Below are 144,179 nucleotides of genomic sequence, written 5' to 3'. Positions count from 1 at the left end.
GGGGTGTAGCTCAATCACTTGCACACTCAAATCTTCATCATCAGGCACCACTTGGTATATCCCTAGCTATCTTAGAACTCTCTGTGGCACGTACGGCTGGACACTTCTTAAACCCAACAATAGCAAATAACTCTTTAAAGTTGACATGTGTATCACCTCTCTTACCGAGAGTCATCCCAAAGTCCACTCAATTTGACTTGCCATTAAAGATCTTAAATGGGATATCTAGGCTTCCACCCCTTCTGGAGATTTATAATCTTTTATTCTTTCTTCATAACTCTCAATAAAATTGTCCTCGCTCGGACCATACTTCATGAACTTAGGGTGATGTCGGAGATGTTCAGTCAACCACATTTGCCACAAAATATTGCACCCTTCGAAGAATTTTGTCCCGGACTTACACAAAGTCAACGCCCGATAAATGTCTGAGAGAATGATCGGGGCAAGAGTGTGATGTTCTTTGGAAGTGAGGACTTGTACGACTCTGGCTATGCGAATATCAATCGTCCGCTCTTTGTTTGGGAAGACCATGACTCCCAGAAAAGCCACCATGAAAGCGAAGTGACGGTGAATCTACCAGGTGTCCTTATTTTGTTTGTTAGTAAGTCCCTTTTCATGAATTTCAAATCCATCCGGCTTTCCAAACCTTGAATATAGGAAGTTGAAAGAACAACACCCTTTGACAATGTTGCTTTTTCTTATTTGATTACTGATATTCAGAAGACCAAAGAATCGGTGTACAGAGGGAGCCTTGGGGAATATAAGATTCTGGTTTCTCAAATCTCCGTCAAAACCGAAATATCCAGCTATTTCTTCTAATGTGGAAGTAAGCTCAAAATCAGAGAAGCGAAAGACATTGTGAACAGGGTCCCAAAAAGTCACTAGTGCCGTAATCAAATCATCACGTGGTTTAACTTTCATAATATCTGTGAGAGCTCCCAAATACTTAATGACCCATTTCTGACCATCTCCTCCTAATTCATACCACCACATCTGAAGCCAAAATAGAAACTCATCTATATATGTGAACGGGGGGTTTTGGATGGTGTTCATTTTGTACCTGTGAGTGATTTTAATTTTTAAAAACAAAATCAAGACTTATTTTGAAAAAATCATTAATATTTCTAAAAAAAATCATAAAAAAAATACTTCGATAAAGAAGATTTAAAGGCTGTTTTTGGTAACCGGCCAAAATTTTTTTTTTAAATAATTGGGCCCGATGTAGGTTACCTACGTATCTCACATCCGGAGAGAATCAACCTTACGTAGTTCATAATAAAAAGGCCACACTTAAAAGAAACACAAAAATTTTCTTCTTTTTTTTAAAAAAATTTCGGTAGTATTTTAAAATATTTCGGAAATTGTTTTTTTTTCGAAAACAGCCAATTTTCTTTCTCAGTCCTCACATTGATTTTCCTTTTCTAACTTTTCCTATAAGCTGGTCAACATGCAAATCCGAAACAAATGAATGCACAAGTAGCAAGTAAGATGCATCAGGATGGTCTTTTTATTTCGGGTACACCTGTCCTAGACAGACCCAACCCTTGTGTTGAGTCTCCGAAGTCAAATGCACATGATGCAAACAAACGTTCCTACTAGGGATCCGGCATGAAGCTGAGTTATTCTAAGTGTAAAACCTGGGGTATACTGTTCTAGACCTGGCTTACCCAAGCGGACAGCTCGAGCCGAAGTGGGGGCAATGTACCGGGAGCACGAAAGTCTACTCGGCCTAGTTACTTGGCCCAACCTCGTTCTACTTGGTATGACTTCTAACAGAAAAGTGGGTCACGCGCACGTGTGCACCATAAATTCAGAAGACTAAGAAAGAAGAAGGGTTTCGTAACAGTTTATATATGCAGTTCAGATAATATCAAAGCGGTAAAAAGCAACATTTAGCACATTAAGCCCAAACATGTGAATAAACCAGATAATAAATAAAGCCAAATATATCTGTCACACCTCCTTTTTCACCTAGCGCCCCAGTAAAGGGCGTAGAGGGGAGTTTTTCCAATTAAAGGACAATCGAAACGGGATTTATTATTTAATTCAGAGTCGCCACTTAGGAGATTTATGGTGTCCCAAGTCACCGGTTGAATCCCGAATCGAGGAAAAAATTGACTCTGTATTACAGTCCGCGAACCAGAAATCCGGATAAGGGATTCTGTTAACCCGGGAGAAGGTGTTAGGCATTCCCGAGTTCCGTGGTTCTAGCACGGTCGCTCAACTGTCATATTCGGCTTATTTATTTGAATTTAATACAATTATGAACCTATGTGCAAATTTTAACTTTTAACCGCTTTTATTATTATCATTATTATTTTAACAGAGAATTGCAACGTTGTGAAAACGTATCTCGAACCACGTCACATCCATGTACCCGTGATTATCGACATATTTTGACTTCGTTGAGATTTGGATTTGGGTCACATAAATGTGCACCCGGGTTTAAGAAGGTAATATTATTTAAAGTGCGCGCCTAAAGAGACTAACGCGTTGTTATTTTGAGAAAAAGGCCGTGAAATTCGCTAAGCGGCCGAATTTGGCGAGGCTCATCTCGTTTATTTTAGAAAAGTAAACCTAAAGCAATTGTGATTTTCTACTCTATCTATCTCTAATAACAAAATAAAATCCTAATTAATGAGCATTATTTAGGAGCTATTACTTTTGAACCTATGACTTCCAACTAAGTCAAACTCTCAATGGTTTTGGGGCCTCAAGGTCTGCCCAGGAATGAAATGGCCAACCTGCCTTGACAAGTTGCTACGTGTGTGAAGTCTGGGCTGTCTGTGAAGGACATTGAAGCCCAAACCGTCCGCTAGTGGACTGTTAAGCCTTTAATCAGATCAAATTTTAACTCGAGTTAAATACACATACATTGAGATGCTACAAATTATTCGACATGCACTCGATGATTATGAAGATTACCTTACTTGCTTGTCTATTAGTGAGTTCCTAATTATCACTATAAAGGGAAATCAGACGGGAAGCATGATTGGATTTGAGCAACAGCAATTACTAACTCAAACTAACAACATTAAACCAACACTCAATACTTAAAGGAATCATGCATTTAGAAAAGGATTACTGAAGACTATTAGAACTGCTTATAGCCCTAGCGTCTGTTGATTATTAATTCAATGTCCAAATGCAAAACTATCCCTCATACAGATCCAAATTGTTCTACATTGATAACCATAGCTAGACCAAAATAAACTGCTAACTCCGGATTCAACATACTTCTCTAATTAATTTAGCAATCCTTAAGCTAATAGTCCTAGATTTACCATTCAAAATAGTCCTATTTTTATTACAATAAGCATTCAATCACTATACAGGGAACTACCTAACGTAACAAAATTATCAAAATAGAACTACGACAGATATTCAGCTTCAGTTTCATTTCACGTTTCCAACAGATGGAGTTACATTGACATAGGCTTGAAATATGTACCTGGTATTGGAATACAAAAAGAAGAAGATCAGCATATTAGTATGTAACACAACAACAGCAAATTTGGAGTTCAAATAGCCACGAACACAACCAGTTCAGCCTAGAACACACAGCAGAAATAACACCCAGCACAAGCAGTCTAAAAACCCAGGAGTGAAACCAGAAAATACCAAGCACTTCACAAACAGGAACAGAATGTATTCAGAAATGAGACAGGAGAGTAGATTTTCTGATTTCTGTTCTTCAAATTCTCAAATAAAGACACTCTGAACCTGATCAAAATAGGACCAAACTGAACCCCAATGAAACAGTAAAAACACTCAAATACTGACCCTTGAAGTTTATCGTTTTAAAATTGAACCTCAACTCTTTCTCAATACTCACTGAAAGACTCTTTTCTTTTCTTTTTTGTTCTTCTAATTCTTTCTTTAAACTGATTTTAAGACCTCCAAAAAAAACCCTAAATCTATCCTCAATGCTTTTATTTATACCACCAAAACTGACCCCCTTCATGGCCCTCTTGAAACACTTAAACTAATACAACCACCATCTTTTGCCCATGATATTCTCTTACAGTCCATTATCAAGTGTCTTGTGTCCAAAGGCATGGGCAACTTATAATATTCAATTAATCCCACATGCTATTATGTTTCCCAAGCCACTACTACTAGACAAAGTATTAGTTTAATGGTCAATTAAGTACCCTTACGGTCAGACCACTAACACTAAACATTTCAAGCCTTTTAAAACCCCAAAATACCCCTGAAAACTCTTGTGATTTAATGTCCTACCTTAAACCCTTTAATCTATACTACATCTTTCAGTTATAACCAATTCAATTCGAATTCAAATGACCGTTCAAACTAGAATTTAAATCAGATCAAATGGCATCAACATAAGAACAATGATTCAGGACAAACTCCTATTGAACTGTCAAGGTTACGGATACATAGAAATGAACTAACACAATCCTAAATTGAATCCAGACAAGAACAAATGAATCATTGTAACTACACTGAATTCATATGCGACAAAAAGATAGATAACATAGATGAAACATCTTGAACCAAATAATAACACCAAACCATTACAGAAGTAATCATGGCTTTATACCAGGCCTTATTGACACTGACTTTTACAATCAAACTAACGGACAAACACACTCAATCGATTCAGCATATGCCAACCAACCATACGAATTTGAACGATGGTGAAATACAAAACAGATAAACAACAACGAAAGATAAAAGAGGAGAAGAAAAGAAAATACCTCGAAATTAAGGCTAAACTCCGAACAGTTCTAGTTGAAACTTCGACTTGAGTTTTGAAGCCAAAATGGACCTTAATCGAGTGTTCTCGACTGAGAACACTTGACTAAGGTCGATTACAACCTCGAATTATTTTGGCTCTCTAGGGCCTGTTCAGTCGAATTAAGATTCGACAAGTTCCGGTTAGATTCGAGGGAAACTAGGGGTGGTTTAGGGACGAGGGAGATCGGGTGTTAGTTTGGGATCGAGTGGAGGCGGCTAGGGTTTAAGACCGATCTTCGATTGAAGATTCGAAGACACCAGTGATGATTCGAAGAAAAAGGGGTGTGGATTCGTGGAGGGGGTGGTTTGGCGGTTAGGGGTGTTGTTTTGGCGGTCATCGGAGCTAGAGCCGCCGGGTTTACGACGAAGGTGTGGAGGGGCAGCTAGGGTTTCGGAGGGGATTTGGTCTCTAAACTTGGAGACGATACAGAGAGGGGGGTTTGGTACTGGAGATGGGTTTAGGGGCATTGGGGGGTTTGATATATTAAAAAAAGGTCAATCAATGTGAACCGTTGGATTAAGGGTGATGAAGGGTTCAGATCAACTTGGGGAAGGGAAACGGGGTCGTTTGGTTCAGTGCTGGGATTGGATCGGTTATTGGGATGGACGGGTCGAGTTGTGAGGGGGATTTGTGACCGTGTGATCAACGAAGATCAACTGCTTTGGTGGAGATGATTTAAACGGGGTCGTTGGTGCTGGAGACTGACTGAACCGTTCGATCTAATGAGATCGACGGTTCAGATTGTCACGACCAACACGTCATCCTTTGGGGCGAGGTTGGGGCGGACTAGGTTTCAGGCGAGCATTGGGTTGGTAAGGGGTTATTTTGGGCCTGATTTCCCTTTTAATAACTAGCCCAATCCGATTTTAACTTTTCTTCTCTTGTTCCTTCTTTTCTTTTATTTTCTTTTTGATTTATAATTACCAAAACTCAAAATTAACTTTAAAGAATACTAATTAACCCTTAATAATAATTATCACCCAAAATTAAATACAAAGACAATCACACAATTTGGACATTAAATGCTAAAAATGCAAAGTACATATTTTTGTGACTTTTCCGTTTTGTAAAACAAACTTGATTGTTTAATTAAGTCCTAAATCATAAAATTAAATCCTAAATGCACATGCAACACATATATTTGTATTTTTCTTAATTAAAGTAGAAATAAACATGCACAGACAAAATACAAATAAATCGCAAACAACACAAAACCATTTTATTTTGAATTTTTGGGAGTAGTTCTCATAGGGCAAAAATCACGTGCTCACAGTTGCCCCTCTTTGTCCGAAAACACAAAGAGTTTTCGTGCAAAGATAGAGTGAGCGGATACGAGCGATTTTTTCCCGTTGAAATACTCCGTGTGAAGCATTTTTGAAAAGATTTAACCGAACCTTTGCTTCAAAGGTTTCCTACATATCCCTGGATAGAAGGGAATCGGGTTAATGTAGTTCGGGAAGTTTTGGTAACTGAGACTACCATGGGACTGCGATGTTGCTGTTACTGCTGTTGCATGCTGTTACTGCTGCTTTCCGACCTCCTTATTACACCATTGCTAGAAAGAAAACAAAAAGCTAGACTTAAACTAGGAATTACAAAATCTTATCTATCTCCGACTTGCTCTTGTAGTCTTCTTTCTGATTTCTGAAATGGGATTCATGCTGGGGGTACTTTTGTTGTAACCCTCCACATTACTGACCTCTGATTTGATCTTGAAATGTATTCCTCTGTTCTGCAGGCGGGCTCCTGACTTTAACAACTTAAAAAGTAATCCTCCGTTCTACGGGTGGGCTCCCGAATGCAACAACTTTAAAATTTAACAACCTTCGTTCTACAGGCGGGCTCCTGACTCCAGCTTGACTTTTTTTTAAAAAAAAAATAATACGGCCACCATTCTCCAGGCGGGTTCCTGACTTCAACAACAATTTAAAGATAATGCAGCCTCCATTCTCCAGGCGGGCTCCTGACTTCATCAACTTCAAATATAACAACCTCCGTTCTAACAGGCGGGCTCCTGACTGCTTCAACTTAAAATATAACAACCTCTGTTCTACAGGCGGGCTCCTGACTTCATTAACTTTAAATATAACAAACTCGGTTCTACATGCGGGCTCCTGATTCCTTTGTCTTAAAATATAACAACCTCCGTTCTACAGGCTGGCTCCTGACTTCAGCTACTTCTTAAAAATATAATACCTCCATTCTCCAGGCGGGCTCCTGATTTCGTCTGCAACTTGCAATGATAACAACCTCCATTTTACAGGCGGGCTCCTGACTTCAACAGCTTCTTAAAAATATAATACCTCTATTTTTCAGGCGGGCTCCTGACTTCGACAGCTTCTTAAAGATATAACTCCTCTATTTTTCAAGCGGGCTCCTGACTTCAACAACTTCTTAAAGATATAACTCCTCTATTTTTCAGGCGGGCTCCGTACTTCAACAGCTTCTTAAAGACATCACACCTCCATTCTCCAGGAGGGCTCCTGACTTCTTCAACTTAAAACATAACAACCTCCGTTCTACAGGCGGGCTCCTGACTCCTTTATCTTAAAATATAACAACCTTCGTTCTACAGGCGGGCTCCTGACTTCAGCTACTTCTAATATAACAACCTCCGTTCTACAGGCGGGCTCCTGACTTCTTTGACTTAAAATTATAACAACCTCCGTTCTACAGGCGGGCTCCTGACTTCTTAACCATTTTCCTTCTAACTTGAAATTTTCTTTTTTAGAACTGCTTCCCTCTAAACTGGTGTTTCATTCCTCTGAAAACTGCTGGGGATAACACCGGTGTTTTATTCAAAAATATGTTATTTTCCTTCTTCAAAGACTACTTCCTTTAAAGTTGGCGCTTTCCTTCCACTGGAACTACTTTCCTCAAACTGGTGTTTTCATTTCTCTGAAACCTGCCGGGGATAACACTGCTGGGGAATTATCTTCCTTCTTTAAGACTAGTTACTTCCCTCCTTTTAACAATGGTAGGGATGGCACTGATTCAAAGACCACTACCCTTAAAACTCGGTTTATCTTGCTTCTTCCAAGATTGCTTTATTTAAAACTTGTATTGCCTTCTCCCATATACTGCTGGGGATTCCACTTCCTTCAAAACTTGTGTTATCTTCCATCTTCCCCAAGTGGGTATCTGATTTCAAGAAAATTTTCGCAATGAGAGAAAATTTTCTGCCCCAGTTTGATAATCTTCTTTGTGGCCATGTCTTCCCATTGTCAATAACATTTCCTTTCCCTGCTTCAAATCAAAGAAACATTTGTTAGTTTAAAACGTGGTGAGTGGTCGTGCCACTCCTGCTGGGGATGGTTTTTCCCTTTTCCTTTCCCTGCTTTGCGTTTTATTACAAAACTTGCTGGGGATGATATTATTTGCTGGGGATGATATTCCTACTGGGGATGGTTTTTCTTTTCTCTTCCTTCCCCGCTCTGTGTTGTCCGACCATCGCGGAACTTGGTCGATAATCTGTCGGAGTTATTCCTACACCTCGCAAATCTGCTGGGGATCCTCTTAGAATTTGATCCATAACTTTTCAACTGTTGTTTTTTCTGTTTTTCTCCAACTTCCCCTGGAAATTTGGTCCTCTTGGAATCTAGACCCATTCATCATTTGGTCTTGCGACAAACTTCTTTTCGCTTTGTCGCCTTATATTTGGCTCATCCTATCCACATTGTGTTTTTGCACCATCTTGGCAACTGGTAATAAGCTCTAAAAATTCTTTTCAAAAACAAACTGCTGGGGAGATAAAGTCTTTAGACCAAGAAATGAAAAAGTGATGATTTCAAAAGATAGAAAAAGAAGAAATCTTTCTGAACAAATGCTGGGGAAAAGGAAAGAAAAAAACTTATCTGAATGATATAATCGATCCCAACGATCATGTCGTGCATTCCGGATTAATCAACCCAGTCTATTTGTATCAATCAATCTTTCGGACGGCCTCATCTTGCTGGGGATAAATAGGCACTCAACTCTTTGCCAAATGCGGATCCTTTCCGTCAATCTTGTCTTATCGCCTCATAGTGCCCTTCGATGGGGTTTCACTAATAAGACTCTCTCATTTTTCTCAACTCCCATTGCCTTATGGTGCCTGTGAAGGTTTTCACCGATAAGACTCTCTCGTTTTATTTCTCTCAACTTACATCGCCTTATGGTGCCTGTGGAGGTTTTCACCGATAAGACTCTCTCATTTTATTTCTCTCGACTTTCGTCGCCTTATGATGCCTGTGGAGGTTTTCACCAATAAGTCTCTCTTTCATTTTATTTTACTTTTTAGCTGGGGATTGGAGTGTTACAGATATGACTCTCTCTGTCGGGGGTTCTTTCGGCTATCAATTCATTTCCAGCTTATGATCCTCTTCTCTGCTGGGGATCAGAGTGTTATTCCCGACTTCCGTTTTGCATGACTTGGCACTTCTCGGATACTGATCGGGAGGTCTTTTTTGGACATCAATATGGGTTTTTGTGTATGGCTAAAAGAAAAAGGGTAAAAGGTTCAAAATAATTTTGATGGGTAAAACAGTACAACTCTTGGAATCAAACTTCCTTTACAACTTCTGCCCCAGTTTCTTGCTTGGGGATTTTTATTATTATTTTTTCTTTTTACACTAAGACCGAGCCGTGAGGCGCCTACGTATCCTTTTTGAGGAATCAGGTCAAACGTAGTTCCCAATTCCTTTGTTTTTCTTGTGACTTTTCTTCTGTCTTTATTATCATTATTTTCTCTTCTATTTTCTTTCATTTTCATTACTGATTCCAAAAAAGGGGTAAGAAAGAATAAATAAGGCTCAAAGGGGGAAGCAAAGGTTAAAGTGTTTGGATAGAAGAAAGAATTGCCTCCGTCATTTCATTCTCCGATAAATGCCAAGTACAAACAAACAACAATTACAATCAAATGAAATCATACATAATATCTCTTAACTGCATCCGAATTGATAGCCATGTCGACGCATTTCCCTTCGATATCTGTTAAACATAAAGCGCTAATGGACAACACTCTGGTTACAATGAATGGCCCTTGCCAATTCGGGGCGAACTTGCCTTTTGCTTCGGCCTGATGTGGGAGGATGCGTTTCAGCAATTGCTGACCCACTTCAAACTTCCGGGGACGCACCTTTTTGTTGTATGCTCTTGCCATCCTCTTCTGATACAACTGGCCATGACATACTGCTGCCAATCTCTTTTCATCAATCAGGCTCAACTGCTCCAATCGGGCTTTGACCCATTCATCATCATCAATCCCAGCCTCAGCGACAATCCGAAGGGATGGAATTTCAACTTCTGCCGGTATCACTGCTTCAGTTCCATATACCAACAAATAAGGAGTTGCACCTACTGAAGTACGAACAGTAGTGCGATAACCCAACAGTGCAAATGGTAATTTTTCATACCATTGCCTCGAACCTTCTACCATCTTCCAAAGTATTTTCTTTATGTTTTTGTTGGCTGCCTCAACTGCTCCATTCGCCTTGGGACGATATGAGGTGGAATTGCAGTGTGTAATCTTAAACTACTGACATACCTCTTTCATCAAATTGTTGTTAAGATTAGCACCATTATCTGTGATGATCACCTTCGGGATTCCAAATCTACAGATGATATGGGCGTGAACAAAATCTACCACTGCCTTCTTGGTTACCGACTTGAAAGTTTTAGCTTCAACCCACTTAGTGAAATAATCGATGGTCACCAGAATGAACCTATGCCCGTTGGATGCTGCTGGCTCAATTGGTCCAATGATATCCATGCCCCAGGCGACAAATGGCCATGGTGCTGACATTGTATGCAATTTTGTCGGCGGAGAATGAATCAGATCTCCATGTATCTGACACTGATGGCATTTCCGCACAAAACTGATACAATCACACTCCATAGTGAGCCAATAGTACCCTGCTCAAAGAATCTTCTTCGCCAATACATATCAGCTCATATGTGGCCCACAAACTCCAGCATATACCACTGTCATAACTGTCGTGGCTTGACTAGCATCTATACATCTCAGCAATCCCAAATCTGGTGTTCTTTTGTGCAATACTCCTCCACTAAGGAAAAATCCATTTGTCAATCGCCGAATGGCTCTCTTTTGATCTCTGGTGGCCTGCTCAGGGTATATCCCCATCCTGAGGTATTCATCGACATCATAAAACCATAGCTCGCCATTCATTTCTTCCTCTATCATGTTGCAATAAGCATGCTGATCACGAACCTGGATATGCAATGGGTCAACATGAATTTTATCTGGGTGGTGCAACATTGATGCTAAGGTGGCCAAAGCATCGGCAACCTCATTATGAACTCTTGGGATGTGTCTGAACTCCACTGATCGAAATCGCTTGCTCAGATCGTGCAAACATTGTCGATATGGTATGAGCTTCAAATCCCTTGTTTCCCATTCACCCTGAATCTGATGCATCAGGAGGTCCAAGTCTCCCAAGACCAAAACGTCCTGGACATCCATGTCTGCAGCTAGCCGTAGACCCAAAATGCATGCCTCATACTCACCCATATTGTTGGTACAATAGAACCGCAGTTGAGCCGTAATAGGATAGTGATGTCCTGTTTCAAAAATAAGTACCGCTCCTATTCCAACTCCCTTCGCATTTGCGGCTCCATCGAAAAAAATCTTCCATCCTGGTTCCTCGGTTATTTCCAACTCATCTATATGCATCACTTCTTCATCAGGAAAATACGTCCTCAAGGGCTCGTATTCTTCATCATCAGGATTCTCAGCCAAGTGATCAACCAATGCTTGGGCCTTCATGGCCGTCCTCGTCACATAGACGATGTCGAATTCTGTGAGTAATATTTGCCATTTCGCCAATCTCCCTATAGGCATAGGCTTCTAGAAAATATACTTCAGTGGATCCAAGCGTGAAATGAGATAAGTAGTATATGATGACAGATAATGCTTTAATTTTTGGGCCACCCAAGTTAGGGCACAGCATGTCTTCTCGAGTTAAGTGTACTTAACTTCATAGCCTGTAAACTTCTTGCTGAGATAATAGATGGCTTGCTCCTTCCTTCCTGTAATGTCGTGTTGCCCCAGTACGCAGCCAAACGAATTCTCCAGGACCGTTAGATAAAGAATTAACGGTCTTCCCGGCTTAGGTGGAACCAACACAGGTGGATTTGACAAATATCCTTTGATTTGGTCAAATGCTTCCTGACATTCTGTCGTCCATTCTACCGTAGCATCTTTCTTCAGTAGCCAAAAAATGGGTTCACAAGTTGCTGTGAGTTGAGCAATAAACCTGCTGATATAATTCAACCTTCCCAACAGACTCATTACTTCTGTCTTGTTCTTCGGCGGTGGCAAATCTTGGATGGATTTGATCTTTGACGGGTCCAACTCAATGCCCCGCCGATTGACGATGAATCCCAACAGCTTTCCAGATGGAACACCAAATGCACATTTGGCCGGGTTGAGCTTAATATCGTACCTTTGAAGTCTTTGGAAAAACTTCCTTAGGTCTGCTACGTGGTCCTCCTGATGCTTGGATTTTATGATCACATCGTCCACGTATACCTCAATCTCTTTGTGTATTATGTCATGAAACACAGTAGTCATTGCTCTCATGTACGTTGCCCCAGTATTCTTCAAACCAAATGGCATTACCTGGTAGCAATAAGTCCCCCACGGCGTAATGAAGGCCGTCTTTTCTGCATCTTCTTCATCCATCAGAATCTGATGATACCCAGTATAGCAATCCACAAAAGACCCGATCTCACGTCCGGCACAATTATCGATCAAGATATGGATGTTGGGTAGAGGAAAGTTGTCCTTAGGGCTTGCCTTGTTCAAATTGTGGTAATCGACACACACTCTGATCTTTCCATCTTTCTTCGGCACTAACACCATATTAGCCAACCAATCAGGATATCGAGTGACCCGAATAACCTTTGCTTGCAGTTGTTTGGTTACTTCCTCTTTAATCTTCACACTCATGTCTGTTTTGAACTTCCTCAATTTCTGCTTGACGGGAGGGCATGCCGGGTTAATGGGCAATTTGTGAACTACTAAATCCGTGCTTAACCCCGACATGTCATCATACGACCATGCAAAAACGTCTTTGAACTCAATAAGTGTTTTGATTAGTTCTTCCCTAATATTCGGTGCAATGTGGATTCTTATTTTAGTTTCCCTGATATCATCTGCATCCCCTAAATTGATGGCTTTTGTGTTATTTAAGTTGGGTTTGGATTTCTCCTCAAACTGGCTTAACTCTCTGTTTATCTCTTTGAAGGATTCATCCTCGTCGTATTCCGATTCATCATCATAATCGACCTCTTGTACAACTAGTCCGGAATCAGATTGATTTCTTAGACTGGGTTGACGATCTATTGTGCATGCCATGTCATTAGAACCAATATAAAGAGAACTGTTCAGAAAGAGAAAAGAAGAAAACAAAGTTAAAACAAAATAAGAGGAACAAAAGCTTTCACTTTATTAAAATACGGGATAACAGAGTTTTACACTTTGCCGAATACAAAACAAAACTGGATTACAACCCTGGAATAATCCAAAAAGACAAGAAAGAAAAATCAAAGCCCACTACCAAGACTCCCTCCGAGTAGGAAGGGGAGTAGCCATCCAATTGTTGATTTTTGCCCTAGGCCCCACAAACTGTACATCTAACTTATTGGACCCTTCTCCAACTTCTACCATGTTGACATCGGCGAACAGCCTTTTAAAGCCCTCATTCAGATGTCCATCTGGCCCAATCAGTGGTCCGAGAACTTTCGGTACCAACAACTTTCTGATACCTGCTCTGACAAATGATCTGGATAGGCGCAGAACTGGCTTGGGAAGAACCCAAACTCTTTTCTTCAACTTGCGGGCATGTCTTACATCCGCCGTTGTAGACTTGAACCCCAACCCAAAGGTATCCAGATTTTGGGGCAAAGAAACCGGCTGAACAATACCCTGAAGATCAGCCTCTAAACCTTTGTCTGGCACAAACCCGTTCTTCAACATCTCTGAGGCTACCATGACAATTGCAGCTGCTATTTTGGGAAGTGGGATGCTTTCACCCTCGGGAACTTTGTCCACTGAAACCGTATCGAAAACCTGTTAAACCCACGGCCCCTTATCATCATCAGTCTCTATGAAGGGTACGATGGCATTACTTACGGCGCTTGCATTGTCTTCCCTATGTACTATGATCTCTTGCCTATCCCACTCAAATTTGACCATCTGATGTAGTGTAGAAGGCACTGCTTTGGCGGCGTGGATCCAGGGTCTCCCCAACAGAAGATTATATGACACTGCCACGTCTAACACTTGAAACTCCATGGTGAACTCGACTGGACCAATTGTTAATTCAAGTATGATGTCACCCACTGTGTCTGTACCACCACCATCAAAACCTCGAACATAGATGATGTTCTTGTGAATCCTATCACCATCGACCTTCAGTTTGTTCAATGTGGCCAAAGGACAGATATTGGCACTGGACCCATTATCAATCAGTACGCAAGTGACTACCGAGTCTTCACACTTCACAGTCAAATAAAGGGCTCTATTATGTTTTGTACCCTCCACGGGCAACTCATAGTCTGAAAAAGTGACCCTATTGACCTCAAAAATCTTGTCTGCTATTTTCTCCAGATGGTTCACAGAGATCTTATCCGGAACATGGGCTTCATTCAGAATTTTCATCAATACCTGGCGATGCTCATCTGAATGGATCAACAACGACAACAATGAGATCTATGTCGGGGTCTTCCTCAACTGCTCCATAATGGAGTAATCTTGTGCCTTCATTTTCTTTAAAAATTCTTCAGCCTCTTCCTCAGTAACTGGATTCTTTGTCGCTATGGGATTGGCCCTTCTTAACTCTACGGGAGCAAAACACCTTCCCGAACGAGTTAACCCTTGTGCCTCACATATTTCCTCCACAACTTCCTTCCCCTTATGCATTACCATTACTTGACTGTAGCTCCATGGTACAACTTTCTCGCTGATTATCGGCAACTGCATTACTGGCCTAATAACAACTGGTCTTGTGCATGCCCCCTTCATGACTACTGGCTTGCTTGATATCCCTTGCACCGTTACTTTGACCGGCTCTGGATTCTTGGCAATATCATACGAACTCTTCCCCATCGCCACCATTGGCTTGTCTTCTACCCTTTTCGACTGTACTACCGCTTTTCCACTGATCAACTTTTCTTTTGGACTGGAACGGATCATCATTACCGTTTGTGAGGGCTTCTTGAGCTTCCCTCCTTCGTGCACTAGTTCGATCATGTGGGCTTCATGGTGTGCCGGCAACGGGTTCTGATTGATGTTAGGTGCCTCTGGCTCCTGGACCTCGATCCTATTTGTGTCAATAAGATCTTGTACGATAGTCTTCAACTTCCAACATTTCTCAGTATCATGCCCGGGAGCCCCCGAACAATATTCACAGCTTACCGAGTGGTCCAGATTTTTGGGAAAGGGATTTGGCAATTTGGGCTCCACAGGACTCAATAGGCCTAACTGCCTCAATTTGTGGAACAGAGTAGTATAAGTTTCTCCCAGCGGAGTGAATGTTCTCTACCTCTACACCCTTTCATTCCTGAAGGTCTGATTCCCACGGAAGCCTGGTCCTAAAGGATTCTTGTAGGCCCTTGGTGGTGGATATGTGTTTTGTGGAGGTGGATATGTGTTTTGTGGGGGTGGATATGTATTTTATGGAGGTGGATATGTATTCTGGGGAGCCAGCGCACGCCATTGCGGGTGAGCCGGAGGCTGGGTGTAAGTTTGGGCGTGATGGACAGAGAAATGTGGCTCTTGTGGTGGGTAGTAGGGTTGTGGAGGGCCGTATGGAATGTGTGGGTAATTTGTGTGATGGGGTCTAGGTTGGTGGTGAGGGAGGGACCTCTGGATCTGGACCAAGTACCTGCCTCGACTGTTGCGACATCTTCCCTTTTCTTCTTTCCGAGCGCACCTCTTGTGCCGCTCTGGATGGCCTGAGTGGTTGCTTTAATCGCCGAATAGCTCAAGATTTTGTTGGACTTAAGTCCCTCTTCAATCATACCGCCTATTTTTACTACCTTATTGAAAGATTTGCCAACTGACGTTACCAAGTGACCAAAGTAAGTTGGCTCTAGAGTCTGCAGAAAGTAGTCTACCATTTCCCTCTCTCTCATCGGAGGATCAACTCTTGCTGCCTGTTCTCTCCAGCGGAACCCAAATTCTCGGAAGCTTTCCCCGGGCTTCTTCTCAAGTTTCAGCAATGTGAGACGGTCAGGGACGATCTCAAGGTTGTACTGAAAGTGACCTGCAAATGCTTGTGCTAGATCGTCCCAGGTGTACCACCTGCTCGGATCCTGTCTTGTGTACCATTCCAATGCAGAACCGCTCAGACTCTGACCAAAGTAAGCTATCAGCAGCTTATCTTTACCACCTGCTCCTCTCATCTTGCTGCAAAAACCTCGCAAATGTGCCATAGGATCGTCGTGCCCCTCGTATAGATCAAACTTTGGCATCTTGAACCCTGCCGGCAATTGAACGTCAGGGAAAGGGCACAGATCTTTGTAGGCCACACTGACTTGGTTGCCTAACCCATGGATATTCCTGAAAGACTGCTCCGGGCTTTTAAACTTTCGAAGCACTTCGTCTTGCTCTGGGCTCTTAGCCGGCTTTTCAGTCTCTATCGGGATCTCGAAGTGAGTATTATAAGTATGAGGCTCGGGTGATTTGAAGGTTGGTTCAGGGGGGTAATATTGGTTATCGTGAGCCTAAAATAACGGCTCGCTGGATGATCTTTGCAGCGTGACTGGTGGGGGTGCCACGAAAACATGAGCATTTGGTGGAGGAGGGTTCTGATTGGGTTGTGAAGCTTGGGGATCATAGGCATTTCTTCCCTAATAGTATTGGTGACTGAGGAAGCTTGTCGAAGGGCCGGGGGGAAGGTATTCCGGCATGTGTCCTGGTGGGAGAGTGGGAATAACGGGAGGGTTAGGCACTTTTTGTACCCTAGCTAAAGCCAGCTGCATTTCTTTCATCTCCTGTCTCATCTTATCCATTTCCTCCTTCAGCATTTGATTCTCCGTCCTTTCATCCTCGACACTTTGGTCTGAACTAGTCATGCTTTTTAGTACGGGCCCTTTGGATTTTGTTTGGTAATGGTAATCTACTAGAACGTTCTAACAAACTAATTGGTTCGAAATCTCTGGAAGGGCAACAAACTTGTTAGCGTTAGATTTTAACACATATTGCAATTTCACGTTGGGGAATGCAATGTTCCTAGGTAGTTTAACCATTTCTAACATGTCTTTGCTTCGACCGCATGCGTCATTCCGGCTTGCCTTGTTTAAGTGTTTCTGAAACTTTCTTTATCTCTCTTTTTATTTCTTTCTTTTCCTTTCTTTTATTTACTTTGCCTTTTTTTTTCTTTTTAGTGGTGGTCGAATCTTATGTGGATTGCCTACGTATCATGTCCCCGTATGAATCAGACCGGGCGTAGTTCTGCCCTATAAGTGCGAAAAGTAAACAGATAATTTTTGGAAATTTTCGATTTTTCACTAATAAACATTCTATTACAAACCAGACGCTTTTTGGAAAGGAAAATAACAGACTAGAAACCCAACCAAGTACGAACTCAATAACTACTGACAGACTCTTACGCGAAAGAAAGAAAGACACTAACAGACAACAGACTCTAGGAAAAGGAAAAATGCAGATTCAAACTATGAACACATTAAAGTTTCAAATTTGGGTGCCCGCGGGGTGTCATTCGGCCTCGCCGCGGGTTTAGGTGTAAGGTTCCTTTCCAGCTGCTCCAATTCATACATGATTTGCTTCACAAATATTATCACCGCCGAGAAGAAGGTAGTACGGGTCATGTTTTCACACTCCCGACATTTCTTGGTAATAGCACGAGCAACAGTCAGAATCTTGTTCCTGGTTTGGTCTTTTTCTAGGAGTAGGCGTTCTATCTGATCCCCTCTAGCCTTCAAAACCAGAGAATCATGCAGATGTTGTTTTCGTAACTTCTGCATTTCATCTTCCATCGAAGCCATCAGATCATAGCAGTGTTTACTCTCGGTTTCAAAAGCCTTGGCTTGTTTAGCTGCCTTGCTCTCGAGGGTGGTTACCTTCCTTTTTAGAGTGACAATGGTCTTTTCATAATTTTTCCTTGCCTGCTGTAAGTACTGTGTGCGCTCTTTTGTTCTCTTTGCCCATTGTGCCTGGAGTTGTGCTAAGGTATCCTCAGATTTCTTCAAATCATCCCGGCACTCACCGATTTCCTTTTCCAATCCTTTTATTAATCGCTCATCCGACCGACTCCGTTGTTGTTTGTCAGCATCTCTCCTCATTTGTTGGATTTGGGCTTTCAGCGCCTCATTTTCTTGGGCCAATTTGCTCTTTTCTCCCCGATCGGCATCAACTTGCAGACTATTTTCAAATTCCAGGTCTCTAATCTGTTGCCTCAGCTTACTTATTTCTGCCCTGTAACTCTCTTCTTTAGCCAACCAATCCCACTGTTCTTGCGACGCCTGGATGAACTCCTGGAGATGAGGCCTCTTTGTCGGTCTCCCAAACTCGATTTCTTTCCTAAACCAAGCAAGGTATCCCGGCGAAACTTCACCTTTGGACCGATCACGTACACATGTATTGGCTGTTAAGTATTGACACTCGCTCCAAATTTGTCGGACTGCTGCTTCAGGAAACTATCCGTTGGGCCCGATCTCGACTACTTGGCCACTAAGATTTTCACCTTTCGGAACTATTTGGCATCTCCCCAACTGTCTCAAGACTCGATACGGGGCATAGGGCTGAATACTCCGGAGTCCCATCAAAAGGAAATGGAGTCCAGTGGCTGGCATATATATGATTTCATCCACACGCAACCATCCTAGTGTCCACTGTATTTGGTTGGCGGTGAGGGTCCAAAAGAATGATGTCCACGCCGTAACTCCCTCGGGTAGACTGACCCCCTTGATTCTTGTGTAGATTTCTTCTATGTAAGTTTTCTTCGAGGAACCATAACTCAAGAGCTAGGAATGGTGGTAGAGATGCTCAGTCATCCATATTTGTAGCAACAAGTTACACCCCTCAAAAAAGTTCCCTCTGGCTTTGCAGGCTGTGAGAGCTCGGAAGATATCAGATACTATCATAGGCGCAAGAGTGCTTTTATCTTGAGTGAGCAAGGTACTGACGACCCCGTCTATTTTCAAATCAATGTTTACGTCTTTCCTTGGAAATACCAAAAGGCCCAAAAAGGTTATCATAAAAGTCACTCGTCTATGCTCGTCCCATTTCTGACGGTTACTTTTGCTGCATAACTTGTTACCCGGGTTGTTGAATCCTCCGACATGACCGTATCTGTCGTATATGAAGCACGGATTACAAAAACCTGCGGCCAGATCTGGGTTATGGACTGTCCTAGGTATCTTAAACGAATCTAAAAACCGATGCACAGTGACAGCTCTTGGAGCAACCAGGTATTTTTGCCTCAACGGAACTTCAGATTTCCGATGTACCCGGCTATTTCCTCCAAAGTCGGAGTGAGTTCGAAATCGGAGAAGTGGAAAACATTGTGTGTCGGGTCCCAGCAAGTGACCAAAACTCTTATGATATCCCACCGTAGCTGGATTTTCAATAAACCCGTAAGACCTTTTAGATATTTCTTGACCTCATCTTGCCCTTCACCACCTAAATCATCCCACCATAACTGCAACTTGAAAGGGATTTTAGTCATTATTGAAAAAGATTCATTTTGCATCGTGCTCATCCTGCACATTTATTAAGGTGATTAAGAAATAAAATTTATTTGACTCAACAAATTGACTATTTTTAATTTTTCACATATTAAAAGGAAGATCCGGCTCCGCACATGACTTTTCAGCACTTCGAGAACAAAGATTTTAAAGCTGGGTGAGTCAACCGATTCAAAAATTCAAAAATGACTAAAGTGGCCATTTATGCAAAGTCAGCCTTCTGGCGTCCCTTTTGGGAACATTCGGATATTTTGACAAAAACAACATCACCCGACTTATTTATGACGAAACTTAAAATTTTTGACATTTTCTGGGTATTTTGCAAAAAGGGGAAGTTGGACCCGATGAGGGTTGCCTACGTATCTCACATCCGGTGAGAATCAAACCGATGTAGTTCGGGTCGATAAAACAAACTTCGTTTTGAAAACCAGACTCTTTTCATTGGCAAATAAAACTTATATTTTTTCTTTTTTCTTTTTTTCCACTTTCTCAAAAAATTCGACAGAGTTTCGACACTATTTGGACATTGTTTTTTTTCAAAAACAGGCGATTAACTCTCCTTAACCCTCATACTGCTATTTCTCTTTCCTCAAAAAGTCGGTCAGCATGCAAGTCCGAAGCAAATAAATGCACAGGTAGCAAGTAAGATGCATCAGGATGGTCATTTCCATTTTTTGGTACACCTGTCCTAGACAGACCCAACCCCTGTGTTGAGCCTCCAAAGTCAAATGCACGTGATGCAAACAAACGTTCCTACTAGGGATCCGGCATGAAGCTGAGTTATTCTAGGTTCATAACCTGGGTATTTGTACTAGACTGTGTACCCGAGCGGACAACTCGAGTCGAGGAGGGGGCTACGTACCGGGAACCAAAAGGCCATCCGGCTTAGTAACTTGTCCGGCCTCTTTCTTATTTCAGGTATGACACTAATAGAATAGAGAGTCTCAACCAACAAGCACATCCCCGGAGGTAAGAATAGAAGGGTTTCGGCACAGTTTATATACCGTTCAGATAATATCAAAGCGGTAAAAGCAGCATTTAGCACATTAGGCCCAAACATGTAACAAAATCAGATAAAGCCAAATATAACAATTTATCTAAGCTCGAATTTTGAACCCTGAACCAGAGATTCTGGGTTATGTCCCCAGCAGAGTCGCCAGAGCTGTCACACCTCCTTTTTTACCTGGCGCCTCAGTAAAGGGCGTAGGGGGGAGTTTTTCCAATTAAAGGACAATCGAAACGGGATTTATTATTTAATTCAGAGTCGCCACTTAGGAGATTTATGGTGTCCCAAGTCACCGGTTGAATCCCGAATCGAGGAAAAAATTGACTCTGTATTACAGTCCGCGAACCAGAAATCCGGATAAGGGATTCTGTTAACCCGGGAGAAGGTGTTAGGCATTCCCGAGTTCCGTGGTTCTAGCACGGTCGCTCAACTGTCATATTCGGCTTATTTATCTGATTTTAATACAATTATGAACCTATGTGAAAATTTTAACTTTTAACCGATTTTATTATTATCATTATTATTTTAACAGAGAATTGCAACATTGTGAAAACGTATCTCGAACCATATCACATCCATGTACCCGTGATTATCGACATATTTCGACTTCGTTGAGATTTGGATTTGGGTCACATAAATGTGCACCCGGGTTTAAGAAGGTAATATTATTTAAAGTACGCGCCTAAAGAAACTAACGCGTTGTTATTTTGGTGAAAAGGCCGTGAAATTTGCTAAGCGGCCGATCCCGAGTTCTAAGTAATTAATATATACAATTGTGAGGGCCCCGCAATCTGTGCGTTTTATTTGGCGAGGCTCATCTCGTTTATTTTAGAAAAGTAAACCTAAAGCAATTGTGATTTTCTACTCTATTTATCTCTAATAACAAAATAAAATCCTAATTAATGAGCATTATTTAGGAGCTATTACTTTTGAACCTATGACTTCCAACTAAGTCAAACTCTCAATGGTTTTGGGGCCTCAAGGTCTGCCCAGGAACGAAATGGCCAACCTGCCTTGACAAGTCGCTACGTCTGTGAAGTCTGGGCTGTCTGGGAAGGACATTGAAGCCCAAACCGTCCGCTAGTGGACTTTTAAGCCTTTAATCAGACCAAATTTTAACTCGAGTTAAATACACATACACTGAGATGCTAAAAATTATTCAACATGCACTCGATGATTATGAAAATTACCTTACTTGCTTGTCTATTAGTGAGTTCCTAATTATCACTATAAAGGGAAATCAGACGGGAAGCATGATTGGATTTGAGCAACAGCAATTACTAACTCAAACTAACAATATTAAACCAACACTCAATACTTAAAGGAATCATGCATTTAGAAATGGATTACTGAAGACTATTAGAACTGTTTATCGCCCTAGCGTCTGTTGATTATTAATTCAATGTCCAATTGCAAAACTATTCCTCATACAGATCCAAATTGTTCTACATTGATAACCATAGCTAGACCAAAATAAACTGCTAACTCCGGATTCAACATACTTCTCTAATTAATTTAGCAATCCTTAAGCTAATAGTCCTAGATTTACCATTCAAAATAGTCCTATTTTTATTACAATAAGCATTCAATCACTATACAGGGAACTACCTAATGTAACAAAATTATCAAAATAGAACTACGACAGATATTCAGCTTCAGTTTCATTTCACGTTTCCAATAGATGGAGCTACATTGACATAGACTCGAAATATGTACCTGGTATTGGAATACAAGAAGAAGAAGATCAGCAGAGTAGTATGTAACACATCAACAACAAATTTGGAGTTCAAATAGCCACGAACACAACCAGTTCAGCCCAGAACACACAGCAGAAATAACACCCAGCACAAGCAGTCTAAAAACCCAGGAGTGAAACCAGAAAATACCAAGCACTTCACAAACAAGAACAGAATGTATTCAGAAATGAGACAGGAGAGTAGATTTTCTGATTTTTGTTCTTCAAATTCTCAAATAAAGACACTCAGAACCCCAACTAAACAGTTACAAACTGATTCTGATTTTCAGTAGTAAAGAAGACCCCACTTTTCAGTATTTAGCCTTCAACCTATTGAAATGTTTTTGGGTAAAAACTCAGTTTGTATTTCATTCTCAAATTACTAAACTTTTAACTGTTAAAAATCCAGCCTAGATTCTAAAAAAACTGAAAGAGAAAAACTGATCTTCCTCGCCCAAAAAAAAACCCCAATCTGTCCTCAATGCTTTTATTTATACCACTAAAACTAGCCCCCTTCACGGCCCTCTTGAAACACTTAAACTAATACCACCACCATTTTTTGCCCATGATATTCTCTTACAGCCCATTATCAAGTGTCTTGAGTCCAATGGCATGGGCAGCTTGTAATATTCAATTAATCTCCCATGCTATTATGTTTCCCAAGCCACTACTACTAGACAAAGTATTAGTTTAATGGTCAATTAAGTACCCTTACGGTCAGACCACTAACACTAAACATTTCAAGCCTTTTAAAACCCCAAAATACTTCTGAAAACTCTTGTGATTTAATGTCCTACCTTAAACCCTTTAATCTATACTACATCTTTCAGCTATAACCAATTCAATTCGAATTCAAATGACCGTTCAAACTAGAATTTAAATCAGATCAAATGGCATCAACATAAGAACAATGATTCAGGACAAACTCCTATTGAACTGTCCAGGTTATGGATACATAGAAATGAACTAACACAATCCTAAATTGAATCCAAACAAGAACAAATGAATCATTGTAACTACACTGAATTCATATGCAACAAAAAGATAGACAACACAGATGAAACATCTTGAACCAAATAATAACACCAAACCATTACAGGAGTAATCATGGCTTTATACCAGGCCTTATTGACACTGACTTTTACAATCAAACTAACGGACAAACACACTCAATCGATTCAGCATATGCCAACCAACCATACGAATTTGAACGATGGTGAAATACAAAACAGATAAATAACAACGAAAGATAAAAGAGGAGAAGAAAGGAAAATACCTCGAAATTAAGGCTAAACTCCGAATAGTTCTAGTTGAATTTGAAGCCAAAATGGACCTTAATCGAGTATTCTAGACTGAGAACACTTGACTAAGGTCGATTACAACCTCGAATTCTTTTGTCTCTCTAGGTCCTGTTCAGTCGAATTAAGATTCGACAAGTTCCGGTTAGATTCGAGGGAAACTAGGGGTGGTTTAGGGACGAGGGAGATCGGGTGGGCGTCGGGTGTTAGTTTGGGATCGAGTGGAGGCGGCTAGGGTTTAGGACCGATCTTCGATTGAAGATTCGAAGACACCGGTGATGATTCGAAGAAAAAGGGGTGTGGATTCGTGGAGGGGTGGTTTGGCAGTTCAGGGGTGTTGTTTTGGCGGTCATCGGAGCCGGAGCCGCCGGGTTTAGGGTGAAGGAGTGGAGGGGCGGCTAGGGTTTCGGAGGGGATTTGGTCTCTGAACTTGGAGACGATACAGAGAGGGGGGGTTTGGTACTGGAGATGGGTTTAGGGGCATTGGGGGGTTTGATATATTAAAAAAAGGTCAATCAATGTGAACCGTTGGATTAAGGGTGATGGAGGGTTCAGATCAACTTGGGGAAGGGAAACGGGGTCGTTTGGTTCAGTTCTAGGGTTGGATCGGTTATTGGGATGTACGGGTCGGGTTGTGAGGGGGATTTGTGACCGTGTGATCAACGAAGATCAACGGCTTTGGTGGAGATGATTTAAACGGCGTTGTTTGGTTGGTGCTGGAGACGGACTGAACCGTTCGATCTAATGAGATCGATGGTTCAGATTGTCACGACCAACACGTCGTCCTTTGGGGCGAGATTGGGGCGGACTGGGTTTCAGGCGAGCATTGGGCTGGTAAGGGGTTATTTTGGGCTTGATTTCCCTTTTAATAACCAGCCCAATCCGATTTTAACTCTTCTTCTCTTGTTCCTTCTTTTCTTTTATTTTCTTTTTGATTTCTAATTACCAAAACTCAAAATTAACTTTAAAGAATACTAATTAACCCTTAATAATAATTATCACCCAAAATTAAATACAAAGACAATCACACAATTTGGACATTAAATGCTAAAAATGCAAAGTACATATTTTTGTGACTTTTCTGTTTTGTAAAACAAACTTGATTGTTTAATTAAGTCCTGAATCGTAAAATTAAATCCTAAATGCACATGCAACACATATTTTTGTATTTTTCTTAATTAAAGTAGAAATAAACATGCACAGACAAAATACAAATAAATCACAAACAACACTAAACCATTTTATTTTGAATTTTTGGGAGTAGTTCTCATAGGGCAAAAATCACGTGCTCACAATAACAATTATTCTAAGCTCAAATTCTTGAACCCTGAACCAAAACTTCTGGGTTCTTGTCCCTAGTAGAGTCGCCAGAGCTGTCACACCTCCTTTTTCCTACACCTGGGAAGGAATGTATAAGGGAGTTTTTCCAATTAAAGGACAATCGAAACGGGATTATTTACATTAAATTCAGAGTCGCCACTTGGGAGATTTATGGTGTCCCAAGTCATCGGTTTAAAATTCCAAATCGAGGAACGGTTGACTTTGTAATATAGTCTGCGAATACAGAAATCCGGGTAAGGAATTCTGTTAACCCGGGAGAAGGTATTAGGCATTCCCGAGTTTCGTGGTTCTAGCACGGTCGCTTTGATCATACTTGGCTTATTAAAATTGTTTAATTACTGATTTTAAAACCTATGTGCATTTACCTTTCAACGCATTTTAATCAAGAAAATTATCTTGAAATGGGTTACGCGCACGTATACCCATTTGTTTGGCGCGTTAAAAATCATGTCACGAGAACGTGTCCACAATTAATAACGCTTTACTAATGTTAAGAAAATTGGGCCAAAGTTGCGCGTACTCCGATTTTGCTTTTAGAATCGTAATTATAACACGCGAACATGTACACAACCACGATAGTATTTTATTAAGATTAAGATTGTTTCGCCCAACGTTGCGCGAACGCATACGTTGGTCTTAATTCTGGAACCTGTAATCATGCCACATGAAATGCACCCGCGATCCACGATATATTTTATTTAACGTTGTTAAGATTTGGATTTGGGTCACATAAATATGCACCCGAGTTTAGAAAGGTAATATTATTAAAATACGCGCCTAAAGCAACTACGCATTTTAACTTCGCGAGTGCCATGGAATTTTGCTAAATGGCACGCCTCGAATTCTAAGGTTGAGTTAAATTAATTAAAGCGAGGGTCACGCAATTGTCATTTTTGTTCGGCATGACGCACCTCAATTAAATTCCTACACTAATTAGTTAATTCGCTCACACCTATCAAACTGCACCAACTATTTTAATTTGCAGCCTTAATTACTCATTAATTAAACAACCATTTGCAAGAATAACTAGCCTTACACTAAGGTAGAGACATTTACGAGAATAACCACCTTTCGCATTCTTGAGCCTTAGGCTTGAGATGTAAAATTCCAGCAATTAAATGACTTTTATCATGGCACTACAACACCCAGATTTTATTATATTGACTAGCCTAAATCACCTAAAGCAAACTCGCATAATTAATAAACCAAACAATAAGTTTATTAATAGTCTTCGTTCTTTTTGACTCTGCGCCATTGATTCCACTATTATTAGTGAGGAATAACGGAACAATTCCTTTATATTTATAGAGATAGGGGACATAATTCATATGGATATAGTAAGTCTTGCTTGGGCTGCTTTAATGGTAGTCTTTACTTTTTCCCTTTCACTCGTAGTGTGGGGAAGAAGTGGACTCTAGGGGTCCTACTAATTGAGTTAAGGAAGCAAACTGTATCAATATCAATTGCTTTCGAGATCGTTCTGCAACACGTTTTGAACAAAATAAAAATATCTTCATTTTGAAATTCCATTGGACTCGATTGGAGTAATGTATTATAGGAATCATCCTCTTTCAATCAAAGAGCTATTTCAACGATTCCCATGTTTGTAGTTCGAAAGGAAGAGGATCCCAGGAAATTTATTCGAACCTAATTCTTTCGAAATTTTCTATTCCAATCAACGTTTAACATTCAAATGCAGGTAATTTACCTTAAATAAACATACTACTAGTGTAAATGAAGAAAGAAAATAAAGTTGATATTAAGCCCGATGCATAATATGACCAAAACTTAACCCGTTCATTTTCCAATTACCCGGATTCCTGTCTCATTCGAAAGTAATCCCAACAACCCAACTAATGTCCATTCTTTTATACTTCTTCAATTAACGGACTGATGGTTTAATTAACACAAGGCTGCCTAGTTTAGGCTCAAACCTGAGCCCAACAACCTACCTTATTTTAATTACTAATGAGTCCAGATACTATCTAATCTTGGGCCCAAAGGGAGCCCAGTATCATGTTACCAATGCCAGCTCAATTCAATGACACAATGTAATGGCCACGCAGGGATTCAAGGTCGAATCCCTGCATCAACACGATCAACTCATAGGTTTTCAAATTTAATTTTAAATGTACAATTACACCAACAGCCCTTTGAACATATAAAAAAAATAATAAAAAATTGCAACATTGTATAAAGATAGATACCACTAAGCTAGAACACCCCTGAAATTAATAAACCAAATTCCATTTTAAGTAATTACACATCCATTATGCATAGTAGATCCAAATATATTACGGCAAACTAAGAAGCTCTTACTTAATACATGTTTAATGGAAGGTACATTTAGATCAAACTCACTAAACTACTGCAGAGACGGATTGGAATGAATATCATGCAATCCACAGCCATGAAACACTTTCACAAGATGTTATTCACATATTAAGAATTGAAACACCACTGAAACAACTAACTATATAATCACATCTCCCCTTTCTAACATGGATTCTAGACTTAATCACATTTACAACTTAACTTTGAATATACTCCTTTCAACAATATAAATATAGAAGTTGGCCTACATACTGATCACCAAATGTACTAATTATCTAATCTCATAGATACCTACGACTTTCAAACATTGCCAAACGTTTAACATGAACCTTTCATGCACCTTTGATACTCCACAATGAACTACCCAGCCAATAATACTACAACAGTCCATACTCAAAACGAACAGAAAGAAATATAATAAGATTAAGCTAAGCTAAACAGTTTCGAAAGTGCAGAAACATTCGAATAACAAACTGCATTAGTACAAATTTCTATTTAAGGGAACCAATCTTCATATTCATCCATTCTCATACATTGGGAAGTGAGATGAATACCTGAAAATGAGAGTAAAGAGGGGTAAGGTGCAGCAGTAGCATCAACAGGACTCAGCAGTAAAATAAACCAAAGGAAACTAGTTTTTTAGCCAAATTCAGCCCAGTAGAATGATCAACTGATACTTAGTAATCAAAATACAGTCAGAACTTGAATCAAACACTTGAAAACCAGCACATTCAAATCATTTTAACCTATGATTATTCAGGAATTGTTTCATAAATGAAAAGCCTCAAAATCTCGAAAATTTTAATGGAACAGTAAAAATTTATTTTTTTCAGTATTTCTCAGATTATCTTCTCCTCTAGTCCTCTCTTTTAGAATGTTCTTCTTTTGAACTCAGTGTGTTGTTTTCTTAAATTGGCAATGGGAAATGCCCTTAGGATTCATAGAATGCCCTTTCAACATTTAAAAATTCAATTCCACTCAATTCTTATGGCTTTAAATTATTCAGTAGTGAATTGTTATCCCTACCATTATAGAAGCTTCTCAATTAGGTGACTACCCTTTTTTATTAAATAATTCTCAAGTTATCCTTACAACCCTGAAACTAACCCTAGAATCAAAGCCAAAATGGGTCAAGTTGACCCAATTCAGAACCCATAAATCTGTAATCCCCATTGAGCACCATCCAGAAACCCATTTCAAACAAAACAAGAAACTTTTACAAAGAAACAAGGGCGAAGGAACAAATGATGACGAACTAAATAATAGAGATTAATGAATTAAACATGCTATTGAATTAATCATGTAATACTGACGGACTATTAGGTGAGTCTATAATGAAGAGAAGAATGCGGATACAACAAAGACTAAAATGAAATTAAAAATGACAAACAAAATCATGCAATACCAGTTTAATGAAATAAAATACCTAGCAAAAATGGTCAGCTTTGAATTTCTTCTTCAAACTCTCGATTTCGACCGAAATAGATCTCAATCACGTGTTCTCAGATAAAAATACATGACTGAGGTCCGTTTTGGTCTTAATCATCACCAAATCTACCGATTCTAGAGTTTTGACATTTTTAGGTCTTATCTTCGATCCAAAATTTGACGAGTTCGGGGAATATTCGAGGGAAAAGAGTCATGGATTTGGAAAGAGGGGCTCGAGATGGTTCTGGGGTGTAAATTTGGGAGTGATTGAGGCACCGGAACCGCTGTAAGGCGATTTCCGGTGGGCGGAGGGCGGAGGGCGGTGGTGTGAGGCAGTGGAAGACAGGCGTGTCTCTAGGGTATGTGAGAAACAATGAGGGGATAAGGGGTCTGATGGGTTTTGACATATTAAAATTATTGATTCAATCAGGGCCGTTGGATGATTGGAATCCAACGGTTCTGATTGAATCAATAATTAAAACGGGGTCGTTTCGGTTTCATGGGGCCAGACCGGTTCAGGGGCGGGTCAGGGTCGGGTCAGGGTCGGGTAACAGGCGAAGCTCTGGACCGTTTGATCATCAAAGATCAACGGCCAGGGTTAGCCGTTGCCGTTTTGGGTCTAGGCTGAGACAGACCGGTTAGGGGTTTGTATTGGGTTGGGTTAATTGGATTTGCAGTGGGTTTGGACTGATTTTCTTTGGGCTTAGAATGTTTTTGGCCAGATTGGCCCAAACTGGATTTCTCTCCTTTATTTAATTCAATTTCTTTTCTTCCCCCTTTTTTTTTCAAAAAATTAAAACTAATACCCTAATTAAATTATAAAAACCCAAATTAGCTTTAAAAATATTAATTAACTCTAAATAATAATTATCATAAATAATTAAATACTAAATTAAAAGAAAATCACACAATTTGACTAAAAATAAAAAATATGTTATTTTTTGTGAATTTTCATTTTTTGTAAAATACCTAATTATTAATTAATTTCAAAAAAATGTAAAAATTAAATCTTAAATGCAAGTGCTATATTTTTTTATATTTTTAATGCATTAATAAAATTAAACATGCACATAAACATATGCAAACAATCATGAAAATCGCACAATAATTCCTAAAAATAACACATAATTAAGGAAAAGACCAATTTTGGGAATTCTTTTGGAGTAATTCGTATGAGGCAAAAATCGCGTGCTCACATAGACAGCCTAACCTAATACAAGCATTAGTGACTACTTCCACGACTCGAACCCGTAAAATATAGGTCACAAGGAGACAACTTTAATAATTTCATATCACTATTAATGAAATTATAATTATTTGGGACCTGATGGCTGTTGAATGAGGGTAGTACAGCACATAGGTGGCTAATTAAATTTTGTCTATTTTAGTTGAGATCATTTAACAATTCCCTGTTTTTTAATAGATATAATCCTGTCTTTGCCAAAGAAGGGCATAGCACTAATTGAGAGTATTCATTTGTGGGTCTAGGAATTGAAAACTAAGGCTATATATATGCTCAGCAAAAGGAAATTAAATCATTTTGTAGGTTCGCCTGTTAGTTAGGCCTGAGACTTTTTCCCCACATTGCTTAGTTAGGCATTGCTTTTTTCCCCACATTGTTTTTTAGTTGACAAATAAATGTGATTAGAGATCTCAACTCTCAAAGTAAAGCTTATAATAAAAAATATAAGACTCGTAGTAGCATATGCGGGAATCCAAGGAGTTCTTTTCGGCTAATAAAGTCATAGGAGTCACAACCTATATCTAAAGGTGATTTCACGAAGATTCGGAATTTAAATTCGTAATTTTACCATATTTTATCTAATTTAATGAATTTAAAATTTATTATTTGTATGTATTTAATAATATTTTGAGCAAAAATACATGATATGTAGCGAAAACTGAACTCATAGTTTCTACACTAAATATGCCTCTAGATTCGTGATTTAATATTTAATGGATTCCATTAATTTTAAGTTAATATAAAATAGTAATTGAATTTATATTCACATATTTATAAATACTTAATATATTTCTTAATGCATATAAAAATTTGGACAAAAAATACCGAGTTTACATGAGCCCACATATTACGTTGTGAATCCGCCCCTGCCCCAAACTTTTGTGTGGGTGGGGGGGGGGAGGTGAGTGAATACTCCTCTTGTTCGAAATTTCCAAGAAGATTCTATGCCATCCTCCATTTTTTCTTATTAGTCGTTATACTACAACTTGCATAAGATTTTAAGTTTCTATCATATCTTTTCATTTTAAGCGTTTTAAATAACTAGTATTATCACCCGCGCGAATGCACGAACACTAACCATATAATATATTTGAGTTATTTGGATTATATGTAAATAATCTTAAAACTTAAACTTTCTCTATTAAATATAGATAATCATTGGATATTAATTAAGAAATACTACATAAAAAAGATTAATCATTTCTCAAATTTTCTAGATATAATTCTATTTTTATTTTTTGATACAATTCTCGTGGGTGCCATTGGATCCTAAAATTAGCCGGGAAGCAAAATAATAACTCATTTTTATTAAAAAACAATCTAAGGTTGAGACTATGAAGGATTCTTTTACCACTACTTGAACTCTTATGTTGTGTGTTGATATCTTTCAAAAATTATTTCTATTTTAAAATTTCAGTTTCTAAAACATTGTTTTTAAAAAAAAATTATCTTATAATAATGTAAGTGAAAATATTATCCTTAATTCAAAACTAATTTTAGTCGGCTATCTAAGAATTTAAAAAATTATTTAGCCGGTAATTTTTTTTTTTTTTACAATGTGACTCCATTTTGATATTTGACATTAACCATATTAAATATCCGAGTTTTTTGAATGATATATAAATAACCTTAAAATTTAAACCTTCTAGATAATCGTTAGATATTAGTTACGAAACAGTACATGAAAAAGACTAATATTTTCTCAAATCTCGTAGTGATAATTTTATTTTTACACCATTCTATTGATGTCATTGGAATCTAAAAATAGCCAAAAAGTGAAATAATACTCGTATTTATGTCAAAGCACAAAGGTTGACACAATATGAATAATTCTTTGGTTACGACATAACTCTTTTACTACGACTTGAACTCTTATTTGGTATGATGTTATCTTTCAAAAAAATATTTCTATTTTGACATTCCAATTTCTAAAACTTTATATATATATTATCTTTATAATGATGCAAGAGAAGATATTATCTTTAATTTAAAATTCACTTTAGTCAGCTATCTAAGAATTTAAATGATTCTTTAGCCGGTAAAATTTTATTTCAATATGACGTTATTTTGCGTTTATCGATATCTCTAGCCACGTATTTTGAATTTGGAATACCCTATATACATAGGCGGATCTAGGATTTATACTTTATGGATTCAATTTTTAAGGTTTTAGCATTAAACTCATTATATTTTTAGAGTTATGAGTTCATATCTACTATTTTTATAATTTTAAGAATGTTTTACATATAAATTTTTGCTCAGCGTGAAAAGTTATGGGTTCAATTAAACTTGTTGTCAACACTCTACATCTGCCTCTGCCTATATATATACAATTGTTTTGTTCTTTGAATCACTAAATGTTAAATTAGTTGATTGTTATTGTATAACATTGCATATATTATTTTGAAATTGCCAAGTAATTTTTTCTCGACACCATACTTGGCTTAAACTCAATGCAAACTACTCAAATTGCATTTATATTCAAATTCAGATATCATATGAATTTGTTAGTAATAGTAATTTTTTAAAAACGACACACAATTTAAATTAAAAAAAATTCTAAGATATCCTTGTCTTATAGTCTATGTATTTGAGTTGAAAAAAATATTTAAAATCGATGATACCAACTTCTAAATTTTTTATACTTAACATAGATGAAACAGAAGAAGAAATTCGTTGTCATCTCTTATTTCTGGTTTTTAGATTTTTCAATCTTTTTTTTTTTTACAAAAAATTAATTTATTTCTCTATAAAAATATGAGTTTAAATAGAAATTGTCTACATAGGAAACTTTATTTATATATATATATATATATATATATATATATATATTGTGTGTGTGTATGTATGTATGTATGACTAACATAGTCAAATATAAAATAAAGTTACCATATACTATTTGCATTTATTAGCTTGTCACTTGGCTTACCCACAATGTAATTATATATGATCACTTGCTCTGATGGTAAGCAACCCTCACTTCCAACCGAGAGGTTGTGAGTTCGAGTCTCCCCAAGAGCAAGGTGGGAAGTTCTTGGAGGGAAGGATGCCGGGGGTCTATTTGGAAACAGTCTCTCTACCCTAGGGTAGGGGTAAGGTCTGCGTACACACTACCCTCCCCAGACCCCACTAAGTGGGATTATACTGGGTTGTTGTTGTTGTTGTTGTTGTTGGTATATGTATTGGGAAAAAACTGAGTTTATATTAAAAGATGATGTGACATGACACGTGGATTAGTTAAATGGTCAAAGCGCAGCAATTGACTAAGAGGCACGGATGGAAACAGCCACGGGAAGAAGAATTTAAATAGGCACGAGACAACGTATAGATACGAGTCTCGTACCAATTTAAATTATCTACAGCCAACGGATAGAAGGCATTGAAAGCAAATGATCATTAACCGAATTAAGTATGATAAATTAACCCAAAAAAAAAGATAAATTTCTTTTTTATTTTAATTCAAATTTAAAAACTTTATCTAAAAAAAGATAAATTTATTTTTATATTTAATTCAAATTAAAAACTTTATCTATAAATTCAAAATTATTCAGTTATATATATATATGACTAACATAGTCAAATATAAAATAAAGTTACCATATACTATTTGCATTTATTAGCTTGCCACTTGGCTTAACCACAATGCAATTATATATGGTAACGTTCTTGCTTTAATATATATATAGATTTGAAAACTTTATCTATGAATTCAAAATTATTCTTTAATTCATATCCTATATGTTATATTTATTTTAAAAGAAATTCGATTTATTCAAATCTAGCTATATTATTTTAAAGAACTATAATTATAGGGTTTTAAGTGTGAAAGAGTTCTATAGTTATATGGAATAATTTTTTTTTTTACAATCGCATTAGTATTTCCGTAGTTTAAATAAGAAAGTTCCTGGTATGATTGCATATGATCATTAACCGAATTAAGTATGATAACTTGACCAAAAAAAGATAAATTTCTTTTTTTATATTAATTCAAATTTAAAAACTTTATCTATAAATTCAAAATTATTCTTTAATTCAAATTCAGTTATATATATATAAATTCAAATTATATATATATATGACTAACATAGTCAAATATAAAATAAAGTTACCATATACTATTTGCATTTATTAGCTTGCCACTTGGCTTAACCACAATGCAATTATATATGGTAACGTTCTTGCTTTAATATATATATAGATTTGAAAACTTTATCTATAATAATATTATTATTTTGAATTTGTACCACTTTCAATAATTCATATTCATTTAACTATAATACAAGATTTAGATTTTAATGTGATGTTTTATCTATGAAATTAACGTTGTAATCGTTCCTTTAATATTCTCTTTGGCTACGACTTATGTAATACTAGGGGTATCAATGGATATTTAAAAACCGATTTTTAGGTTTCTTTTAATAAAATCGTAGGTTTTTATATAAATCTATAACCATACCGATAATTAGGGTAGGTTTTTTATTTTATGAAAATAAACCGAAAAAATACCGAATCGTACCGAATAAATTTATATGTGAAAAATATATTTATATATTACGTTTAAAAATAATAAATTATTAAATTTTCCTTGTGTCTTAGAATTATGAAAACAATTACAAGCCAAAAAGTAATAAAATCAAAATTATAATTTCCAAACCTATTATGCTATCCCACTGAAACTAAATTATTTCCAGCATATTCACTAGCAAGACATAAGGTATTTGTAGCGATTATGAGTAGCAAACTACGATGTATTGACTATGTTTTCTTTCGTATGATTTAGATTTATCTTTTTGAATATTTAATCTTCTATAGACTTTATTCTTGAGTCTCAGTCCCAGCTTGGTTAATATCTTTCCACTCAAGTGATTTATATTTTCTATATATTAATTTGTTTAATTTCTTTTACGTTGTTGTAGAGTAGTTGATGGATCTATATTCTAGCCATCTTTCATATTTTCTTAATGTTGGGATATATACTATTAACCATGAGTTTGGTTTAGATATAGTATTTATTATGAAATAATTGTTTATTCAGTTTTAATAAAGTTTTAAATAGATCATATAATAGTCTGTGTCCTTTGCTTATATAGTAGATGATTTAGTGTATAGAGTTTAGCTTATACACGGAAGATTAAATCATCGGTTCTTATAAGTATAAAGTTTGAGTTCACAATCTAATGATGGAATTGGACAAACCATCAGGAATGATTGTAGCACAAGATTAAATATAATTAATCTTGATTATGGGAATGGTTTAATTCCAACTTCTTGTGCTAGTACATTTTGTATGTATTGAACGGACCAGGTAGAGATAAGTATTTTATACTGACTTAATAAAATAAACTCTCTAGCCATTAAATGTACTTATACTCTTAATCTTGATATAATTATTATTAGCTGTGTATATTATTATTGTTTTGATTTATTAAAAGGCGAGATTCTTTCGTGGGTCAATATGCCTGGTAAATTGGATAATAATAATATACATTGACGAAGTAATAGTTAGTTGATGGAATCCATGTCTCGGTTTAGAGATTGATGATATACCTTTATGAAAGCTTATAAGTTTGCATGTGTAAACCCGGCCGGTGAATTTTGTATCCGACACATGAAATAAGTTAAGCGAAAGTCTAAAGGAAATAATCAATAAATTAAATCGTCAGTAATTTAATTTAATTGATTCGTATCTGAATCTTAACATGGGAAGTTAAATAAGATTTAATGGATGAATTTCGAAATTGAATAAGGAGTGTAATTACGAATTTTTAGTGGAATAATTCGTAATTAATTATGGTGGATATTAATTTCGAAAATTACAAATTAATTCCATAATTGAAAGCCTTGTTAATTAAATTCTGTGGTCCCTATTGTGCCTAAATAATAGGAAATAAAGGAATCCTTTTTCTGGTGGAAAAGAAAACCTAACAGGTTTTGGAAAAGGGTCTTAACCCTTAAAACTTATGCTATAAATACATAAGGTTTTCCACCTAGAGGGATGAGTAGATGGTGGCTGAAATTTTCAGCCAAGTTTTCCTAGAAATTTTGCCCACACGAAATTGCTATTTTCGGGTATTATTTGGGTAACACAGTAGAAGACCGTGGAACGTTCGAGGATCACGATTGTGCGGGTGATAGAGATTCCATTAAGAAGTTATGGAACTGAAGGCTCACGTGGTAGAAGAGATATGTTCACGCTACAAGAGGTAACCCGTGAAATCCCGTTTATGCTAGTTGTCTAAATTACATGTGATTTTGATACTGGGATTGCTTCCGCTGCATATAATAATCCATCAATTGGTATCAGAGCTCACTCACATCTAATTAGATAACTAAGTTTTTCATGAAACAAGAATATGGTGTTTATGTGCATTTTTTGAATTACATATATATGTGGTTTTCTGAAAAACTGCACTGCTGTTTTGTGAATTAACTGTGCATAATTTATGGATTATTCTTATAATCATGAGATATATGTTTTTTTATTGATATTTGATTGAGATTATCTGAATTTTTTGGGGTAAACCCTAGAAAAACGCAAAACCTGTTTTTGACCGAATAGCCGGAATTTTCGGAGGTCAGCGAACTTGACGGACTCCGATTGAGCTGAAATTTGGTGGATCCATCGGAAACGCCGTGGTGAGAAACACTCACTTCTTAGCAGTGAATCATGGTATTTTTCGGCGTTTTGAGGTCGTTTGGACTATATTTTGGACGTTTTTCTATTTTCTGAAAATTATTTCATAATAATTTTAATTCTTTTTTAATTCAATGGTGTTGGGGATGACTCCCCATGGTCCCCATGATTAAATACTAGTCATATAATAGGTTTACACATTGACTATTAGCAAATAAACGTGTTGTTGTATTAAATTCAATAATAGAGGTGTAAGATTTTATTGACTAGGTCTTACAAGGTATAATTCATATTGTGTAATGATATAATTATTTTGTAAGAAAGTAAAATTCTCTATTTGATATCCTGGATGACTAATGATTGGAGCGTTTGGCATGTTTGTGCATAAAAAATTTCTCAAATTTAAGTTTATATTTTCATGCCCTACGTGATTACTAGTTTGAATTTTCGATGAAGAATTTTGTTCTCTGATTGGAGGTTCTAATTAAGTGAAATATGACGGTATGTTGTATGAGTTTTATAATGTTGGTATGACTTTTAAGCTATGGTCTACCATAAAATAATTTTATGAGCTAAATATATATTCACTTGTAAATTGAGAATTTTATGAGTAATAAATAGTTACCACTGAAGTGGTTTGTTTATTTGAACTCATGAAAAATTCTTAGTAAATTTGTACATGTGAAATTATATCTGTTCATGGATTGAGCATTATGATTAATAAGTAGGATCCACAAAATGGTCTATTTATTTGAGTCATTGAAATATGTTTAATATACCATGTGAAAATTATCCTTGAGAAATCTACATTAATGGTGGAGGTTCATAACTAGAAAAAGAGTATTTATCTTTGAGTACTAGTGAAACTAACTCCATCCATGAGAAGAGATATTGGGGTTTTCACTGAACGGGAGAAAATATAATATCTCAGGTTCTTATGTATTTAATAAAAGGATAATTTATTGCAAAAGGATATATTATATATCCTAGAAATAGGAAGAACATAATATATGCCTTGAGCTCATAGTGTAATTATAAGGAGAATGGAAATCAATATCATATTTATTTTAATTCATGAAACTACTTAAAACGGTTATTCTCTGAGTTTGGTTACAAGCTGGTGGTCATGAATTTGACGGACTCCGATTAACCTGAAACTTGGTGGGTTTATCAAAAACGATCTAGTGAGAAATACTCACTGCAATGCAGTGAATCATATTGTTTTTTGGCATTTTGAGGTCGTTTAGATGAGTTTTCAAGCAGTTTATTAAATTGAATTTGTTATAAATATGAAAAATTATTCTTTATATATCGGCTATATTTGTGTTAAATCTGAAGCATGTGATTTAACTTGATATGATATATATGAAGAATGCAAATCACATGGATTTAATCCTAACTATGCCAAAAAATAATTTATTTGAATTTGGTCTAGTTTTGGCGATCATGAATTCAACGATCTCCGAATGACCTGAAGTTCGGTAGGATCATTGGAAACGATCATTTAAGAAGAACTCACTGCTATGCAGTGAATCACATCGTATTTTGACGATTTGGGATCGTTTAGGTGAGTTTTTTGGAGGTTTAACGGATTAAAATATGATTTACATACGAAAAGTCATTATTTCTATCATTTTATATGTCTAATCTGGAACATGATAACACATGTTGATTTGACATGAATTGGTATATGATAAAAAATATATAAAAAAAATGTAGGTCATATTTTAAATTCTTAAAAAAAATGCTTAAAATGATAATTTTCCAAATTTGGTCGCAATTTTTGATTGATATGAAATTTGGTAGATTTATCAGAAATAGTCCAGTCAACAATAATCACCACTATACAGTGTGAAATATTAATTTTAGTATTTTAAGACTGTTTAAATGGGTATTGAGCATTTTTTTTTAATATGGAACTTAATCCTCAGAGAAAAGTTCGTGGTTGTGATAAAGTGGTGATGGGAATAAACCCCTATGGTCTTCATTTTTTTATTTATAGTGAGATAATAAATTTATGCGTTGACATTAGGTCTTCCTCCATATCGGATAAATTTATTATGAACTCACTGGCTATAGTTACTAGTTATTGATAACCAGTATTAACTCTCCATCTGAGCTTAAAGGATTGAATCAATTTTGTAACTACAATACAATCATGATTAAGTGGTGATAGAAATATATTTCTATGGTCTTCCACTATTAATTTCAAGTGAGTAATAAATTTATGCGTTGACTTTAGGTCTTCCTCCATATCGGATAAATTTATTGTAAGCTCACTAGGTGAAATACTAGTAATTGATATCGTGTACTTACTCTCCATCTGAGTATACATGTTGGATCAATGAAACTAGAGCTATTAAAAATGATGTTCACTTGACTTAAATTAACAGTATACTCTCCATCTGAGTTGGGTCTGTTTTAATTATTGGAGTGAATAATCTGGCATTGCATATGTATGTTGCATGAGTAGTTCTTTCCCATCGAAATTGCTATTCAAGATGCATGACATATATGTGTAGTGTATTTTAAAATTTTTGTATTAAAAAGTTATATACAATTGACTGAAAATAATAGTATGCTCTCCATCTGAGTTGGTTCTATTTATTTTTGGATTGTATAATTCTTGCATTATATAATATACTTTGCATGAATAATTCTTTTCCCATCGAAATTTATTATTCCAGATGCATGTATGTATATAAATATTGAATGCAGTCTGAATTTTACTATTCAGTGTTTTGACTTATTATGATCTATTTAATATTTTTATCTCAACTCCACAATGATTTTATGCAATTTGTCGTATTACTTGTTAAAATTTTCTTTTAGTGATAAGGCAATAATTTTAAGGATGCAATATATGTACTTTTGTTAGAAGGAATTTAATTCCGGTTTCTGGGCAAAATAAGAGATGGATATTTGTTTTATTTTTCGAATAACTCTTGAGTTATTGAGCTTAATAAACACTTTATCTCTTGTGGTACATGAATGCATGACCTTGTTATTATATATTGATGTCTCTCCTGAACAGAACAATATTAGTCTACCTCATAAGAGAATATGTTCTTCAAAATTGAGTAAAACTTATCTGTGCACTTTTATCTAAGTCATATTAATCTGGATAGGATTTCAAGTTGGTCAAGTATGAACCTTAAGGTTCATTGAAAGTAGAGGCACTACCAACTTGTAGATCCTGTTTGGAAGGAAATTTGACTAAAAGATGGTTCCCTTTAAAAGGAAATAAAACTAGTGATAAGCTAGAATGAATCCTTTCTGATTTGTATGGTTAAATGAACATACTCGTAAGAGATAGATTTTGAGTATTTTATGACGTTCATAAATGATTACTCAAAATATTAATATATTTATTTGATGCACTGTAAGTCTTAATGAATTAAGTAATTCAAGGTTTTTAAAACTTGAAATAGAGAAGCACCAAAGAAATATATTAAGTTACTACAATTTGATTGTAGTGGCGAGCATCTCTCTAAAGAGTTTTTTAGCTACATATCAGAATAGGGATTACATCTCAATTGACTACACTATAAACTCCATAATAGAGTCGTGTAGTAGAACGAAGAAATAAGTCTCTTTTGGATATGGATAGACTAATGACGTGTTATTCAGATTTACCTTATTTATTTTTGGAATATTTCCTGGAAACTTCAAATTACATTCTGAATTTAGTTCCTTCTAGGCTAGTACCTGGGACATCTATAGAACTGTGGACTGAATGTAAGCTTGGTCTGTGGCATGTTCAGATATAGGATTATCCCGCATATGTGCTAAAAGGGAAAGCAGATATGTAAGTTAGAACTAAGGATGGATAGGTGCATGTTTATCGAATATCCAAGAAAACGAATGAAGCTTTATTTTATTGTCCTAAAGAAAATAAGGCAATTGTTAAAACAAATGCATTTTTCTAGATAAGGACTGTTTAATAAAACATGTTCCTAGAAGTAAACTATTTTTACAGGAACTGGGCAAAGAAATAACTAGATGTTCAAGAACATCAAAACCCACACGTCAGAATTGACGTTCCATTGCATTTAAGTAGTGGGAGAACGTTAATAGACATAATATGCCTTTATCGAGTGGGAGTGATGTTTGAACATTGAACACTATAGTAAGAAGTCACTAATATTTCAATGTCGTGAGGTAACAAAGGTAATATTAGTGGTACTTCGTCTTAGTGGGAGAAAGCTAAAGAAAATTATAGTTCGGTGTTCATTCTTGGGATAGTTTCGGTAACAGGATCTCTGAAGAGTTTAATACCAAACTAGATAATTACGACAAAGTACTACTGGACAAATATTGCATCAGATATAACTTGGCAAGATTCTTTAACAAAACCTTATTTGGTGAAGACTTTTAATAGTCATGTAAAAGAATGCCTGAGAAAGTTGTAGATGCATGGTTATGAGTCTAAGTGGGAGATTGTTGGGGCATATACTATTAACCATGCATTTGGATATAGTATATTCTAATAATTATCATGGTTAAAAGTCTAAGTGGGAGATTGTTGGGATATATACTATTAACCATGAGTTTGGTTTAGATATAGTATTTATTATGAAATAATTGTTTATTCAGTTTTAATAAAGTTTTAAATAAATCATATAATAGTCTGTGTCCTTTGCTTATATAGTAGATGATTTAGTGTATAGAGTTTAGCTTATACACGGAAGATTAAATCATCGGTTCTTATAAGTATAAAGTTTGAGTTCACAATCTACTGATGGAATTGGACAAACCATCAGGAATGATTGTAGCACAAGATTAAATATAATTAATCTTGATTATGGGAATGGTTTAATTCCAACTTCTTGTGCTAGTACATTTTGTATGTATTGAACGGACTAGGTAGAGATAAGTATTTTATACTGACTTAATAAAATAAACTCTCTAGCCATTAAATGTACTTATACTCTTAATCTTGATATAATTATTATTAGTTGTGTATATTATTATTGTTTTGATTTATTAAAAGGCGAGATTCTTTCGTGGGTCAATATGCCTGGTAAATTGGATAATAATAATATACATTGGCGAAGTAATAGTTAGTTGATGGAATCCATGTCTCGGTTTAGAGATTGATGATATACCTTTATGAAAGCTTATAAGTTTGCATGTGTAAACCCGGCCGGTGGATTTTGTATCCGACACATGAAATAAGTTAAGCGAAAGTCTAAAGGAAATAATCAATAAATTAAATCGTCAGTAATTTAATTTAATTGATTCGTATCTGAATCTTAACATGGGGAGTTAAATAAGATTTAATGGATGAATTTCGAAATTGAATAAGGAGTGTAATTACGAATTTTTAGTGGAATAATTCGTAATTAATTATGGTGGATATTAATTTCGAAAATTACAAATTAATTCCATAATTGGAAGCCTTGTTAATTAAATTATGTGGTCCCTACTGTGCCTAAATAATAGGAAATAAAGGAATCCTTTTTCTGGTGGAAAAGAAAACCTAACAGGTTTTGGAAAAGGGTCTTAACCCTTAAAACTTGTGCTATAAATACATAAGGTTTTCCACCTAGAGGGATGAGTAGATGGTGGCTGAAATTTTCAGCCAAGTTTTCCTAGAAATTTTGCCCACACGAAATTGCTATTTTCGGGTATTATTTGGGTAACACAGTAGAAGACCGTGGAACGTTCGAGGATCACGATTGTGCGGGTGATGGAGATTCCATTAAGAAGTTATGGAACTGAAGGCTCACGTGGTAGAAGAGATATGTTCACGCTACAAGAGGTAACCCGTGAAATCCCGTTTATGCTAGTTGTCTAAATTACATGTGATTTTGATACTGGGATTGCTTCCGCTGCATATAATAATCCATCACTAGAGACTGCAAATTAATTCCATGTTTTTAATTGTATCTTTACTTATTCCAAAATAACTCTCTCATCTTTTATCCCCCAAGAAGATTGGTAAGACTTCAGCGAACCATACTGATACCGAAGAGAAACCGATATGATTGGGACGGTTTCGAAAAATCTAATTTTGGTTATATATAATGACACCCCTATCAAAAAATTGGTATAATACAAAATTTATAAAATAATCGTCCGAACCGGACCATTGACACCCCTATGTAATACACAGACAAAATTAGCATGCTAGATCAAACGTCCAATCTAATAATCTCGAGTAAAATTAGATGGAGATAGTAGCATCTTGATAAAGGTTAATACTTAGGATCATGTTAAACAGTGTTCCACTTAGATCGAATATGATAAATAAAAGAGAGGGGGGGGGGGTATGTTTTTGTTTTAATCACATTTCGTCATGTTTAGTCAAACATGACATGATCTTGATTCAGATCTAAATTATAAATTTGATATTAAAATGTTGATTAAAGCCTTTGGCATGCAATATGAGGACAAATTATAATATTAGACTATTTAAAGAATAGCTTGCACCACAAAACTGAATCGGGTAATATACTTAGAGCCCGTTTGGCTTAGCTGATCTAGAATAACTGATAAGTATTAGGTGCTGAAAAACATTTTTAAATGCTAAAACTGATTTAAAAAATAAGCAGTTACATTTTGGATAAAAGTACTAAAATTAAAAGTGCTTATAAGCCAAAAATAAGCCAAAAGTCATAAGTTGGTCTCCTCCAACTTATCAAATTTCAGCTTATAAGCACTTAACTTATAAACACTTTTAATTTTACGAAACGTGTAGATAAGCCAAAAAGTGCTTATAAGCCAATTTAATCAGCTTATAAGCTTAGCCAAACACCCTCTTAATTTTAAATTTCTTTTCCCATTTTTTCTAGTTTAATACTTATAGAGATGATCCAACTTCCAAGTAAGGAAGGGAATCGTTCACCATATTGACTTTGGATAGTTGTGCGGAGAGGGGTGGGCGGGTTAAGTTTGGCACACTAATCAATATGACTTTATTTCACAATAGTATTTACAAATTCGGCATAATTTAGTAACTTTGACTCAAATTTTACCGTTATTTTAAAACTTATTTACTAAGTACAATTTAGCACCCAAATAAACGAAAACAAATATATTTGTACTTCGAAACCCATAAACTACAAATTCTGGTTTCATCTCAACTTTGTTTGAATTTCACAAAACGCGACATGAAAATAATATAAGGGTGGATGAGTTATTTAAATTCTATTATTAAAATTGCATTATTCTTTGATTATTTTTTAGTTTCTTATAGCTTATAAAAATTTGGAGAGATGCTTTGCCAGGTAATGAAGAAGAATCGTCAAATAAGATAGGGAGCTCCTTATTTTGTCCTAACAGTTCAACTAGGGTCCATGGTATCCTATGCAGCAATTAGTTTTTTTTGGCTCTAATTAACTTATACTATATAACAAGGGAAAAGCAAGGAGCGGCTCAAACAAAAAGAAAGATATTGAATTGGAGTTTTATGTGACTTTATCCATTTTAGATAACTAACCACTTGGCAAATACCTTGATTGGTCCAATTCAAAGTTCACAAGTGATGAATTATTGTCACTTGTTATGCCACAACTTTTAGGTACTCCTAATTTCCAAGCCAAATTCTATTTTTTTTTATATCAATGATGGTTGAGTTAACTTGCATACGATTTAACTATTTCATCTCTTACATATTAACTCTTATAGTATTATACTCCTTCCGTTCACCTCTTGTATTACTCTTTTCAAATTATTTTCTCAAATCTAATAAAATATGCATTAATTAATATGGGTATCATGATAAATTATGCACTTCATTTATTATTTCTTAAGAGGTGTGAAAAGTTAAAACGTGCCAAGTAAAAGTGAACGGATGAAGTATATAGGTATTGAGTAATTTTTCCTTTAATGTCTTGACAAAGGTAAAAGAATTATATCTCAAATTTTATCCCTACTAGAATTTAAACTCTAATTTTGAGGAGAACAAGGGAACTCTTATTGTCTTTGGCAACAACAACCACCATCATTTAGTATAATCCCACAAGTTTGGCAGACTTGTATATTTTTGTAAAAAATAGGAGAAGTTTTCATTCATTTCAGATTACACTAAAAGAATAGTGAATTATCAAAAGAATATAAGTAGAACTATAATGTTTCAATTGGACTTTATTCTTTTGGTGGTAAGTAGTAAGTACGTTAAAAAAAAAAAGTGAATTTCCATTAATGGGATATATATTATTATTACGTAAGTTGCGCGGTATATTGAGGAGAAAAGGACCTTTTTTCCTTTTTTTTTTGTTTGGGCAGGTCATGAATTCAACGTTTGTGTTTGCTCCTTCACACTTAAAAGGCTAAGTTAAAACAAACAGCCCTTTGTCAACACGCTTCTGTAACAAAAACTCTTTCTGAGAAAAATCCAGAAGCAAAGTTTAGACGTCGCTTGCACGATCGCTGCTGCTGTTACTCCTTGTTCTATTAAACATAAAAGGGCGTCGTTAGATAGCAGGTCAATTTTTCTTTCTTTTTCGATCCATTTCAATTTTTCTGTTATTTGTTTATTATATCCGTTTCCTTTACTTTGAGATTAAGCTTCGAACTGCTGCAATTTTTTAATTGGCAAAACCGCGTATTCTTCAGTTTCGCTTTGTTCGTCATTTATTATAGCTACCTTTTAAGAGGACCTTTTTTGTTTGTAATTCTTTGGGTTTTTTATATTGGATTCGCTTCTTTATCCTCATTTTGGGATTGGTGAATTCAGGCGTTTGTGTTTTTCTTTTCGGTTCTCGGAATACTGTTTTCTGTTCAATAGCTTTGTTATAGCTGCTTGTCGGTTTTCACAAGAGGTAGCTTATTTAATCTTTCCTGTTTTTTTTTTTTTTGTTATTTATCTGAATTGTATTTTCTAGTAAGTCAAAGCCATTAACGGTTGATACTGAATGGATATCTGATATGTCGTGATTGAAAAAAATTAGGGATACTGTTTTCTTAGTAGAGATCGTTATCATTAGTAGTGATGCTTTTTCTTTTCTTTTTTGAATAGTTTTTTTTTTAATGAATTTATATACCGAATCATCTTTTTTTTTTTTCTTTTTTTTTGGGTGTGTGTGTGTGGAAATCTTACCGATGATATTAGTCCAGTATTAGGGTCTTTTGGTTGGCAGTGTGTGTTTCACAATTAGGTGGTACTTTAATTCCTGCTGGATAGACAAGCTTGGTGGAATGTGTTTGTCTTCTACAGTAGCTGTGATTAGATATGGATTATACCTAATATTAGATAAAGACTTTCGAGCTTTCTTCTTCTTCTTTTTTTTTCAACAAAAAAAAAAGAAGAAAAAGTTATCATCAATATCTAGATAGCAAGTAGATTGATAAGTGCAGTTACCTTCCTGCTTCCTGGCTTTTTGGGGCCTTTCCTCCATTTCAGATAGAGACATTATTAGAGAGGAAAAATATAAGTTTCACGTCTTGATTCTGTTTGTGATGAACCATACTTTGGAACTTGGAACGCCCTATATTGTGGTTTGTCGTTCTCATTTATTGCCTCTTTACTCCCTCGGGGTAGGGGTAAGGTATGCGTACACACTTCCCTCCCCAGACCCCCTAGTGGTATTTTGCTGTGTCGTTGTTGTCGTTGTTGAACAATTGCTATGTCTGGGAGTAGATTAACAATTTCTTCCTAGTTGAACAAAGCAGAAAATGTAACATTTAATCTCAATAGATCATGGCCCCACAATCTTGTCTGTTACAATCTTGTAGCAATTGCAGACTCAAGCTTGTCACTGAGTTTTTGGTTCTGCACATTTTTGAGGACTTCCTATTCCAAATTATCCAAATAATAGTTCGAGTGCACTTCTTGAATTTTGGAATTCAATGCTTAGCATGTTTGAAATTATTTTTTCCTGCTCTTAATCGGGGGTTTAACTTTTGTGTAGTCCATGATGTATTTTACTGCTAACTTAATGTATTTTTTCATCATTTTTACATCTGTTCATGGTTCCAGGGTTTTGGAATTTTGAACTTTGATGGCTGAGGATAATATTGATGAACTTGTGAGTCCAGTAACTAGTGTGAAGAATGACTCTGTGGCTGAGGATAACATCGATGAACATGTGAGTCCAGTAACTAGTGTGAAGAATGACTCTGTGGCTGAGGATAACACCGATGACCTAGTGAGTCCAGTAACTAGTGTGAAGAATGAATCTGCTGGACATAAGCCAGATAAAATCAGCACAAGAAAACCAAGATCTTTGAGTAATGGACACAGGGTTCTTCCTTGCTATCGCAAATCCTCCTCTACTTCATCTTATGATGTTGGCAATACAAGAAGACAATCCACTGGGAAGTTGGATTCTCCTGACAGCGTACAGGATGTTCTTCCTCATTATATGAGAGCTTCCACTGGTTCTTGCCATGACTTTTGTAAATATGGCAGGAAACATTCCTCTGAAGCAAAACCATGGCATCCTCTATCAAAAAGAAAGAACAAACTTCTTGCTGATGAGCAGAGTCCTACACAGACCATGGTGGGAGAGGCAAAGAAGGGGACTGCGTTCAAGCAGAAGCCTTCCGCTACTACAGGGAGTATGGTGGGGGAGAGAAAGAAGATGACTGAAGCTGCGCAAAAGCCTTCCATTCCTCCAGGGAGTATGCTGGGAGAGGCAAAGGAGGAGACAGTGGTCAAACAAAATTCTTCCACTACTTCAGGGAGTACCCTGGGACAGGCGACCAAAGGGACTTTGGTCAAGCAAAAGCCTTCCACTCCTCCAGAGTGTATGCTGGAAGAGGGAAAGAAGGTGAGACTGGAGAGTATATTGGGAGATGGAAAAACGGTGGCTGTGGTTGAACAAAAGCTTTCTTCTCCTCCATTGAGCACGCTGGGAGGGGGAGATGAGGTGACTGTGGTGAATCAAGAGCCTTCTACTCCTCCGGAGAGTGTGCTGGGAGAGGAAAAGAAGATAACCATGGTTGAGAACATGCCTTCTGCTTCTCCGGAGAGTATGCTGGAAGAGGGAGAGAAGGTGACTCTGGTTGAGCAAAAGCTTTCTACTCCTCCAGGGGATATTCTGGAAGAGGGAAAGAAGGCGACTGTGGTCAATCAAAAGCCATCCGCTCCTCCAGGGAGTATGCTAGGGCAGGGAAAGAAGTTGAATGTGGTCAATAGAAGGACTTCTCCCAAGGTTCACTCTCTTGAACCCTCTGAAATAACAAAGAAAAAAGCACCGCTGCCACCAAAGAGTGTTCACTCTCTGAAGCTGAATTCTTCAGGTAACAAGATACCAAAGACAGAAAAGAAAATGAAATATGTTTTGGCAACTAATTCTCCTCTTGGGCAGATAAAAATGGGAAAATCTTCATCTAAGATCTTAAGAGGTGTAGATGCAGGAGGCAGAAAAGACAATGACGTCAATTCTAGAAAACAAATAATGGTGTCCAAAGTATCTGCAGAGAAGTCTTTGAAGACCCCAACTGTTTCATGTCCTCCAAAATCTTGCTCTGTTAAACCTTTGATCTTGAGAGCAAGAAACATTAAAAGCTTAAAACTGCTGGCTCCTCTGAAGGACCAGAACAAGATACGGAGAGATGGAACCAACAAACTGAACCCTGAAAAGGTTCCTGAAAAAACCTTGCATGTTACCAAGGTGAAGGCATCACTGAAGTTTTCATCTCAGTCGCAATCACGCTCGTTGCCTAATAAAGAAGATAAAAAGAAAGTTGCTGAGTCTGCGAACAGTGCATCAGATAAATACACCTCTAGCAGCAAAAAGCTGCTAAACATAGCAGAAGCAGAAACTGTCGGGAAAAATCAGAAAAAGATATTAAGAAAAGGCAAGGCAGGTGTTTCTAATGATTCCAATCCTTCGGTGGTGAAACTGAAATTCAGGAGGGGTAAGGTAGTTGATCTCCAGCAAGAAACCAGCAGCCCTAGGAGGCTGATATTTAGATGGGGACGACATATGGGGGAAAGCCAGGATAGCAAGGGTGATACAAGAAGGAGAATCTTAAAAAAGAAAGGAGTTGATGCTGACAATAATAGCACCATCCTAAGCTCTGGAAAAATTGTTTTGAGGCATCAGGATGTGCAGGAAAAAAAAGATGTGCAGGGTTTGTTGAATAATGTGATTGAAGAGACGGCGAGTAAGCTTGTTGAAACCAGGAAGAGCAAAGTTAAAGCTTTGGTTGGAGCTTTTGAGACAGTAATTTCCCGCCAAGATAAACCTTCTACAGTCACAGTTTCTTGAATTTAACAAAACAGAATTTTATACACATAGGAGCAATTGCAAATATAGTGGATGATAGAGCTTTTCTGACCTGGTTTGAGTGAGTTTCTCGTGTTTCTTATTCTGACTCTTCTTCTTAACCATTTCTTGATGGGTTGCCGGTTCTGTTCTTATGATTGAATAAATTCAATTTCTTCTGGATGCATCTTCTTTGAATTGGGAGATAAAATCATGCAAGATTATGATTTTTTCTTCGCTTATGGAAGTTGAGATAGTGGTGTTAAATCTGTGGGTGTCTGGCTATACTATATTCCAATGTTGGGCTGGCTGCTCATTGAACATATATTGCTGTTTGACATATTTTACGTGGAATTTATTCATGCTTTCTGTCGAATAAGCCCATTGAAGAAGACGGAGCATGTGAAAATACTATGCAAGGAGAGTTTTGGCTGTGGTGTACTGGTTTGACATTTTGCTTGTATACTGTTTGCTATAGCCGTTTTTGGGAAGGCGTCATTTCTTGACTGCAAAATATACTGTTGTTTCTTCATCCTGCGATTTCTCCTTTCCACATCAGTATTTATGGTTGATGACTGAATTTATTGGATTTGAAACTAACACCGAATTGGTTAAATTGTCACTACAAATGGATGTATACTTCTTGTTAGCAAATAAATGAGTTTTGACTGCGGATGTAAAACTGCATTCCTGATAATTTCAAGCTTAGCACTTTCGATAAATGCTATCTGATGAAGTATATATGGTCAAACTTAAAATTATTCAAACATGGAAATGGATCGACTAGCAATTGTTAGTTATTAGCAAGTGACAAAGAGTAGCTATCATATTTCACTTTTGAGAAATTCGGATATTTATACTCTATCTCCGCGACCTGTCTATTGGACTATAAAACTTAACTTCGAGCCAAAAATAAGCCAATTTGACATTTAATTCAAGGGTTGACGGAGTTGCCAACTTGTCATCATACTGCCAATATCTCTTTCTAGAAATCAAGGCTCGTCCAACTATTGCATGTGTGTTTGATACAAATGCTGAAACGAATATTAGCAACAATAAATTGAAAGGCACAGGAGAAAAATGGTACTAGGAGCAAAACCTAGATACGCCAAATGTGCTATTAGTATTTCCCCTTTTCTTTTATTTTTTTAAGTTCTTGAGTAGTAGATGCCTGTCTCTACGGGTATTCATGGTTCGGTTTGGATCGGTTTTTCCCTAAAAAGAAACCAAACCAAGTAAATCGGTTTTTCAAATATTAGACCAAACCAAACCAATTAAGTCGGTTTTTTCTCGATTCGGTTTATGTCGTTTTTTTGGTTTTTTCGATTATTTGTCGGTTTTTCCTTAAATATAAGACATATACTACTAAACACACATTTCGACGACCACATTTTCAACATAACACTATCAAATCAATTGCCCTTTGAGAAATCTATTATTTACTAAGATATATTGATGATAATTGAATCAAATAGTGATGAATAATTTAAGGACTCAATTAAAAATATATTATTTTTAACATGAAATAAATTCTTACACTTAACAAAAAAAAAACTACCAATTAAACTAGAATGTAAAGGTAAAGAACTGTACTAAAAGTGCAAACGATTAATATTTACTATAAAAAAGTTAAAACTTTGTATAAAAGTATACATATATATAGGTGTAATAATAAATTTGAAATAGTTACTCCTATATTCGGTTTGATTCAGTTTTTTTTAATTAAAACCAAAACCAAACCAAATTTGATCGGTTTTTAAATTTCAAAACCAAAAACCAGACAAAAAAAAAGTATCGAATTTTTTTGGATGGTTTGGTTTGGTGAACACCCCTACCTGTCTCTATCGTAATCTTTATTTTTAAATTGAGTGAAAAGCTTCCACGATACTACTAAATTATAAGCTTTGGAAAAATGTCAAAAGTGTGCTGCAATCACAACCCCAAATTTTTTTCCCTCCTTTAGAGAAATCCTGGATGCAAATAAGGTTAATCGGATTCAAATACTCTCCTACAACTTTTTGAAGTTGCTCACGTCGAGCTCATAGATTATTTGCCGCTTTGATTTTTGCTCAAATTCAATTTTCTGTCACTGAAAGTCCAATCTAATAGTAGTAATAACATAATTATAACTTAAGTCTTAAAAAGAACAATTTAATAACTAAATGACTACCGTTTAAACTGGTGACATGAGTAATCTTAGATCCACATATTTTAATTGGACATTAGAAACGTGTGGTTTCTGAACCCATTGAGATTTTTTTTACATTGCCTTCGTAATGACACTTGAAAATGTTCTTTGATATGCTCTCTTGAATTCGAACGACTTTGTGGGAGACTCGGGGAGTGGATAAGTAATAATAACGTGGCTTACTTATTTTTTAGTCTCTGTATTAGAAAAATAATTACTGTCATGAAATTTCAAATTTTACAAGCTAAAAAGTGACTATTTGTGAAATTTTAGGACGGTGAATATTTTTTAACAATGGAGCTAAAATGTCAAAAATTGCAGAAATATGATATTTTTTAAGGCGATTTTTAATTTTTGACCCCGTTTGTCTCATGGGCAGAACTTCAAGATAGAAAGGTTAAAAGTTTTACCAATGGATCAAGAAAGGTATAATATTTGTTAAACAAGTTTCTGCTCATAGCGTAAGCGGGGAAAAGATGTGACTATTTGAGGATTTTATCCATAAGACAATCGGGTTCGGGTTCGGGTTATCGTATCGATAGACAACTGGGCCTTACGTGTGATGTTGACAAGCCCAAGTATCTTGAAAAACGGGTCCCAAATTATCATTTGATTAGTTTCAACTGGACAATTCCGAATGACGCCGCACTAGGCGTCAGCTGAAGCGGCTCAGTCAATTTTCTTTCTCTAAGTCCATTGAACCAACCAACCACCACCACTCTCCACTCTCGCTCGCTCCGCCGATAATTTGCTTCTCTCCGACGAACTTCTCCGATCTCTTCACCGGCGACTCCAAGTTGTAAGCTCCTGCTTCTCTGACTTTCCCCTTCCCTCTTATACTCGTGAGACAAAAACCCTAATTCCTAAAATATAGAATAAGAAATGTGAGTTGGATTGATAGGGCTTTGTTTGCTTCAGCTGCATGATGCAACGTCAGCTCCAATTTGTTATAATTCTATGTGATTTTCACTAGCTGATTTGTTTTTGTGTTTGCTTCTTATGTGATAATAAATGCAAATTTGTTGCTTGTACTGATCTGGCTTTTGGTGTAAAGACCAACTTTCTCCGAAACAGGGGAAAATATGAATTTTTACATCCTATTTTCACTATTAGTTTGTTGGAGTGAAAGTCATAAATGTGTAATTGTTTACTAAATCATTCCAATTATTTAAACGTTGGATTATGATTTCTAATAATTTCAAACTTTTGCTATCTTCCATGGTTTTAAATTATAGAAAATGAACAGTATTGCTCTTTATTCCTTCTTTACAAAGTCCTGATGTGATATCTAGAATCTAGAATGGGTTTTTTACTTGCACTGAGTGATGCACGTTGTACTTGGTGCTGCGAAAAATGGTTTCCTTTACGAAGTCAGTTTCCAATATTTGGTTATGTTGAACAATGAAAAAAAAATTCTCGAAGGGATCTATCTCCACCATAAGGGGGATAAGAACATTCATTTAAATGTCCAAACTCTTACTTTCTACTTGTTTGAATCAGCACTTAGACATTGTTGTCAACCCTTTAATACGAAGAAATAAAACCCAGTACATTATCCTTATAGCCTATGCTACTTGTTGTACGATTACCATTTATCACCTACTTTTATGACCAACCAAACACTATAAAATGAATGATTCCCAGAAAAACATTTTACGTTATACTAAATGGGCATGAAGCGTAGAAATAAACCACAAGTAGGCTCTTCTTACTAGCTACAATTCCTTGTTGTGCTTAGAGTAGCCGAACCCCTATGCTCTATTGTCAGACTGCTTTCCCAACTGAAGCATATTGTTCACCTCCATATTTGATACTACTGTATATTAGGAGACATTTACGATCCTATGTTTATTTGGAGCTAGATATAGGGAACTGGCATCCAGCCATAAATATATCCCATCTGCTTCTATGACCAGTACAAGGGTGGCTCAAGCACATGTGAGGCCTGAAGCCAAAGTTTAATGTGAGGTCTACCATTCTAGCTTTTTGAGATGAAAAGTTATTTAAAAAAAATTATAATTGATTTCGTTCAATAATTTCTTTTAATTGATAATATAGCCAATCCATTTAATCTTTCTTGAGACATTGTTGATCTTTGCTAAGATTTTATCAATTTTAAATTTAAAAAAGTTGTTTCCGCCGAGGCAACTGTTATAGGAACTGTTAACACTATTTGGAAAGCAATATAAATATTTGGAAAAGAATCAGTCCTTTTTATTTGATTGAGTATATAGTATCTTCTACTTGTACTGTTTTCCTTGTCAAATTAATTTCGATTCACACATTGGAAAAATATTCATACTACCCATTTGTAAGTAAGTCAAACGGTTACTTTATTTACATATCTAAAAAAGTTTTGTTTCCTTTTATATAAAAAATTCTACTTTTGTAGCTAAAAATATTATACATTTTATTTTATTGACCTATAAACCTATTATTTCTAGAAAATTGGGCCGTCCAAATTTGGGGGCCTAAAGCACAAGCCTTAGTAGCTAGACCATTAGAGCCGGCCCTGGACCAGTAAGTTCATCCTTTAATGGCTGTGAAATCAAACACTTGTAAGCTCTGAACCAGTGCCATCTTTAAATTCTACCCTCTGGAGTCCAAATCTCTAAGCTTGTTTAAAAGCTATGTTATCTTTACTCATCCTCAGCTTACAGGTACAACGAAGTTCTGGAGCAGTATAATTGCGATATTGACCTCATGGATCTTGGCCTATGTTCAAAGAGACGATGATTCTAAATCTCGAATACTTCTTTTCTGTTACCTCTAGTCTTTATGGTTCTGCAAAACCATTCATGGGTAAATTGTTTTTTGATAATTATCATTGGCTAATGATTTCATTAACGAGATCTAATATGGTCTTTAAATCAATCAATGGCGATGTGGTAAAAGTAAAACTATCAAGTGATAAGTAAAGAGATTACTTGCTATTGAATGGGGCTTTTGGAAATCCTCTGATCTTATATTCAGCATACTAGCATGATTGGTTCATATATAGGGTTGTCGACTAGAGTCATATGTTCATTGTTTATGCCACTAAGCAGTCCTTGATCCTACACTTTTTACAGCCAATTTGAAGTATCTTTGGTATTTGATGTCATCTTTGTGAAAGTACTAGAAATATATGATCTAACTTTTGTTGTCATTCCAATTGTGGTGGCTGCAGTTGTAGACGATGATCATTACTAAGCAGTATCGCTGCATACACTCAGCCAGTTGTAAGTGTACAAAAGGGCATCTTAGCGAAGAAATTATATTTCTGGTTGTTCAGCAATTGAATTGGAATCCTAAGTCGATTGCAACTTTATCTTGTGTATGCAAATGGTTTGATGACCTTGCAAAGAGAGTGCTCTGGAAGGAGTTTTGTAAGACTAGAGCTCCCAAAATGATGCTTGATTTACAGTCTAGTGGGAGTCATAGTGTTGATGGGAACTGGAGGGCTCTTGGAAAGCTTCTTATTTACTGCTCTGGATGTAATAAAGGTGGCTTATTCAATAGCATCCACATTCCAGGACACTTTGTTTATAGAACTAGGTTCTCTAGGACCTCCGGAAAGAGCTTTCTGTTGCCACAATGCAGGACAGATGTTTTGTATGTTTCTGATCCTTGCGAGCATCTTGACCAAGGAGATGAGGGGGATATTGGATTTTTTCGGGGAATATTTAAATCCTTTGCTTCCTCAAAAGTGCGTAAAATGTTGATTAAGAGGGAGGCTCAGCTCCATCCAACAGAAGTGTGCCCTTACTGTAAGGCGAAACTGTGGAGCATGCTGCAAGCAAAAATGATGCCAGCTAGTGCCAGCTGTAGATTGGGTGCTTATGAAGATGCAGTTGAGTATTATGTGTGCCTAAACGGGCATGTGCTTGGGATATGTACCCTCTTGCCCTTGTCTGATTCTGAGGAAGCTTCAGATCACAGTGATGCATAAATGCAGGTATTACGTTGTCAAAATTTACATTTGTATGCTTGACATAAATATATTGGCAATTTTATTTCAGCACTGGCATGTTGCCAATTTAACGTGGCGGAGAGTTCTGCTGTTAACCTTTTATCTATTGAATCATGTTTCTCTTTATCTGAGTTATTTTTGTGGATCAGATAGGAAAAAGATGATAAAAGTCCTTGGATTGTTCTACTGCAATACTGCCTACAGTTGATATATTGCTTTATCCACAGGTGTTAGAGACGGTTTTCATCGATTTGGGAACTTGGCGGGTGCTGTTCACTGAGAGATCAAATCGTAGAGCCATTCAGTGGAAGGTCTCTTTCGGTGACATGGAGTTGTTTCTCCGCAAGCTTGCCACTTCCCAAACTTCTCTGACCAGCGCAGTACAATGGAAACCTATTCCTGTCCATTATGTCTCAGTTGTAACAAGCACCTCTAGAATTTCTTTGTATATTTTATGATCTCAAATGTGCATCTTATTTGAGTGACACGTTGGAATCTGTAACATTTTATTGTTGTTTGTTGTGAAGCAGTTAAGTCACACCATGTAAATTTTGAAAAATTAAATGCGATTCTTGTGCAGCCCGAGTCTTGCCATTCTTTCAGGTTAAGAACAATCCCTCTTCCCCCTCTCCCTCCCCCCTCCCCTCCCCGGTCCCCAGCCTATTACCTGCTTTTCTAGCGAAGGTAGAAACTCTGCCATCCCCTTCTTGGGGAAAAGAATTAAGTGTAAGAAATGTTGCAACTGCCTCTAGACATTCTTTTTCGTCATTAATCGCCCTTTTTATGGCCGTTGAATTGTTATTTTTTTGTATTTTTTTCGTGTGCCCCTGGGATGTAATGATGAGATTACCTTTATCTTAGTCTGATCCCTTTAGTTGAAGATAAGGAGATAGTTGTACAAAGAAGTAGCAAACATATCGGGAGAATGGTGCGAATTACAGTTGCAAGTTTGCAGCTACTTTTCCTCTATGACAATAAGTTGTCTGCCACGAGATCTTTTAATTTGGTTAAAGATATGACAATAAGTTGTTTGCCTTTGCTACGAGACCTTTCAATTTGGTTAAAGATGTATATATCTGCAGATGAGCAAATGCGAGATTTGGAGAATACTCTAACAGTAAAGAGTTCTAGTTCGTCTTAAAAGACAACTTTTGGTGTTGGAATGAAATAAATCGAATAATATGCAACGGACTCAGCTAATTCATGTAATTAATCTCAACTAGTTTTCACTTAAAGTGCATTTAAAGAATGGATTGATTGAGTATATATAAGTTACTTCGGATGTAGCAAGTGAATCATAACTCATAGAGTGAGAGAGGGGGGTCGGCTATTTTTAGATTGAGACTATTTTTTAATTATTTTTGATTGGGCACATAAAAAGTGGATATATGTGAAAATAACTCGGGATTTAGCCGTGGTGAACAAAAGTTGCTTCGCGGTGGCAGAGAGCGGTGAAAATAGTACGGGCTAGCCAGTTTTTGGATTGATAATTGAAAAATAACTAGCATTTACAAAGTTACTAAAAAATAGTCACTATTTTGCTAAAACACAGAAAGTTCCAGAATAATATATCGGATTATAGAGCTCCTGTGTATAAACTTCCAGCATATTATGTTGGAACTCCGGCACATGAAAAGTTTCAACATTATATGCTGGATTATGGAGTTCCTGCATATAAACTTCCAGCATATGATGGTGGAACTCCAGCACATTATGAAATTCCAGCACATTATGCTGGAATCTCATATGTAAAAAATTCGAACTCCAACATATTATGCCGGATTTTTTCCGGATTTCTAAGGGTGTTTTTCTTCAAATTTTATCTTTATTTGAAAAAATGACTAAATTTTTATTACTTTTTAAATTGTGACTATTTTTTAATTATCAATTATAAATCTGGTCATTTCTGATTTTTTCCCAATGGGCTGGATCTTATCTAAGCCCCGTTATTCGAGGCCCATTATGCCACTAGATTTTTGTAAATTCTCTTCAATCCGTTTTCCCTCAAATATCCTACTAGTAATTTTTTCCTAAAGTGCAGTTGGAGTGTTTTACTTGCTAGTTGCTAGGCCAACTGTCAGTTTTCCTCTGTGTCTCCATTTGTGTCAAGTTACCCTCGAGCTGTATCTATTATACCTTCTAAATTTCAGGTAAATTCCAATTCTTTGAGCTGTTTGCAAAACCAAAAGTTACAGTTTTTAGGTTGGGTGGTTCTTGCGGATAACAAATATGACATGTATACTCCTCCTCTTTCAATTGTCAACCATTTAATTTTCTTAAGTTGAATGATAAAGGTAGAAACTTTAATTTATCGTTGTGCTTAAACTCAGTTTAATTTCTTCAGGTGGTGGCTTCTAGTCTTGAATTAGGCGAGAAATTCTTGTTTTATGAGGTTGTTGTACCTTGTGCAGCGACTATGGTACATGTGATAAACAACTTACCTACTTTGGCAGTTTATTTAGATGGAAATGAGAAGAACAATCGATTTTGTTATTCAAGAAGGGCTAAATTAAGATACCCACGTGAGATATTCGCTCTTTATACTGGAAAAGTGAAAGGGTGTTTTAGTTTTAATGGTTCTAATTTAGTGTATGTTTCTGAAAAATGCACTATGTTTGGATTTGCACAGCTAAAGTTGCCAGCAGTTTTATTTGGCTTCAAGGAAGTGAAAAACCTGTGCAGCATAGCTCTGAATGTCCCTTATGAGCTTGAATCCGCGTGTGACGGAGAGAGTGAGAGTTCTGATGTTGAAAAAGGAAATTCAACCAATGATGTATATAAGCTGGAATTGTCTCGTAAGGACTGTTTGATGAATACAAATATTGGAAATCTTGATACAAACCAATCTTCAAGTTTTCTTGAAGAAACTAAAAATTCGGCTGAGGATGGGATTATGTACTTAGAAGAGATGAATGAGGAGGTATTGTCAAAAAGGATCTTGAAGCTCAGCAGGCAAAATAAACCGAAAAGTGCATTGGCGATATACAAGTCGATGACTTTTTCAGGTCTTAAACCTGATTTACATGCATGTAATTCCCTTCTTTCAAGTCTCTTGAGGAATGGAATGCTTGATATTGCTTTAAAGATCTTCAACTCCATGAAGGCTAGTGAGCTAACAACTGGCCACACTTATAGCTTAATTCTGAAGGCAGTTGCTGATGCTCGGGGTTGTGACGCAGCAATGAACATGTTCAGTGAATTGATAAGCAGTAAGAATCTTAGAGAAAAAATTGACATTGTTGTATACAACACAATGATATCCATTTTTGCAAAAGCAAACAGCTGGTATCAGGCACAAAAGATCTGGAGCATTTTGACGGATAATGGTCAAGTTGGAACGATAGTCACTTACCGTCTACTAGTTTGCACATTTGTTCGTTGTGGTCAGAATGAATTAGCTATTGATGCGTACAGTGAGATGATTCGAAATGGATTGAGCCCTGAAGGTGATACAATGCATGCTATTATTGGAGCATACACTAGGGAGGGTAAGTATGACTCTGCATTGAACGTCTTGCAATGTATGTTGGACAACGAGCTGAAGCCAAATGCAAGAGCATGCAACGCTGTGATAAACTCACTTGGAAAAGCTGGCAAAGTCAAGCTTTCATTTGAAGTTTATGAGTTGATGAAATCATTAGGTCATGCACCTGATGCGTACACATGGAATTCATTGCTCAATGCCTTAAACAGGGCAAATCGATATTCAGAGGCACTTCAGCTCTTTGAGAGAATCAGGAATCCTCAAAGTGTCATTTTGAATGTGCATATATACAATACTATTTTGACATCGTGCCACAGGCTTGGGTTGTGGGACAAAGCTGTACAGATACTGTGGCAGATGGAGGCTTCCGAAATCCCGGTTTCAACTGCATCCTATAATCAAGTAATTGGAGCTTGTGAGGTAGCGAGAAGGCCCAAGGTTGCGCTACAAGTTTATTACCGCATGGTTCGCCAAAAACATTCTCCTGACATATTTACTCTATTGTCGTTGATGAGAGTTTGCATCTGGGGTTCTCTCTGGAATGAAGCAGTGGAAATACTAAAAGTAAGTCAAGACATTTATTGCACTTGTAACATAACTATTCCCTTCTTCAACTTCTCTGCCATATTGCATATAGATTAAGTTTATGGACTCAGAGAATATGCTACAACTGTTGATTTGGTTGTTTTATTGTTTGTTTTGAGAAAGGCGATTATGGATTTGATTGTTCTTTCTCTTTTTTGGGGTAAGAGTTTATTTGAGAGTAAACTTGCTGATGCTGCAATTTGGAATATCAGAAACTCAAACCTATTGGGAAAAAACAACAGGAAGTGTTGATTATTAACTTGATTATTTCTCTGTTCAATTCCTTAAAGTTTAAAAAAGATATCTTTGGCATTGGATGGAAGTGATTAGGGAGGAAGGAAGCATAGCAACTATCAAACTATCATTATCCAGGACTAAGTTGCTTCAATTCTATACTTAATATTTTGCAGCTTTCTGCACCAAATGGATCACTTTACAATGCTGCTATTCAAGGGATGTTTTTAACAGGAAAGATTGATTTGGCTAAGAAGCTGTACACGGAAATGCGTGAAAGAGGCCTTCAACCTGATGGCAAGACACGGGCTATGATGCTGCAAAACTTACCAAAGCATTCCATGAGAAATAGAAGGCGTAATGTGCAAAAATATAAATTTTGACATGAATAAGATATAATATTGCTGATCTTATCATATAAAGATTAGCCAGAAGGCAAATAGAGTCAATGAGGTGCAACAGATGCTTCTAGCTGACTTGATGCAAAAATAGACTTAGCCGCGCAGAAGGGCACCAAGACCGAATGAGGTGCTACTAATGTAATGAAGTGGTTCTTCTTCAGCCCTCTGTAAACAAATTGTTCTTGCTAAATTTCCTTTTCCAGAAGTGCCAATTGACAGATTTTACTTCAGTCATGTTAGCGTGCATTGACATTGTACCTTTATGCCTCCCCATACCAGAGTACATGTGAAGAAGAGTTAAGGGGGACTCTCTTTGACTTGCCAGCTTGTATCTTTAGGCAGAACTGATTTTTCCCCTTCAAGATGAGGGGAACTGCTGCCACATCTTTTGTTTAACTGTCTGCGTAAAAAGTTGGCTAGGTGAGATTTCCTCCTCCTTGCTATTCAAGATATTCTGTTATTATGATTCAGTTGATATTTGAGTTATCTCATACCGTATTGAAACAGTAGGAAATACTCACACCAAGGAAGCTAATCTGTAAATCAGTTGTCCAAAATCCTCGTTAGATGTTCAGAAACCTTAGAGCAAATTGTCCTTATTCTTGCTTTCGTCTCCCAGATCGTCTTTGGCAGACTGGGCAGCAGGAGCGTCCGGCCAGTCTTGCTGATTATAATGATGAGAGACTGCGGTATTCCTAAGGTGGACTACATAAACCACAAGGGGATGGAATCTGGATGGGTTATTCAAGTTGACAATCGGATTTCTAGACAGCCAGTGGACTTTGAAACCAATACCAGTCTACAGTCAGTGACTTGGAAAAGCTTTCAGATTCAGAAATCTACAACCAGCCTTGAAGTTTGCCGTCTTTTCAAGCACACCGAGGAACAAGATAGTCTTCTGATATTGACAAGCTTCGAGGAAGCACCTTGTCTTCAAGCGTATTATGCATCTAAAGAAAAAACATTTCAAGGAAAAGTTTTCCGTTGCGGTGTAATAACCAGAGTATTGTATGGATGATAATCTGTAATAAGATTTAGCATGTTCAAATAGAAAGGCCATGTTATACCCTGCATAATATATACATAAATTCTCACATAACTCAATTCGGAAATTATATAATATTGCCAACCAAAGATTGCATAAAGTTATGCAAAGATTATTTTGTATATACAGCCAATCAAACGTTGCAATTACTATTTTTCTTAATCCCTCCAACTAAATGTTTTATTATTTTATGTGAAATCTTTATACTAAAATTATTTCTCCTAATCCCTCCGACCAAACAACCTTTGAAGCTAAATGCTTAGCTCCCGAACTCATTAGCTATATCATCTTTCGCATTAGAAATGGCACGAGCAAGCAGCTGCATGTTATGATGGTACTAAGAACACAGTACATGCATACAAGATAAGAGAGAGTGACATGGTAACTTCCTCATTTGTTAATTCATCTTGAAATTAATACATAAAACCTCCTATTATCTCACTTTTGAAGTCAACCTCCACTCTTTAGCTAAGATTGCACAAAGCACGGGTGAACCGCCCTCAAATTTCTTCAAGCTAAGATGTTATATAAAAGACAAAAAGTCAATATTATTCAAGTATATGTATTAGCTATTCAAAGCCGTGAAAGACCTATATCCAAAATCTATAATACAAGCAAGCAGATCATAGTGTGCATCGTCTAGTTTCCGAGTGAAAGATTCTTAGGCGCAGCCTCATAGTTTCTGAGAGAAAGCTTCTTGGTTCTCTGCTGGAGAATCTGAACCAGATCCTGATCTTCTAAACACTAGCTTCTGCTGAGGAAGTTGTCCATTGGAGAATGCTGTGACCTCAGTGTCTATTAAAACAGTGTCCTCATCCTTGAAATCTCCTCTTAAGATTCCTTTGGCCAATTCATTCTCAATATTCTGCTGGATCACCCGCTTCACTGGCCGTGCTCCATAGTTGGGATCATAACCAAGACTCCCAAGCAGTTGAATAGCAGCATCGCTCACTTGAATCTTCATTTTGCGATCAGCTAATCTTTGCTGTACTCTCTCAAGCTGCAAGAACCAAAAAAAGTTGACTCATTAATATCCCACGCAATTCAATCCAACGATTCAGAAACAGCATCAATTATGTACTCTACTATGAGATTCAATCATCTTTTTTCAGCATTGGCAAGCCAACAAAGTATGTGCAAACTAAAGCAAGCATATTTCAAGATTTTAAAGAGTAGGTTACCTGTAATCGCACAATGCTACTGATCTGGTTGCGATCGAGAGGCTGGAATACTATATATTCATCAACCCGATTCATGAATTCAGGACGGAATACTGCACGCGCATCCTCCATCACCCTTTGCTTTATATTTTGATAAGTTGTTTCCTTCGGCACATCGTCATCATCCGTATTGAGGATATATTGTGAACCAACATTCGATGTCATGATGATAACAGTATTGGTGAAACTCACAGTCCGTCCTTGTGAGTCAGTCACCCTACCATCATCCAAGATTTGGAGGAACACATTAAATACATCTGCATGGGCTTTTTCGATTTCATCAAACAATATGACCGCATATGGTCTCCTGCGAACAATCTCCGTCAACTGCCCTCCTTCCTCATACCCGACATAACCAGGTGGAGCTCCGATCAATCTTGAAACTGCATGCTTCTCCATGTATTCACTCATATCAATGCGCACAAGTGCTTCTTCAGTATTGAACAAATAGTTAGCAAGCGCCTTAGCTAGCTCTGTCTTTCCAACTCCAGTGGGACCCATGAACATAAAGCTGGCAATAGGACGATGAGGATCTGAAAGTCCAGCACGCGAGCGCTGAATTGCCTCTGCTACTGCTCTCACTGCTGGATCTTGACCAACAACACGTTTGTGTAGCTCTTCCTCCAGATGCAGCAGCTTTTCCCGCTCTGACTGTTGTAACTTAGAAACAGGAATTCCAGTCCACTTGCTGACAATCTCCGCAATATCATTCCCAGTAACTTCTTCTCTCAGCATCGATTTTCCAGACTTCATATACTCATCTAGTTCTTTTTCTGCAGCAGCAAGTTGACGCTGCAAGGAGTTTAGACTCCCATACTTCAGTTCGGCAGCACGGTTAAGATCATATTCCCGCTCTGCTTGCTGGATCTCAAGATTTACCCTGTCAATCTGTTTTCAAGAAGGTTAATCAAGCACCACCCTGAATCTAAATCATTTACAAACTGCTCGTACAGCTAATTCAATTGATGGGTCAGAATATGAGTGCATTTCCGATCAAGAGCATGACAAGTAAAAGACGCACTTGTTACATAAAGAGACTTCAGTTGCATACCTCTTCCTTAACCGACTGTATGCGAGTCATGACAGTTTTTTCATGCTCCCACTGCTCAGTCAGCTCTGCTTGTTTCTCCTTTAAAAGAGACAATTCAGCCTCAAGGCGGTTTAACCGATCTTTTGATGCTTTATCTGTATCATTAGTTAGAGATAGCCTCTCCATCTCCAACTTTAAAACTGCACGATTGATCTCATCAAGGGCTGTAGGTTTTGAGGTAATCTCCATTTTCAGTTTTGCAGCTGCTTCATCAACTAGATCAATAGCTGCATTTTGAGAACATCAGCACTTTTAGGCTTTAGCACCAACAGTAAGACCAAGAAGCACAAGCATATTGGACACCACATTTTTGCAGGTCAATTGCGTGCATTTAGTGTATGCTTATTGCAGCAAGGAACACTTGGATGATTACCAAACTTCAAGAAAATAAAGCTGCTCAAATTGTTTCTGTTGCTATAGTATTTTCAAGAGTCTATGTTCAAATGTCGTTAATTGATGTAATAGCTTTATTTATTTTTTATTTGATAAGGGCATTAGCTTTTACTCTTGAAATAAGTGATAATCACTGGTTAGACAGGAAATAGGATTCAAAATCCACAGGCAGGACCAAAACCTGCATAAGCTAAACCATGCAAACTCAATGACGATCTCTTTCTCCTACATTTGAAATCAAAACTACATAATAAAATTAATGGAGCTTCAATTTTCTAGGTCCCATGCCATAATGAAGTAGTTATACTATTAAAAGGGAATAACAGCTAGCTCTAATGATTGCAGTTTCTCAGAAGTCGGATCTAGTTCTCACCTTTGTCAGGTAGAAAGCGTCCACTAATATAACGGTCCGAGAGAACTGCAGCATCAACAAGTGCAGTGTCTGAAATGCGGACCCCATGATGCAGCTCATATCTTTCACGCAGTCCACGAAGTATAGAGATGGTATTTTCAACCGTAGGCTGGTCAACATAAACTTGCTGAAAACGACGCTCCAGGGCAGGATCTTTCTCGATATATTTACGGTATTCATCCAAGGTAGTTGCACCAATACATCGTAATTCTCCTCGACCGAGCATCGGTTTCAAGAGATTCCCAGCATCCATTGCACCATTAGTGGCACCTGAAATAACCAAATAACATTGTTTTTCATGTGCCGAACCAAAAATACTTGTTTAGATTTGGATGAGCCCCAAATACAGGACAAAAGATCTCAATTATGTAGCACGATCTATAGGCCATTCGACATGGGCTGAGAGACATTCACGCTCCCACTACCACAATGGAAAAAAGTAATACAAGTACTCAAGGGAAGGAGAAAGACAACAAATATTAACTTTCAATCACATAACATATGTACTAGCATTTTTTCATCGGCTGATGTTTCCTGAGAACGTACCTGCCCCAACAACAGTATGTATCTCGTCAATGAAAAGGATAATCTGCCCTTCGGAGTCTGTCACTTCCTTAAGCACAGCCTTTAGTCTGTCTTCAAATTCGCCACGATATTTTGCACCAGCTATCAGTGCACCCATATCAAGAGATATCAACTGCACAGAGGAACCAGATAGGTTAATAAATCAAGATATTTTTCTTTCACAAATTCAGGTGAATACAAAAGCAGATTTCTTGATCACTAACCCGTCGATTCATTAAAGCTTGAGGTACATCTCCTTGCACAATTCTCTGTGCAAGCCTATCAAACAGGAGGAGAAGAACGTAAGTTATAAGCCATGGCTGCAGTATTCTTGAAAGATATAGCAAATAGAGACCAACGGACCGTGTAAATTGGAGTTTTAAATCAGATACTTAGATTCCCTCTTCTATGTATTTAGTAAGAAGTATAAACTTACCCTTCAGAGATGGCAGTTTTCCCAACTCCAGGCTCACCAATTAACACTGGGTTATTCTTTGTTCTCCTGGAGAGAATTTGTATGCATCTACGAATCTCATCATCTCTGCCTATAACTGGGTCAAGCTTTCCTGCTCTTGCCATAGCAGTTAGATCTTTTCCATATTTTTCTAGTGCTTCATACTTCCCCTCAGGATCTGCAAGAGTGTGTAAACGAGATTTATTGTGGTGAATGGAAATGTGCTGGTAAACTAGGATTGTAGTCAACTAAGAAGCTAATAGTGTAAACCCAGTCAAACCTTCGAATAAACATTCAGGACTACACAAGGAAGCAGCTCCCTGTATCACATAAAAGGGAGAATATCCAAGTGTAATGGTCCATGACCGAGTTAACTACATTTTCTCTTACAATTACTGACGAGTTTCACATACGCAATTAGTTGAAGTTCTCTGCGAATTATGGAATGATCTCATTACCTTGATCAATAACATTTTGGCGTCCCCTTATGGATTGGATGGCATCTTTCAGTGTCTTCTGGGTAATCTGGAAATCAGCAAACAATTGCTTCCCAAATCGTTTATCTTGTGGGAAGCCAAGCACCAAATGCTCAACTGACACAAAGGAATCATTGTACTCTTTCTTGAACTCTCTGGCTCTCTGTATCAGAGTTTCCAAATCCCGGCCTAACATAGAACCAGCTGACTCACCAAGAACCTGGCAAGATTTCATTAGCCAATAAGAAAGATTCAGCTTGTTATTCTACTTCTATTAGAAGAATCTCAAAAGACGTGAAGTAATATCTTAAAAGATTTAATTCGGATGATTCAGTATCAATGGCTGTTTGGAACTCCCTCCAATATTTGACCAATGATATGAAAAGCCAGATGGCCAAGCTACCATAGAATCGAAATTTTAACTGCATATCACGAAGTAAATGTCCATCTTTTCTAGATCCGTCAGATGGGTAAAGCTGTAAAACAGCCAAGCCGAGCGGCGTCCTAATTGTACTTTTTTGGGGATGTAAAGGTAGATTTGACGTTCTAGGTGTTCGAACTTAAGTCACAATAGTTAATAATTCAAAAGTATTTAAGAAAATCGCGGTCAAAGAAAACCCTCTTTGACAAAAATGCCACATAACATAGAACATAGGAAGTACTTGATGTCACGCCCGATTGTAAACTCATTTATAGCCAGTTAAGCTCCTTGTGTTAATTTATTCAGCTAAATCACATGCTAAATGGAAATAATCATTTTCCACTGAATCAATTAAGTTGGAGAAAAAATGAGGGCTCTTTTTTGGCTCCCGGAGCTCTGGTCTAGTGGTAAGAGCGCAATGCGTGATGTATAGATTAGATGCACGTCACAGAGTCGGACCCTGCAGCAGACAAAAGCATGGTATTTAAGTGGAGAAGGGTAGAGGGTAGACCCAAGTTTTGAACCATGCGCTAATGGCCCTCGAGAATTTCTCGGTTATAAGCTCTCCTAAGCTCGTCTCTTAAATGAGCTAGTGTAAGGTCTCCTAAGCTCATTTCTTTACATAATCGAGATACAAAGAGAGCTCAACTCAGCTAGTCTAACAATTATATAAGCTTTCTTCTCAAGCTTGTCGATTCATGTTAGCTCCAAAAGTAGGCACTGACACATTCAGAATATTTAGAGAGTGATATGGGCATGATAATTAAAAGGCAAAAAAAGGGACATCTCCACTAACTTCATTTGATTCTTTTTTTACTTCTCCCTTGAATCCGTTCTTTAGAATTGACACTAATTAGAATAATAATGTGCCCCATACTGAATTGAGTTGGGAAAGAAATTTATGTGCGCAAAGTAAACCTTAACTAAAATTTTACCATAAAAACCTAGCATGCTTGAAAACGGGCATGTAGGAAATAAAAAGTTCTCTGTCTATTTAAGATAGAGTGACAACTATTAACATGACAATGGCAGCTTGTAAGAGCGATACGCTGAGCTAAACTCTACATGAATGGCAAGTGAAGAAGATGCAACGCAACAGATTCAGACACATTGCCACTTCAATTCTGAAAAGACTAATTGTTAATGATACTTGTACATTAAACATTTCTAAGCAGGAGTAGTTTACATGGCATATGATTGGCAGAAGATTGAGTTGATTCAAAGCATACCTTCGGTTGGCGTTGAATAAATCTGTCGGTAGCCTCTAAAAGCCGGGTATTATCTACACCTGCCTTGGAGAATATACGACGAGCCAGTCCATTCTTCTGCTCCAACAGTGCCTTCATCAAGTGCTCCGTCTCTACTATTTGATGCTTGTTCTCTTTTGCTATTTCTGGCGATGAAACAATTGCTTGCCATGCCATTTCCGTAAATTCTTGCTGAGTAATCTGCCATTATGTAACCAATTAATTCGATCGAGTCCAGAATAATACTCAATCAATTACTCCTCAATTCAAATTAGTCAAGGTCAGCTATATAATCCTCCATAACATTCCGCTTTATTCAGGTCCATTCCAAATCAAATAACTGCCTGTCTCAATTAAGGGTTCTGTAAATAGCCTTACATAGTTTAATCTCAACTGACTGATATTGCTATATGAATCCTTTGCTTACAGCTCATTGATTCCAGAAGATTTTAGGGGGAATAGGTCTATATGGCTATATGGATATGTCGCACACATTTTCCAAACAAGTTTCTCACCCTTCATTCCCAAAAGGCCCAAACACACAACACACACGCAGTGGCGAAGCCAGAAATGTTTCCAACGGTGTTCAGATTTAAAAGAACTAAAAAAAATTCCCGACAAAGGATGTTCAGTATATATTTTACACATCTAAAATTAATATTTCACTTATATACATAATTTTTCGTACTATTCTGGTGAAGAGTTGACCACCCTTATACAAAGGTGGCTTCGCCCCTGCACACACGCAGAGGCTCCCAGATAGAAAAAAGAGCAAACGCAGACAGCTCACTTTCACATAAATTTAGCTCAAAACTCTAAACATATAGCTCATACCATAAGTGACACTTTTTTGACATTACTTTGTATATAAAACAATTAGTAGCTTTTAATCATCGAGGTTAAATTCAAATTAGAACTAGAAGTAAAAATGCACTAAGTACAGGAATAAGTTGGTTACCTTTCCACCCGAAGCATCACAACGTACGGTAAACCTGGAGCTTCTGGACAGCTTCTCAGTTTTTCTAGTGAAGAACACATCTTTCCTCTTCAATTTCGACGAATTAAACTGCTTGAGAACTCGAGATTTGCCAGAGAAGTTCACCGACGGAGAAGAAAATAGAGTTATTCGGCTTGAAGAATTGGAAGAAGAAGGAACGCAAAGTTGAACGCCGGAAATTGACGTCACTGTTGACATTATCGTTCAATTCCGGTAAACAAAATCTGCTGCACCGGTGATTTTATTCACTGAACGTAACGAGAAGTCGAGAAGTTTGCAGTGGATAGGGGGAGCTTATAGTAATTAAGGAAAAAGTGAGGGACTTTGCGTGAGAATATAATAAAGTGGAGCCGTGTTAGGGAGCCGATGTGGAGTGTTCTCGTAGGTTCCAGCAACAAAATTAAAAGGGAAGCTAGAGCGTCCAGGAACGTGCGAGAGAGCGCGCGTCAGTTATGTTCATACACCTGGCATATTTGATGGTAATCTCTGGGGTCCACGGGGGACATGTAGGATCCTGTCACCAGCTTCTCCATTCAACTACACTAGTCTAGTCTACCAATTTTTATTTATGAAAAAAAGAAAAAGTGTACCAATTTCTAGTTTTATAAGAAAATTAAAAATGCGGCATTTACGTTTGGGACAATGCATAATTTTTACAAAAGATTTTCTCGGAGAAATTGTTTGTGATAGAAATACTGAATGTTTAGCAGCTATTGTTATCTAGAGTTTAAGACAATTCTCCATCCTAACTAAAAAAGTTCTAATCCAACAAGTTCTTTTAAAAAAAAAAAAAAAAGTTTTCCAGAATTTCTGAAAAATTTCACGGGTCTAAACACTTTACTAAAAAATGGGGTAAATTTAGAACTAATTAGAGTTAAATAGTGGTTGAGGAGAAAAAAAATTCAGACCGGCTTTGGCGATGGAAAGAAAGGATGAAAAAGTTACTCGCACTCAGTATTTGTACCAATTCATTAAGTACATGACGCATATCTTCACGTTCAAATTAATTACTAAGTCATATTTAACTATACACATTCTCACATTAATTCATACTTAACAATGATAGTTTAGTATAATTTCTACTAGAGCGGAAGCATCATCTACTTTGGATAGTTCTAGAGATCTATATATATTTATAAGGCAGGGACCTCAGGAAGTGATGTGGCTTCTCTTATTGATGAGAGATTGTATTTATATATTACCTCAAATTTTTAAGGGTTTAAACTCAATTATTAAACTTTTAAAAAATATTGTGGAATCAAAATGTCAAAGTATTGCCTAAATTTGAATGCGGAAAATCAAAATGTCAAATATGTGTGGAATCTAAGTATGTTAAACATCCTTATAAGTCGGTTGAAAGGAATTCAAATCCTTTAGACTTAATTCACACAGATATTTGCGACATGAAGTCAATACCATCTCGCGGTGGAAAGAAGTATTTCATAACTTTTATTGACGACAATACTCGATATTGCTATGTTTACTTACTTAATAGTAAAGATGAAGCAATAGACACATTCAGACAATATAAAAATGAAGTTGAAACACAACTTAACAAGAAAGTCAAAATGATAAGAAGTGATAGAGGTGGTAAATATGAATCTCCTTTTGAAGAAATATGTCTAGAATATGGAATTATTCATCAAACAACAGCCCCTTACACGCCCTAATCCAATAGGATTGCGGAAAGAAAGAATCGTTCATTAAAGAGATGATGAACGTATTGTTGATAAGTTCTGGTTTGCCACCGAACTTGTGGGGGGAAGCCATTCTTACGGCTAACCGGATACTAAATCGAGTACCCCATAGCAAAACACAATCCATTCCATATGAAAAATGGAAAGGAAGGAAGCCTAGCTTGAATTATTTGAAAGTGTGGGGGTGTTTGGTAAAAGTGCAAGTTCCTAAACCCAAAAGGGTAAAAATAGGACCGGAAACAGTTGATTGTGTTTTCATACGATATGCGACCAATAGTAAAGCATATCAATTTCTGGTTCATAAATCAGAAAATCCCGACATTCATAATAATACGATTATAGAATCAGATAATGCTGAGTTCTTTGAAAATATATATCCGTATAAAAAGGAATGTGAGTCGATTTGTAAAGGATATAAACGACCTCGGGAAGAAACAAAAGAAAGTACATTTAATCAGGAGGATCCAAGACGTAGTAAACGTCAAAGAACGTCTACTTCGTTTGGACCAGATTTTGTGACTTTCTTATTGGAAAATGAGCCTCGAACATTTAAAGAAGCTATGTCTTCTTTGGAATCATTATTCTGGAAAGAGGCAGTCAATAGTGAAATAGAATCCATATTGAACAACCATATATGGGAATTGGTTGATCTTCCTCCTGGAAATAAACCTTTGGGTTATAAATAGATTTTTAAAAGAAAAATGAAAGATGATGGCACTATTGATAAATATAAGACAAGACTTGTTGTCAAAGGGTATAGACAACGAGAATGTCTTGACTACATTGATACATATTCTCCAGTGACGAGAATTACGTCCATACGAATGCTAGTAGTTTTAGCTGCAGTTTATGGTCTTGAAATTCATCAAATGAACGTAAAGACAACCTTCTTAAATGGAGATTTGGAGGAAGAAATCTACATGGAACAACCTGAAGGGTTTGTGGTTCCAGGTAAAGAAAAGAAGGTATGTAGACTTGTTAAGTCTCTCTATGGACTAAAACAAGCACTCAAACAATGGCATGCGAAATTTGACCAAACAATGTTGTCAAATGGTTTTAAGATAAATGAATGTGATAAAATGTGTGTATATTAAAAATGTTCCAAATCACATAATCATTGTTTGCCTATATGTGGATGATATGCTGATAATGAGTAATGACATTGCCAACATAAATGCGACTAAGCGTATGCTAACTAGCAAGTTTGATATGAAGGACTTGGGAGTTGCGGATTTAATTCTGGGGATTAAGATCCAAAAGACTCCTCAAGGTCTGGCATTGTCACAATCTCATTATATTAAGACAGTACTTGAAAAATTCAAGCACTTAGGCTTTAAAGTTGCAAAGACTCCAATTAACGTGAGTCTTGCATTAGCAAAGAACAAAGGTCAAAGCATATCACAATTGGATTATGCTCGTGTGTTGGGATACTTAATGTACATCATGAATTGTGCACGACCAGATATAGCTTGTGCTATAAGTAAACTGAGTCGATACGCGAGCAATCCAGGTCAATCTCATTGGATGACAATAAAACGAGTTTTGGGATATTTAGGACATACCCAAAACGTTGATTTGTACTACAGTAAATATCCTGCAGTGATTGAAGGATATTGTGATGCAAATTGGATCATCGGTTCAACTGATTCGAAGTCCACAAGTGGATATGTATTCACTATTGGTGGAGGAGCGGTATCTTGGAAGTCGTCCAAACAAACTTGTATTGCCCTCTCTACAATAGAGGCTGAGTTCATAGCCTTAGATAAAACCGGTGAAGAAGCTGAATGGCTCCGGAATTTCTTGGAAGACATTCCATTTTGGCCCAAACTGTTGGCACTAATATGCATACATTGTGATAGCCAGACGGCAATTGGAAGGCTGGGAGCGTTATGTATAACGGTAAATCTCGTCATATACGACGAAGACATAAAACCGTTAGGCAACTACTCTCTAGAGGAATTATCACGATTGACTATGTAAGGTCAAGTGATAATGTGTCGGATCCACTTACAAAAGGCCTAACTAGAGAGGTAGTTGAGAAATCATCGAGGGGAATGAGACTATGGCCGAGAACAAGTCATTGTGGCGGTAACTCTACCTAGAAGACTGAAGATCCCAAGATCTAGGTTCAAGGAGATCAAACAAAGTCATTAATGACGGTTCAACATTGTCAACAAAAAATTTGGCCCATTCTCGTGATGAGACAATGTTCAGTACCAAGGATAAAGCATTAAGGCTTTTTAATAATTTCTAAATTTGATACGGGGTATATCAAATAGTGTATCTACGGGATGACATGAAGCCGCTTCAAGGAGAATTTTGTAAGGCCAATTCTCTACGCACTTATGAAGCCAGGCAGTGTTCATGGCTGAAACGAACACAACAATGAGGACCAAAGACGGTTAAGGGCTGATTGTGTAACTTATGGTTGTCTAGGTATACACTAAAGTTCGACGGTTCAAAGATATCAAATCTACCGATTGACCGATTGACCGAGTATATCCGACATAAGTTCACTATGGAAAGTTCAAAGGGGAACCTACTTATCCAGATGCAATTAATCCTTGCTTGCAAATCACACAAATTTTTCATGCATACTTCCGTGATATAGCCATTCCCCATTCATATGGGGGATTGTTGAGGATTTTAAGATAGAAAAGTCTTAAAAGAGGGTGAATGGGAAATGGATGGAAAATGAAAATTTTGAGTAAAATTTTAAGTTTCCCTCTCTTGAAACATTGTCCCATATTGGAAGAGGAAAAGGATTTTGGTGGGTATATATACAATTACTCTTCTTGTAGCTCTTAAAGAGTTAAGAAGAAGGCAAGCCTCGTGTCGTCGCTCGCTCGTTTCGGCTACGACTTCGGATTTGGATTTGGATTTGGTCAAATGATCGATTGATTGATTAATTTTTTTGGACCAAATTTATTTGTTAATAGTAATATTAACGTAATAGTATCCGTGTTTGTAACAGATATGTTTCAATCCGTGGATTTGTTCCAGCAGGCTAATGCGTCTCCCACCATTGCCAAATGTTTGCTCCATAATAGCAAGTGATTGCTCCATTAGTTAGCAGCCTGGTGCTCCGTCCACCATGGCCAAGTGCTCCACTAAATGAGTGGCAGCGGGTCCGTGTTTAGCAGCTAACTGCACTATAAATAGATGGTGTAAGCAGCTTGTTGAAGACACAGAAAAAAATCGTTCCTCTTCAGTTTACACAACTACTGATATCCTCTTCAGTAAGAACTCAACATCGGCTATAAATTGCTTTCCTTCCTCTTAGAATTTTCATTCGACTTCTGAGTTCTCCTCCTTTGTTGTGCATTATTTTAAAACTACAAACAAAGCAACCGTAAGTGTGATTTGCTATCGAACTTTGTGTTCGCTGAAACGCTGGGGTTTGAAGTACCGCTACACCAGTGTGTAATTCGTTCTATCGTGGGAGGAAATAATCCATAACCTTGGGTACTAGGATAGGATTAAATTCCTTAAAGAAACACTGTAAATTTAGTGAGCTCAAATTAATTACTGTTTTATTTATATTTACGTTTATACGCTAACTTTCTTTTCTCCAGAATTACAATTTACAAATACAGCAAGTAAGAAGATAGCAGAAACCAACAATTCAGTCGTACAATAGTAGTTTTTCCTTTGAGCTTCTATCATAATGCTGCACTTTTCAAATTAATGATAGTGCTTTGTTTTATATATGATATTGTGTTTTGTGATTTTAAGATCCTCACATTTTAGTAGGAAGAAATTAAACAAAAATATATATTATATTCAAGGAAATTCCTAATCCAGAGAAGCCAACATAGAGATGGGATTAGAGCTAAGTTGTGGGAAAGAGATTGGGATTTATACTACACCATTAGTTTATCTTCCTTTTTTTTTGTTGTTGTCTTCTGTTTGCTTCTATATTTAACTTTTTTTAGAATATTTTTACTGTGAAGTGTTGTTTTTTCGTTGAATCTATTGATGAGATTTTGTAAAAGATTTGGAGACATTTTAGTTGTTTAGTATATGCAATCTATTTATCTTCTTTTTCTTTATGATATGCCTTGATTTCTATATTCTCTTCTTTGTTTTCCTTTTGCATTTGAACTAGTGCTAAAATTCCAATGATAACCTGCAGGGTTGAGAAAAACATTGTGCCCAGCAATTAAAATTCTCCATTATTAGTCACAATTATTTAAACTCACCAATAGCAACGTACTTAGAGCAGTGATGAAGTCATGGGCTATCAGTGGAAACAATTTTAAGCCTTCGTACCAGTGTTGCTGAGGATCGTATGGATAAAATTTCGTAGTTTCCTCAATTTTTTTGTCCCTTTCCCTACAAAATATTGTAATATAAAAGTCTTCTCCAATCTTTCATATCCCTGATAAGATTTTTCAACTACTGGTCTGTTAATAAATTATTATGCTATTCTTTTTGCCATTTTCATTCCATTCATGTTTAAGAAACATCCATTTCCCCCAAAAGTAAAAACCCCTAGAATTCTCCTACACTAATGTATGTGCTGACGCTAAATTATTTTCATTATACTTAAAACTTTATTCTATAATTATTGTTGCTTGATGGAGTCTGTAATAATGGTAATTTTATTGTTGTTTGGAGGCATCTGGGACTATGGCTATACTAGGAAAGATTGATAAATTATTTGTATCAAATGGGATATTTATGATACTTCTGTCCGGTCAAGAAAGAAATGCAAATTACTCTTAATAAATAACCTATTACAGCTACTTCATTCTTTTATTTACCTGTTACGTTATTCCAAATTTTCATCAACATGGTCTTATCCTTCTTTTTTTGCTGAAATTCTTGGTCTTATCTAAGGCTGCGAAACTTTGGTTCCAATTAATATTATTGTAATTTATGATGTTCTTTAAATCATATGTTCATGTTTATGGTCACCAATGCCTTTGCTTTCACTTCAGAGTAGATGGTGCTTCTCCTAGAAATTTAATGGAACGTCTTTTTTGAGGTTGGATGTTTCTTGGGTGAACATAGGTCAGGTTGGTTCGGATTTTACAATTATCAAATCAAATCAGTTGTGTCTTGGGTGTACTAAGTCATACTAAAATAAGTAGACTAATAAGGGAGTATTAATTACATAACTAAACACTAAAGAAAAAATAAAAATAGGTTATGCATTTTTATTTAAATTATTGCAAAATAAAAAATTAATATTCAATGTATTCCCTTTCGTAGTATTGAATTGAATGTCTTTTGTTAGCATCAGTATTGATTTGATTTTGGTTTGGACTTTTGTTAGCATTATTTAATTTAATAATATTAATGGCTATAAAACTTATTGGAACATTCAAAAGTTCTAAGTCCAACTTCGAAATAATACCTTAAAAGATAAAATTATGAAATTTTTTAAGAAATATTTATAAATTACGTCACAATAAGTATATTTATATATTAAATATATCTAAATTTCTATATATGTAATGTTGGGTTGGTTTGATATAGGTTTGACTTTCTTTAGTTAAAACCAAACCAAACTAATTATGGTCGGATTTTTTTCCGGTTTAATTCGGATTATCGGGTTAGTGCGGTTTGTCGGTTTCCTTTGTACACCCCTAATGTTATCTATCTCCTTTTGTTTGAAGTAATACTTTTTTTAATATTTGAGTATTAGAAAAAGAAGTTCGTAAATTTGACGAGGTTTTTTATGACCGTGCGAAGCGCGGACAATTCTACTAGTTTATAATAAAACTTTTTCACATTTTGATTTCATAAAGAAAGAAGTTATCGAATGGATGAGTCGTTTCCTCTTAACAGAAGATTTCCAAGAATAATGGAGTAGTTTAATTGCAAATTGAATTGTAGCTTTTTATAACTATACGCTATCCATTTAGACCTTTCTCACCTGTCCAAAATTGCAATATTCTTGCATGATAATGTACGTATATATAGCAAGAATGTAGTAAGTCCAAAGTTTGGTTCATTTTCTGAACGAAGAGTAGTCAACTCTAGCCTTCTAAAACACAACCATAACCAGAGACAAACCTAGAACAAGAGCAGGTTCAACGAATTCACTAACATTGCTTTCAGCTGCGATCCATATATATAACGCAGTCCGGTGAACAAAGATCCCCGCTTGTGCGAGGAAGGGCGGACCACAAGGGTCTATGGTACGCAGCTTACCCTGCATTTCTGCAAGAGATTGTTTTCACGGCTTAAACCCGTGACCTTCTGGTTACATGACAACAACTTTACCAGTTACGCCAAGGCTCCCCTTACATAATATATACACACATACATATGTCCAAGAATATCCACATTATAGAGATCAGCGACCAGAGAATATGACAAATGACCCACTAGCTGATTGTGGCGGCCAAATTGGGAGCAAAAGGAACAAATGGAAGGTGTCTTTGAAAAAACTGGAAGAAAAAAAAACTGCAATATTAAGTCGCGTACAGCTGAGAATACAGATGCTGGAGTAGAGAAATCCTTGGATTTCAAATGCAATATATTCCAAATCCTTTTTCGTATCTATATTACATCGACCAAGGTAAGAAGATATTCAAGATTTATGAATTTCACGAACGAGTTAATTTGTATTTTGTACAGACAACAGAGTCCTACAGATATGATGAAATGGTATACCTGACAGAAACACAAATTTTCAATCAATGCAGAATGGACTTTGCGCCCATCAAGCACTTTATAAAAAAGCAGCAAATACAAAAGAAAATGAGACCAGACCATACACGATCTTGAGAATGGACGTCATGCCAACAACTCATGTTTGTCACTAATCACCAATTTCAGTATCATTAACAACCACCAGTTATCTGAAAGTAGAGGGTCCAAAAAGTCGGTTTACAGAATTTGATATCTGTCAGTGACAAAAACAAAACAGAAAAACTAGCACCTACCTAGCGTAGCCCTCTGTTGAAACTGCATATCATAGTATAACACAGAGGCACTTATTCTGCTTCATGTCATCTGATGCTTTTTTCTCTGTTAAACCAGTGGTTCAATTCAAGCAACAAACATTAGTTCAGAAACATCGAGACAACAAAAGAACACGTATCCTAGAAAGGAAAATGGCAAAAGACACAGGAAAGAACAAAATGAATCAAACATACTATAGAAAATTCAATGTAAATACTGCTTTCAGTTTCGATTCATGTAGATGCCTATTGATATGTTTAGTCAATTTAAGCTGACCTTTCTCTTGTGCTGGTGGTTGAACAACCACATGCATGGTCGTAACTCCTCCTGGAATATCACATAATGGGCTTCTGCACTCACCCACTGTTCTGTTATTTTCCAGTATTCTTCCAGCGCTGATTAACTTGACATCTTTTACTGTCCGCGGACCATTATCCTTCTCTGTTAAATACGATATACGTTTCAGGAAACATGACTTGAAAATCAAGATTGAACCCGGAAATCATCCAAGAATAGATGATAGCAGATATTCTTTGACAAAAAAGACAAACGTGCACAACATTCAGGCAGATTATCTTAATAATATAAAATGCAATTTGAGAAAATTGCTCAATTTCTAAATTGCTAGATTTTTCTTTGCCATTTTAGATTGCATTGCAGCTTAATTGCTGTTGCTTCTTGTTGTTTTTCTATTCATTAATGTTGTGCTTATGCTTTCCTGAGCCGAGTGTCTATTGGAAACAGCCTTTCTATCTCCACAAGGTAAGAGTAAGGTCTACGTACACACTACCCTCCCCACACCCCACTATATTGGATTACACGGGGTATGTTGTTGTATTGCAGCTTAATGCTTTTGAAGTCCTCTCTAAAGCTGAGAATCAGGATTTACTCTATAATTGCTCTGGTGAACTGTGCAAAGCTTAAAGTTCAGTCAAGGTTTTGATGTAGTTAGCACAGTGTGAATGTAATATATCATTCTAAACGATATGAATGATCATACTGCCATCGGAACTTGGTGCTTTGAAAATGTTGGTTTTAAATGAAAGACATGAACGTGCTCAGACTATTTGAACTTGAAAGGCTTGATTAGCCAGAGGTTCATGTCATCTGAACAATCAGAGACTACTATGTCAACTTTCTTAACTAATACTATCTCTTTAGAGAAGCCTAGAACAATCTCAAGAGGAAGTACGCCACTGTTGATTAAAGCTATCTGAATAACACACATGTAAAAATTTCTTTTATTCAAAGTCCCAACAAAATTTCTCTATAGGGGCATAAGTAAAGGAACTATCGAAAGAGCTGGATATCTAACATAAGAACACTACAGATCATAGCCTATGACAATCTAGGCAATTGATATCAATTATCTGAAAGCTCCAAAGTAATTTTGGAGTCTCAACAACCACAATTATGGTTCTCAGAGCAATCAAGCATCCAATAGAAATCTTGAGTAATTGAAAAACTCACACACAATTAACAGTTATTGAAAGACTAAACTAACCTTTAGGCCACTGAGCAAGGATGTTCTCCTTTAAAGTTGCTACGCTTGTAGCCGCAGAAAAACTCCTCGGACCAATGTCTGTTCCATCAATCAATCTAAACTTGATCTCCAGTTGATCTTGAACTGCAGACATCCTTGTTCCAAATTACAAAACAAACCCCAACACAAGGAATCTCACTAAAAGCTGTTCAGCCTTAATTAACACAATTGCAGGAGCTCGCAGGACCAAAGAATTTAGTCTTTGGTTCTTGACACTTTATGGATCTCATCAAACTTCCAAATCCCAGCCTTAAATCTTCAGAAAAAACAAATTATAAATTCACAAGAGACTATCAGATGTCAATATTGACAATATATACATAAAAGCAAGCAAAATTAAATAAATCATAAAACTTGCTTAGATTAGAATATCAAGAAGAGAAAAAACAGAATCAAAATAGAATTTAAACAACAATATGCTATGCAACCAACAAAAGAAATTCAATAATCAATACTGTGAGGTAAAAATAACCAATTAATCACTAAATTTAAGCACCTCAAAAGTCAAATAAGCATTTAAAAATAGAAAATAGTTACAATATCTACTCAAACGACAGACTGGATTAATCAAGTAATCATCAAAGTTATAATTCTGTAAAAAAAAGATTGGATCTTTTACGAAAAAAAAGAAGAAAATTTATGCATGATTGTACTTACTGATAGGAAAAACTGATCTGGAAACTGTCCTCTTTTTAACCAACAAATTAATTTCATATGATTTTCCTCTCAAGGCAAGAGAGAGCTACAAAACTATTCTAGGTAAGAAGAAAAAGAAAGGGTAGGTAATACGTGTAATGCATTAAGAATTTAAAATAAGAAAATAAAATAATATTTTTTATTAATAAGAAGAAAAAGAAAAGGAAAGTGGTGGGGGGGAAAAGAAGAGGGAGAAGATGAAGAAAAATCGGCAGTTTCGGAGTTTTCAAAGTCTTCTTCTTCTCTCTCTCTCTACATCTTCGGTCAATGAAGTAATTCTCTTCTTTGTTCCCTTCGCCTTCTCTTCCTCACTCTATGGAATTATCGACATCTTTTCTTCTTGGAACTTTCCCCTTTTTTGTTTTCTCTTTATTATTATTAGTACAATTATTCTCACTTTTTGTTTTTAAAAGGTAAGTTAATATGTGTAATTGGTAATTTAAGGGTATGACCTACTTGTCTTGTCAATGAAATTGATGTAATTTTGAGACAAAATAAATCAAGCATTAATAAATAAACTTATTTGATACTTGTAATAGACGAAGGTAGTAAATAAAAGAAATAGTCCGTACAAACTTACTTGTTATCATGAGGTGTCGCCCGAGAATGTATCAAACGAGAAGCTTACATTCCAAGATCCATTTGCAAATGAGGTGAGCGAGGATGAAGTGGAAGTCCTGTCGAAGTATGTCTCCCTCGGTAAAAAGTGGGGGATGAAGGTGAATACGGAAATGGAGATCGTCGACATCTTTGACCAACAAGTTCTGTTTTAGTTGAACTGGAAATTGGTTATTTTCTAAAACCTTTCTTTACATAGAAATCTTTATTGCTTCTTTTTATCCTTTGAGTACTTTTAGAGGGATTCTTATCTAATTTAGTTTATTTAATATTCAAAGTTACGAAACATGGCTACACAAAAACAATGCTGGTACGATGCACCATATGAGATTAGTAGCATATTACTTTCCTCGGCAGGATTTATTTATCAATTTCTACTTTGACCACCTAGTGATTCTCACTGTTACTTATCAAACCCATAATAACTACATTAAAACCTTTTTCCCCCAAATTTTGGTTTCACTAATTAATCATATCCGATGATTAGGATAATGCCCTTCATTTTCTAATCTTTCCTTATCACTGTTTACGAGCTAATCTCACCTTAAGAATTTATTAAAAAAGAACAGGTTTTTTTCATTTTTAGCCCGCGTTAGAAATTATTTATATTCAATAGCCGAAAAAATATATAAAATTTGTATAATTTTTTAATATAATATATATATATATATATAAATTTCAGCTATTATTTTGAGAGCGGTTATATAACGTCATTTTTTCATGAAAAAAAGATTTTTCATCCGTGTACAAAACGCGTTGCTTATTGGAGTAGAATTGACAGGTATTACAATTCCTCTCACGAACACAAACATGATCAATAACAGAATATTTAAAGTTAAATAATACAATAATAGAGCAAATAATTATAATACTAGCAGTACAGTTTAATGAGGCTACACACTATTAGTTCACGGGATTAAAATAGTGATCCTCAATCTGTATGTCGATTATTACCTGCTAGTAATCAACTCCCTTGAGGACATATATGCAAATGAAATGTCTTGAAATATCAAACCTCAAGACATGCCAACTTGCCAACCCACGTTAACTGAAGCAAAAAGGTAAGAGTGGAAAACTTTTCTTAAAAAGAATCTGCACATATCAATTGTATATCATGATTCATGAATCATACAAAACAAGTACAAAAATAATAAGCAGGGGAGTTTCCCAACTATGTGAACCAAATTTCCATAGCCTACAGTCTAATATGACCAAGATGATTGAATCAAGAAACGGTAGAAACGTGGAGTAATGACAACAAAACTAACAAGGGAAAATGAAATTTATAGGTTAAAAGAATCATCTCTATGGCTAAATGGAGGCAATGCGGGAGCCTCTAAACAGGGCCAGCGCGTAGCTTTTTTTCTTGCAATGCACCAACTTGTATCACTGATGGCAATAATGAGCATTTTCCTGGACGCCCCGTCATTACCTCTTAAGCAATAATATAATTAAGGGTAGGCTAGACCCCAGATAAGAGGCCAAAACTATTGTCCTTTGTCCAACCAATATTATTAGGCGACCAACCTCTATTTTACAGACTGAAAGAATGAATCTCATGCCCATGCTAGAGATGCAGGTTCTCCTTTGTAGGACTCAAAGCAACAGATCTGATAACCTGAATATATCCGGGCAATTAGCCAAGTGTCAGAATCTCCTTGTTATCTGGATTTGAAGTTCCCTAGCACCAAAGAAAGTTTGCAAAGCCTGTGGCTTTTAAAATTCTCCTGTGTTGTCGTTGAAACCATTGACTACTCCAATATGTGGCAATTCCTGATAAAATCGTTGGAGCTGTTAACGAACTTGGTCCAAAAAGGACGGAGATGCTCAAAGCCTATCTCAAGCCAAGGTTTAGCCTGGCCGTTGTAATGGATTACGGCAGCCTTCTTCACATTATTGACATTGGTCTTATTCTGATAGCCCAAGCCAAGCATGTGCCACGACGGTTCAATTGGGAGAACATGACCCTTGAATGCAATCAAAGCAGGAGGTAGCGTTCCAAGCTTCCACATTGTCAAGTTTGACTTCAGGTTCTACAATGATTAAAAGTTTAACAATATCTACTCAGAATCTAGAGATATTTGATGAGATCAAATCTTTAATAATTAGAACAGCAATAGCAAATGAAGAACCTTTGACCTGAAAAATGTATGAATTCAAATCCTTAATCACTATATTTTTATGTCACAAACGGGAAATAAAAGTAGCATCATAATTACATAAAACTAAGTAGTAGAAATACTGAAGTTTAAGACAAACTCAGTCCTCCTAGACGAACATGTCAATAGAAAAGGCTATATGAGCAACAAAGTGGGCAACTAAGAGACAGACACAAACAGGATTGGCAGAAGAATTACAACGCTCTAGCAAGATCAAAAATCTATCACATCGATGCTGGAACTCAGATGACCGAGGATTCTTTTTTATTTATTTATTTATTTATAACTAAAGATTCTTCTGTTAAATCACAAAGCATAAGAGATCTGCATACCTCTTTAAGCCATGCATGATAAGTATCCGTAATGTTCTTCTTTCTCCATGCACGCAAATCGAAGATATTCATCCCATAAGCCCATGCACAGTCATCAGGGTTCAAATGCTTTGCTATTAGAGGATGAGAAAAATTGAAGTAATTTCTGAATCGCTTAGACATCACCCACTTATCTTCACCTTTACAAGTCTCAACTGCTCCATTGACCTTACCATGTAGGTCAATGTCCCACAAGGGAGATAAATCTTGCTGAATTACAACATCATCATCTAAGAAAACCACTTTGTCAAGGTTTGGGAAGAGCTGCAAAGTACAACACCAGAGAAATCTCACATTGCTATTTGAAAAGTGAGTGGATATCCACACAATTGCAGGACAGGGGAGCGAATTACATGTAAGATCTAAAGGGGAAAACTACAAACAAAAAAAAGGCAGTTCAGTGCACAAAGCATCCCGCATCCACGCAGGGTCCGAGAAAGAGCCGCACCCCAAGGGGCAGGCAGCCTACCCTGATACAAGTATCAACGGCTGATTCCACGACTCGAACCCGTGGCATGTAGGTCACATGGAGATAACTTTAGTGTTGCTCCAAGTATTGTTGGGAGTAAAGAAAAGGAAACCAAAAAGTATTGTTGCATAAATTCTTACTGAAAAGAAAGAAGTGCTTGGGGATGCCAAACTCGGAGTATTGGCGAGTTTGGCATTTCAATATTATCAGAACAAGAAGAAGATAATAACAAAAGCAAAATCTGATTAAAATTGTGATTCACTCTCCATAAAGAGTAATTAGAGAACTATATAAGAATCTGGGTTGCTAGGGTCTCGTCTTGGATGGAAAGATGATATTGGAACTTTGACTGGCCAATGTGGTTCAGGACAGTCACAAAGAAGAGTTGGCTATTCCATTTATAGGTGCAAATTCTGACATCACCACAGAAAACTTGGTTCTTTCGCTCCTTGCTGACGGAGCAGCATACCGGAAGAAATTGGAAGATCGACGACGGAACGAAGAATGATATTTTATGACAACAACAACAAAGAAGAATTTTATAGGGCTTCCCTGTCGAGAATTAAAGTTTTTCTCTTAGAGAATGAGGCTGAAATCTATCAGCGAATAAGATTCTTGGAGAACCAAGATTACTACAATCTCCCACCCCAGAACAATCCCGGGGACTATGAGCAACTTGTTATGTGTAAAGCAAATGATCTCTGGAGCGGAAAAAAAATCTTAGGCTTTAGCAAAATGAAGAAATACTATCTGCATAAGCATTGGAACACTCAAACCTATAGGCTCTGCTTATATATATGCCTACACAACATTTTAAGCAAGAAGTCTCGATGTCATATAAAATTGGCAAAATTTCATATCATGAGAAATTTGATCAACTTATTTTAGGTTTAGAACAGTAATGCATAAGAACATTCACTAAACTAGGCCTTGTGCATGTTCCTTAAGCTATCCAAAGTTTCTCATTCACATGCTTAACCCTACTGATTGACTCTATTTATATAATGGAAACTTTTTCTCGCCAGGCATTACTTCAATAGACTACAAGAATGTCCATGTGCCTGAGAGAGGAATGGAAGTAGAAAAGACATTGGAATTGCACCCTCCAAAACATACTTAAGAGAAACAGAAGACAGTTTACAGGATATGAGAAAGAGGTACCTCAGGCAAATATATGCGAAGATGATTGAGCAAAGATATATACTTTGGACTTCGAGCCTGCAATTTGGAAGCAAAAGATCGCGGAGTTGTGTCACTGAGATTGGCACCCGTAACATGATTTCCATGGTAGTATTTCCGAATACCATGATGGCTCTCAACTGCTTCAAGCACTGGAACATTTTCTCTTGTCAACCAGTCAAACTGATGAACACCTTTAACCTCCACAAGAGCAGGAGTGACAGGATTCAAAGCAAACCATGAGTGCATGCCAGCATATGTTTTCTTATCAGTGATAACATGGAAAACAATCTTTTCAGGCTTCAGAGATGACTGCAGAGCAGAATTAACAACAACTGAGGCAGCCAAGATGTTATCAGTGGACACTACAAAGTGATGCAATGAATTGTCAGATAGTAGAGGGAGTAGCTCTGGTGACGGCAACTGTCTGCGTGCATGAGCATTTGAGGAGTACTCATCAGTCAACCGCAGCGAAAGACAGTGAATGCCTTTAGGAATTGCACTTGCAGCAAAGTGTTTATTCATCAGCTCTGCAAATTTTGATTCCCTAATATCCCTTTCAGATTTCTCCATCTGCAAAATAGCAAATTCAACACAAAGTTGAGCTAAGAAGGACTATATCTTTCTGCGCCTGTGCACACTAACAACCAAAGTGGGGGTCAGGAAGTAACTCAACCTAATCCCTGGCGCGAGTGTAGAATGCCCAACAGAAAGGCAAGAGCAAAATAAGGCTAGTGGACATGCACACACCAAGTAAATATGTCTTGAAAGAAAGCTAGAGAAGATTTACGGGTACATACCATTCCCTTTAGCATCAAAGCAAATTCTTTTGTGCTGTACTTGTTGTTTTTCATTTCAACAACAAGTTGATTAAATGACTCTGGGAGTTTCAAACCAGCAGGCACTTCCTCAGAGTTCACTTGATTGAGGATCTTAACAAAATCCTTGACCAGCCTCTGCTTAAAGAGCAACAGAGAAGCAATGACATAGAGTTGGGTTAAGAAACAGAATTCCACGTAAAAACTTTGCAACAGATTGGAATGCAACAACAGCAACAAACAATGTAGAATGAAATTTACTTACTCCTGAATCATCAGTTCGTCCAAGAAGCTTTGGTCCTAATCTTCTACCTAAACAATCTGAATACCAAGGAGAAGAAAATGAAATGATATTGTGCAAGAAAAATGGAAGGATAAAAAATATTGAAATGGAACCCTCATAACCATTTGAAGTAAGATTGGGTGACAAAAGGAAACATTAACTAGGAGCATCATAACCAAGACCAACACTGCCAAACAGGGTTCTTGGCACACTGGTACTTCAAAAATTCCCCCACCCACAAATCGTAAAAGGTCCCGCCAAGAAAAGCTTCCTTTTCATTCCGTGGAACAAAAAAATAACATTAGAAGGCATCCAATAACAACTCACAGATGTGATCATAACACGTGATCCAACTGGAACTTGTTATTCAGGATACTTAATGCAACACGCATAAGAAACAAACGTTAACCAGACTCGAGTATACGCATTGGTTACATACTTAAGATAAATAGTAGTAAGCTACATAAATGAGAAGCACTTACTAATTACCATACGTGCAAATTACTAGAAACAACACTAAGCAATTTCATCCCCCTCCCCCTCCCATAAAACACCATGCACTCAGACATCTACAGTCCGGACTCAATCCACACTTTGCTTCCTAATGTGGACCAAAAGTGCATAAACGACTCCTTAATATGAATGGTGGAGCAGGGTAGAGTAAAATTAAACTAATATGTAACCATTGCAAAATCATGTATCGATCTATCCCTTCTCCTTTTCAAGGAGTATTTGTCAACAAATTCAAATCCTTGAGCAAGTTAATGAAAAAAAAAAGTAAGTTCAGCTTTAACTTTCCCCTAATCCCACCCAATCCTAGATATAAAAACAACTCCAATGACATTTCTAATTAGAGCGAAAAATAATAAATTCCAATTCAATTCAAAAAACATCTAAGATAACCAATATCATTCCGCAAAACAAACCACCAACATTGCAACATCAAGCAAAAGAATTAAGTAATTGCATAGAAACACATCAGGATCCGGGAAGTATCTTATAGATTAATAATTAAATGAAAATAAAGGGAAGAGAAAAAACGTACCAAAAGAGGAGCACTTGTTGACACCTTCAAGGGTAACAAGAGCAGTGAGAATGAAGACAAAGGGCAACAAGAAAGCTAAGATAAGAATGGTATGAAAAAGCGTTCGGTAGGAGAAGTGGCGAGCTGCGACCTTGATCTTCATCAAATCCCCAACATACCCTCCATTTCCACTATTGCTGCTGCTCGATATTGTTATACTTCTCATGCTAGGTGAGAAGTGCAGCTGCATCTCTTCCTCCCTCCCTGCTTCTCCACCGTAACTTTCTCTGCACCCCTCACTACCCAATCCCAATTCCAATCCACCAAAACTCTGCCCCCCCTAGGGCTTGTTGGATTAAAATTTTTAATATTATTCTCTTTGGAAATTCCTAAACAATCTAAATAAAAAATTCTTTTTCTCACCATCAGATCCAACAACACAGCAATCAAATGATATCGAAACTGGTCTCTTCCGAGACCAATGCATTTGGATATTATCAAAATTTCAGCTCTGCCTCCAAACTCCCACAAAACTACACAAATGTGTGTGTATGAATGTGCGTGCAATGAATCTGGATATGTTAAGGTATGTATCTATTAATTTTTTTTTTGTATGGAATCAATTAATCAATCGAATGAAATAAATTTAAAACAAATTTGGGTTTGGGAAATTGTTGTAACGTTGAAGGAAGAGGATTTGGTATTCTCTTCCTGAGATCGGAAGATTGAATATAGAGAGAGAAAAAAATAAATGGAAAAGCTTTTACACAAAGAGAGAGAAAGAGTACGTGTGTTGTGTTGCATATGTTCTTCCTTTCTAAAATTGATTATTATTATTATTATTATTATTATTAATTCAATTTTTCAGCTGAGAAAATGAAATAGTGACTCGAATTTAGTGAGTAACAAAAAAGTGAGAATAAAAATTGGAAATAACGTGTATATTTTGAGTCAAAACCGTGTGGGCTAGAGAGAGAAAATGCTGAGTGAAAATCTAAGATAGAGAATATGCTGAGCTGGAGAGAGAGAGAGAGAGAGAGTAGCATTGGGTTGCTGATGGTGTTTAAATGGACTTGTCCTAAAATTATGGGATGGAGTATATTATGATCACTTTAATTTTTTTTTATAATATGATTTAATTCGTTATGCTTTGGGTTCAAATATATTCATGTCGTAATATTATTTGTTCAAATATACACATCTTTTATTAAGTTTATCCAGAGTGGACATCAAATCCTGCGTGACACTGATATTTGATGAGATGACTTCAGCACTCCTAATCTATATATAAAAGACTATAATTTGAAATATAATATTTTTCATGATAGTGCCAATTGTGAAGGGAAGAAAATTTTAGTGGTGGCAAAAATAGAAGGGGGAGAGGGTAAACTGGGTTAGGGGCGCTGAGGTGACAAGCAATATGACATCCAACTCATTAAATATTATGCACGTAAGAATAAATATTCATTTAGACAAATTTAACGGAAAAGGAGTATATTTGAACAAATAATAGGACGATAGGGGCATATTTGACTTAAAGTATAACGAAAGATACTTTAAACCTTTTCTAATAGTACAGAGGTATATTTGGCCATTTTCCGTTATTACTATAAATATACGTTTTAAAAAAATTGGTAAATCAATATAGTCTCTACTGATTTAACAAATATGCAACAAGTTAACTAGTAGTAACTACTATCGTCTCTAGTCTCTACGATAATAGTAGTAACACTAAAAAATTTGTTTTGTATCTCATACAACTGACACTAATTGTATTGATACAACTTTTTTGTCTCACAGTTTTGTAAACTCAAATTTTTGTGGGCTCAGAAGTGTAAGATTAAGATCCACAAATTTGTGAAACAAAAAAAAAACCATATAACTAGTGTAAATTGTACGATACACAAAAAAAAAGTTATCGTACTAACACAATAAGTGAGTTTTGCTCAGATGGGGCCTATTAACCTTTTTATTAGTACTGGTGCTCGCTTTTTCGCTTTTTTCATGTGGATCTGAATAATACGAGGCACTAAGCTAAGGAAATGATTGGCAAAGCATACTAAATTCTACGTACATCGAGTATATGTTAATTATTATTCTTTTTCTTTTCTCGAATGCCTATACTCGTATTTACTTTTCAATTGATGGGGTGTTTATATTTCGGTTTAATTTAATTTTCTTGAAAATCGAAACTAAATCAGTTTTTTAATTTTTTTTAATTGTTCGCTCTTTTTGTTTTCGTGAATTTTCTTTTAAAAAATTATTGGCATGTAAATAATTTAGAGGCGGAGTCAGAGTTTGAGGTTTATGGGTTCGAAATTTTATTATTTTAAATTACCGTATTCTAAATTAATAATTTATACACATTCAATAAATTTCTTAAGACAAATGTAAGTGTTGAACCAAAGCTAATGGGTTCAGCCGAATTGAAGGACCGACTCCGCCCATAGTAAATATATAACTGCAATCTAGCTACTAGAATTACGGATAAACTTTCCATAAGATCAATGCATGTCTAGCAAGAATTGAGAGGACGGACAATTCAATTTTGATCTATTGAATTATTTTAACATGAAAGAATCTCTCCAATTGTACATGCAATTTATTACCTTTCTTTTATCTAACTTAAATTCATGTACTATTTCAAGCCTAAATCAAAATCTCTATAACTAAACAGAATAGGCAAATAACTTCTAAAAAAAATCATTATTATAGACGGGAACTCAAGAAAAAACTTAATTAAACAAAGGTCTGTTTCGTTTATTGTTTAAGAATTGTCGATAATACAATATCTCAAAATCTGAAAAGCTATATGAGGATAAATAAATCTTGGCTTGTAAATATAAAATAACAACGAAATTGAAGTATTTAAACAACAGTTGCTAAGAATCAAGTGATCACACACATCAAAATTAAATATGCAAATAAAGAAAAATGATCATATAATAGTCATATAAAATAGAGCATTACGTTTATCACGAATATATCTAGATTATTTTTTTTTAATTATTCTTAGGACAATTATATTTAAATATATTTATATGTCATTTGTCCATTCTATACTAATCAGGGATGCAACCTTGAACGTAGAAGAAGAATTAGTCGTGTAAGGCACGATGCATTAATAGGACTCATGCCATTGAATTTTTGTGTCGGCAATCTTTATGTCAATAATGCAGCGCTAAGCGGCATCTTGAGGATCTTTTATCATTTTCTAACTTATGACTAATGTAAAAATATTTTATAAAATTAAGTTGTTGGGTTTTAAATTACTAATTTATATATATAGAGGCGGATCTAGAATTTTAAGCTTATGGGTTCCTACAACAATCTCAAGTTAATCTACATGATAGCTGGACCAACGAACTGGGTTCCAACCTAAATATTCTTATACTTTTAATAAATTTTTAGTACAAATACATGGTTTATGCAAAAGTTACTGGGTTCACGGGAACCCATATCCTTTTCTCTGGATCCGCCCCTGTATACATATTCAATAAAAAAATTAAAACAAATACAAGATTCAAATCAAAACTACTAGGTTCGACCAAATCGCTCTCGGCACTTTATATAGCTCCGCCCTCGAGTGTACACAATAGAATATAGGTTCGTCTGTAATTTACAAATGTTATAACAATCATGGTTAAAGATTAAATAATTATTATTTTCGTGTAATATTTATTTCTGTAATTACAGTATATGGCAAGCGCAAAACATTGATTGGTTAAACTGTTTTGTTTCTTCTGCTGCTTAGCCCTTGTTGCATAACTTAGGATCACAACTACTTGACGAAAAGCTACAAGACAAGTGCAACATTAACATAAGTAGAGGACCAACAAGTCCCACTTATCCACATGCTATAAACATGGTCCTAAAAGGGGAAACTTAAAAGTAGAACAATCCACAAAACATGGACAAATAGCGAGTCAACACCTATTCTGACAAGCAAATTCTTGTCATAGGTTTAGTTTTTGCGATCTAAATGCAAAATCTAAGCTTGCATAGAGTTAACTTTGTCTACTTTATTAGGTAGCACTGCTCGTGATTATGGATATTTTGTGAATAGTAAAAAAGCAGTAGCAATAAGCAAGCTTTCTTTAACGTTAATAGGAACAATTGTTTAAAAACATCTGCAACCAAAAGCGGATCCAGAATTTAAACTTTTATTGATTCAATCTTTAAAATTCTTAACATTGAATCCGTTATATTTTTAAAATCATGAGTTAAGATGAACACGGTGCGGCTACTTTGCCTCCGCCTCTCTCTAAACCATCCATTAATTCCTAACATGGAAGTGTCTTTGAACTCCTCCCACTACGGCATAGTAACATGTGGGAACAGCATAAACAGAATAATCCCATTATTGTGTTAAATAATGACAGGCACATGGTTCTTCCACAAGGATGCTAGTGACACAAAGTTATGAAAAAAGTCGATTACTTTGTCTATTCATGCTGATGCAGAGATGTTGCTGCTCTATTTTCGGGCTCTAAAGTAGCATGGTTACGGCCAAGAATACTTCTTCGAGGTCACCTAAGCACGGTTGAATCAGCACCAAAAAATCAGAAAAAAGCCTAAGCATGGCCTGTCTTACATGTAGCACACTTTTTTTCTTATATAAAACAAAAGCAAGGATCATACATTAAAAATAAATGAATATACAAATTCTTGGACTTCCGATTCTGCTCCAACAGGTATCACAATCTCACTCAATAGATTCAACCTTTTCTTGCCATAGTGATTAGTGACTCGAGCTATGTGAATTCTTAAAGTTAAATGGTGATTTCAACCAGCTTCAAACTCAGCATGAACAGTGATTGACAGATTGTATAAAACCAATCAACCTAACAATTAAACATCGAGCTGATACGAGGAGCACTGCAGATTTTTAATTAAAATAGCAAAATCGAGGAGGTCATAAGCAGCAGAGTGTAGCACCTGGGCTACCAATTTGGATTGTTGGGAGAAAGAAAAATATAAACGAAGAAAATTAAGCAAATTCTGATTTCATTGATAGATTCCTCCAAATACATTTATCAGGATAAATAAGGATGTTCAGCTAGCTACAACTGTCTTCCTAACAAACTAGTACTATAATTATTGGACACTTGTGTTAGGACCCGGTGGCACTAAACACTACTGCACAGCGGAATAAAATAAATGATCAACGAAACCAAAAATAAATGACACAATATTTAACGTGGTTCACCTAAAACGTTTAGGCTACGTCCACAAATCCGACACCAACTTCCACTAAAACATTTAGCAGGCATACAAAGAGAGACTTCCCCAATAATTTGGAGGTACAACAATTCCTGAGCTCTACCCAAAATAGTGGCGCACACAAAAGTGTTTCCCGAAAAATACCCGACTAGTATTTCTACTCACTATTTTGTCACTCCCCTGTTAGGAAACATTCCTAAAGGAAATACATCTCTCTCCCTCTCAAACTCTTTCTTCTTAAGTTTTGATATATTTTTTTTGGTGTGTTATACAATGAAATGGAAGGGGGTATTTATAGTTTTGAGATAGGGACCAAAAGTGCAAATCTCACCTACCAAGAAGGATCAATTTGCAATATTCCCATCTCACCTACCACTCATTGCATCATTGCTTATCTCACTAAGGAGAGTTGCATCATTGCTTACCTCTCCCATACATCACCATAATTGTTGGAAAAACTAACAATTCTCCCCCTTCCAACTATATGGTGGATCCACTATCCCTGCAGCTTCTCTACAGAACTCAAACTTCCCTTTCGGTAAAGTCTTGGTCAACATGTCCGATCCATTTTCGTCTGTATGGATCTTTTCAAGCCGCAACATCCTCTTCTCCAACACATCCCTGATCCAATTATATCTCACATCAATATGTTTGGATCTGGAATGGAATGAGGCATTCTTCGCAAGGTGGATAGCACTTTGACTATCACAAAATAACTGATAACCGTCTTGCGAAAATCCAAGTTCAGTTAAGAACTTCTTCATCCATATCAATTCTTTGCAAGCCTCCGTTGCTGCGATGAATTCAGCTTCAGTAGTTGATAATGCAACACATTTTTGCAACTTTGATTGCCATGACACAGCTCCCCCTGAAAAGTTAATCAAGTATCCTGAAGTTGATTTTCTAGAATCAACATCTCCGGCCATATCTGCATCAGTATAGCCAACCAACACAGGGTTGTCTTCTCCAAAACATAAGCATAGTTTGGAGGTTCCTCGAAGATACCTGAGAATCCACTTAACAGCATCCCAATGTTCCTTACCTGGATTAGAAAGAAATCTACTTACCACTCCTACAGCGTGAGCGATATCTGGCCGTGTACAAACCATGGCATACATCAAACTTCCTACTGCTGAAGCATATGGAATCCGCTCCATCTTTCTTCTCTCATCATCTGTTGACGGGCTTTGCTTGGTGCTCAATCTAAAGTGGTTAGCAAGAGGACAGCTAACTGCTTTAGTTTTCTCCATGTTGAACCGTTGAAGTACCTTCTCGATGTACTTCTCCTGAGACAACCATAACTTCTTGGCTTCTCGGTCTCGCATAATCCCCATCCCAAGGATCTGTTTTGCTGGCCCCAAGTCTTTCATGGCGAAGAACTTGCTTAGTTGTTCTTTTAAGCTATTAATTCTGGAAACATTCCGGCCAACAATCAACATATCATCCACATAGAGCAATAGGATGATGAAATCATCGTCAGAAAACTTCTGAGCGAACACACAATGGTCTGAAGTTGTCTTCTTGTAGCCGTGTTGCCCCATCACCGACTCGAACTTCTTGTACCACTGCCTTGGTGCCTGTTTTAAGCCATAGAGGCTTTTCCTCAATCTACAAACGCAGTCCTCTTTCCCCTTTTGCTGGAAACCGTCTGGTTGCTCCATGTATATCTCCTCTTCCAAATCACCATGTAGGAAGGCGGTTTTTACATCCATCTGCTCAACCTCCAGGTTGAGGCTTGCTGCTAATCCCAGCACCGTGCGTATTGAGGTCATTTTCACAACTGGTGAGAATATTTCATCAAAGTCAATGCCTTTCCTTTGATTGAAACCTTTGACGACCAATCTTGCTTTGAATCTCGGAAGGGAATTGTGTTCATTATGCTTCATCTTGAACACCCACTTATTCTTCAAAGCTCTCTTGCCTTTCGGCAACTTCACCAGCTCAAACGTCTTGTTCTCATGCAAGGATTTCATCTCGTCTTGCATGGATTCTATCCACTTCTCCTTATGTTCATCATCAATAGCTTCTTCAAAGCTGTCGGGTTCTCCCCTGTCAGTGAGTAACACATACTCATGTGGAGAATATCTGGTAGACTGTTGCACAACTCTTCCAGATCTTGTGTGATAAGGAGGGTTATTGAGGATTGGTGGTTGAGGTTGATCCTCCTCGTCTGCATCATCATCACCATTGTCCTCGTTACCTTCAGTATCTGCTGGTTCATCTTCATTAGGAAGATCAGGGGCTTCAGGTTGATTATCCTGAACATCATCTCCAACTTGTCTCGGCACCACTGTTGGAGGCAACTCAAACTCAGCAGAATCATCAGTGGACTTCTCTACTTTGTCAATGTCTTCAATTGTTTGGTCCTCAACGAACACGACATCTCGACTCCTGACGAGCTTCTTTTGCACCGGATCATAGAACTTATAGCCAAGCATGTCTTGACCATAGCCGATGAATACACACTCCCTTGTCTTGACATCAAGTTTGCTCCTTTCATCTTTCGGAACATGGACATAGGCTTTGCAGCCAAATACCCGTAATTGATCATAAGAGATATCTCTTCCTGACCAAATCTTTTCTGGAGCCTCGTACTGAAGAGGGACACAGGGTGAATGGTTCAGCACATAGGCTGCTGTAACTAGAGCTTCACCCCAGAAAGCCTTTGGTAACTTTGAATGAGAGAGTAAACATCTGGTTCTCTCGATCAAAGTTCTGTTCATCCTCTCAGCCAAGCCATTCAACTGGGGAGTTTTAGGAGGTGTGAACTGATGTCGAATACCATGCTCTTTACAGTAAGCATCAAATTGACCCTGGTATTCACCGCCATTGTCTGTCCGGATGCACTTCAACTTCTTACCAGTCTCTCTTTCCACCAAGGTCAGAAACTGTTTGAAAACTTAAAACACTTGATCCTTGGTCTTCAGCGTGTATACCCATGTCTTTCGTGAATGATCATCAATAAAGGTCACGAAATATCGGGCACCACCGAGGGACTTCTTGAAAGGCCCACATACATTTGAGTGTACCAGATCCAACACATTTTGCCTTCTGGAAGGAGGGAATCTTTTGAACGAAACTCTGTTTTGTTTCCCAGCTAAACAGTCAGCACACTTCTTCAACTGGATCTGGTTTAGACCTGGTAAGGCGTTCTTCTTTACCAAACGCGCCATTGACTTCTCACTCATGTGGCCAAGACGTCTATGCCACAACTTGATATTGCTATCATTCTCCGCAACATTTATAACTTGTTGGGAGATGCTCGCCTGGGTCACGTACAACTTTGACTGCTTCGTGCCCCGCGCCACCACCAATGAGCCCTTCGTGAGCTTCCATTGGCCATTATGGAAGGTATTGCAGTAACCTTCCTCATCAAGCTTGTCTACGGAGATCAGATTCAGGCGCATATCTGGAACATGCCTGACATCTCTTAAAAGTAGCTTCATCCCATTCATGGTCTCTAGGCAAACATCACCTTTGCCTACAACTGTTGAGAAATTGGCATTTCCCATCTTTACACGACCAAAGTCTCCAGGTGTGTAAGATGAGAAGAGTTCTCTCCGTGGCGTCGCATGAATGGTAGCCCCACTATCAATCACCCAGGTCATCTCTTGGGTTGTCAGATTGATAATGTCGTCATCGTAGACAACGTTGAACTCACCAAAGGAGTTCGTTTCATCATCACTGCTTTCTTCGGGCTTCACCTTTTTGCCTTTGTTCTTCTTCTGGTCATTCTGGAACTGTCGGCAAAATCTTTTGATATGCCCCTTATTTTTGCAGTAATGGCACTCAACATTTGCAAATTTGTTGGATTTACCTCTGCTCTTATCTCTGTTACTCTGGCTCTTATTTTGACTTCTCCCCCTGGTCGTAACAGCCAACACCTCTGACTGTGAAGAAGATGTTCCTTGTGATCGGCGTCTCATTTCTTCATTCAGAATGCCACTCTTGACTGTCTCCATGTTTACCACACCGTTGGGTGCAGAATTGGTGATTGAAACCTTCAAGGTTTCCCATGACTCTGGGAGTGTTGCCAGCACCATAAGAGCAAGTACCTCGTCATCGAACTTTATGCCCATTCCCGACAACTGGTCGACAATCCCTTGTATTTCATTAAGGTGATCTGCCACAGTTGTCCCTTCTACATATTTTACTTGCATTAATTTTGTCAAGTAAAATAATTTGTTGTTACCTGTTTTAGAGGCATACAACTCTTCGAGCTTGTCCCATAACGACCTTGCATGTGTCACACCAGAAATGTGGTTGTACACATTGTCTTCAACAAATTGTCGTATGTAGCCGCACACTTGGTTGTGCTCAAATTCCCAGTCCTCGTCTGACTTATCTTCAGGTTTCTGAGAACTGAACACCGGCAGCTGCATCTTTGTCACGAACAGGAGATCCTTCATCTTGTTTCTCCATAAGTGATAATTTGTGCCATTCAGGTTGACCATCTTGCTTGTCCTCGCCTCCATTTAGATCAGAATTTGACAGACTTCTGCAATCTAAAAAAAATTCCGACGGTGAATAGTAACCGTGGATATGAATAGTGCCCGTATGGATGAATAGTACTCGTACGTATGAATAGTACCGTACGTATGAATAGTACTCTAACCAAAGCTCTGATGCCACTTGTTAGGACCCGGTGGCACTAAACACTACTGCACAGCGGAATAAAATAAATGATCAACGAAACCAAAAATAAATGACACAATATTTAACGTGGTTCACCTAAAACGTTTAGGCTACGTCCACAAATCCGACACCAACTTCCACTAAAACATTTAGCAGGCATACAAAGAGAGACTTCCCCAATAATTTGGAGGTACAACAATTCTTGAGCTCTACCCAAAATAGTGGCGCACACAAAAGTGTTTCCCGAAAAATACCCGACTAGTATTTCTACTCACTATTTTGTCACTCCCCTGTTAGGAAACATTCCTAAAGGAAATACATCTCTCTCCCTCTCAAACTCTTTCTTCTTAAGTTTTGATATATTTTTTTTGGTGTGTTATACAATGAAATGGAAGGGGGTATTTATAGTTTTGAGATAGGGACCAAAAGTGCAAATCTCACCTACCAAACTTATGAAGATGGGATCACGGTCTAACAGAATTGAGCTAGGGACTCCATGAAGCTTGCAAATGTGATCCAAAAATAACTGAGCTACTTGAGTTGCGTTGTAAGGATGAGTCAATGTAAATAGGTGTGCATACTTGGTGTACCTGTCAATGACTACCAGAATAGTATCCTTTCCAAATGACCTTGGTAGTCCTTTGATGAAATCCATGGTTAGGTGTTCCCAAGCTCTTGAAGGGATTGGAAGAGGTTGCAAAAGTCCGGGATAAGGAACATGTTCTGCCTTGTTGCGTGGACAAACCTCGTAACTCTTGACCTTCTCTTTCACCTCAGTCAGTAGTCCTGGCCAAAAGAACAAGGCCCTTAACCTCTGTTGGGTGCCCAAAATTCCCGAATGTCCTCCCCAGGGTGTGGAATACATTTGTTCAATAAGTTTCTCTCGTAATTGACCCTTACTCCCTACAAATATCTTGCCATCTATTCTAATCAATCCGTTTTGTAAGGTAGTGTTGGGTAGGGCATTGCTATCGACTGCTAGTTGTGTTAGAATGTGTTGAGCTTCAGGGTCCCCTTCATAGCTTTCCATTATTTCAGTGGCCCATTTTGGTTGCACAGTTGAAAGCCCATTGTATTCTTCAGTAGACTCGAACCTGCGTGACAAAGCATCAGCAACTACATTATCTGCCCCTTTTCGATACTGTATTCAGTAGCTCAGCCCCATTAATTTTGTGATTCCCTTGTGTTGAAGAGCTGTGGTGATTCTTTGGTCTCTCAAGAATTTGAGGCTGAAATGGTCGGTACGAATGATGAAATGGTGGGGTTGAAGATAGTGCCGCCACTTTTCCACTACTAGAAACAAGGCAATCAATTCTTTCTCATATGTAGAGAGGCCCAAATGCTTTTGACTAAGGGCTTGACTCATGAAGGCGATTGCCCTGCTATTTTGCATCAGAACAGCCCCCACTCCCGTACCACTCGCATCTACCTCCACGATGAATGGTATTGAGAAGTCAGGTAAGGCTAGTACTGGAGCTTGGACCATGGCATTTTTCAGTTCATCAAAGGCCTCTGCAGCCTTTTCGTTCCAGTTGAATGCCCATTTCTTTAACAATTCAGTCAGTGGCTTGCTAATGATAGCAAATCCTTTGATGAAACGCCTGTAGTATCCAGTGAGTCCCAGAAACCCACGCAACTCCTTAGTGGTGACAGGATAGGGCCAACTAACCATTGCCTCAATTTTGGTTGGATCAGTACTTACTCCATGCCCTAAAATAATGTGCCCTAAGTACTCGACCTGGGCCTTGGCAAAACTGCATTGGGATATTTTGGCGAACAACTGATTTGCTTTCAACACTTTAAAAACCACTTCTAGATGTTGGACATGATCATTCAGATTAGCACTATAGATCAGGATGTCGTCGAAGAAAACTAGGACAAATTTACGCAAGTAAGGGCTGAAAACTTCGTGCATCAGAGCTTGAAAGGTGGCAGGGGCGTTGGTAAGCCCAAAGGGCATTACTTTGAATTCTCAAAGTCCATGGTGAGTCCGAAAAGCAATTTTGAACTCATCCCCCGGCCTCATTCTTATTTGGTGATAGCCCGACCTTAAGTCCAATTTGGAGAATATTTTAGCCCCATGGAGTTCATCCAAAAGATCTTCCACAAATGGGATTGGATACTTGTTTTTTATCGTTATGTCATTCAACCTACGATAATCCACACAAAATCTCCACGCAACATCCTTCTTCTTAACCAATATGACTGGGGATGCAAAAGAAGAAGTGTTAGGTGAAATTGTTTGAGCTTTCATCATCTCTCTGACCATTTTTTCGATGGTATTTTTCAGCTCAAATGAGTATCTATAAGGGAGAATGTTAACAGGCTTAGACCCTGGTAGCAGCTCGACTGCATGATCACAAGTCCTATTTGGGGGAAGGTTTTTACGCTTTTGGAATATGTCCACAAATCTAGACAATAAGTTTTGGACTGGTTCTGGTGGTCTGTCATCTTTGGGTAAGGCATCTAGTTTTGTCAGTTGGGCGGAAATGATACATTGGCCCATCCTTAACAACTTCTGAATAACCTTTTCATCACAAGATTCACTCGACCCAGAATTATCACAACCTATCAAGGTGATGATTTTGTCCCCCCTGAAAAAAGAAATGTTGTGTGGCTTAGTGTGTAGAACAATTGGGGTCATCGTATCCACCCAATCCATGCCCAATATAATATCCGCTCCCCAGCCTTTAAGAGTCTCAAGTCAACACTTCCTCATTCATTTTCCATTTGAAAATAGGGCACAATTGAGTACAACTCATAATTTGTCCATTAGCTACCCATACTTTCATGGGCTTAGCCATGGGCTCTGTTCTTCATTTGAGTTGCTTCACAATGGTTGGGTCTACAAAGCTATGCGTAGACCCGCTATCAATCAAAACTGTAATTGGATGCTTCTTGACCCATCTTCTGATTCTGATTGTGGAAGGGGCATGATTGAGGCCAAGTAATACATTTAAAGAAATCACAGTCTGGTCCACCTCTTCCATTCTTTCAACCACCTCTACTGGTTCCTCCCCATCTCCTACTGCCTTCTCCTCCTGCCCTTCTATAGCATTTAATACTTTTGGTTTGCACTGGTGTCCCGGGAAATACTTGTCGTGGCACTTGTAACATAGATTTTGTTCACGAAGTGTTTGGAGATTTGGGACCTTTTGGGCTATGGGTTTGTTGGGTAATATAGGATTTGGGCCTTTGGTTATTGGGAATGGGGTTTGGGTGGTAGTTTTGTAGGAATGGTTATATGTGTAGCTTAGAAAATTTGGCAGAGGAATTTTTTGCTTGGGCATTTAGGGACTGCTCATAGAGTTTTGCCATATTGTAGTCTGCCAACAATGTTTGTGGATTTGCGACTTTCACCAATGGCCCAATCTCCTCTTTGAGCCCCCCCACAAAACATGTTATAAAATAGAGCTCATCGAAATGAGGTCTAACTACTTGGACTCGGCAGCGTAGATCCTCAAAACGTTTTTGGTAGCTTGTTACGTCGGCCCATTGGTGTAGCCTATTTAAAACAGTGACCGCATCTAGCGGCCCAATTCCATCATAACGTGCACACAAATCCACACAAAATTGGTTCCAAAACACCTGCCCTCCATGATCAATGACGTACGAATCAAACCAGCTATCAAACTTGTCCTTGACACTCACTGCTACATATGTCATTTTGGCAGTCTCTAGGACTTGATAGTAGTCAAAATAGTACTGGCAACGACGTATCCATCCCCTGACATTATTTTCATCAAATTCTAGGAAATCCAACTTAGCTTTTAGAAATCGCAAGTTATGGGCCGTAAGGTCAGAGTGGGAAAACAGGGTTGGAAGTGTGAAATCAAAGTGAGGGGTAATTGGGACATAGACATGGGTGCTTGTGTGGTGAAAATGGGCATTTGTGTCGTGTGGTTGTTGACAATGGAACAGTAGACATATAAGGTGGTAATTGGGCTGAAGAAAGAACTGAAGGGTGAGATATAGGAGGTGTTTGGGTACCCACATAAGTACCAAAGGTTAAAGGATGGCTTGATAATGGTTAAGAAGCAGTAGCCCACTGGAAACTGAAAAACTTGTGAAGGGTTGTGAAGCACTGAGGGAAACAGGAATAGTGGAATTTAGAGTAGAGTGAAGGGTATGAGAAAAATAGGAACTCGGAATAGAGCTTACACGAGGAACCATGGGATGAGGGGTACTCAAAACTAGACCACGACTCATGTTTGAGAAGCTAGGGGTTACCGTCGCCGAAGAGGAGGAAACGGGAGTCGTCGGTGCTGATGCTGGGCGAAATAATCCCCCTACAGATGACTGACCAGATTCAACATAGGAGCCTCCCTGAACTGTCTCCATGAACGAGCGTGCAGCTGCTCGTGAATCTTCTCGCCGATTTAAATCCTTCACCATCGTTTCCATTTGTTCCATCCGTTTCGTCGAAGCCTCCATGAATGACTGAAGTTGAAGCTCGAGAGTCAGAGTTCTTTTTTCGTCAGTAATTTCATGTTGTGGATCCACCATTGGATCGATGCTCTGATACCAAATGTAGCACCTGGGCTGCCAATTTGGATTGTTGGGAGAAAGAAAAACATAAAGGAAGAAAATTAAGCAAATTCTGATTTCATTGATAGATTCCTCCAAATACATATCAGGATAAATAAGGATATTCAGCTAGCTACAGCTGTCTTCCTAACAAACTAGTACTATAATTATTGGACACTTGTCCTTGATTGGGCTTATAGCCGTTTGAGGGAATATAAACTAACAAGAGAGAGGTAATTAATTAATGGGCTCAATACTGCAGAAATTGCACTGGGCCTTAACATAAGCTGATCCTCAGCCCAAGCAATAGCTGACCCAATGTCACAATTGTATTGGTGACACAGAGGGACTAAGAGGGCTAGCTCTCATCCTTTTATCGCATATTCCTCAGAAGTTTCCATCAGCTTAAGCTCTCGTTTGGATCTATTTGCATCAGAAAACGGCTTTCAGCTACAAGGACAAAGAAAGCAAAAGAAATCACCTACTTGTCGCCCCAATGACACTTTGAGCTGGAGTCTTTACTAGTCCGATTTCATCCATCAAAACTCTCACATTCTCTGCATCTTTCCATCTTCCAACTGCAGAATAGATCTTTCCCAACAGTACATAATTTCCTGTGTTCTCTGGCTCCAGCTTAAATAGCCACCTTGCAGCCAATTCTCCCAGTTCCACATTTTCATGTATCACACAGGCCCCTAGCAGTGCACCCCAGATGGCATGACTTGGTTCGAGAATCATAGTTTTTATAAGTTCATATGCTTCCTCAAGTCGTCCGGCTCGACCTAGAAGATCAACCATACAGGTATAATGATCTGTTCTAAGACTATCAGAGTGATTTCTAAGCATGAAATTAAACAAACAAAGACCGTCATCCACCAAACCAGCATGAGCACAAGCATGCAAAACCGAGGTGAAAGTGACTTCGTTAGGTTTGATCCCAGATTGCACCATCTGATTAAACAGTGACAGAGACGTCTCGCCGTGCCCATGCATCCCATAACCAGCTATTAACGTACTCCACAAAATTATGTCTCTTTCTTTCTTGGGTATCCCATTGAAGATCTTGTGACTATTATCTAAGTTTCCACATTTTGAGTATATATCAACTAAACCAGTAGCTACCTCAGTTCTTGTAACAAATCCGGATCTTACAAGATAGCTGTGTATGCTCAACGCTTGCCTGAGATCAGCTTCAATTGCAAATGCAGGAAGTACACTTTTCAGGGTTGCATCATTTGGTTTGACAGCTTCTGATAACATTAGCTTGAAAAGCTCTATCGCTTCTCTTGCAAGCTCATTATGAAGGCACCCAGACAAAATTGCATTCCATGGGACAGTCCTCTTCTTGCTAGTCTTTGCAAACACCTGATAGCCAAGTCTAAAACAATTGCATTTAGCATACATGTCAATAAGGCCAGTTTCTACATTAACATCAGACTGAAGGTCCTGCCTTATAGCCCAAGCATGCAAGCATTTACCAAGCCTCAAATGAGGCAAACTGGCGCATGCAGCAAGAAGTGATGACAGAGTTACCGCATTCGGCTTTACACCTTCAAGCTGCATCCTTTGAGAAAACCACAGCGCATTTTTTATGTCACCATCTGAAATGAACCCATGGATCATTGTAGTCCAAGTCACCACGTCTCTATCAATCATCTTCTCAAAAACCAACCTTGCCTCATCCATTCTACTGCACTTAACGTACATATCAACGACAGCATTCCTAACAGACAAATTGTCCCAAAAACTTAATTCTTCGACCAGTGAGTGAACCTCTCTACCCATCTCAAAATCCTTCAGACGCCCACACGCAGGCAATAGGGAAAGCACAGTGGCACAATCAGCGTCAACACCAGCATCTTCCATTCTCTTGAAAGTCATTAGGGCCTCCTTGGGACTATCATTTCGGCAATACCCACTGATCATAGTGTTCCAGGTCACAATGGTTCGAGCCTGCATTGCATCAAAGACCCTCCTAGCGCCCTTCTTATCTCCACAACTCATATACATGGTCAAAAGTGAATTTCCCACAAAAGTGTCCCACATAAACCCACTTATAACAGTCAACCCATGAATAACAACACCCTGCTGAAGTAAGAACAAGTCACTGCATGCCCTAATCACATACGGAAAAGTATGTCTGTCAGGCTTGTGTTTATCAGATCGCAGCATTTCCCCAAAGAGTTTGAGCGCAACGTTAGGCAACCCCTTCTCGGTGTACATCCTAATCATGGACCTGTATGCCAGTAAGGTTCGTTGAGGCAATTCATCGAACACTTTACGAGCGTACGAAGTGTGACCACAGATTGCATATGCTGCTGTCAGCAGAGAAAGCAAATGGGTGGAGCTGAGGGATTGAAGGAGGCCGAGGGTAATGGTATAGCCATGGACTCCTTTGGTGCTTCTTAAAGATTTGGTTTTGGCGCAATGGTCTAGGAGAGACTTGCATTGCTCTGCTGCTGTGGCAGTTGTTTCAACGACTCGTTTAAGGTTCGTCAATTTCTTGGACAGTGGCTTAGATGGGCCATTCATGAATTAGAAAAGGTACTCTTTCTGCGCTACGAGCAATTCACCATTGTCTCGGCTACTGGCGCTGTCTGGCTAATTCCTCAGTTTCTATGACCTCTTTTCTTGTTTTGGTTTAATCTTCGGTTTATGGTAGGTCAGCTCGTCGGTTAAACTAGTAGCTCATAACCAATTTAACATAAATGACATAAATTAACTCCTTCTTTCAAAATAAAATCCAATATAGTTGAGGTTGAGATGGTTCAAACACATTAAGGGGAGAAGCATTGATGCTCCCGTTAGGAGGTGTGAGAGGTTGGCCATGGCGAGTTTGAGAAGAGGTCGAGGTAGGCCTAAGAAGCACGGGGGAGGGGTGAACAGGCAGGACATGACACTGTTTCATCTCACTAAGGACATGACTTTTGATAAGAGGGTTAAAAGATCGAGGATTATGGTAGAAGGTTAGTAGGAAGTTGAAAACTGTTAGTCTTAGTAACACGCATGTCCCTTCATATTCTTAGATCTTTATAGCGTTATGTGGTTTTGTTCGCCTCAGGTATTGTGTTCTCTGTTGTTATTAGTTGGTACTACTTATCCTTTAGCTCCCTTTTTTTCTTCTCTCTTCCTTTCTTGCTTTTCTCTTCCTCCTCCTTCTTCTTCTCACCCTTTCCGAGCCGAGGGTCTATTGGAAATAGTCTCTCAATCTTCATTAGGTAGAGGTAAGGTCTGCATACAGACTACCCTCCTCATACCCCACACTATTGGAAATATACTGGGTCTGTTGTTATTGTTGCTGCAACTTACCAAAAAAGTTTTAGGTCGAAACATTTGTCAAAGTTCATATTATTTGATCATTGATAAGTAAAATATGAGAAATAATGGGAAGTATTTTTTGGTTATCCAATGGACGTAGATTTCGCATATTAGCATTATTATTAAACTAGGGAATTTGCCGCGCTTCGCGCGGTTATGATAAAACATCATTAAACTTAGAAATTATATATATTTAGTCAGATGAAATAAAATTTTCAACTATTTGAATAAGAAAATTAAGTTTACATACAGATAAAATCAATATATGGATACTCTTAGTAGAATTAGATCTTAAATGAACGATATATTTTCATACATTTTGTGTGTATGGGGAGATTTATACACCTTACTCTAATATAATTGAAATATATGTATCTAAGAACTTTTTTTGTTGTTGCTATCATTAGATAGTAAATTTTTTATTTGATGAACTTTCTTCTATTCAATTAAAATTAAAAGAAACAAAGTAAAAATAAACCAAAATAGCGGGGAAATAAGTTTTTGTGTTCGCTCTCCTTTTTTACATTATTTTTCTTTCATTATTCTTCTTTTTCTAACTTTTTCTATTCATTAATCTCCCTCTACCATCTAAATGAACCCTATTGCCGACTTCCTCTTTATCCTCCTTTACCCTCTTTTCTATCCTACTTTGGTATTGCATTTATTTTAATCTTTTCCTCTTCATTTTTTTCTTTCCTCTCCTTCTGTACAGCTAATCCAAAAGATAACAAAGACAATGGAGTAAGTTCGAGTAAAGAGACACAACCAATTTATAGAAAGAAAGAAGATATATAATTATTGAATTCTATACTATAACTTTGCGTTATTTCATCTACTACAATTTTGAATTGTACAAAATAACGAGATAAAAAACATATAAAATAAAACAAAATATCATTTAATTCATTTTTCGGGGGGAGATATCGGAATAAAGTATCCTGCCACTGAATTTCACAATTTTTGTAAAGGGAGGTAGACTTGTTCAGCCCCTCTATAAGATAAGGACACCAAAAATATGTAAATTATCTGACAAAGCTTATGTTAAAATAAATCTAAACTTACTATTATTGATATAGTCCTTAATATTACCAACTAATTAGCAAATATGCTTACACAACAAATGACAAAGAAATTGCAATACCTTGACAAACCTGCTTTCACATTAACAAAACTCATACTATTGAGATCAAAATAAGAAGTTACGCTTCTAGGTCCCAAAGAAAGAAGAGAGCAATACCAGTTAAAAACCATAATAATCAGCCAAAAATAATACATCAATGAATCACCAAAAAATAAAATTGGGTAAATAAAATTACATCCACTAAATTAGAGAAATATATAAAAGAGAGCAACAATAAATTTCTACCGATTTAAAAGAAAAAAAAAGGCAATAGGGAGATTGGATGGTAATTGTTGTATGTTTCTATATCTCTCTCTCGAGAAATGATAGTTGGAGAATCGGAAAATAAGATATCTTTGCTCTTCACTCAATAATTTGCTTCACGGACCTATGAATATTTTTCCATTTACTTGATTTCCAAAGCCCATGGAATACAGTAATATATAAAGGGTACTACCATTCATGAATCATAATAATGTACATTAAATACTTCTGTAAAACGGAACGAATGGAAATAATAACCAGAAATTACATTTATGGATCATAATGATGTATTATTCAGCAAAACGGAAAGAAAGGATAAACTTTAAGGTGAGAAAGAGAAAAAAATAAGATCAAAACATGTAAAAGGAGGTAAACTTAACGGCTTCTCCATTATCAAGATGGAAGAAGATACTGTTAGACTTCTTTTATAAGTGAGATGGTGCTTTTTCAACGTAAACGATTCGTTTTTTCTTAGTTAATTATTATTGAAGTAATGGTTAAAATAGGAAAGAAATCTCAAAAAATTGTGAAAAAAGATAAATGGCTATTCAAGCCAAAGAGATGTGCCACATCAACTTTTCCATTCCCTACCTTATATATATATATAGATTTGTGAGGGTTTAGGCTCTTCGACTCTCTTATAAACCTTTTGACTTATCTTGAGCTGATCACCTGTAAGTGTTTAGGCTTTGTTAATAAGTTGACCACACTTGAATATGCATCCTCAACATTCTTTTCACAACAAAAGACAGGCATAAAATGTACTTTAGCTTTCAGGAAGACAAGATTGGAATGGATTTTTTCCTTCAGTTTGGAATGAAATTAGGGAGGCTTTGACTATAAGAGGTTTGATTTTTCTTTATAAGTTACAGTTACAATGACACTGTCCACTACTACTGATCGTCCAAATTGACCATTGAATTCAGCAACAATCAGGGAGAAAGAACCTTTTTAAAAGTTAAAACAACTCCACAGGAAATAGCCACCTGTTGATTCATCTTTGAACAAAATGTGACTTCTAAACTCTTCAACAATCATCATTAAGACATACAGAACAAGGCCATATTACATCCAAAAGATCTCCCATTCCTACCACAATGGCAGAGAAGAAAACAGCCAAAATCCAAAACTCCAACACACATGAACTTTCCATAATCAAACCTAACAGTAGTCATCAAGATCACTATCATCACTAACAGTTACAAATAATTCCCAAGAATTGCAGAAGCTCAAACTTCCACCTAATTGTCAAGCTCACCAAAGTTCAAATCTTGACATCTTGTTGGGGACTTACTATTCAATTGTCAACTATCTTGACACCCTTTTTCCTGTTGTTGATATAATCAGCTGCAGCTCTAGCTTCCATCTTCACAGGCAATGGTGCTGAGAACAAGAAACTCTCAGTTTCATTCTCATCCTCATCTCTCACATTCCTTTCATTATAACCATCATCTTTTCTTGAAATGTAGTAATTTGGATCCATTATTTCATTATCACTACTTCCACTATACCGGCCTCCATCTTCTTCCTCATCAACTTCAGCGTCATCCTTGGATAAAGCTCCAATTTTTTCAACTCTTCTGCTAAGGTTTTTCATCAGCTCTATCTCATCAGCATCAAATGATTCTTGCCCATCAACATTTTCTGCAAAGCTCACAGATTTCTTTTGTTTTGGTTTAAGCCCACCTTCATCCCTATTTCGTCTTAAAACCCCAGATTTTCTAGCTTCAGAAACTCTAGGATTTTTTAGGTGCTCCTCCTCTTCCTCTTCCTCTTCAGATTCATTTACCGTAGCAACAAACTTATCGATGGCTTCGTTAAGATTTGTGCCAAGTTCCACTTCACGGTCACTGTTAAAAACCCTAGATTTGTTGCCACTCCTCACATTCTTCACTACTCTACTTGAAAATACCGAAACCCCATTAATTACCTTCATAAATCTAGTCAGTTCGTTGTTTATCGACCTTTTACCATCTCTAATTAATTGATCATCCCCCTGCAAGAAAGAACCCCTTTTTCAACACTTTTGAGGTATTCAGTCACGAATCCAGGAATTTCCATAAGGTATTTAAGATTTAATATATATATATGTACTAAAAATTAAGATTTGACCTGTATACACATTATAGTTTTTCGTCCAGAGGGTAGTGATTCCACCAGAAGCTATTCACATAGGATTGTGATAAGTGTATAAATCAAATGTGCAAAATTGCAATTAGAGCATAATTAATTACCTGAATAGAATCAAGTTTAACAAGTAAATCCATAGCTCTGTGAGAAACAGCTTGAGTATCAAAATGGGGTTTACCAGAAACTGACGATTTGAGAATATTGAGAGTTGTTTTGATGGAAGCCAGCTGTTTTAGCTGCCGGAGGGTTCTCGATCTACGAGCAAGGAAGGCTCTGAAGTGCGTTTGAATAGTACGCGCTGCAGCATCGCGTAGGGACTGACGAGAACGAGGAGAAATAGAAGAGCTGCGGCGGAGGGAAGATTCTAAGGCGGCGATCCGACGGAGAAGAGATGTAACAATGCGTTGAGTTTGCTGTTCTGGTATTTTGTTGACTCGATGATCGACTTCTTGAAAATATTGATGATTTTGGTTAAGGGGTTGGCATTGACACTGGGTAGGAGGGTTGTAGGGTGGTGGGGGTGAGGTTAGATGGGAAGCACAGAAGTGAGTCTGTGGAGTGGGGTAGTGGGTATAAGGGGGAGTGGAGTGTGGTGGATTTGTTGGTGGAGGATGAGGGTACGGGGATGGGGTGGGGTAACAAGAATAGCAGTAACAGACGGCGGAGATAGGGGTGGGGTTGGTGGCGGCCACCGTGGGGTGGTGGTGGTAGTGATGGTGAGAAGCCATTTTCCGAAAACGAATATTTGGGAAAAAGTGAAAGACAGTGTTTGGCTCAACGTTTTTTTGGGTAAATAGACATTTGGTTAAGTTAGAGAGACGTTGATAAGATCGTCTAATAAAATTTTTACTGTACTGTTCTATTTTGAGTGCTATGTGACTGTGGTTAAAGCCTAGAAACTTTATTCCCATAAAAAAATAGAAAAAATATTCTTTTCTCAAGCACGTGCAAAGGGACAGTGAGCACACCAAGCTGGCACAGAACTGCATTTCCCATCTTATGACTGTTGTTGACTGAAAATTGGCACCAAGTTTGTAAAAAAGAAAGGTCATTTTTATTGTTTTGATTTAGGAGGAGGCATTTGAAAGTTTAAAAAAAGAAAGTTATTACCGTGTGACCAGGAGGTCAGGGGTTCAAGCCGTGAAAACAGCTTCTTGCAAAAATGCAGAATAAGGTTACGTAAAGTAGACTCTTGTAATTCGGCCATTCTCCGAACCTTGCGCATAGCGAAAACTTAGTGCACCGGACTGCTCTTTTTCGGGACATGAAATGAGAAACACAACATATAATTTCAGACAGATTACTAAATTCATAACAGGGTCAAAGATTTTTCCCATATTAAAGGGACACCTACTTTATCTTCTCTCCTTGTAGTCAACGTTTATAATCTTCCAAACATATGGGGGGCATATTGGCTAATTGATGTAACTTGTATATACCTTAGGTCATTCAATAATCCGCTGCAAAGACCAGATGCTACTTTTTCATTAATCTTATATTTAATCCAGGAAATTTCATCTAAACATGTTTCTCTCCAATTCAACAAATCAAATCCAACCCTAGACTGCACAGTAGCCAAAAACCAGAAGTACTCCCAAGAGTTAAAAGTGATAAAGACATTCATAGGTTTACTGTGGCCTGTGAAAAGATGTAGTAATTCAATGCAAGAATGCAAAAGTAAACAGTAATGTTTGTACTAATTTGTTTGCCTCATTCTCATTATGGTTTATCGCTTTATACAGCAAACAGGATATTCAAAATCTTTCCTGTGTTATTACAGAATTATAGAACTATCTTTACAATGATGAATTTCAAACATGCAAAAGAATCATGAATTATCTAATTCTAAAACCTCTTCAACAGAAAATCAGAATGAATTATCTCAACTACTTCCACCAACCCACCAAAGGTTGAGCTCAACAACATCTTTTTCCCCTCCATCCACAACATTTACAGGATTATTCAAATCAAAACTTCTATGATTATCAGTAAGATCCTCCAATTTTTTCACCATAGTCTCTTTAGTTTTGCTTTCATTGAATCCAGTATAATGAGCCCTTTTGTGGCCTCCCAAAGATTGGCCTGATGGAAAAATCTTGAAACATATTGGACATTTGTGATCCTTGCTTTTGATAGGCTCAGGACTTGTCCTCATTACTCCAATTGTTCCCAATTCAACTGGACTATTATCAATTCTTTCAAGCTGGGAATTGACCATATCAGATACAAAGTTTTTCTCTGGATTCAGCACCTGAAAATCAACCCCTGCATTCTTGACTGAACAAGAATTCAGAAAAGCAAGATCCGACCTTGGATCATTATCCAATCCCAGTATGGTAGTAGAGTAACAGACCCTTGTAATCTCAGTGTTGATCATCATCAACTTGCCTGAAAATTCATCATTTATTACCTCATTTTCACACTTCTTTTCATAACCATCAACACAGCCAGAATCAGAACAGCCAGCCTTAGTCTCAGGAATTGAGACATTTTCATTTTTAAGAGGCTTTGAAATTGAAAGGTATTCATCCCAGTCTCTCACACCACAAGAAAGCATCATCAAAGTCTTAGCAGCCTCTTCCGTTTCTTCAACTTCACTAATTGCATAAGAGGATTCAGGGTTTGCATCAGTCTTGTACTTTATCTTTGATCTCTTCTTCCGAATTGGACACACAGTCTCAAAATCAGACAAACTTTGTTTTGATGATTCAGATTCTTGATCATCCCTTGATCTTTTCACGTGAACTTTCATATGACCATAAAGAGCTCTCGTTGAAGCAAAACCTTTACCACATTTCTCACAAATATGACTTTTTTCAGTTGTTCCTTTTTTCGAATGAGTCCTTAAATGACCTGATAGAGCTTGTGTAGAGGAAAATTCTTTGCCACATTCTTTACAGAGGTTTTTCGTTTTCATAGAGCTAAGCTTTAACTCAGAAACCCTCCAAGATTTTCTTGGATTTTCTCTTAAACCATAACCAACTGAGTCAATATCATCAACATCGTTAGTGCTGATATTATTGCCCTTTTCTTGACTCATGCTACAGTCAGATTGCTCTGAAATGCTCAAATTATCGAAATGATTATCACCTTCTTCTTCTTCTTCAGAACCCATCTTGTTTTCAGCTTCAATTTTCTGTTTCTTTTCTGCTGAAATCAAGTCTAAATGAACCCGCATGTGACCTCCCAATGACCTCCCACTACTGCAACTCTGGTTACAAAACCTGCATCTATGCTTCTGTTCTGGTGTTTCTTCCATTTTGGTTCGGAAAAGAATCTGAACTGAATGAGAATTAGAATGATCAGTAGAAAATGTTGAAAGAACAATGGTGCACTCAAGGTAAAAAAAAAAATTGCAGAATCAAGAAAAGAGTAATGGGAATTGTGTATTCAGAAGTAAAATTCAGATATTATGGAACTAAGAAAACCCTTTTAAGTCGGCCTCTCCATTTGCCACAAAGCATAAAACTATGTCTAGAGCTTGACTCTAACTAAATCAATGGAGAAGATGGGTTGTTACTGGGGTTGGTTTTTTGGGGGTTTTATATACTCGGAAACTAACCAATTAAAGAGTGAGCTGAAAACGGGATTCTTGACTTTTGAATTCTTGAAACTTTGGGGCGACTTTCAGTCTTTATATCTATAGGACTATCTAATAGAGGAGAAAAACTTGCGTGCAATAGCAAATATTTGACACGTGATCCTTTTATTTGTGCAAAATTAAACAAAAAAAGGACAAAAAGAATAATTAAACTTTAAGGGGTCGTTTGGTATGAGGTATAAGTAGATATAGTGTTGGTATAAAAATTTAATACCACCTTAATACTTTGTTTGGTTAGCAAACCTGGTATAAGTTATCACTGGATTAAAATTAGTATCGAGCTAATTAGGGGTGTTCAAAACTGAGCCGAAACCGAAAACCGAACCGAAACTGAAGTTTAATGGAATTGGGTTAATGGTTTAACAGACGGGGAACAGATTGAAATTTTTTTATTAACGGTTTATCGGTTTGGGGACGGATTGTTCAATTTTCCTAACGGATAATCTGTTAACCCGTTAAGAATATATTTATAATTTATTCTTATCCATATCTATCTATAATTAAAAGCAGAAGACAAAAGCACCTCATGAAGCCAAATGGCAGAACAATAGAATGACACATGGCATAATTAGTTATTAAATTAGTTATTGGTTATTCTTTTTAATTTAAATATATCTAAAAAATGAAAATAATTAAAAAAACTACCATATATATATATATATATATTAATTGGTTACTTTAATTTAATTAATAAATATAGATTTCTTATCTATATCTATATTAATAATTAACTATAATAAAAAAATAAAAATAAAATATATAAATAAATAACTACCCATTCAAATTGGGTGGGAGTAGTTTCAAGTTGGAATTTTTAAATTATTTTAAAATCAAAAAGCAAAAAAAAAATAAAGCTATAAAAAACGAAAAAAAAAAACAGAAGAAAAACTACCCATTCAAATCGGGGAATAGTTTCAAGTTGGAGTTTTAAAATAATTAAAATAAAAAAAGATATCTTATAATTAACTATAATAAAAAATGAAAATATAAATTAATTATTTAGTTACTAAATTATTATTTAGTTAATAATTAAGTATTACGTTATTCTTTTTGAATTTAAATATATATAAAAATGAAAATATATACAAATTGGGTGGGAGTAGCTTCAAGTTGAAATTTTTAAATAATTTTAAAATCAAAAAGCAAAAAAAAAAATAAAGCTATAAAAAATGAAAAAAAAACAGAAGAAAAACTACCCATTCAAATCGGGGAATAGTTTCAAGTTGGAGTTTTAAAATAATTAAAATAAAAAAAGATATCTTATAATTAACTATAATAAAAAATGAAAATATAAATTAATTATTTAGTTACTAAATTTATTATTTAGTTAATAATTAACTATTACGTTATTCTTTTTGAATTTAAATATATATAAAAAATGAAAATAATAAAAAAATATAAAACTACCATATATATGAATATATATATATATATATATATATATATATATATATATATATATATATATTAATTGATTACTTTATTTGAATTAATAAATATAGATATCTTATAATTAACTATATAAAAAACAAATATATAAATATAAAAAAAACTACCCATTCAAATTGGGTGGAAGTAGTTTCAAGTTGGAGTTTTTAAATTATTTTAAAATAAAAACTCAAAAAAAAAATCTATAAAAAAAAAACAAAAAAAAACTACCCATTCAATTCGGGGAGTAGTTTCAAGTTGGAGTTTTAAAATAATTTTAAAATAAAAATAGATATCTTATAATTAACTATAATTAGAAAATAAAAATATAAATATAAAAAAAAGTAACTACCCGTTCAAATTGAGTGAGAGTAGTTTCAAGTTGGAGTTTTTAAATTATTTTAAAATAAAAAAGCTATAAAAAACGAAGAAAAAAGAAAAAAAACTATCCATTCAAATTGGGGAGTAGTTCAAGTTGGAGTTTTAATATAATTTTAATATAAAAAACAAAATTAAAAAAATAATAAATTAGCAATTCAAATTGGGGAGTAGTTTTAAGTTGGAGTTTTAAAATTATTTAAAAATATAAAAGCAGAAGAAAAAAAGCACCTCATGAAGCCAAATGGAAGAACAATAGAATGACACATGGCATAATTAGTTATTAAATTAGTTATTGGTTATTCTTTTTAATTTAAATATATCTAAAAAATGAAAATAATTAAAAAAAACTACCATATATATATATAAATAACTACCCATTCAAATTGGGTCGGAGTAGTTTCAAGTTGGAATTGTTAAATTATTTTAAAATCAAAAAGCAAAAAAAAAATAGTCTATCTATAATTAAAAGCAGAAGACAAAAGCACCTCATGAAGCCAAATGGCAGAACAATAGAATGGGGTGGGAGTAGTTTCAAGTTGGAATTTTTAAATTATTTTAAAATCAAAAAGCAAAAAATAAATAAAGCTATAAAAACGGAAAAAAACAAAAGAAAAACTACCCATTCAAATCGGGGAATAGTTTCAAGTTGGAGTTTTAAAATAATTAAAATAAAAAAAGATATCTTATAATTAACTATAATAAAAAATGAAAATATAAATTAATTATTTAGTTACTAAATTTATTATTTAGTTAATAATTAATTATTGGTTATTCTTTTTGAATTTAAATATATATATAAAAACGAAAATAATAAAAAAATATAAAACTACCATATATATGAATATATATATATATATATATATATATATATATATATATATATATATATATATATATATTAATTGATTACTTTATTTGAATTAATAAATATAGATATCTTATAATTAACTATATAAAAAACGAAAATATAAATATAAAAAAAACTACCCATTCAAATTGGGTGGAAGTAGTTTCAAGTTGGAGTTTTTAAATTATTTTAAAATAAAAAGCAAAAAAAAAAAAAAGAGAAGAAAAACTACCCATTCAAATCGGGGAGTAGTTTCAAGTTGGAGTTTTAAAATAATTTTAAAATAAAAATAGATATCTTATAATTAACTATAATTAGAAAATGAAAATATAAATATATAAAAAAGTAACATCCCATTCAAATTGGGTGGGAGTAGTTTCAAGTTGGAGTTTTTAAATTATTTTAAAATAAAAAAGCTATAAAAAACGAAAAAAAGAGAAAAAAAACTACCCATTCAAATTGGGGAGTAGTTCAAGTTGGAGTTTTAATATAATTTTAATATAAAAAACAAAATTAAAAAAATAATAAATTACCAATTCAAATTGGGGAGTAGTTTTAAGTTGGAGTTTTAAAATTATTTAAAAATAAAAAAACAAAAATAAAGTAATAAAAAAAACTTCAGAGAAATATTAAATAACGTAATATGCTAATGAAACTTTCTATTAACAAAGTAATAGTATTAAATATTGAAAGATATAATAAAGAGAAATACATAACAAAATTGTTATTCGATGCGCTGCCTGTATAAGTCCCGTTAGTTTAACATAGATTTTATTCACTAAAATTTAGATAATATTATTAAGAACAACAGAATAAAATTTAAAATAAAAAAATCAATAGTAATAAATTATATATCTTCTCATATATTACAAAAAGAAAGCGAATACTAAATATTGTTTAATATAATAAAGAAAAATAGAACAAAAAAGTTATTCATTGACTATATAAGTACGTTTGATTTAATAGAAATTTCATTATTGGGTATATCGTATTGACAAACAAGATGACAATTGAATTTTATTAAAGCAATACGATCTAATAGGATCAAACAAGCCTGGTCATAATTTAATTTAATTAATATTTTTTTTAATATTGACCGCGCATCGAACGAGTACGACTACTAGTATATATTAAATAATCAAAAACCCTTCTTCCTCCGGTACTCTATCAAAGTGAATTAGAATAAAAGAAAGCCAAATACATCTAATTGTGACAAAAGACGTAATTTATTATCTGAAACAAGATAACAACACCAGCTACACCACTTCTTCATCAACTTTGCCTGGGTTTTAAAGCATCCTAGAATTCTAAGCATGACGAACATTTATTTTAACAACGGCCAATTGAAAATCTTTCACATGGACTAAGGCCAATGTGCATAATAGGGGTGGGCATCGGTCGGTTCGATTTGGTTATGAATATTATCGGTTTAGCATATCGGTTATCGGTTTACAAATTTGATAAACCAATAACCGACCGATAAGATATCGGTTATCGGGTATCGGTTAATTGGTTATCGATCATTATCGGTTCGGTTATCGGTTTACCCGATAAGATAACTCAATCAAGAGTTAAGCAAAAAAGAAAAGACAATTCACCAGAGTTAAGTAAAAAGGAGAAGAATTAACATATAGCATAGTAAAGACTTACGCTAGGAGTAACTAGTAAGGTCTATGAAGAATGAAGATGAAGCAACTGAAGAGTGGGGTTGAGAAAGAATAGGAGAGAATGAACTGAAACCCTAGCATTTATATATACTTAAGGATAAAGTCGTAATTTTATTAATTCTTATTGGGTTATCAGTTAACCCATTAACAAAATTGGCAAACCGAGGCCCAAACCGATAACCCAATAGCAAAAAAATTTTAAACCGTTACCGAACCGTTAACCCAATAACCTGATATCGATAACCCAATAAAAAATTGACGGTTCGGGTTATCGGTTTTACCCGATATATACCTAGCCCTGGTGCATAAACATAAATAAGATTCTAGACAGATAATTTACCCATCACGGTGTCTCGTCTGCTTTGTCTCTCTTAGTACGTCGACCACCTATTTAAATATACAGAGACTAAATTTTATTTTATTTTGATTGAATTAGGCCGATAAACCGCCCGATAATCGTCCGATAAGATCTAAACCGATATCAATCCGCCTGATATCTTAACGGGTGACTAACGGATTAATACATTTAAAAGTCGATAACTGATAAGTCAAACCGTTAAGAGTAAATAACCGCACAATCCGCCCGATAAGCAGCCATAGAGATAACTTATACCTTGTAGGGGGTGGGGTAATTAGTACCGGGATAACTTATATCTTCTCCTTAAAAATTATGCAATTGTCATTTTTAATACAATATACCAAACAGTGGATTAAAAACAATACCAAGATAACTAATCTCATTGTCATTTTTAATACAACATACCAAATAGTGGATAAAAAATAATACCAAGATAACTAAACCCAGCATAAGCCGTATTCAAACCAAACGACCCCTAAACTGTCTAGGCAGCTTAAATAATTTTATTTTTTTTTGGTTTTCGCGCCGGGAAGACCCGCATTGGGATAAAACGTTTCCTACCAAAGACGACTCCATACCTAGGGCCTCGAATCCAAAACTTCTGGTTAATGATTAAAGAGTACCTACCACTCCACCATAGCCCTTGTTGGTAGCTTAAATAAATTTAATATTATGTTTAAGTTCCTAAGATCAAATATTGAGTTTTTTTATCACCAGTCAACAATGTAAAAGAAGTGGGATTAACAAAGGGCAAATGCTGTCCATTAATGAAAAAAAAAAGTTAGATAATAACTCAGATTAACTGTCAAATGTCAATCAACCAAGTCCGCATTAAATTAGTTAAATTCCCGTATCACTATTGCTCTATTTAGAGTGAGCTCGTATCCGACGGATTTGGTCTAAATTCACTATAATTAAATGTAATAAATTGTCACACTTGGAACCAGCTAAAAAAAAAAAGCGGAAATGAAGAGGCTCAAGAAATTAGGAAATGTACAAGTCAACTTTGTATTGGTCAAAATTTGGATTGGACTTAATAGCTGTAAATGGACATGGTCGAGAATTAAGTCAACCACGGCATGAAGGCGAAAAGTCGTCTTAAGAAAGATTAGTGCCGAAACCGAGCAAAGGGGTATGAAAATAACGATAGGATAAGTTAGATAGAAAGAAGGAATATTCCATTGAATATCCTTTTTGTTGTACTTTTTTAGGATTTCTCAAGAATATCCCCTATAAATAGGAAGAGATAAAAAACAAAAAGGGGATCTTCATCTTTTGATAAGAACACTTTGTAAAGGGTTGACTGAGGAGAATATACAAAAGCTTGTTCACTATTATATTGTTCGATTTACGTTGTTCATTCACAAGATCCAAAGTTTCCTTATCCATCTTCATTTCCTATCACCCCACATTGTTGTCAGGGAGGAAATCGTCCAAGTCACCTAACATTTGGGTGAAAATTCCTTCTTATTGCGTTCATTGTCATTATCTACATTTATTGTATGCATCTATTACTACATTCATTGACAATCATTGGTCATATACTCGATATTTATTATTCTTGAACACGATCTCATCCCACTGATATTTTCCAATTTTAGATCTAGAATTTATTATGTTTAACTAGGATTCACTCTCTATTTCCTTATTAATTAGTTTAACACTTTTTGGTCAAACAAACTTCAAAACAGCAAACCAGACGAGCTTCATCTTCTTATTTCCAGAGGCATATTTAGGTCTTAAGAAGAATTCTTACATTTTCTAGATTGAGACAAATTCAAGATTTTAAGTCTTAGTTATGTAGGGATTAATTATAAAGGGATTAATAGCATATAAATTATTTTTTGTTGGGTGCAGGTTTGGTGCAGTGCACTAAAATTGAAAATACAAGATATAATTTAAAATTAGTAACTATTTATTTTTTAAAACTAAAAGGTAATGAGTTCTCACGCCTAAAGTAGTTTTATCCTTTTGGTGCTTTATCCAGGTATAAGTTATAAGTACAACAAACAATGTTTCCAATAGAAACTCGGCTTCCTTCCCTCCAAGAACTCCCCACCTTGCTCTTGGGGTGACTCGAACTCACAACCTCTTGGTTGGAACTGGAGGTTACTTACCATCGGAGAAACCCCTCTTGGTTGGATTCATGTTGATTGCAAGAGTGTCATTTCAAGTCGGAATACTAAAGCCAGTCTGTAGTACTGAATCTTGTACTAACCAGGAAATGATGCTGATCAACATGCAGGACAGATGAGGTTTGATGGAATATGGCTACATCGATCTTTCATTTCATTAACTTTTTTTAAGTCTTTTACTTCCCTGTACATTCATTTTCTTTTTCTTATGGTGGGGAGCTGATTTGTTTAAACAAAAATGTTTCTGTAATAATACAAATTTGCTTTAGAGAAAAAACAGAATCTGGTCCAAAACTTAAGTACCCTTTATAATCGAACAAATAAATCCTCCGACAGGACAAGTAAATGATAAAAAGTAAGTTTCATCAATACAAAAAAAAACATAAGAACATCTTACATACGACTCATATCAATGATGGTTTTATGACTACAAGGGACAAAATGAAGCAGAAATTGAAGTGGTAAAAAAAATAGTAAAGAATCCCAGCTGACTCGCTGATAACTAATATCGTTAATACCAAAACAAGCAGTTCGAACAAAGTAATGCTCCTAAGCGACAGCAGGCATGTCCTTAAGCCAGGCATCGAGCGGCTTACCAATTGAGTAGACAATAAAGCCAATCTCTCTTAGCTTGTCAACGTTCACAACATTCCTGCCATCAAAAATGAAAGCGGGTTTTTGCATGTTTTCATATATCCTCTGGTAATCAAGGGTCTTGAACTCGTCCCACTCTGTGAGAATGCAGACAGCATGGGCATCCTTTGTTGCCTCGTAGGCATCCCAAGTAACACTGACTAGTTTCTTGGTTGTGGGACTCATTGGCTGGAGGTGAAGGGGATGATCCCAGTCAAACTTGTTCATCGAGAGGTCTCTCTGGATTTGGTCCTCTTGCACCTGAGGATCATATATGCTCAACCTAGCCTTATCCCCCAACAGTCCCTTGCATACATCAATAGCAGGGGTCTCTCGGGTATCACCAGTGTCTTTCTTGAAAGCAAAACCTAGGATTGCAACTTTCTTGTTTGAGACTGTGTTGAACATAGAGGCTACAACGCGGTTGACAAAACGATTCTTCTGATAGTCATTGATCTTGATAACTTGTTTCCAGTATTCAGCAACCTCAGGCAGACCATTGCACTCACAAATGTAAACCAGGTTCAGAATATCCTTCTGGAAGCAAGATCCACCAAAACCAACACTAGCGTTGAGGAACTTGGGACCAATCCTTGAGTCCTTACCAACAGCATATGACACCTGTGAAACATTCGCTCCAGTAGCCTCGCATAGAGCTGACATGGCATTCACAGAAGAGATTCTTTGTGCCAAGAATGCATTGGCAGCCAACTTTGAGAGCTCAGCGGACCACAAGTTGGTGGTAATAATACAGTCTTCAGGAACCCAATGAGCATAAACATCCTTCAATGTCTGGATAGCCTTCTGGCCTCCTGGAGTTTCCCGGCCTCCAATTAGGACCCTGTCAGGTTTAAAGAGGTCTTCAATTGCGGTACCCTCTGCAAGAAATTCAGGGTTTGAGAGGATCTGGAAGTTAATTCCCTTGCTGTTGTGGGTCAAAATTTTTTCAATTGCCTCAGCAGTTTTGACTGGAACAGTTGATTTCTCAACAACAATTTTGTCAGATTTCGAGACATCGGCAATCATACGGGCTGCACTCTCCCAGTACGTAAGGTCTGCAGCCTTGCCTGCTCCAAGACCCCTGGTCTTGGTAGGGGTGTTGACAGAAACAAAAACTATATCAGCCTCACGTACATGTTTCTCCACATCTGTGCTGAAAAAGAGGTTCTTGCCTCGGCACTGCTTAACTACATCGTCAAGGCCTGGCTCATAGATGGGGAGCTGGTCACTATTCCAGGCAGTGATGCGAGGCACAGAGATATCAACAACGGCCACTTCAATGTTAGGGCATTTGAGTGCAATGACGGCCATGGTGGGGCCACCAACATATCCAGCTCCTATGCAGCAAATCTTCACCATTTTCCTTTCTTCTTTATTAATTCTACAACAGACAAAAGTTCGCATTTCTGAGGCTAAACTTCTCACGGCAAAGCAAAATCCATAATGTAAGGAACACAATAAGGAGCACAATAGAGAACATGCATAACCAATAAACTAAAAGCTTAAACATGTTTATAACATTTAACTTCTTCAGCTAATAATTTTAGGTCCTGTCATGATATTCGTAATGAAAATAATGATTGGAACACACACCACGAGCACACTGTCTGCCCTATACTTACCACCAGATTTTTAACTCTCAAATGTAACATGTAACATAAAAGACTACTGTTTTATACATTTCTTATTGCAGAGGAAACAAGCTGAGAATGCATAAGAAGGATATGCTGCTAAGACAAGGATACAATCGAAACTGGAGACGCACAAGGATTACAGTAACACAGAAAAGACGAAAATCTAGAGTTGGTTTAGAGTAACACCGTAAAAATCAAGTCAAAATAAACAACACTTAAAGGATGACATTAATTCAAACTATCTATCGCATACACTACTGCTAACATGCAATTCCGGCATTCAACCTGATATATTATACTCCCTCCATTATATAGCTTCATTTGACAGGGCAGAAAATTTAAGAAAGATAAGAAACCTTTGAAACTTGAGGTCTTAAATATGCCATAATATTTGGGTACATCAAACTTTTGAAACTTGTGATCTTAAACATTATATTTGTGTAACTATAAAAGCTTGTCATTAAGATTTTAAAGGGAAATTCAAGTTAAATTATATCAAAATTTAGAAAAGTATCATTCTTTCCGAAAAAGAAAAGAGTGTCATTCATTTTGGAACATAGGGGATATAAAACAACTGAAAATAGAGCGAATTTCACTAATTCGACACAGAAATTAATAAATGCCAAAGGCAATGAGAATTAGCAGGCATGATCTTGACCAGATCTAAAACAAAGGCACTCAGATCGTCTATTAATATTCATATTTCAGATCCATCAATGAATGATCTGAGCAACCACTAGATCTAATCAAACTCTAGCATTTTCATAATTAAATCGGAAAAGAAGAAAACTACAGCTTTTTCCCTCAAATTAACCTTAAATACACCACAAAATTCACACTTTTTGATCTATGAAATCGAATAAAATATAGCAAAGCTGAATCATAAATGCATTCGATGTGACACAAGGAACCGTGTAAATATAGGTGAAAATAAGAAAGGCAATTCCGCAAATTCGTACCTGTTGAGATCGCAGATATGATGAATTTACGAGAAGGAGATGGATCTGAAAGAGAAGAGGGCGGGGGACCTCCTTTATATAGTGGTAGCAGATCTAAGATCTATAGGCGGAGTGAGGAGTCTTTAATAAGGGAACTTTGAGGAAAAACTTAAAATAAATATTCCTACTTTTTCACGTTTTCAGCACTGATGTGGAGGGATCAACGACATGCCTCCACACGTAAAGCGAACAAAGTATTCGTCAGTTGCGGATCAATTGTCCAAAACGCCCTTCACTTTCACATCTAATTATCTTGCTAAAAAAACATCTAGTTTTATATTTAAATATTACTCCACATTTTATAAAATTTTAAATACTCTGTTATTTCACTTTGTGATAATATTTGATTTAGATACAAATTCAAGAAATAAAAGTATTTTCATTTGTGGTTATAAACTTGTCATGAGATTTTTTGTGGTTATAAAATCATGTAATTGTACATAAAATAAAAAAATTAAATTAAATCATTTCTGAATATATAAACGATCAATGTATTGTTCTTTTTCTTACCACACAAATAAGTAGATACTGTCATATTAAATCAAATAGAGTAATAAAAAATTTCGTTTTTCTTGTGCCGATGATTTATCGAAAATAGTTTCTTATCTTCACAAGATAAGGGTGAAGTATGCATGACTCTACCTTTCTCGGACCGTACTTGTAGAATTTGAGTGGTATGTTGTTTGACATAGTTGAAATTGAGTATATATACATATTTATTTCTAATGGTATGAAAGTTACATAAATTATACTCCTAGTAGTTTGAATCCTTAAAATAATCGGTAGGGAAAATGTCAATTGGAAAGAATAAAAGAATCAGAACTGAGGAAGGCGGAATAGTTTGAGCTGGAAGCCAGCAGAGATGGGTATATTTTCCCACGCGTTTTGACGGTTCACGCACCACTGTCAAATCAAAACGGCGGCCGGTGGCGTTGCCCTTCCAGGAAAGGTGCAGCACCAATCCTGTGTGAACCAATTCTATGGACCAATATGGTTTCAGAATCCAACCCTTGAATTGCCTAATTTCATTCCACATACTGACACTTTTGCTTGTTTTTTTTTCTTATTCAAATTCAAATGAATATTAATTACCAAGTTGACTCGGTCTAGAGATTACAATTGACATTGCGTATTACAAACTCCAATAGCAAATAAATCCCGGTTGAAACATTTCTTGCTTATTTTCATTTTTAGTTGTGCGGCGGAAAAACGTTAGTGTGACTTGTGATACTCAGCTAACTTTCATCTCATTATGGTACTTAATTAACCAATCTCCACTTCCAACTAAGAGGTCGTAAGTTCGAGTCACCCCAAGAGCAAGGTGGGGAGTTTTTGGAGGGAAGGATGCTGGGGGTCTATTTGGAAACAACATCTCTATCCCAGGGTAGGAATAAGGTCTGCGTACACACTACCCTCCCCAGACCCCACTAGTGAAATTATACTGAATTATTGTTGTTGTTGTATGGTACTTAATTAGAGCTCCGAAATATTCAGGGATGGTTTGGTACGGGGACTATTGTTTATACAGTAATTAATAATTTACTATGTATCGTTATACAATAAATAATAATACATGAAATGCCAATGAATGCTTACTTTAACGATTTTCTTTGCTTTTAGTTATTTTTATCCATGTATTAATAATATACGTATAGTCATATTTCACACTCGTCCCGCATAAAATAACAAATTTCATGCATAACTTATAAGGGTATCACATATTCGGAGTTTGGTAAGATCAACCAAATATTGTATTAACTTATACAAAGATTATTTTTTCTTATATGACCAACCAAAGACTGTTTAATGTTAAATGATATAAGGGTAGAATAGTCTTTTCAGCTTATTCAGTTATTAACGTCTTAATAGTTGTTAGGATGATTAGTTAATTAGTTACAAATACACACATATATAGATAATATAAATACATGTATACTACTCATTTATGGAATAACAGAAAATATACTTTCTTAGCTAATTTTGTTTTCTCCTCTTCCTTCTCTATTAGAGTTGTCTTCTTCATTCTATCATCTTCATCTCATCCGAATCTATACACGAATTATATCATGGTATCAAAGCATAGAAGCTCAAAAACTTAACTTCAATTCGATCCTATTTCCAGACTCTACTCCATCTCTGTCATTTCTGTTTTTTTTTCTGTGAAGAGTTGCAATTAGCAAGTTCTTGAGTACTTGAATCTGCAAGAAAATGGCGATTCCAAATGAGCAATTGGGTCAGACACCAGGAGTTCAAATTGATGGTGATCAATTGAATCAAAATGTTAGGAATCAAGCAACTGGGATTGACTATAATCATCCACTTTTTTGTATCTCCTGCAGATGTAAGTGGTATTAAAATAATTTTGTTTCAATTGACTGGGATTGAGAATTATTCCATCTGGTTTAGGTCCATGCAAGTAGCCCTGCTAAGTAGAAACAAGTTGGGTATGGTCGATATACATGCAAGAAAGAAAACTTTCCAGAATCGATGCGGAATCATTGGGAAAGAGTCAATGCGATTGTGTTGTCTTGGATTATGAATTAAGTGGCAAAAGGACTGCTTGGAGGAATATGTACGCATTAAGTGCTCAATTAGTTTAGGATGATCTTTCAGAAAGATACAACAAAGTTGATGGGTCAAGAACCTACAATCTACATAAGGAAATTGCAACATTGTCACAAGGCACAGTTTCTGTATCGGTCTATTTTTCAAGGTTGAAGGACTTGTGGGAAGAATTTGAGGCTTTAGTGCCAGCACCTAGCTGTGACTGCCCAAAATCAAGAGAATTTGTGGTGTATTTGCAGAAGTTGAAGTTATATCAATTCTTGATGGGGTTAAATGATTCATATTCTCAAGCAAGGATCCAAATCTTGATGAGAAGTCCCATTCCTACCGGCAATCAAGCTTATGCATTAATTGTAAGTGATGAAAGACAAAATTCGGTTGCTGCAGCCTCAGAAATTTTGGGGTCTAATCCTGCAAGTCAGGTAGGAAACTATGAGATTGCTATGTACTCGAAAGCTGGAGGAAATCAGAATCAGAGATTTAGAAGGAATTATAATGTGCTGTGATTTTTGCAAAATGAAGGGACATAGTAAAGAAAATTGCTATAAGATTGTGGGATATCCTGCAGATTTTAAGAACAAAAGAAAAGGAAATGCTGGTACAAATACAGCCTACAATGGGAATCTAATGACAAAGACTGATCACTCTAATGATCAGCAACCACCTGTATTGAATTATGGGCAGAATACAAATGTGCAGGATCAGGTGAAAAATGAAAGTAGTACTCAAACTCAAGGCTCTAATCTAAATATAGAGAATACATGTCTTGAGAACTATGTTCTCACAAAAACACAGTATGAACAGATTCTGCAAATGTTGAATAAAACCAATGTGTCAAGTTCGACTTCAGCAGCTAATGTGGCAGGTATTGATACAACTCTATTAGTTTCTAATTGCCTTAGTTGGTGGATTATAGATACAGGAGTAATAAACCATATGGTGTCTGACAAAACCTTACTAGATGAGAAAACAGTAATTGAAACAAACAATCCAAAGAAAGTATTGTTACCAAATGGTGATATTACAACTGTTACTCATACAAGAGCAAGTTCTATATTAGAAAATAGCACAATAACAAATGTGTTTTATGTTCCTCAATTCAAGTACAATCTATTATCAGTGTCTAAGCTAACCAAAGAGTTGCAATGCTCAACAACATTCTTTCCTGATTTTTGTGTATTTCAGGAACTCTTCACTGGGAAGGTGAAGGAGATTTGGTAAAGAAGATGGTGGCTTATACCTTTTATACACTAATACAGCTGAAAGGAACAGAATGATTGCTCTAATTGCAAGAGGAAATGAGGCAACTGAGGTTAAATAATCAGATGTGGTACTCTGGCACATAAGATGTGGTCATGTGTCTACTCTGATTCTTAGGAAAATACTATCTGTAGATAGTGATACTATTAAGAATAGAATAAACAAATGCACAGTATGTCCTTATGCCAAACAGACTAGATTACCATTTTCTACAAGTAGTATTCAGAGTAGTAGATGTTTTGATCTAATACATGTAGACTTGTGGGGACCTTATAGAGTTGCTACATTGGATGGAAACAAGTATTTTTTGACTATTGTAGATGATTTTTCAAGAATGACTTGGGTATTTTTACTAAAGCAAAAGTCTGATGCATGTGTTTCAATTCAACATTTCTTCAAATATGTCAGAACTCAATTTGATGTAACAGTGAAGACAATAAGAACTGATAATGGTTCAGAATTTGTGAATTTTGTGTGTGAACAACTATTCAAAGATTTGGGAGTTATACATCAAAGAACATGTGTATACACCCCTCAGCAGAATGGGGTAGCTGAGAGGAAACACAGACACATATCAGAAGTCATAATAGCTATCAGATTTCAAGCTCAAATACCAATTAAATTCTAGAGTCATTGTATATTAGCTATTGTCCATATAATAAACAGAATGCCCAGTGTTGTCATTGACAACATATCTCCTTTTGAAAGGCTACATAAAAGGAAGCCTTCTCTCTTGCATCTTAGAATACTAGGATGTCTGTGCTTTGCTAAAATTGTACAAGAACATGATAAGCCAATTCCTAGAGCAAAGTTTTCTATACACATGGGGTACTTAGAAGTCCAAAAAGGATACATTTTATATGATCCTACTACTAAGACATTCTTCATAAGCAGAAATGTCATATTTAGAGAAGATGTATTTCCTTTCATAAAGAAAGATAACAAGTGTCAACAAATATTTATTGATACAACACCAAGTTTGGGAATACAACTACATGATTCTACAATACTATATCAGAATAGAACAACAGCTACAAATACTAATGAAGATAGCAACACAGAACATAGTGAAACAGGTATGCAACACAACACAGAAGAAAACTATACAGATGCAGTTACAGAACATGCAGACATAGACTTCTACTCATAGCCTACTTATTCTGATACTAGTACATCACAAATGCCATCTGACACTACTAAAATACAAAATCAGCCTTTGCCTGAAGTTAGGAAATCCTGCAAAGACAAACATCCTCCAGTATGGATGAAGGATTTTTTCCCCCTCAATATCCATCAAAATGTACCATATGCTCTAAACAAGTATATTAGCTATGAGCATCTCTCCTCTAAATATCAGTCATATTTAGCTACAACTCAATCAGTTACTGAACCAACTAACTATTTTGAAGCTATTTTGGATCCTAGATGGATACAAGCAATGAATGAAGAGATAAAAGCTCCTGAGAATAATCATACATGGGATATTGTAACTCTAGCCAGAAGGAAAAAAGCCTATAGGATGCAAATGGATTTACAAAATCAAATACAAAGCTTCAGGAGAAATTGAAAAGTTCAAAGCTAGATTAGTAGCCAAAGGCTATAGTAAAAAAGAAGGTATTGATTATCTAGAAACATTTTCACCAGTGGTGAAAATGGTCACAGTAAGAACTATTCTTGCCTTAGCAGCTTCAAGAAAGTGGCATATACATCAAATGGATGTATATAATGCTTTTCTGCAGGGTGATTTATTTGATGAGATTTATATGGATCTACCACAGGGATTTAAAAGTCATGGGAGAACAATGTGAGTAGACTTGTTAAACCCCTGTATGGGCTCAAACAAGCACCTAGACAATGGAATGCAAAATTGTGTGAAGCATTGCTGAGGTTCAAATTCAAACAAGCCAGCACGATCACTCTCTATTCATTAGGAAAACAACTGAAGGTGCTACCATAATCCTAGTATATGTAGATGATATGTTAATCACATGTGACAATCTGTATTTGATTGAGGAAACAAAGAACCTACCGCACAATGCATTCAAAATGAAAGATATGGGGGAACTAAAATACTTCTTAGGAATTGAGTTTGCTAGGTCCAATCAAGGAATAACTATGCATCAGAGAAAATATGCTTTGGAATTAATTTCAGATGCTGGATTAACTACAGCCAAACCAGCAATAACTCCAATTGATGTCAACATCAAATTAACCTCTAAACAAAATGATGATCACATTGGTAAGGCAGAAGGCTCAGAAAAAAAAAGACAGGTTAGTTGATCAAACTTCCTATCAAAAACTAATAGGAAAACTACTATACTTGACTGTAACAAGACCAGACCTAGCATTTGGAGTACAAACTCTTAGCCAATTTCGTCAACAACCTAAAAGATCACACATGGAAGTTGCCTTAAGAATAGTAAGATATGTGAAAAATTAGCCAGGTCAAGGGATTTTATTATCAAGCTCTCAGAACAACACAATCACAGCTTTTTGTGATGTAGATTGGGCTGCATGTCCCCTGACCAGAAAATCAGTTACATGCTTCTTGGTTAAAGTTGGTGACTCATTGGTCTCATGGAAATCTAAGAAACAAACTACTGTATCTCGAAGCTCTGCAGAAGCAGAATACAGAAGTTTAGCCACAACAGTAACTGAACTTATTTGGCTATATGGATTATTAACAGAGGTTGATACAAAGCCACAGTTACCTATCAATATCTATAGTGACAGTAAAACAGCTATACAAATAGCTGCAAACCCAGTCTACCACGAAAGAACCAAGCATATTGAAATTGATTGTCACTTTGTAAGAGAGAGAATTCAACAAGGACTTGTCATCACAAAGTATATTGCAACAACATATCAACCTGCTGACATTCTTACAAAGGGATTAACCAAAGTACAACATGAATATTTAAAATCCAAACTAGGTGTGATCAATATTTTTCCACTACCTAGTTTGAGGGGGGGTGTTAAATGATATAAGGGTAGAATAGTCTTTTCAGCTTATTCAGTTATTAACGTTGTCACACCTCCTTTTTCCGCCCCAACAAGGGGTGAAAGAGAGTTTTTTCAATTAAAGGACAATCGAAACGGAATTTGTTTATTTATTTCAGAGTCGCCACTTGGGAGATTTAGGGTGTCCCAAGTCACCGATTTAATCCCGAATCGAGGAAAAAGAATGACTCTGTTTAACAGTCTGCGAACTAGAAATCCGGATAAGGAATTATGTTAACCCGGGAGAAGGTGTTAGGCATTCCCGAGTTCCGTGGTTCTAGCACAATCGCTCAACTGTCATATTTAGCTTATTTATCTGATCTTTTACATGTTGTAACTTATGTGCCGATTTTAACTTTCAACCGCTTTTATTCAATTTATTAAAGAAAATTGAACGTCGTCTGAGACATGTCTTTGGATTGCGCCGCATGAAATGAACCCGCAATCCTGAACACATCCGATTCGACGTTTTGGGATTTGGATTTGGGTTGCATGAAATGCACACCCGAATTTAAGAAGGTGAGATTGTTAAATACGCACCTAAAGAGCCTATCGCGTTCTTATTTTGGGGACGACCTCGAAGTTTGCTAAACGGCTCATCCCGAAGCCTAAATAGTAAAAATGTACATTTATTGAGGGCCCCGCAATTTGTGATTTATTTCGGCGAGGCGCGGCTCATTTGTTTTTAAGGGTATCCTAAAGCCACTACGTTTCTAATTTTTCGTTTTGTCTCTAGAATAAGAGAAAAAAATACCTAATTTATTTACATGCTTGCGAGTTATTATATAAAAAAATTTCGAACCTAAATAATCAACACCGAAGATAGACGAGAACATGAGGCAGCATAGTGTGGGCCCAGGCCCAGCATACCGGGCGTGGAACTGGACCTGGGCCATTTTTTGTTTTTACGTTCGGCCTGCTGCTTACTTTTACCTTTTTAGTTTTCACAATAAGGCGGAAATGGAATCAACTACTACAAAACTCCTTTTATGACTCTAAGTAAACATGCTAACTAAACAGTTTAAACTACTGGTTAATTAGCCTAAAGCCTTTATACGTATTTGAAACATGCTTTGCAAAGAAATAAACCGAAATAACAGAATGCTGTCATTACATTATTGGTTCTTGTAGAATATTCTATCCACTATTACTACTCGATACTCAATTGTACATAGCAAAGCTACTACATGCTTCTAACAAATGAAACTAACTAACCTTTTACACAACTTAAAATTTCAGAATATACAAAGCTAAACGTTTAAGATTTCAGTTCTTCATCTCATATTCATGCTTCAAATTTTAAGACTTACAACAGCCATGGTAAAGTTGTGTACCTGGTAGAAGAACAGAAACAGAGTAGAAAAGAAGTCAGCAGCAGTAGCAGTAGCACAACAGCAGATTTAGCAACACAGCAGTAGCAAAAATAGTCCAGCAATAGATTAAGACCCAACAGCAGCTCCAGAAAATACCATGCAGCAACACCAAATACACCAGAAAATCCCAGAAGGCAACCCCAATACCCAAACAGCAATATAAACCACCACAATATGACCAAACTTGAGTTTGCAAAAAGAGATAGACCAACAGACTTTCAGAAAACCAAACGGCAACAAACCAGTGTTAACAGTAACCAATAACCAGTGCAGACCTTGAGTACTAACAAGACTCCAACAGAATCAGTAAAAAAAACCTCAGAAGACCCAATAAAACAGCACTAGCTGCAGTCCTGATGTTCGCCTGATGTTCGAAGGTGCAACAGAAGAGACCTCTTTTATCCCTCAAACTAACTCTTTTAACTCTGGAAAATTAGCTCAACTTTCAGCCTATTTCAACTCAATATCTTCTGACTTATGAAGGTTCAGAAAAAACCAGCAGCTAAGAGCTTTTTTAGAATTCTGAAATCTTAGTGTTCACTCCTCTCAAAATCAGTCCTTAACCTCAAAAATCAGTTTTCTGTCCTTCAAAATCAGTCCCCTCTATTGTTCTAAATGAGCCTATTTATAGCCAAAAAAAGGGCAAGCACCAGCTGCCTTCTTTCACTTTGCCCATACCCCTTTAGAACTATATAGAAATGCCCATGACATTCCTGACAGACTCCCCATACCGCATGTTTTTCTCTTTTTAATCAAAGTTATGGGTGTTTTACTTATTTTAATCAACCTCCCCATGCCATTAAATCTTGTTCCCCACTATCCTTAAACAATATATTAGTTTGATGGTATTTTAATACCCTACTGTCAGCCCACTTAAACTAACCACTTTCTGATCTTTTCAAACCCCAAACTACCCCTTTAACCCCTGTGTACTACTGTTTTACCCTAAGCTTCAGCAAACTGAAATTTGAATTTATGGAAGTTCATACTCAACAACTGCCCCATACTGAGTTCTAGCTATTTTCCTAATTGCACTGCAACTACAAACCATTCACAGATAAATTCAAACAATCAGCTAAATTACAATGGTTCGATCAATCATGTGAGGCTATCAGAACATTCAAACCTATAAAACTAATCGACGACGTTTATCCAATCGATTATACTAGGTGTAACATAGAACAATCAGTCGATAAACAAATAAAACGAACATGGCACCAAATGACTTCAAGCAGCTTTGCACAAAACAGGGGAACAACATGAATGAAACACTCGACGATATTAATCAAATCAAGTACGTATCTTACCACACGTATTTGACTATGGACAGAAAAATAGTCGACCAGATAAAAAGGTCTAACGAAGATGGAGAAGATTGAAAGAAAATATCAGAAAAATCAACAAACCAACTAAACATTTTAACAAACACAAACCGCATTCAAACAAAGACAGAAAGGAAAAAGAAAACTTACTTTGTAAGCTTAACAACAAACGACCAAGGCTGGAACTGGATTTGATCATTTGAGGTCGAACGGGCTTTAATCGAAGTGTTCTCAACCGAGAACACCTCGATTAAGGTCTATTAGACCCCAACCCTCCGTTTAAACTGGCCGAATTCCCAAAGTTTTGTGTTCTAGGGTTTACACGGTCTGATTTGGGGCTTGAGGGTTTCTGGGTAGATTCGGACCAAACCAAACTTGGTTTGGTCACGAGTGAGGCCAGGGCAGTGACTGGTGTGAATCTGGGGTGGGTTGGTGTAGATCGGGGTTTTGCTCGAACCTTCAAACGAAGATTCGAGACGATGGGGAATGATTCGAGGCAAGATGCTAACAGATTCGTGTTCAGGGTGGTTGGGTGCATCAGGGGTGTTATTTTGGTGGTCACCGGCGTCGTGGTTGCCGGGTTTACGGTGAGAGTGCAGGGTGGCGGCTAGGGTTTGGAACGGGATGTTAGGTTCGTCTCTGAGACGATGGTGAACAGTAGGTGAGGGGGGGTTTGGTTTGGGGGCGTGGGGTGAAGGGGTTAGGCTTATATACGTAAGGGGTGGTTTGATCCTGGCCGTTGGATGAAGTGAGATCGATGGCCAGGATCTTTCACTTAATGGAACGGTGCCGTTTGGCCTTGGTTGGGGGGTCGGTTCGAACCGGGTAATGGGTCGGGTTTGGAATGGGTAGGGAGATGAAATCCTGGCCGTTGGATTGATTTAATCCAACGGCTTCGATTAAAAGGGCCAATACGACGCCGTTTGAGGCATCTCAAAGCTTGACCAAATTGGACCAGATCTGGGGGGGGGGGGTTGTTTTGGGCCTGGATTTGGGTCCAACTAGGGTGGCCCAATTCCGATTTCCTTTATTTTTTGCTTTCTTTTCTTTTACTTTTCTAAAATTAAAATTCTAAATTAAGTTATAAACTAAATTAACTTATCAAAAATACTAACTAATTCCTAGCAACATTTATCATACATAATTAAACACCAATTAAAACAAAATTGCACAATTTTGACATTGAATGCTAAAAATGCAAACGATGCATATTTTTGTAATTTTTATTCTTGTAAAACAAACTTAATTACTCATAATTGTAGGATTAAATCCTAAATGCTAATGCGACATATTTTTTGTATTTTTTATTAACTTAACAAATAATCATGCATGGACAGATACAAATAATTATCCTAAAATGCCACAAAAATTCTCAAAAGTGCACACAAAGGAAAATCATTTTTTTTTTTGATTTTTTTTGGAGTGATTCTTTCATAGGGCAAAAATCACGTGCTTACAAACGTTTTAATAGTTGCTAGGATGATTAGTTAATTAGTTATAAATATACACATATGTAGATAATATAAATACATGTATCAATACCCATCAAAATGTATCATATGCTCTAAACAAGTATATTAGCTATGAACATCTCTCCTCTAAATATCAGGCCTATTTAGCTACAACTCCATCAGTTACTAAACCAACTAACTATTCTGAAGCTATTTTGGATCCTAGATGGATACAAGCAATGAATGAAGAGATAAACGCTCTTGAGAATAATCATACTTGGGATATTGTAACTCTACCAGAAGGAAAAAACCTATAGGATGCAAATGGATTTACAAAATCAAATACAAAGCTTTAGGAGAAATTGAAAGGTTCAAAGCTAGATTAATAGCCAAAGGCTATAGTCAAAAAGAAGGTATTGATTATCAAGAAACATTTTCACCAGTGGTGAAAATGGTCACAGTAAGAACTATTCTTGCCTTAGTAGCTTCAAGGAAGTGGCATATACATCAAATGGATGTATATAATGCTTTTTTGCAGGGTGATTTATATGGATCTACCACAGGGATTTAAAAGTCAGGGGGAAAACAATGTGTGTAGACTTGTTAAATCCCTGTATGGGCTCAAACAAGCACATAGACAATGGAATGCAAAACTGTGTGAAGCATTGCTGAGGTTCAAATTCAAACAAAGCCAGCATGATCACTCTCTATTCATTAGGAAAACAACTGAAGGTGCTACCATAATCCTAGCGAGGTATACGTGGATGATGTCATCATAAAATCAAAGCATCAGGCAGACCACGTTGGGGATTTGAGGAAATTCTTCCTGAGACTTCGCAGGTACAACCTCAAGCTTAACCCTGCCAAGTGCACATTTGGTGTTCCATCCGGAAAGCTGTTGGGATTCATAGTCAGCCTGCGAGGCATCGAGTTGGACCCATCAAAAATCAAAGCCATCCAAGAATTGCCACCTCCGAGGAACAAGACTGAAGTGATGAGTCTGTTATGGAGGTTGAACTACATCAACAAGTTTATTGCTCAGCTCACGACAACTTGTAAGCCTATTTTCAAATTGCTGAAGAAGGATGATGCGGTCAAATGGACTGATGAGTGTCAAGAAGTATTTGATAAGATAAAAGGATATGGGCTGCATGTCCCCTGACCAAAAAATCAGTTACAGGCTTCTTAGTTAAACTTGGTGACTCATTGGTCTCATGAAAATCTAAGAAACATGCTACTGTATCTCAAAACTCTGCAGAAGCAGAATACAGAAGTTTAGCCACAACAGTAACTGAACTTATTTGGCTATATGGATTATTAACAGAGGTTGATACAAAGCCACAGTTACCTATCAATATCTATAGTGACAGTAAAGCAGCTATACAAATAGCTGCAAACCCAGTCTACCACGAAAGAACCAAGCATATTGAAATCGATTGTCACTTCGTAAGAGAGAGAATTCAACAAGGACTTGTCATCACAAAGTATATTGCAACAACATATCAATCTGCTGACATTCTTACAAAGGGATTAACCAAAGTATAGCATGAATATTTAAAATCCAAACTAGGTGTGATCAATATTTTTCCACCACCTAGTTTGAGGGGGAGTGTTAAATGATATAAGGGTAGAATAGTCTTTTCAGCTTATTCAGTTATTAACGTCTTAATAGTTGGTAGGATGATTAGTTAATTAGTTACAAATACACACATATGTAGATAATATAAATACATGTATATAGCTCATTAATGGAATAACAAAAAATATACTTAGCTAATTATGTTTTCTCTTCTTCCTTCTCTATGTGAGTTATCTTCTTCATTCTATTATCTTCATCTCATCTGAATCTATACACGAATTACATCATTTAATTATATAAATTTTATATGAAATTATTTATACTAATACAATAAACCAAACAAACCTCGGTGAAATTTTCTCCTTATTTGTTAAAGGTAAATGTACATGTTACAAAACTCTCCTTTAGAATCAAGTTTCAATGAATCAATGGAGTAAGAAGTAAGCATTAATTTCACAAGACCAACATTAAATATTTAAACTTTTATTGTGTGATCCTGTTTACGAGAGCATAGACCGACCATTTTAGTTCCATACGCATGAATGGTTAATATAGGATGGGATCTACCATACTACTGTAATCTACCTTTTTATTTCATGAATTCATCAATTTTACATTTTTTGAGAAAACTTTGAGTAAATCATAAAAATAATAAACCAGGCATAAATAATACAAAAAAGTGAAGTCGAATAAGGAATATTCTATTGACCATTTTAGTTTTTTAAATGTTTATTTTTGTCGTAAAATTTGATTCCTCTTTGACCTACTAATTCGGAATATTTTCGAACGACTCAACTTTTATATTGGATGTGCTCCAAATTAGGTGATCAAGTTAGGAAATATTAGTTCGATTTTGTGGGATATTGTTTTTGTTTTCTTTCTGTTGGCCTTTGTCTTTCTTAACAAAATATTGCTACTAATTGCATCATCTATAAATTTTGTGATATAATTGGACGACACATGAAATATAAAAAGTTATATTAACAACAACAATAGAAAATATTAAAATATTTATAAGAAAATTAATTAATTTGATACACAATGTATCATGTTGGATTCATTCTTAGTGCCGTTTAAACTTTCTTGTTAAGTCGGTTGTTCAACATCTTTTTAAAATTTTAAATTTAAACAAATAAACGAAATTGTAATTTTAGAAATTTCTATGGATGTGAAACCATCACTGCTTTCAATAGGGAATATAAATAAATATTCAGTTGCATAGGAGTTAAAAAGAAATAAAATACATCATCATCAACAACAACAACAACAACAACAATAACAACAACCCAGTAAAATCCCACAAGTGGGATCTGGGGGTAATGTGTATGCAGACCTTTTCCCTACCCGAAGAAATAGAGAGGCTATTTTCAAAAGACCCTCGGCTCAAAATAAAAAAGTAAAAAAAACATAAATAATAAATTTGCACACTACATAATATGCTTTCAGTTTACTATTTAAACACAAATTACGGGAAAGTAAGCTTAAAATCAAAGAATCAGGTAATCGATCTACATGTGGTGTGGTGGGCACAACCTGAAAAGGGGAAAATGGCCTTTGAGTGAGATGCAAGACAATTTAATTTTGCAAATCGAACGAATAATTATTAATGATGAAACTTTAAGTAGCCACTTTTTAGAGCGTTAGTCAATGGATAGCCATTAATCGCAAAGTTTTTGAAGGATAGCTACCCATGAAGTTTTGAAGCTAGCATTTTGCCATAGATTTTCAAATTTATTTTAAAAAATCTGATTTGAGTAAGTTTGGTTTGTAGACGAAAATTTGTTTGGACATAATTTTTTAACACATATTTTACTTTTTTTTTTTGTGTGGAAAAACATGAAATTTGACTTATACCTATAAGTTCTAAAAACTATCAAAAATACCCAACAAAACCAAACAAACAAACGTGCTAATCTTGCATATGCAGAACCTTCATCGATGTCATTCATTATTGTTATCACAAACCATAGTCCTGAAAATAGATAAGTTTGGCACAAAATTAATATTTTTATAATGAACTATATAATACACTATCCTAAAACCATAAACTGATATTTTAACATCGGCCGCTAATAATACAATTACTTGTAAGTTATTTTTTCTACGTGTATGTGGCCCAATAGGTTTAAAGCACATAATTAATATTTAATTAATGATCAAATCTCATCCGTGTTACTTGATGGACGTACCGGATTAAGTGAGAACCTCTATAAATTGGTCCTCTCCCCACCCATTAGGGTTACCGTATTTTATTTCTCTTTTCCATTGTTAAGACGGGGTAACGAAAGCTAGGGCAAGAGGCGAGAAACCAATTACAACTAACGCTTCCGCTTCGTGATAATCAGAGGCGGATCTAGGATTTAAACTCTATGGGTTCAGCCTTTAAAGTTCTTAGTATTGAATTCAATATAGACCGAAAGTTATGGGTTTATATCCACCATTTATTTTAATTTCTATGAATTTTTGCATATAAATTTGTACTCCGTGTCAAAAGTTATGGGTTCAATTGAACCCGTTGCTATATGACTACATCCGCCTTTGGTGATAATGGCTTATGATTCATGTATGTTTTCTATAACGATTTTGTGTAAGATTATCATGTTCAAGATCCTGATATGCGATTAAAGTTTATGTTGACACGTGTCATGAGCCTAGATATTTGAACTGATAATTTTCGTGAAAGAAAGACAAGATTAATTATTATGTATATATAACAGTTCCGACGGAATTATCGAATTGCTTCAAAATCGCCGTTACCATCTATACTACTTTCGAATTAGGATTTCACATAAAATCATATAGTTTTGTATTAAAATCCGATGGAATCATATAGTTTCGAATTACAATCCGACGGAATCTCACATTAGGATTTCACGTGAAATCCTATAGGATAAAATAGTTTTGTATCCTTAAGCCCACTGTATGCTCCTGCTCCTCCACACGGGAAACTAATTTTATCCTTGAAGATTTGTCTAATTTAAGTACATAAAGGGCCAAATATACCCGTCTACTTTCAGATATGGTTTATCTATACCCTTCGTTATACTTTGGGCTATTCATACTTTTATTGTCATACTTTGGAACAAAAATACCTCTATTTTGGATGAAATGTCATGTGGCAGCACTAGATTAAAATGACTCATTTCGTTTTTTTTTTTGCCCAACCATTTTAGAAAAAACCCATAACCCAAATCATATTTTCATTTTTCAGTTTTTTTAAAGAATTTTCTTTTTGTAAAACTTAAAAAAAAATTGTAAAATATTTTCGTTTTTTAAACTGAGTAGATAGTGAAAATATTTTGCAAAACAAATTGTAAAAACTAGAAGAAAAAAAAATTTAACAAAATATTTTTTTGTAAAAACTGTAAAAACATATTTGTAAAAACTGAAAAAAAAAAATCAGTTTTTAACAAAATATTTTCGTTTTTCAAAACTGAAAAAATATTTCCAACAAAATATTTTCGTTTTTGAAATATGTTTTTTTAAAGATTTTCTTTTTGTAAAAACTGAAAAAACAAATTTGTATAAACTGAATTTGTTTTTGTAAAAACAGAAAAAAAAATTATTTTTTAACAAAATATTTTCGTTTTTTAAAAACTGAAAAAATTATTTTCAACAAAATATTTTCGTTTTGAAAGATATTTTTTTCATTTTTTTTAATAGAATTTTGTTTTGTAAAAACTGGAAAAACAAATTTGTAAAAACAGATTTTTTTTTTTGTTTTTTAACAAAATATTTTTGTTTTTTAAAAACTGAAATTTTTTAAAAAAAATTGAAAAAAATGAAAATAGGGGTCGAGTTGTGGGTTTTTTTAAAAACGGTTCGGGTAAAAAAAGAAATGGATCGTTTTAATCTGGTGTTGCCACGTGGCACTCCATCTAAAATGGGGGTATTTTTGTTTTAAAGTATGATAGTAGGGGTATAGATAACCCAATAGTATGACGGTAAGGGTATAGATAGCCCAATAGTATAACGAGGGGTACATGTAAATAATACTTGAAAGTAGAGATGTATATTTAGCCCTTTGCCGATTTAAGTATTACGCTATTTTCCTATACTGGATTGAGCAAAGCTTCTTTAAGAAACATGAACTTAGGCCACATTATTACATTAATAGTCCGTTCTATTGGACTATTTTAGATATTAATTTCTTGGGCCACAAAATAATATGTTGTTGGCGATTAACTGATAAAGTCACTTATTATTTATCTTATGTATGTGATTATGTTTATACAGCTTGTTAGTCACCAAAGTGATCAAACTATATTGTTTAAAATATTCAATGCATAAAATTTCCTGGTGCTTATTTTATGTGTGCATTTATATTTATATGGTTTGTTAGTTACCAAAGTGGCCAAACTAGTATATTCATGAAAAATATGCATACATAAAATTATAATTTATTCATGAAATTAATGAAATGCCTATAATTAAAAATTAGTAGATAAATTAATTTTCACTATTGCTAGAACTTAAGGATTTACCCAAAGGTGAATCAATTATTCTATGAATAGTGAATATGATGAGGTAAATTAATATTCTTAGTCAAATATATATTGTCTGTCCAAAGATGGCGTATATATTTGGTTAAAAATATTTAATTACCTATTAAAGACTAGATGATACTTAAATTATAATAATGTGTCGTAGTATTTACCCAAAGGAGAATTGCGATATGCTTTAATTGTTTTGTTGAATCCATATTGATTTGTGAGCATGTATTATCTATTTTGCAGCTATTCTTTTTCTTTCGCTTGCTTCGTTTGTTATTGTGTTCAATAGATTGAACTTCTCTAAATGGCATGAATAAGTCCAGTTCCACTTAGGTGTGATGGATCTTGACTTGGCTCTGCTGAATGATAAGCCCGTTGCTATTACTGATTCGAGCAGTGCAGATGAGAAGTCTTTACATAAAGTATGAGAACATTCTAACAGGCTAAGCCTTATGTTTATACGAATGAATATTGCCAAAAACATTAAGAGTACCATTCGACAAACAGAAAGTGCCAGGGAATACCTAAAGTTTGTGGAAGCATGTTTTCGTTCTGCAGATAAGTCTCTCGCTGGTACACTAATGGCTGAACTCATGACCATGAAATTTGATGGGTCGCGTAGTATGCAAAACCATATTATCGAGATGACTAACATTGCAGCAAGACTTCAGGCCTTAGGGATGAAAGTGGATGATTCCTTCTTGGTTCAGTTTATTCTAAACTCGTTGCCTCCTGAGTATGGACCTTTTCAAATTAACTATAACACTATTAAGGATAAGTGGAATGTTAGTGAATTGTCCAGTATGTTTACTCAGGAGGAGTCAAGACTTAAGAAATAAGGGAGTCATTCAATTAACCTCATGGGTCAAGGAGCTGGTAAAGGACTTAAAGTGAACCCAACAAGTTCAAGAATAAGAAAACACCTACTAAAGCTCCACAGGGTGCTAAGAAGGAACATAAGGCAGATATGTGTCATTTCTGTAACAAGAAAGGACACTATCAGAAAGATTTCTTGAAACGTAAAGCTTCGTTCGAAAAGAAAGGTACAATTAGTGCTTTTGTATGTTTCGAATCAAACTTAATAGAAGTTCCTAATAATACTTGGTGGCTTGAATATGGTACAACTGCTCATGCATCTACTACGTTGCAGGGATTCTTTACGATCTAAACTACAAATCCAAATAAGGATTTTTGTTCATGGGAAATCGTTTGAAGGCTCCAATTAAAGGCATATGGACTTATTGTTTGATCATGGAGACTGGGCGTCACCTTGATCTATTACAGACTCTTTATGTACCCTCAGTTTCTAGGAATTTAATTTCTCTTTCAAGACTTGATGTTTCTTGATTTGATTTAAAGTTTGAAAATGGATGTTTCAATTTATATAAGAATGTTATTTTTATGGTTCTGGTTTTCTTAGTGATGGTTTATATAAGCTGAAACTCGATATTGGTTTTTCTGAATCCTTTCTTACTGTTCAACATAATGTTGGAATTAAACGTAGTTCACTAGATGAAAGTTCTGCTTACTTGTGGCATAGACGTTTAGGTCATATATCCAAAGAAAGGTTACAAAGATTAGCAAAAAATGAGATTCTTCCGAATCTAAATTTTACTGATCTTACTATATGTTTGGATTGCATTAAGGGAAAGCAAACCAAGCATAGTAAGAAAGGTGCCACAAGAAGCACCCAGCTTCTTGAAATTATACACACCGATATTTGTGGACTCTTTGATGTTCCATCTTTTGGGGGAGAAAAATATTTTATCATTTTTATTGATGACTTTTCACGTTACGGATACATCTATTTGCTGAAAGAAAAATCTCAAGCAACATATGTTCTCAAGGTATTTGTTAATGAGGTTGAAAGGCAATTAGATAAAAAGGTGAAAATATTAGTCAGATAGAGGTGGTGAATATTATGAAAAATATAATGAATCAAGACAATGTCCAGGTCCATTTGCAAAGTTCCTCGAGGAACATGGCATATGTACACAATATACTATGCCAAGAACACCTCACCAAAATGGTGTTTGCAGAAAGGCGCAATCGAATGCTTATGGATATGGTTAGGAGCATGATGAGTAATTCCTCAATACCCAAATCATTATGGATGTATGCTCTTAAAACTGCTATATATTTATTAAATAGGGTTCCTAGTAAGGCAGTTCCAAAGACCCCTTTTGAACTGTGGACATGAAGAAAATCTAGTTTAAGGCACCTGCATGTTTGGGGTTGCCCAGCGGAAGTTAGAGTTTATAACTCACAAGAAAAGAAATTAGATTCTCGAACAGTAAGTGGTTACTTTATTGGTTACCTAGAGAAATCTAAAGGGTATGTGTTTTACTGTCCAAACCATAGTTCGAGAATTATTGAAACCGGTAATGCAAGATTCATTGAGAATGGTGAAGTTAGTGGGAGTGTTTAAAAGCAAAGTGTGGAAATTAAAGAGGTGAGGGTCAATCTTCTATTGCCCAGGAATGTGCCTGCTTCCACAGAAATACCAAATATTATTCCAGTTATTGAAGAACACTTTGACAACACCGAGCAAAATTTGGGTGAAACACTTTATGAAGAAACTAATTCATAAATATCTGACACAAATGAACCACAAGAAATGCCATTAAGAAAATCTCAAAGAGTTAGAAAATCGGTTATTTCGGATGATTACGTGGTTTATTTGCAAGAGTCAAATTTTGATATTGGTCTTAATAAGGATATGGTTTCATTTTCACAAGCCATAGAAAGTAATGAGTCTGACAAATTAATTGATACCATGAAGGAAGAGTTAAAATCCATGAAATACAATAAAGTATAGGATCTTGTTGAATTGCCAGAAAGTTATAAAAGAATTGGGTGTAGACGGGTCTTTGATCAAGGCCAACCCTGCACTACTATTGAGTAGCGAGAGAGGTCGAAGCAGCTTTTACCCGATGATGTCGGGATCGATTTCCACAGGGAGCTAGATATTGGAGTTGAGTGTCAATCTAAAGTGGAGTTGCGCATTTGCTCTTAATTGCACTTCTACACATTTTTGGTTTTGATTCTGATTCTAGTTTTATAATGCTACAATGGTAAATTAAGTTAAATAAGACTAAGGTTAAACTATTGCGAGTTGTTCAAATGATTAAAAGGCACTAAGGTAGCGACTTTTGCCTAGGTGGTCAATTGACGGATTCTTGAGTCTAAAGTTAGATTGTCACATTTGGGGAGTATGATATAACCATTGCACGATTCTACTCACTCTATACCTCTCGCTAGTTCGAGTGATTTTGCCTGAATTGACTTTCTCATGACCAATTGGGTATGCAAATTTGCACAAGCAATCAAGGTTCAAGTCGGGTATTACTATTTCTAGGTTTAACCCTTTAATTAGGGCTATTAATCTCTTGAGTACGCCCCAATTCCTTGTTGGACTAATTTTATAGACTTAGGCTCTCTTTCTCAAGAAGAGCCAAAGTCTACTAGGCATAAACTAGTGTTTGCAACCACTAATTCACAATTAAAACCCTAAATTAGCTCAAATATCAAACACCCATAGACAATTAAGCATCAAAACAAAAGACCCATCAATTACCCATACTAGGGTTGAGCCACAACCCTAGCTTATGGGTCTAGCTACTCATAATTAGAGAAGAAAACAAAGAAATAGATGAAGATAAACTCATAATAATTAATTGCTAAATTAAACTTAAAGATTTAATGTTGAAATCACGCTAAAATTACTCGAAATAGCTAACAGGAACGAAGTCACGAGCGCAGCTCTTGATACAAAACTATCTGATGACCTAAAAATGGGAAAAAAATCTATTTATACTAGATTGAAAATATTGGACAAAAATACCCTTGCAAGGCTAGTGTGGACCGCACAAAATCGAGTGTAGCCGCAGTAGGGCTCTGGGCTTGAATAATCAGCTCTCTGAACTTGGGCAATGCGGACCGCACAAAGTCGAGTGCGGCCGCAGTGGCTACTATTGTAGTCCACACAAAAAGGAACGCGGGCCGCATTGAACTTTATCCTCCAAAACACCACCTCTCTGAACATTGGCTTTAGCGGTGAACTCAATACGGATCACACAAAACCCTTTGTGACCGCATTGCCTTTTGGCCTAAAAAGCAACTTCTCTGAACTTCACTCGTGCGGACCGCACAGAATGGTGTGCGGCCGCACTGGCCCTGTTTGACTGAGCTTTGTATTGTCTTGGTACTTGTGCAAATTTCACTCCTTTTTGAGTTGGGTTTTGACACCTTGTTGATTAAACCTGCAATCAAGCACAACTTGTGAGCCTTTGGGACTATTTTGTACACAACTCTAATCAAAATTTGAGTAAGAAGGAGTGTAGAATGCATCATATTCCCTAGTTATCAACTCCCCCAAACTTAAGCTTTTGCTCGTACTCAAACAAACAAAATAAGACCCACCTCTTAAGAGAAAATCTAAGAAAATTCAGTCGTCCTAAAGTAACCTCATTTAGCATCAATTGGGACTAACAATTGTCCTCAATACAAATGAATCATTAACAACATTTACTCTTTTAAACACTATGGATTAAGTGCGACACAAGAGCATCAAGGGTTAACTCAATACATCAAAGAACCCTTTCTATTACTTTGGTCATTGTGGAACTCAAACTCACACATCCTCAACTCTCCCTAAGCAAACCTCACCTTTAGGATAATGGCACTCAAAACGAGGTTAATGAAAATACACTCATCTCTTTCAAGGAAAAGTCACAAGTCCGGCTCTAAGTACCATATGTTTGCCCCTTATATGAGTCACCACTAATGTAAGCTTCATTTAACTAGACATCATATAGGGCTTTTGTGGAGTCATAGTGAAGGCTTTTGGTTCAGGATAGGAAATGTTTGGTCTAAGTAGGTTCCATCTTCTCCTAAGCACTTCTTTTGTTTCATTTTGGCACACATTCACTTGACTTTTTAAGTCATTCACTTCTTTATAAAGAGTTAGAGAGACTCACTGTCACTATTTCTTGTTCATTTCAAATCTTTTCTCCTTTCTCAACTCTCCACACCTTTCATTCTTTGCTTTTCTTGAATCCCTTTATTCATTTCTATATTGAACATTCTTTTTGTCTTTTTGCTTTTCTTTATTTTTAATTGCTTTTCCTTTTCTTCATTTCGTGCCTTTTTACCACTTTGTTGCAATCCTCGTCTCTCCCCCCAAACTTATATTTTTTCCATGTGCTAAGGAAAGATCGGGTGCCAAGAGAGGTTATATTTTAGAACGGGTAAAGACTTGTATTATGGTTCATGAAGGAAAAAGGTCTAAGGCTCAAAAGGGTTGACTAGGAATTTTATTATTGTTAGGCTATGGAAGTGTTCAAGCTATCATTTGGATCAATGAGAGTTTATAATCATGTCTCAAGTCAAATTTCACTTAGGATTTTGCCTCGACAAACATTCAGGGCAAGTTCAAGACCAATGGCTCGGGACTTGGACTTGCAATGCAATTTCTCACCACACAAGCTATGGGATCTCTAAAGACACAAAGTCGAGGACCCACAACAACCTTAGATATTGAGTACACAATGGTCTCGAGAAACCACTTGATGATTATCGTCCAACACAAGAGTCTCAAGGTCACAACTTTCACCATCCTATACACAACGATTTATTTTTGACCATAAGATCAAAGGCAAATGTGCTAGGCCCAAGTGAAGCTTTGCTTGAGGCACCCTTACCACTAACTACTAGAAAGCAAACAGAAAGAAAATTTCACCTTTGGAAAAAATCGTGGCATTAAGAAAACCAAAGGTTTATTGCAAAAATCCAAAACAAGAAGCTATGAACACAAATAAGAAGCTAAGAAAGAGAAATTGCGAAAAGTAAAATGAATATTTACAAGAGGGGGGTTTAATCGAATATACAATAAGGAAGATGAATATATACAATGTAACATAACTTTTATATACAGACCCAAAGTAAAAGTGCGAAAAACGTAATGAAGTGCTAAAATTATATACATACCTAAGACGAAAAAAAAAGAAGGAAATAAAATCTGTCATATATATACAGTCATCAAACCTTCTCAAATGAAAACTGGCATTGTACTCAATGCCAACTAAACAAAATAAGCACCAAAAATAGAGGAAAAAGGATACAGAACCTCCCTATGGGTCGTCTGTATGCATGGGGCCCTAAATGGTCCATGGGTCCTCAATATGCTCGGGAACCCGAGACTGGCTCTCTGTGACATGTGGCTCTGTTGCTGGGACCTGGACCTTGACCTGGACAAACTCTTGGGTAACATCATGTGGCTGACTGGAGGAAGTCTCCGGTGGGTTTGCCAACTGGATAACCGAATCATCTCAACTGGGAATCATCATCTTCCTCTTGGGAGGCCTCTTTGACTGCACTGGCTGGGGATAGGCTGCTGGCACCGGGTCATGTAGCAATAAATCCAAAGGCAGGTGATCTTCCTTCAACCTGTCAACTCAACCGGCAACTCTTTTACGGACTCCTTGGAAGCCCGAGTTTTCCTCATTGTCTTGGCCTCCCTAAAAAGCTCCTTGAGAGCCTTCCCATGTGAATCTACAGCGTCCGTAAGCAATTTCTGAGTCTCAAGGATTTTCTTCTGGTTGTCCAGAATATCCTTGAGAGCGTCCTCAATAGACTGTGGGACCT

The 144,179-nt window shown here is 36.4% G+C and overlaps 10 protein-coding genes across 17 annotated transcripts; 3 read left to right on the top strand and 7 right to left on the bottom strand.

The window, feature by feature from the left end:
• The first annotated feature begins 44,767 nt into the window (after positions 1-44,767).
• Positions 44,768-49,254, top strand: LOC107814701 (uncharacterized). Of its 3 annotated transcripts, none has more exons than XM_016640148.2 (2): positions 44,768-44,924; positions 46,419-49,254. In XM_016640148.2, the coding sequence occupies exon 2, from the start codon at positions 46,441-46,443 to the stop codon at positions 48,655-48,657; it is 2,217 nt and encodes a 738-aa protein (XP_016495634.2). In that variant the 5' UTR covers positions 44,768-44,924; positions 46,419-46,440; the 3' UTR covers positions 48,658-49,254. The 3 variants fall into 3 exon arrangements, with proteins under 3 accessions (XP_016495634.2, XP_016495635.2, XP_016495636.2); XM_016640149.2 differs by lacking the exon at positions 44,768-44,924 and adding an exon at positions 44,962-45,261; XM_016640150.2 differs by lacking the exon at positions 44,768-44,924 and adding an exon at positions 45,329-45,987.
• Positions 49,255-51,499: 2,245 nt separating this feature from the next.
• Positions 51,500-55,373, top strand: LOC107817065 (EID1-like F-box protein 2). Its single transcript, XM_016642841.2, has 3 exons — positions 51,500-51,641; positions 54,012-54,779; positions 55,022-55,373. The coding sequence occupies exon 2, from the start codon at positions 54,021-54,023 to the stop codon at positions 54,771-54,773; it is 753 nt and encodes a 250-aa protein (XP_016498327.2). The 5' UTR covers positions 51,500-51,641; positions 54,012-54,020; the 3' UTR covers positions 54,774-54,779; positions 55,022-55,373.
• Positions 55,374-56,802: 1,429 nt separating this feature from the next.
• On the top strand, positions 56,803-60,571 carry LOC107817066 (pentatricopeptide repeat-containing protein At3g29290). 6 transcript variants are annotated; one of them, XR_012708129.1, is made up of 4 exons: positions 56,805-56,944; positions 57,139-58,842; positions 59,274-59,918; positions 60,118-60,571. XR_012708129.1 is itself a non-coding variant. In XM_016642842.2 (3 exons), the coding sequence occupies exons 2-3, from the start codon at positions 57,211-57,213 to the stop codon at positions 59,478-59,480; spliced, it is 1,839 nt and encodes a 612-aa protein (XP_016498328.1). In that variant the 5' UTR covers positions 56,805-56,944; positions 57,139-57,210; the 3' UTR covers positions 59,481-60,571. The 6 variants fall into 6 exon arrangements, 2 of the variants coding, with proteins under 2 accessions (XP_016498329.1, XP_016498328.1); XR_012708128.1 differs by having other exon boundaries at positions 60,009-60,571; XR_012708127.1 differs by having other exon boundaries at positions 60,006-60,571.
• A 346-nt stretch (positions 60,572-60,917) lies between these two features.
• On the bottom strand, positions 60,918-68,380 carry LOC107817067 (chaperone protein ClpB3, chloroplastic). Its single transcript, XM_016642846.2, has 10 exons — positions 67,779-68,380; positions 66,803-67,021; positions 65,135-65,372; positions 64,659-64,854; positions 64,447-64,501; positions 64,205-64,355; positions 63,620-63,928; positions 62,815-63,080; positions 61,725-62,651; positions 60,918-61,543 (listed from the first exon to the last, which is right to left on the bottom strand). The coding sequence occupies exons 1-10, from the start codon at positions 68,013-68,015 to the stop codon at positions 61,217-61,219; spliced, it is 2,925 nt and encodes a 974-aa protein (XP_016498332.1). The 5' UTR covers positions 68,016-68,380; the 3' UTR covers positions 60,918-61,216.
• Positions 68,381-75,969: 7,589 nt separating this feature from the next.
• On the bottom strand, positions 75,970-78,987 carry LOC107826271 (membrane-anchored ubiquitin-fold protein 2). Its single transcript, XM_016653234.2, has 5 exons — positions 78,633-78,987; positions 77,937-78,231; positions 76,709-76,873; positions 76,414-76,498; positions 75,970-76,329 (listed from the first exon to the last, which is right to left on the bottom strand). Exons 2-4 carry the CDS (start codon positions 78,067-78,069, stop codon positions 76,443-76,445), a joined length of 354 nt encoding a protein of 117 aa, XP_016508720.1. The 5' UTR covers positions 78,070-78,231; positions 78,633-78,987; the 3' UTR covers positions 75,970-76,329; positions 76,414-76,442.
• A 1,378-nt stretch (positions 78,988-80,365) lies between these two features.
• On the bottom strand, positions 80,366-86,417 carry LOC107826270 (putative galacturonosyltransferase 13). The gene is made up of 6 exons (XM_016653233.2): positions 85,614-86,417; positions 84,551-84,606; positions 84,268-84,423; positions 83,450-84,040; positions 81,781-82,083; positions 80,366-81,322 (listed from the first exon to the last, which is right to left on the bottom strand). Exons 1-6 carry the CDS (start codon positions 85,840-85,842, stop codon positions 81,041-81,043), a joined length of 1,617 nt encoding a protein of 538 aa, XP_016508719.2. The 5' UTR covers positions 85,843-86,417; the 3' UTR covers positions 80,366-81,040.
• A 13,619-nt stretch (positions 86,418-100,036) lies between these two features.
• Positions 100,037-103,000, bottom strand: LOC107771268 (pentatricopeptide repeat-containing protein At5g39350-like). The gene has a single exon (XM_016590610.2). It carries the CDS (start codon positions 102,507-102,509, stop codon positions 100,455-100,457), a length of 2,055 nt encoding a protein of 684 aa, XP_016446096.1. The 5' UTR covers positions 102,510-103,000; the 3' UTR covers positions 100,037-100,454.
• A 2,694-nt stretch (positions 103,001-105,694) lies between these two features.
• On the bottom strand, positions 105,695-107,679 carry LOC107771266 (uncharacterized). The gene is made up of 2 exons (XM_016590607.2): positions 106,914-107,679; positions 105,695-106,675 (listed from the first exon to the last, which is right to left on the bottom strand). The coding sequence occupies exons 1-2, from the start codon at positions 107,535-107,537 to the stop codon at positions 105,977-105,979; spliced, it is 1,323 nt and encodes a 440-aa protein (XP_016446093.1). The 5' UTR covers positions 107,538-107,679; the 3' UTR covers positions 105,695-105,976.
• Positions 107,680-108,691: 1,012 nt separating this feature from the next.
• Positions 108,692-110,068, bottom strand: LOC107771270 (uncharacterized). Its single transcript, XM_016590612.2, has one exon. It carries the CDS (start codon positions 110,066-110,068, stop codon positions 108,692-108,694), a length of 1,377 nt encoding a protein of 458 aa, XP_016446098.1.
• Positions 110,069-117,510: 7,442 nt separating this feature from the next.
• LOC107771267 (UDP-glucose 6-dehydrogenase 3-like) lies at positions 117,511-120,644 on the bottom strand. The gene is made up of 2 exons (XM_016590609.2): positions 120,453-120,644; positions 117,511-119,240 (listed from the first exon to the last, which is right to left on the bottom strand). The coding sequence occupies exon 2, from the start codon at positions 119,216-119,218 to the stop codon at positions 117,776-117,778; it is 1,443 nt and encodes a 480-aa protein (XP_016446095.1). The 5' UTR covers positions 119,219-119,240; positions 120,453-120,644; the 3' UTR covers positions 117,511-117,775.
• Positions 120,645-144,179: the final 23,535 nt, after the last annotated feature.

Source organism: Nicotiana tabacum, chromosome 3, assembly GCF_000715075.1.
Source record: "Nicotiana tabacum cultivar K326 chromosome 3, ASM71507v2, whole genome shotgun sequence".
In the NCBI taxonomy this organism is placed as follows: Eukaryota; Viridiplantae; Streptophyta; class Magnoliopsida; order Solanales; family Solanaceae; genus Nicotiana; species Nicotiana tabacum.
This window is presented reverse-complemented; position numbering and strand designations above follow the sequence as displayed.

What these genes read in the sequence shown, in the direction of transcription:
- LOC107814701 (XM_016640148.2), top strand. Translation starts at nt 46,441, where the DNA reads ATGGCTGAGGATAATATTGATGAACTTGTGAGTCCAGTAACTAGTGTG.
- LOC107817065 (XM_016642841.2), top strand. Translation starts at nt 54,021, where the DNA reads ATGATCATTACTAAGCAGTATCGCTGCATACACTCAGCCAGTTGTAAG.
- LOC107817066 (XM_016642843.2), top strand. Translation starts at nt 57,211, where the DNA reads ATGGTACATGTGATAAACAACTTACCTACTTTGGCAGTTTATTTAGAT. An exon ending in AAGCAGTGGAAATACTAAAA is followed by an intron (nt 58,843 to 59,273) that starts GTAAGTCAAGAC and finishes AATATTTTGCAG; the next exon opens with CTTTCTGCACCAAATGGATC.
- LOC107817067 (XM_016642846.2), bottom strand. Translation starts at nt 68,015, where the DNA reads ATGTCAACAGTGACGTCAATTTCCGGCGTTCAACTTTGCGTTCCTTCT. An exon ending in ACATACTGTTGTTGGGGCAG is followed by an intron (nt 63,929 to 64,204) that starts GTACGTTCTCAG and finishes TGGTTATTTCAG; the next exon opens with GTGCCACTAATGGTGCAATG. An exon ending in ACGCTTTCTACCTGACAAAG is followed by an intron (nt 63,081 to 63,619) that starts GTGAGAACTAGA and finishes CTCAAAATGCAG; the next exon opens with CTATTGATCTAGTTGATGAA.
- LOC107826271 (XM_016653234.2), bottom strand. Translation starts at nt 78,069, where the DNA reads ATGTCTGCAGTTCAAGATCAACTGGAGATCAAGTTTAGATTGATTGAT. An exon ending in CCTTGCTCAGTGGCCTAAAG is followed by an intron (nt 76,874 to 77,936) that starts GTTAGTTTAGTC and finishes CGTATTTAACAG; the next exon opens with AGAAGGATAATGGTCCGCGG. An exon ending in ACCACCAGCACAAGAGAAAG is followed by an intron (nt 76,499 to 76,708) that starts GTCAGCTTAAAT and finishes CTGGTTTAACAG; the next exon opens with AGAAAAAAGCATCAGATGAC.
- LOC107826270 (XM_016653233.2), bottom strand. Translation starts at nt 85,842, where the DNA reads ATGCAGCTGCACTTCTCACCTAGCATGAGAAGTATAACAATATCGAGC. An exon ending in CAACAAGTGCTCCTCTTTTG is followed by an intron (nt 84,607 to 85,613) that starts GTACGTTTTTTC and finishes CTTGGTATTCAG; the next exon opens with ATTGTTTAGGTAGAAGATTA. An exon ending in ATCATGCATGGCTTAAAGAG is followed by an intron (nt 81,323 to 81,780) that starts GTATGCAGATCT and finishes TAATCATTGTAG; the next exon opens with AACCTGAAGTCAAACTTGAC.
- LOC107771268 (XM_016590610.2), bottom strand. Translation starts at nt 102,509, where the DNA reads ATGAATGGCCCATCTAAGCCACTGTCCAAGAAATTGACGAACCTTAAA.
- LOC107771266 (XM_016590607.2), bottom strand. Translation starts at nt 107,537, where the DNA reads ATGGCTTCTCACCATCACTACCACCACCACCCCACGGTGGCCGCCACC. An exon ending in TTAAACTTGATTCTATTCAG is followed by an intron (nt 106,676 to 106,913) that starts GTAATTAATTAT and finishes TCTTTCTTGCAG; the next exon opens with GGGGATGATCAATTAATTAG.
- LOC107771270 (XM_016590612.2), bottom strand. Translation starts at nt 110,068, where the DNA reads ATGGAAGAAACACCAGAACAGAAGCATAGATGCAGGTTTTGTAACCAG.
- LOC107771267 (XM_016590609.2), bottom strand. Translation starts at nt 119,218, where the DNA reads ATGGTGAAGATTTGCTGCATAGGAGCTGGATATGTTGGTGGCCCCACC.